The sequence below is a fragment of the Oncorhynchus mykiss genome, chromosome 30 (genome assembly GCF_057628025.1).
Source record: "Oncorhynchus mykiss isolate SJ-2025 chromosome 30, ASM5762802v1, whole genome shotgun sequence".
Lineage (NCBI taxonomy): Eukaryota > Metazoa > Chordata > Actinopteri > Salmoniformes > Salmonidae > Oncorhynchus > Oncorhynchus mykiss.
The window spans coordinates 31,382,634-31,517,250 of NC_143051.1; the positions used below are offsets into that span (position 1 = coordinate 31,382,634).

At 42.5% G+C, this 134,617-nt stretch overlaps 8 protein-coding genes across 18 annotated transcripts; 5 read left to right on the forward strand and 3 right to left on the reverse strand.

The window, feature by feature from the left end:
- Positions 1 to 481: 481 nt before the first annotated feature.
- Positions 482 to 24,288, forward strand: LOC110488276 (GON-4-like protein). Of its 7 annotated transcripts, XM_090228374.1 has the most exons (29): positions 484 to 589; positions 986 to 1,142; positions 1,820 to 2,109; positions 2,240 to 2,347; positions 2,683 to 2,888; positions 3,085 to 3,159; positions 3,274 to 3,324; positions 3,426 to 3,476; positions 3,599 to 3,694; positions 3,986 to 4,102; positions 4,305 to 4,502; positions 6,548 to 6,746; positions 8,632 to 8,736; positions 8,832 to 8,872; positions 9,032 to 9,150; positions 9,532 to 9,742; positions 10,361 to 10,447; positions 10,596 to 10,809; positions 11,006 to 11,156; positions 16,179 to 16,329; positions 16,625 to 16,741; positions 18,550 to 19,782; positions 19,895 to 19,979; positions 20,371 to 20,552; positions 21,701 to 21,898; positions 22,042 to 22,185; positions 22,374 to 22,696; positions 23,210 to 23,312; positions 23,503 to 24,288. In XM_090228374.1, exons 3-29 carry the CDS (start codon positions 1,830 to 1,832, stop codon positions 23,620 to 23,622), a joined length of 4,965 nt encoding a protein of 1,654 aa, XP_090084500.1. In that variant the 5' UTR covers positions 484 to 589; positions 986 to 1,142; positions 1,820 to 1,829; the 3' UTR covers positions 23,623 to 24,288. The 7 variants fall into 7 exon arrangements, 5 of the variants coding, with proteins under 5 accessions (XP_021416111.3, XP_036827756.2, XP_090084500.1 ...); XR_016493709.1 differs by having other exon boundaries at positions 482 to 1,142; positions 16,625 to 16,801; XM_021560436.3 differs by having other exon boundaries at positions 482 to 1,142.
- Positions 24,289 to 38,261: 13,973 nt separating this feature from the next.
- Positions 38,262 to 60,555, forward strand: LOC110488283 (protein disulfide-isomerase A3). 2 transcript variants are annotated; one of them, XM_021560448.3, is made up of 14 exons: positions 38,265 to 38,575; positions 40,787 to 40,865; positions 46,429 to 46,546; positions 46,621 to 46,728; positions 51,271 to 51,400; positions 51,617 to 51,730; positions 52,062 to 52,187; positions 54,489 to 54,671; positions 54,923 to 55,031; positions 56,857 to 56,985; positions 57,784 to 57,863; positions 57,993 to 58,050; positions 59,076 to 59,171; positions 59,533 to 60,555. In XM_021560448.3, exons 1-13 carry the CDS (start codon positions 38,415 to 38,417, stop codon positions 59,163 to 59,165), a joined length of 1,485 nt encoding a protein of 494 aa, XP_021416123.1. In that variant the 5' UTR covers positions 38,265 to 38,414; the 3' UTR covers positions 59,166 to 59,171; positions 59,533 to 60,555. The 2 variants fall into 2 exon arrangements, with proteins under 2 accessions (XP_036827358.1, XP_021416123.1); XM_036971463.2 differs by having other exon boundaries at positions 38,262 to 38,575; positions 59,076 to 60,555.
- A 72-nt stretch (positions 60,556 to 60,627) lies between these two features.
- Positions 60,628 to 74,548, forward strand: LOC110488282 (T-complex protein 1 subunit gamma). Its single transcript, XM_021560447.3, has 14 exons — positions 60,628 to 60,947; positions 61,867 to 61,928; positions 68,151 to 68,201; positions 68,297 to 68,359; positions 68,480 to 68,576; positions 68,727 to 68,844; positions 69,703 to 69,889; positions 70,137 to 70,286; positions 72,146 to 72,278; positions 72,378 to 72,459; positions 72,685 to 72,865; positions 73,095 to 73,340; positions 73,526 to 73,657; positions 73,766 to 74,548. The coding sequence occupies exons 1-14, from the start codon at positions 60,854 to 60,856 to the stop codon at positions 73,856 to 73,858; spliced, it is 1,689 nt and encodes a 562-aa protein (XP_021416122.3). The 5' UTR covers positions 60,628 to 60,853; the 3' UTR covers positions 73,859 to 74,548.
- A 27-nt stretch (positions 74,549 to 74,575) lies between these two features.
- On the forward strand, positions 74,576 to 80,055 carry glmp (glycosylated lysosomal membrane protein). Its single transcript, XM_021560449.3, has 6 exons — positions 74,576 to 74,910; positions 76,102 to 76,377; positions 76,705 to 76,899; positions 77,175 to 77,393; positions 77,992 to 78,257; positions 78,479 to 80,055. Exons 1-6 carry the CDS (start codon positions 74,803 to 74,805, stop codon positions 78,648 to 78,650), a joined length of 1,236 nt encoding a protein of 411 aa, XP_021416124.3. The 5' UTR covers positions 74,576 to 74,802; the 3' UTR covers positions 78,651 to 80,055.
- On the reverse strand, positions 80,056 to 94,449 carry LOC110488279 (uncharacterized). The gene is made up of 14 exons (XM_021560443.3): positions 91,877 to 94,449; positions 89,114 to 89,215; positions 88,847 to 88,960; positions 84,855 to 84,916; positions 84,694 to 84,762; positions 84,523 to 84,611; positions 84,284 to 84,357; positions 84,092 to 84,141; positions 83,773 to 83,984; positions 83,224 to 83,675; positions 82,198 to 83,112; positions 81,570 to 81,656; positions 81,283 to 81,427; positions 80,056 to 80,794 (listed from the first exon to the last, which is right to left on the reverse strand). Exons 1-14 carry the CDS (start codon positions 92,048 to 92,050, stop codon positions 80,613 to 80,615), a joined length of 2,727 nt encoding a protein of 908 aa, XP_021416118.3. The 5' UTR covers positions 92,051 to 94,449; the 3' UTR covers positions 80,056 to 80,612.
- A 7,100-nt stretch (positions 94,450 to 101,549) lies between these two features.
- LOC118946484 (protein JTB) lies at positions 101,550 to 105,834 on the forward strand. Of its 4 annotated transcripts, none has more exons than XM_036971247.2 (6): positions 101,550 to 101,945; positions 102,927 to 103,114; positions 103,203 to 103,243; positions 103,552 to 103,637; positions 104,161 to 104,240; positions 104,540 to 105,834. In XM_036971247.2, the coding sequence occupies exons 2-6, from the start codon at positions 103,017 to 103,019 to the stop codon at positions 104,694 to 104,696; spliced, it is 462 nt and encodes a 153-aa protein (XP_036827142.1). In that variant the 5' UTR covers positions 101,550 to 101,945; positions 102,927 to 103,016; the 3' UTR covers positions 104,697 to 105,834. The 4 variants fall into 4 exon arrangements, with proteins under 4 accessions (XP_036827142.1, XP_036827144.1, XP_036827143.1 ...); XM_036971249.2 differs by having other exon boundaries at positions 104,164 to 104,240; XM_036971248.2 differs by having other exon boundaries at positions 101,797 to 101,928.
- Positions 105,835 to 107,175: 1,341 nt separating this feature from the next.
- si:ch211-191i18.4 (uncharacterized) lies at positions 107,176 to 109,942 on the reverse strand. The gene is made up of 3 exons (XM_021560462.3): positions 108,024 to 109,942; positions 107,713 to 107,838; positions 107,176 to 107,381 (listed from the first exon to the last, which is right to left on the reverse strand). Exons 1-3 carry the CDS (start codon positions 108,216 to 108,218, stop codon positions 107,268 to 107,270), a joined length of 435 nt encoding a protein of 144 aa, XP_021416137.1. The 5' UTR covers positions 108,219 to 109,942; the 3' UTR covers positions 107,176 to 107,267.
- Positions 109,943 to 115,509: 5,567 nt separating this feature from the next.
- Positions 115,510 to 116,817, reverse strand: LOC110488290 (cocaine- and amphetamine-regulated transcript protein-like). Its single transcript, XM_021560460.3, has 3 exons — positions 116,516 to 116,817; positions 116,059 to 116,148; positions 115,510 to 115,813 (listed from the first exon to the last, which is right to left on the reverse strand). Exons 1-3 carry the CDS (start codon positions 116,660 to 116,662, stop codon positions 115,706 to 115,708), a joined length of 345 nt encoding a protein of 114 aa, XP_021416135.1. The 5' UTR covers positions 116,663 to 116,817; the 3' UTR covers positions 115,510 to 115,705.
- Between the last annotated feature and the right edge of the window lie 17,800 nt (positions 116,818 to 134,617).

Consider the following 134,617-nt stretch of genomic DNA (forward strand, 5'->3'; position numbering starts at 1 on the left):
TCAGACTGATGAAGCTTCCATGACTGCTCCTGTACTAGGTGGACCTACTGTCGGGGTAGGTGCTTCTGATGGTCCTGGCGTGGTTTAGAGGCCTGTTCAGAAATCTTGTTATGAATGTGTGGTGTCAAATGACACTTTGATAATAAAAAAAAGTTGACTTCATCGTTTTTATTGGTAAGGTTATCAATACGACTCGGGTTGTGGAAAGCAGAAATACCAGTTTGAAGGTTATTGTGGAGACAGCAAAATAGATATTGGGGGTAACAATGTTACTGTTGAAATGGTTGTTGACATGCTGAACAATCCTATGGGTGGAATGTTTCAGTATGATATAGATAAAGGTTAATGGGGTTGGTGAGGGGAAGAGGTTAGTAGGGATTTATTTGTATTTTATTTTCATGGAAGTACGGAATTGGACAGGTCATGATTGATCGTACATTCCAGCACAGTAGGTGGCAGCATGTACTTACACGATGATATCATAGAAGAAGAAGAAGAAGAAGAAAATGATTGTGTTACACCTGGAAACATGATGTTGTGCGCAGAAGGGCACGAGACAAAGGAATGTGTGGCATTGGGGAAAGTAGTGGTATGTGTTAATTGTAAGGATGCCCATTGGCCTGAGAATCAGAAATGTCCTGTGTGAGAGAGGCAGGTTGAGTTGGGTCAAGGGGAGGGATCATGTGAGGAGTGGTGTGAATAGTAGATATCTACCAGTACAGAGAGATAGGCCAACAAGTGATATATGTAAGATTGGATTTTTAGCATTCATAGCAATGGTTATCAACTGTACTGCAGGGATGGAACGTAAGTCGCAGAAAATTAAGAGAGGTATTTGAGTGTGCGAGACTTGACATCAGAAGAGTTACAGGTTGTTGATCTGAGATAGGACTAAATAGATTTAAAGTGTTTTTATTAATTAAAGTTATTTTTATGAGTGTAGTGTTAAATGGTAGGGTATTTGTTTAATTATTTATTTTTCAAGCTAAATATAAGGGCAGTCTAGTAGGTGGCAGTAATGCAATATTTTTGGGACGCCAACCACAATCGATGACGAAGAAGAAGAAGAAGAAGGAAGGAAACAGAACGTTTGTTGCAGGTTTCATCGTTTACCGCTGATGGAGCTAGCAGTGTTGTGGCGGGTAAGATAATGTTTTGTAAATTCATATTCACCAATTAATTTCAACATAGTATTCGCTATGTGTACAATTAGTTTGTTGACGTGTTGTCCTGTTGAGAATAATTGCAAGGCTATTAGCGAAGGTAGTTTGTTAGCTACTTAGCTAACTAGCTTAGCTTGCTTGCCCTTTACACCACAACAACAAGCGTGATGATGATTGATGCCACTGACAGTGCCATGGCCAACACCACTCACTCAGTAACAGCTAACGTCTTTCAACTAAAGCTAACGGTATGCAAACGTCTTCATACATACTACCTCTAACTAGCTATGTTTCATAGCGAGGTCTGATAGTTAACGTAAGTGCTTCACAAAAGGAGCTGAGCAGATAAGTATTGACATGTTAGCTTTGAGTGTTAGCTAATATTAGTAGGAGTAGTGCCCACATGTGTACAAAAACAGTGTGCATCTCATTCCTCTCCCTCGTCCAATCTGAGCTGACAACTGAACAGGTAAAATCTAATAATCTTATACTGACTAGCAAGGATATTATATTCTGCCATATGGCTTCCCCCACATATTGTCAGACCAGTGCCAATCAAAGGGTCCATATGACACAAGGATAGGAAGACACTTTAGACTAGTAATACATGCCCAACCATAAACCCTTATCATGCTTGTTCTCAATTAATCTCACAGGTGGTACTACATGATGAATCTGGTCCGCAAACGTAACTCCAGCTCTCTCAAAGGTGGCCCTGACAAATCTATTAGGACAGAGAAACCACAGTCTATAAGACCACCAGCATCCCACAATGCATCATCATCATCACCACTCACAACAGAGGCCAGTGGCATTGTTACCACTTCCAAGGAGGAGAGAGGCCTGGAGGTCCATGGGACATCGTCGCCATGGAGACGGTCTCCCAGGTTCAAGAGTCAAAGCCTCCTTGGCCAGGTTCCCGGCGTGGACCTTCTTGTTGCTGAGGGTAAGTAGGGGGCAAAGGAGAGTAGATCTCGCATCACACTTAGCTTTCATGATACGTTTTATCTGTTTTGTGTGTCCTACCTAAGCAATTGATATATATAGGTAAATAAGGGAGTCTCTTGTCTTTGCAGGATCTCCAGGTCAGGTAGCGAATGAAGAGGAGGCTGTCCAGTGCAGCCCTGCACAGTGCCCCCCTCAGACAGAAGAGGATACAGACACTGACCTGGTCATCACTATAGGTGAGGAAAACCTATATCTATTATTAACTGGCCACCCTTAGCAACTGATCCTAAAACGGTACTCACATCTTGTATACAACATGAACAAGGGAACAGTGTACAAAATGACCCCTCAGCTAACTATTTTCCTTAGATTTTTTTTTACCTTTATTTAACTAGGCAGTGGGTTAACTGCCTTGTTCAGGGGCAGAACGGCAGCTCGGGGATTCGATCCACCAACCTTCCGGTTACTGGCCCAACGCTCTAACCACTAGACTACCTGCCGCCCCAGGTAGGGGGCGTGAGTAAAGCATACTGTTGGAGTTCAAAACTGATTGACTCTCTCTTTCTGTCAGATGAAAGGCATGGCGGGGGACACAAGGGCAGCAGGAAGAAGGAAGGGGTTAAGAGGAAGAAGAGAGCTGCGGACAGAGAGGTGGCAGAAAGACAGCAAGAAGGGGCCGGTCCTGAGGTGGAGATTGACAGAGAGCTGGACCGTGAGCTGGAGAACAAGTCCAGACAACACAACCTGACCACCGCCAATGTCCGCAACATCATTCACGTGAGTGCAGAGGGGAGCCAATAGCTGCAACCTAGCCAATGTTTCTTACACCGTTAGTGTGGACTGTGGACGCGTCAATTTCCTACAATAGCAATTTGCCTACAACCTTGCATATAGTGCACATAGACTGACCGACAAATACAGACAGGCTGATTGTAAGCCTGGTTTGAAACCTTTTTTACCTTTTGAACCACAGGAAGTGATCACAAATGAGCATGTGGTGGCCATGATGAAAGCTGCCATCAATGAGACAGAGGCCGTGCCTGTCTTTGTGAGTGTCAACCATTGCGTATCCATGTCCTAATGAAGACTTTTCCAGTTGAGAATTGACACGTTCCACGTTCAAGTGCACTTTCATTCAACATCTTTCTCATCTACCTCTTAGGAGCCCAAGATGACACGTTCCAAATTCAAGGAGGTGGTAGAAAAAGGAGTGGTGAGTTCACTGCCTTTTAGTGTGTGTGTGTGTTTTTTAATGTACATTTAGATGTATGTTTTGCTATTGAGTCTCTTGTAATTGAGTCTTTGTCATTTCAGGTCATTCCCACTTGGAACATGTCCCCCATCAAAAAGGTCAATAAAGAGAAGGTACCACCATCGTACTGCTATGAAAGTAGTATTAAACACTCATTACCTGACTGGAAAGTATGGCTCCCAACTAGAAAGGGCTGAAGTGCTTGTCTGTTTCTTTTTTTTTCCTCCGTTTTCAGGCACCACAGTTTGTGGACATTCAATTAGCGGAGGAAGACTCCTCTGATGAAGAGTACTGCCCCGACGAAGAGGAGGAGGACGAGACAGCGGAAGATGTAAGAGATTCATAGGATTGGGCTCTGTGTTAGCTTGTGGACTGAACATGTTTTATTTTGTTGTTGCATACATTGGGAGGCGTTCATCATGCAGAATACAGAATTGTGTGGTTAAAAAAGCAAAACAAAGTAGTTCAGCTTTTTTAACTTTAGAATGGCAACAGTAAATGATTGTAAGTGGTCATAGATACATTATGATTGGATGTGCCAATACTTTAAATAAATAGAAAATCATTTGTGTTTCTCTGTGTCTCTATATATTGAAATGACTGTATTGGACTTTGTGTGTAGACATTTCAGGAAAGTGACATGGAGAGCACGGCCTCGTCTCCAAGGGGAATCAGAGGAGGCTTCCACAGGAAAATACACACAGAGTGGGACGACGACAGGAGCTGCAGCCCCATGCAGGTGACACACTTCAATACAATTTTAAACATTTGTATTTTTGCCTCAAGCAATAACATATGTATAAGCATTTTGTTTTTTATGTAAAAATGAATAATATACAGAATATTGCCTTTTGTAAGTAGCATAATATGCTCTTGTTATTGTTATATTCTTGTGAGATACATTTCAATGTTGATATCTCATGAAACTCATTTCCTCCAAGGTCAATCATAGCAGGGCCAGACACCTAAAGGTGGAGGTTGTCCCCATGGGCCCTCCCCCTCCCCCCCAGCCCTCTTCCTCCTCTGGCCCACAGGGATTCTATACCACCAGGGCCCCTCCAGAATTCAGCTTCCTGGAGAAGCTTCATGCTGTGGAGGAGGAGCTGGCCATCGGCACAGTCTGCCTGGAGCCCTACCAGGTACCAGGGCCATATCTCAGATTGTTCTGGCAATTCTCACATAGAAACTTCATTGGGAGGAATGATGTTTGACATGTTTTTTATTGTTGTTGTTTTTACTTTTGTATCACAAACTTTTTTGTTGTTGAAAATCATGATTAAAGTTGCTATTTTATGCTATTTTTAGGCCTATACTGTACATACTTTCTGTAAGACCATATAATCTGTGAACCGTACATGATACAGACGACATCGGTGTCATTAAACTCATTGTGTGCTCTACATTATGAAGTGTCTAGATTCTGAAATACACATTTTCACATACATTTATTTAACATTAAACATTTGAATATTAATATCTCTAAAGTACCCATTTTGATTCTGTAATTTTAAAACATATTCATTGGAACAATATACTGTACATCAAATTTCCAGAGTGGGCTTGTGCTAGCATAATTTTGAAGTTATGATTTCATTTTATGAGCACCCCCAACACAGTGAATGGGAAAATGGATTCAAAGGGAACTCCCTCTATTGGTGATTTGCTGAATGTGCAGTGGGCTGTAATTGGTTAATGACCTGTCAATTTCTATGTATGAAATGTTTCAGCCCTTCGAAAGTACCAGAGAGCCCACTCTGGAAATATGACATGTTAGCGGAGTATATTGTTACAAACAGTACGTCTAAAAATAAGCAAAATCAAAAAGGTACTTTTGAACATTTATTCAACACAAACTATTTTGAACATAAATATTTTTCAGAATATAGACATACTCCATATTTTAGAGCACACTATAAGGAGTATAATAACACCAAGATGTCTGTGTCATGTATGGTTCATGCATCATAGGGTCCATGCATAGGTCTAAAAAGTGCTTAAAATTGCCACTTTCTCATGATTTTCAAAAAGAAATTGATACCAAGGTAAAAAAGAATGTCTAAATCAAATCAAATGTATTTATATAGCCCTTCGTACATCAGCTGATATCTCAAAGTGCTGTACAGAAACCCAGCCTAAAACCCCAAACAGCAAGCAATGCAGGTGTAGAAGCACGGTGGCTAGGAAAAACTCCCTAGAAAGGCCAAAACATAGCCTGGTTCCTCTCTAGGTTTCTTCCTATGTGAGGTGGCCAGTCCTCTTCTGGCTGTGGAGATTATAACAGAACATGGCCAAGATGTTCAAATGTTCATAAATGACCAGCATGGTCAAATAATAATAATAATAATAATAATCACGGGCAGAACAGTTGAAACTGGAGCAGCAGCACGGCCAGGTGGACTGGGGACAGCAAGGAGTCATCATGTCAGGTAGTCTTGAGGCATGGTCCTAGGGCTCAGGTCCTCCGAGAGAGAGAAAGAAAGAGAGAATTAGAGAGAGCATACTTAAATTCACACAGGACACCGGATTGGACAGGAGAAGTACTCCAGATATAACAAACTGACCCTAGCCCCCCGACACATAAACTACTGCAGCATAAATACTGGAGGCTGAGACGGGAGGGGTCAGGAGACACTGTGGCCCCATCCAAGGACACCCCCGGACAGGGCCAAACAGGAAGGATATAACCCCACCCACTTTGCCAAAGCACAGCCCCCACACCACTAGAGGGATATCTTCAACCACCAACTTACCATCCTGAGACAAGGCCGAGTATAGCCCACAAAGATCTCTGCCACGGCACAACCCAAGGGGGATGAACATCTAACATCTTTCCTCCCAATGACGTTTCTATTTGAGAATTGCCAGAACAATCTGAAATATTTTCGGCCTATCCTGGCGTGGAATCGCCCACCACCCAATCCAGATAATGGCTCCTGCTAGACGCAACCCATCAATGCAGTGCTCATAGATTTAGAATGGAATGCGATAGAGATTTCTGCTTTCCGGGTCCTGTTCAGTAGGCTTGAAACAGGGAAAACATTTTGAAATGTGAAACCGGAGGTGCTACCTGAACTACCTGTCCAAAGACATGCTTGGAGATTTACCTGACTTTGCACTGCTAACCTCAAGATTTCGCTCTCTGTTCCCCCTCTTCATCCACGTTTTCTCCCTACCACTCTCACAGCCTCCCCTGGCGGACGGTCTGATGGCGTGTCGTACCCGCTCCAAGAGGCCCCTCCGGGACGTCCCCATGGGCCAGCTGGAAGCAGAGCTCTGTGCCCCTGACATCACGCCCGACATGTACGGGTGTGACTCCGCCCCCGAGGACCCCGAGTGGACCCACTGGCTGCAGGGCATCATGACCTCTGACATGTACAACGATGGTGAGGGGCTGGTGCGTGTGTGTGTGCGCAGCTCAAATCCACGCCTAGCAACTACCCTCGGCCGTTAGAGTAATAATCACCTATCCCTGGTCTTTAGTTTGTGTTAGATATACAGTGGGGCAAAAAAAGTATTTAGGCAGCCACCAATTGTACAAGTTCTCCCACTTAAAAAGATGAGGCCTGTAATTTTCATCATAGTTCAACTATGACAGACAAAATGAGAAAAAAATGAGGAAAAAAATCCAGAAAATCACATTGTAGGATTTTTAATGAATTTATTTGCAAATTATGGTGGAAAATAAGTATTTGGTCAATAACAAAAGTTTCTCAATACTTTGTTATATACCCTTTGTTGGCAATGACAGAGGTCAAACGTTTTCTGTAAGTCTTCACAAGGTTTTCACACACCGTTGCTGGTATTTTGGCCCATTCCTCCATGCAGATCTTCTCTAGAGCAGTGATGTTTTGGGGCTGTTTGCTGGGCAACACGGACTTTCAACTCCCTCCAAAGATTTTCTATGGGGTTGAGATCTGGAGACTGGCTAGGCCACTCCAGGACCTTGAAATGCTTCTTACGAAGCCACTCCTTCGTTGCCCGGGCGGTGTGTTTGGGATCATTGTCAGGCTGAAAGACCCAGCCACGTTTCATCTTCAATGCCCTTGCTGATGGAAGGAGGTTCACTCAAAATCTCACAATACATGGCCCCATTCATTCTTTCCTTTACACGGATCAGTCATCCTGATCCCTTTGCAGAAAAACAGCCCCAAAGCATGATGCTTCCACCCCCATGCTTCACAGTAGGTATGGTGTTCTTTGGATGCAACTCAGCATTCTTTGTCCTCCAAACACGACGAGTTGAGTTTTTACCAAAAAGTTTTATTTTGGTTTCATCTGACCATATGACATTCTCCCAATCTTCTTCTGGATCATCCAAATGCTCTCTAGCAAACTTCAGACGGGTAAGCAGGGGGACACGTCTGGCACTGCAGGATTTGAGTCCCTGGCGGTGTAGTGTGTTACTGATGGTAGGTTTTGTTAATTTGGTCCCAGCTCTCTGCAGGTCATTCACTAGGCCCCCCCGTGTGGTTCTGGGATTTTTGCTCACCGTTCTTGTGATCATTTTGACCCCACGGGGTGAGATCTTGCGTGGAGCCCCAGATCGAGGGAGATTATCAGTGGTCTTGTATGTCTTCCATTTCCTAATAATTGCTCCCACAGTTGATTTCTTCAAACCAAGCTGCTTACCTATTGCAGATTCAGTCTTCCCAGCCTGGTGCAGGTTTACAATTTTGTTTCTGGTGTCCTTTGACAGCTCTTTGGTCTTGGCCATAGTGGAGTTTGGAGTGTGACTGTTTGAGGTTGTGGACAGGTGTCTTTTATACTGATAACAAGTTCAAACAGGTGCCATTAATACAGGTTACGAGTGGAGGACAGAGGAGCCTCTTAAAGAAGAAGTTACAGATCTGTGAGAGACAGAAATCTTGCTTGTTTGTAGGTGACCAAATACTTATTTTCCACCATAATTTGCAAATAAATTCATTAAAAATCCTACAATGTGATTTTCTGGATTTTTTTCCCTCATTTTGTCTGTCATAGTTGAAGTGTACCTATGATGAAAATTACAGGCCACATCTTTTTAAGTGGGAGAACTTGCACAATTGGTGGCTGACTAAATACTTTTTTTGCCCCACTGTAGGGCTGAGGGAAAAGTGATGCCAACCAGACCCCTGAGGGCTGGAGTTGTCCATCCCTGATCTAGACTGAGTGTACAAAACGTTAAGGACACCTTCCTAATATTGAGTTGCTTCTTCTCACTTACTCTCACTCTTGCACTCTGATCCTCTTTCTCAATGTTCTCTCCTTCTTTTTTACTTGTTTTTTTAGAGGAAGGTGATGATGATGATGACGATCCTGAGTATAACTTCCTGGCGGAGATTGACGAACCCGACGTGGAGGATTACCGTAATGACCGAGCCGTCCGCATCACCAGTGAGTTACCATGGTGATGAGATGGAGTCAATTTATCTAGGCTGTGACTGTCAGGCATTGACCCTCATGTCCCTTCTTTTTTTTTTCTCCCACAGAAAAGGAAGTGAACCAGTTGATGGAGGAGTTGTTTGAGACAGTAAGAGAGGATATGTGTTGTGTTTGTCTGTTTCTTTTGTCTCCCCTCTCTCTTTCCCTCCAAACACCCCTTCTATGTGTACTTTCTTTACCCCTCTGTGTTTGGTATGTTGTGTGGTTGGCTATGTATCGTTTATCTCTGTGTGTGTGTGTGCTCCAGTTCCAAGATGAACTGACTGCTCAGGAGCAAGATGGGGAGGGACACGAGGAAGAGGAGGAGAGGGAGGAAGAGGCACCTGCCCTGGGAACACCCACATTCAACACCCCGCCAGATATCCCGTAGGTGTATCCACTTCCTATACACACTGTTCTGATGTTTGTTACACTGGCATCTTTCCAAGTAAATAATTCCATTTATCAAATACAGTTTTAATTGTCACATGCTTTGTAAACGACAGGTGTGTAGACTAACAGTGAAATGCTTACTTACGGGTCCTTTTTCAACAATGCAGAGATGAAGGTACAAAAATAGAAATGGTGACACGAGGAATAAATAGTGAATAACATTCTATCAGTTCAGTTGCGAAACTGAATTCTGTATATTGATTTCAACCTCTAATCACAACCTTTATACCGTCTACTCACCCACACAGTGACAACTTTCAACCTCCTCTGATTTGACCTATGTATAGCTGACCCAGTTTGACCTTTGATCCCTAGGTTGGAGGACCCCATGGCGGAGGTGACGGCAGGGCGCTACCGTACGGTGAAGGAGCAGCTGGACGCCATTCGGCGTCGCCGGGCCCTGCTGGAGAGCCAGGGCCTGTTGGTTCCCAGGGCCCTCATCACCAAGCCCCGGGAGCCCCCGCCTCCATTCACCCCCACCCTCTCCCACCACCAGAGACTCCAGCTGCAGCAGCAAGTCCAGCAGGTCTGGGGTCCTTGGCTTTGTGTTAGGGTTAATTCCACAAATTAAATTCCCTCTCCCTGTAAATTCATTCAATTCAAATTCCAGATCAGTCTTTGAATTCAGAGAATAAAATTCAATGCTGGGTAAATTCTAAGAATTCTATTCCCAATTCAATATTATCCCCAACAATTCCACAAATTCAAATTAAATTCCCTCAGGCTTTCAGGCTGATCATGTGACTGTTCAGACAGCCTAGCTGGAAATATAGGAATGCACGTTTAACTAATTAAAAACAAATACTGCAGTACATTTCATATACTAAGTGCATTATCTGGGAAATGTACAATTATTCAATTTCAAAGGTTAAACTATTTTACAAATTCAATTCTAACCCAAATTTGAATTCAATGCAAATTCTCCACTCCATGAGTGAATTCAAGAATTCAATTGGAATTTCAAATGAAATTGGAATTAACCCGGACCCTGCTTTGTGCTCAATATTTTGTAATTGAGCTTTTATCTCGATGAGCCAAACCTAAATCAAAACCTAGGTAGTGAGATCCTGGTCAAGGATCCACAATGAAGACAACCTTTATTTGTCTTTCGGTCGGTAATTACTGTATTTTTCTCCGTCTGCAGCACGTCCAGCTCCTGACCCAGGTCCATATGTTAACCAGCCCGGTGGCTGCACTGCAGAGCGAAGCAGCCACCACCAAGCAGTTCCTGGTGAGAGAGAAACATACTGACAAACCCACTTTCACTAGTGCCTTTAGCTGCACCAACTTCTAAATATACTTTCGTTCTCTCTCTCTGATACTCCCACCATATCTCTGTCTCTCTCGCTAACTCTCCATCACTCTCTCATCAATCACAGATGGAGTTACAGATGTTTGCCCAGCGTGGGGAGTTGACCCAGCGTGGGGAGTTGACCCAGCGTGGGGAGTTGACCCAGGGCCCAGTGGAGACATGCTTTACCAGTGTGTTCAGAGCCTGTAACCTACAGGGGGCACTGTCACTACTGGAGGAGCTCAGACTGTCCCCAATCCCTTACCAGGAAGCCCCTAACGAGCCACGAACATGCAGGAGAGGTAAGCATGTGCATGCATGAGAGCCATGATGATAGTCAAATCGATGAGGTAAAGATGATTTCTAATTTACTAAATTGAATTACAATGTACCCTTCTCAGTTGAAAATGTTTGAACTCATTCAGGATGTAGGCCTAATTCATGTTTAATTCATCTCTCTCACTCTAACTGGTTTGTTGTGTGTTACCACTTTGCCAGTCCGGAAGCACCCGTCGATGCCACCCCAGCTGGCATGGCTGTTTGCCACACGGCCGGTGTTCCTGTACCCTGAGCTACTGCCCCATGTCAGCCTGGACCCAGCCCTGCACTCCGCCCGCTCAGTCAGCATGTTCACCGCAGGAGAGGACTGGTAAGAAGGACCTTTTTAGAATCCCAATATAATGCCCAAACGTTATAACCTCCTTTTAATGTCCATATTGTATCTGATTCCTCATAGAATACCCATATTATACTGGACAAAAATATGAAAAAATTCAAATATTTTACTGAGTTACACTTAATATAAGTAAATCAGTCAATTGAAATAAATGCATTAGGCCCTAATCTATGGATTTCAAATGACTTGGAATACAGATATGCATCTGTTGGTCAAAGATGCCATTAAAAAGGTAGCGGTGTAGATCAGAAAACCAGTCAGTATCTGGTGTTGCCTCATGCAGCGTGACACATCTCTTTCACATAGAGTTGATCAGGTTGTTGATTGTGGCCTGTGGAATGTTGTACCACTCCTCTTCAATGGCTATGCAAAGTTGCTAGGGAGATATACCTGCTGGAGCGTGTGCTGCAGGTGGGAGATGCAATGGTGACCAGCGAGCTGAGATAAGGGGGGACTTTACCTAGCAGGGTCTTGTAGATGACATGGAGCCAGTGGGTTTGGCGACGAGTATGAAGCGAGGGCCAGCCAACGAGAGCGCACAGGTCGCAATGGTGGGTAGTATATGGGGCTTTGGTGACAAAACGGATTGCACTGTGATAGACTGCATCCAATTTGTTGAGTAGGGTATTGGAGGCTATTTTGTAAATGACATCGCCAAAGTCGAGGATTGGTAGGATGGTCAGTTTTACAAGGGTATGTTTGGCAGCATGAGTGAAGGATGCTTTGTTGTGAAATAGGAAGCCAATTCTAGATTTAACTTTGGATTGGAGATGTTTGATATGGGTCTGGAAGGAGAGTTTACAGTCTAACCAGACACCAAAGTATTTGTAGTTGTCCACTGATTCTAAGTCAGAGCCGTCCAGAGTAGTAATGTTGGACAGGCGGGTAGGTACAGGTGGCGATCGGTTGAAGAGCATGCATTTAGTTTTACTTGTATTTAAGAGCAATTGGAGGCCACGGAAGTAGAGTTGTATGGCATTGAAGCTTGCCTGGAGGGTTGTTAACACAGTGTCCAAAGAAGGGCCAGAAGTATACAGAATGGTGTCGTCTGCGTAGAGGTGGATCAGAGACTCACCAGAAGCAAGAGCGACCTCATTGATGTATACAGAGAAGAGAGTCGGTCCAAGAATTGAACCCTGTGGCACCCCCATAGAGACTGCCAGAGGTCCGGACAGCAGACCCTCCGATTTGACACACTGAACTCTATCAGAGAAGTAGTTGGTGAACCAGGCGAGGCAATCATTTGAGAAACCAAGGCTGTCGAGTCTGCCGATGAGGATGTGGTGATTGACAGATTGCCAGATTGCCAGATCAATGAATACGGCTGCACAGTAATGTTTCTTATCGATGGCGGTTAAGATATCATGTAGGACCTTGAGCGTGGCTGAGGTGCACCCATGACCAGCTCTGAAACCAGATTTGCCAAGCAGAGAAGGTATGGTGAGATTCGAAATGGTCGGTAATCTGTTTGTTGACTTGGCTTTCGAAGACCTTAGAAAGGCATGGTAGGATAGATATAGGTCTGTAGCAGTTTGGGTCAAGAGTGTCACCCCCTTTGAAGAGGGGGATGACCGCAGCTGCTTTCCAATCTTTGGGAATCTCAGACGACACGAAAGAGAGGTTGAACAGGCTAGTAATAGGGGTGGCAACAATTTTGGCAGATAATTTTAGAAAGAAAGGGTCCAAATTGTCTAGCCCGGCTGATTTGTAGGGGTCCAGATTTTGCAGCTCATTCAGAACATCAGCTGAGCAGATTTGGGAGAAGGAGAAATGGGGAAGGCTTGGGTGAGTTGTTGTGGGGGGTGCAGTGCTGTTGACCGGGGTAGGAGTAGCCAGGTGGAAAGCATGGCCAGCCGTAGAAAAATGCTTATTGAAATTCTCAATTATGGTGGATTTATCAGTGGTGACAGTGTTTCCTATCTTCAGTGCAGTGGGCAGCTGGGAGGAGGTGTTCTTATTCTCCATGGACTTTACAGTGTCCCAGAACTTTTTTGAGTTAGTGTTGCAGGAAGCAAATTTCTGCTTGAAAAAGCTAGCCTTGGCTTTTCTAACTGCCTGTGTATAATGGTTTCTAGCTTCCCTGAACAGCTGCATATCACGGGGGCTGTTCGATGCTAATGCAGAACGCCATAGGATGTTTTTGTGTTGGTTAAGGGCAGTCAGGTCTGGGGAGAACCAAGGGCTATATCTGTTCCTGGTTCTAAATTTCTTGAATGGGGCATGTTTATTTAAGATGGTTAGGAAGGAATTAAAAAAAAATATCCAGGCATCCTCTACTGACGGGATGAGATCAATATCCTTCCAGGATACCCCGGCCAGGTCGATTAGAAAGGCCTGATCGCTGAAGTGTTTCAGGGAGCGTTTTACAGTGATGAGTGGAGGTCGTTTGACCGCTGACCCGTTACGGATGCAGGCAATGAGGCAGTGATCGCTGAGATCTTGGTTGAAAACAGCAGAGGTGTATTTAGAGGGCAAGTTGGTTAGGATGATATCTATGAGGGTGCCCGTGTTTAAGGCTTTGGGGAGGTACCTGGTAGGTTCATTGATCATTTGTGTGAGGTTGAGGGCATCAAGTTTAGATTGTAGGATGGCTGGGGTGTTAAGCATGTTCCAGTTTAGGTCGCCTAGCAGCACAAGCTCTGAAGAAAGATGGGGGGCAATCAGTTCACATATGGTGTCCAGAGCACAGCTGGGGGCAGAGGGTGGTCTATAGCAGGCGGCAACGGTGAGAGACTTGTTTTTAGAGAGGTGGATTTTTAAAAGTAGAAGTTCAAATTGTTTGGGTACAGACCTGGATAGTAGGACAGAACTCTGCAGGCTATCTTTGCAGTAGATTGCAACACCGCCCCCTTTGGCAGTTCTATCTTGTCTGAAAATGTTGTAGTTTGGAATTAAAATGTCTGAATTTTTGGTGGTCTTCCTAAGCCAGGATTCAGACACAGCTAGAACATCCGGGTTGGCAGAGTGTGCTAAAGCAGTGAATAGAACAAACTTAGGGAGGAGGCTTCTAATGTTAACATGCATGAAACCAAGGCTATTACGGTTACAGAAGTCGTCAAAAGAGAGCGCCTGGGGAATAGGAGTGGAGCTAGGCACTGCAGGGCCTGGATTCACCTCTACATCGCCAGAGGAACAGAGTAGGAGTAGAATAAGGGTGCGGCTAAAAGCAATAAGAATTGGTCGTTTAGAACGTCTGGAACAGAGAGTAAAAGGAGGTTTCTGGGGTCGATAAAATAGCATCAAGGTATAATGTACAGACAAAGGTAAGGTAGGATGTGAATACAGTGGAGGTAAACCTAGGTATTGAGTGATGAAGAGAGAGATATTGTCTCTAGAAACATCATTGAAACCAGGAGATGTCATTGCATGTGTGGGTGGTGGAACTAATAGGTTGGATAAGGTATAATGAGCAGGACTAGATGCTCTACAGTGAAATAAGCCAATAAACACTAACCAGAACAGCAATGGACAAGGCATATTGACATTAAGGAGAGGCATGCTCAGTCGAGTGATCAAAATGGTCCAGTGAGTGGAGAGGTTGGTTGGGGGTCACGGCGATTTAGACAGCTAAATCGGTAGCAAGCTAGCACAGGAGCAAGCTAGCATTGGATGGAGGTCAGTTATTAGCCAACTCTTGCGTTCCGTCAGTAGATTAGTGGGTTTCCGTGTGGTAGAGGGGATTAATCCAAATCACACAACAACAACAAAAATAAAAACAATAGGTATAGTTATAGAGGCCCAAGAAGAAAAATAAATAAATAAATTAAAATAAAATAAAAATTGTCCGATTGTCTATTCAGATAGCAGCCGATAAGATAGCCAACGGCTAGCAGCCCGCAGATGGGCGCCCAGGCAACGTTGCGCCGGAGGAGCCAGCCGGACAATTCCCTCGGGTAGACATCGTCGGCAGTCCAACCGTGAAGGCCCGGTGGGGCTCCGCGTAGGCAGCAAAACGGGTCCGGATAGGTGACTGCAGCCCAGGAGTGATTGATGGAACTCTTCAGCTGGCTAGCTCCGGAACAATTGATGTTAGCTCCGGAATCGACGAAAGCCGATAGTCACACGGATAGCAGCTAGCTAGCTGCGAGATCCAGGCATGGACGTCCAGAGCCAGCGGCCGAAATCCAGGGACATGGAGAGAAAAATTGGTCCGATATGTTCCGCTCCGAGCCACGCTGCGCTGCACCGCGCTGTACAAAACTGGCGATAGATTCTCGAGCCAAAGGACAGCCGATGACCACAAACCGTGGTCAGCTGAGTACCAACGATTAGCCAGTGAATAAGCTAACTAGCTTCTGAACTAGCCCCTGAACCAGCTTCAGAGTAGCTTCTGGACCAGCTTCTGGCTAGCTCCCGGCTAGCTTCTGGCTAATTTCTGGCTAGCCTCTCGAAGGATCACAGATCTGAGGTAAATAATACTTTTTTATATAAATATAAATTGGTGAAGCGGATTGCAGGAGAGTGTTCTGAAGATGAGTTTTTGGAAAATTAAAAATGTATGTGAAAAAAAAGTTGTAAATATATATATATATATATACGGGACATGACAGGACGAGGACAAAAATACGTCTGAACTGCTATGCCATCTTGGGGAGACCAGTGTAATGAACATGCTGTTTAATCAGCTTCTTGATATGCCACACCTGTCAGCTGGATAAATTATCTTGGCAAAGGTGAAATGTTCAATAAAAGGGATGTGAACAAATTTGTGCACACCATTTTTGAGAAATTAGCATTTTCTGGGATATTTTATTTCAGCTCATGAAACATGGGACCAACACTTAAATGTTGTGGTTATATTTTTATTCAGTGTACTGTGTATGCTCTTTTAAATGCACACCTTGTCCTAAACACATTTTGTTTCCGTAGTACGTAAACTTTAAATCTAAAATTAATTTGATTTCTGCATGCTTTTTACATGTGTTAATAACTCACTGACAAATGAACTAAGTCTGTAGGCTGAGTCCTTTACTCTCTGCCATCTTGTTTTCCCAGCCTGATCGTCCTGGGCCTGAGAAACCTGGGGGAGACCCTCCAGCCCAAGGAACTGCTGTGTCACTACCTGCTCCGCGCCAAGAGGGTCTCTCAGCTCCGTGACCACATTATGGAGAAGTGTAAACACACCCATCCCAACAACGTCATCAAGGTAGGACCCAGATATACAAATTATATACACTATTACTAAAGTAAATGTATTAGGGCGACTGTTTATAGTTTGGGTTAGTTGTAAATTACTCGTTTCTAGTTGTTTCCTTAACTGGGACCTGTTCTTTTATCCAGGAGAGGGAGTGATCCACATTTTTGTCCACATATCCACTAACATGAACTAATACTCAACTAACATTAGCGTTGACCATAAACAATATGAACGAATGGACCTCAAAAAGCACCTCTCCCCATGTCTTTTTTCAACAATTATTATAATAATTTTTTACTAAAAGGCCTACCAGCTACAGAAAGTGGTCCTTCCCATGCCGGTGGCCTGTGACCGAGTGAAGCCGGGTGACCTGCGCCCTTCAGTGGAGAGAGAGGAGAGAGCCATGCCCGGATGGCTGAGGGTACCAACTACATACCAAATCAACACCTATGATAGTTAGTACCTACAGTGGCAAGAAAAAGTATGTGAACCCTTTGGAATTACCTGGATTTCTGCATAAAATGATCATAAAATGTGTTATCACCTAAGTCACAACAATAGACAAACACAGTCTGCTTAAACTAATAACACAAACAATTACACGTGTTCGTGTCTTTATTGAACACACCATGTAAACATTCACAGTGCAAGGTGGGAAAAGTATGTGAACCCTTGGATTTAATAACTGGTTGACCATCCTTTGGCAGCAATAACCTCAACCAAACGTTTTCTGTAGTTGCGGATCAGACCTGCACAACAGTCAGGAGGAATTTTGGACTATTCCTCTTTACAAACCTGTTTCAGTTCAGCAATATTCTTGGGATGTCTGGTATGAACTGCTCTCTTGAGGTCATGCCACAGCATCTCAATCGGGTTTAGGTTAGGACTCTGACTGGGCCACTCCAGAAGGCGTATTTTCTTCTGTTGAAGCCATTCCGTTGTTGATTTACTTCTGTGTTTTGGGTCCTTGTCCTGTTACATCACCCAACTTCTGTTGAGTTTCAATTCGCAGACAGATAGCCTAACATTGCAAAATGTCTTGATAAACGTGGGAAATTAGCCCCAAACCATGATGCTCCCTCCACCATATTTTACAGTTTGGATGAGGTTTTGATGTTGGTGTGCTGTGCCTTTTTTTTCTCCACACGTAGTGTTGTGTGTCTCTCCCAAACAACTCAACTGTAGTTTCATCTGTCCACAGAATATTTTGCCAGTAGCGCTGTGGAACATTCAGGTGTCCTTTTGGGAACTTCAGACGTGAGGCAGTGTTTGTTTTTTTGGACAGCAGTGGCTTCTTCCGTGGTATCCTCCCATTAACACCATTCTTGTTCAGTGTTTTACGTATCGTAGACTCGTCAACAGAGATGTTAGCATGTTTTAGAGATTTCTGTAAGTCATTAGCTGACACTAGGATTCTTCTTAACCTCATTGAGCATTCTGCGCTGTGCTCTTGCAGTCATCTTTGCAGGACGGCCACTCCTAGGGAGAGTAGCAACAGTGCTGATGGACTGATGAACATCAAGGCTTTTAGAGATACTTTTGTAATCCTTTCCAGCTTTATCAAAGTCAACAATTCTTAATCTTAGGTCTTCTGATATCTCTTTTGTTCAAGGCATGGTTCACATCAGACAATGCTTTTTGTGAATAGCAAACTCAAATTTTGTGATTTAAAAAAAAAAAAAATTATGGGACAGGGCAGTTCTAATCAACATCTCCAATCTCGTCTCTTTGATTGGACTTCAGGTTAGCGGACTCCCGACTCCAATTAGCTTTTGAAGAAGTAATTAGCCTAGGGTTTCACATACTTTTCCCGACCTACTCTTAATGTTTAAATTACGTATTCAGTATAGGCAAGAAAAATACAATAATTTGTGTGTTATTAGTTAAACCTCCTTAAGCAGACTTTGTTTGTCTATTGTTGTGACTTAGATGAAGATCAGATCAAATGTTATGACCAATTTATGCAGTAATCCAGGTCATTCCAAAGGGTTCATTTTTTCTTGCCACTGTATATTGTTGGCCACCTAGCCTTCCACTTGTCCTAGGAGAGATTCTACCATATTGCCTATGCTTATTATTGTCAGATATTCTAACAATAAAGGTTGTTTTGGACTGGAAGTTTCTTTATTTCAGTGAAGATGAAAGTACATTTATTTTGGATAAAGGATAACATTTCAGGAACCAGCTAAATAGTTCATATTGATTTAAATAAATGTTCTGTTCCTACAGAGAAGTTTGCCTTATATCTACGAGGCAATCAGGGAACTCAACAGCTCACCGGATACAGAAGCCATGTCGGCCTGTCAATCAAAGAAAGCCCCACCCGTCACTCTTCTCTTCAGTTCCTCCAGAACTTTGGACTACAGCTTCCCTCCCGGGACTCGCTACCCGCCCCAACTCCCCGACAGCCTTTCATTCCAGCGCTGCGGCTTCAGGCGCTGGCACCGTCCACCACCCTGTGACCTCTCACTGTCCCTGGCTGTATCGCACAACGCCACCCAGAGTCTGGGAAGTGGAACTACATGCTCTGAAAATAATTCCCAGACAGGTGCTGTGATTCAGCAGTGCATGGCCCACCACAAACTGCGGCCCATCCAGCCTGCAACATCCAAACCTCCTTCTCTTCAGTATCCCACCAAGCCTCATCTGAAACGTCCCCTCAAGCCTCAACCCAAACCTTCCCAGAAGCCCCTGCACGTCATCCTCAATTTGCCTGCCCCAGTGCCCGCAGCTGTCCTTTGTCCTGCCCCATCCGCCAGGGTGTTGGCCTCCCGGTTGTCACACTTCGCTCCATTGGCCAAAGACCTAGTTGCTCGGAAGTTCAGCACATTCGCCAACCTCCGCAGGCTGCCCAGGCTGCTGCCAGCCCCTCCACCCAACAACAAGATCCCTCCCCAAACAAACCTGAATACCGTGGCCCCCAATAGTGGCGCAAACCTCCTTTTGTTGCCCCACATGAGTAGTAGAACAGCATCCACTGTTACCGAAACCCAAACCTCGGTCTCTACTACGACTCCTATCGAACAATTCAAGAGAAAATCCTCCAGGATGAGCCGTAGGCGGGTGACAAAGAAACCTAAAAGCAGCCTGAAGAGTGAGGGGAAGCCCCAGCCTTCAGCCTCCACGGAACCACCTGCCCTGGACCAGGCTCTGACCCCATACGTCACAGTTGTAATGGAGGAAGAGAGGGTGGATGAGAGGGATGAGGATGGAGGTGATTATGATATGCCCCTCCTGGCCCTGTCGGAGTCCTCTGCCAGCCCCCCGGGGAGCGTTGACTCCGTTGACCCCGCTGAGGAGTCCGAGGGGCAGGCGATAACGCTGAACCTATCGCCCGGGCCGTCGGACATGGGGGACGGAGAGTGGAAGGGTGAAGAGGGAAGGGGAGACAGAGATCAGGAGGTAGAGGAAGTGATGTCACCAGCTTCTGAGGAGTCCACGTTGTCCGTGCCAGAGCTGCAGGTGAGTGAGGTCATGCGAGACGTTGATATTACATGAACATATGAATACATTTTATTTGCCGAGTTATTTACACGTCTCATAGGTTGGGTTTGTGTGTTATCTTTCCTTGTAGGAGACGATGGAGAAACTGTCATGGCTGGCGTCAGGGGGGAGGTCCGAGGACTTGGAAGAGGGTGAACAATCAGGCACATCCTCAGGTTAGCTTCCCACCAATCTTTAAACGCCACAACATGGATGGACACAGTTCTTTTTTTTCCCCCTTGTTTTTTTTTTTCAGCAGCAGTGGCAGAGTTAGGAAGGGTGGGGTCTTCCTATGCGGGGTGGCCGATTTTGGGTCTTCCAGGGGCATACATCTATATATCTACATTATAAATAAATTACATTTCTTGCAGTGGCGGCCACGATTTGGCGGCGGTGCTCCGCTGCTAAATGCGTAAGGGGGAAACGCTGCACATAGGTTCATGAAATATGTCAATGCTATTAAATCCTTTCAGATTTCTACAATGTCCTAGGGGTCTATTTGGAATTGGGGAGTCCTCCTCTTCTCCCATCTAACCACACCTGCTGGATTTGATTTGTCCTTCCCAGAATGCCATAGTAGTAGCCCCAACCCTCCTAGCTCGAGGCACGAGCAGCATCACACTGGAGTAGTCGGCAGCAAGGGGTTATCCAAAAGCCTACCGATCATCTACGACCATGACAACCTACTCGACAGCGACCCCCTGAGGGAGAAGAAGGAAATAGCCTTCGCTCAGCATTATCTCAACAGGGTAAATAATGATGATGATGATGATGATGATGATTCATTTTATTTATAAAGCGCATTTCTGGCACCCAAGGTGCTTAAAAGGCTACAAAGGCTTTGGGCTACATTTTCTGTCTGATGAACAGCCCTCCATTTGGGTGAAGTTGGGCCAAAAAATGAGTTGAATTGTACTGGGTGGCATTCATTGCGAAACTACATCGGAATAAGGCAGCTTGCGATTACATGCAGTGCATCACCATGCAATACATTGTGACGCTATTCACAGTTATAGCCACCCTCTCATCAACATAATTTAGATTTCTGCCTAAATAGACATTCATTATTTTCATGGATTGGTCATAAACAATAACTGTTGTGTGATTTTAGAAAGGTCTGGAACTCCTTTCTGGTACATGTTGTTTTATAAATTGCTGAGCTGTAGTCACTTTGAGGACCCATACTCAAATATTATGAAAAAAATCAGGATTTAACCCCCTATTCAACAAAAGTGAGGCAATAGGGCTTGAAATGACTAACATGCTTTCTAAATAGAATAGCAAATTAGAAACAACTTGCTATAAGATTGAGCTTTTTTTTTATAACAGTCAAATAAATATGACCATACTTAGTGACAGGACAACATTGCCACTATTTCATATAACTGACGACGGATAAAATTCTCCCAAACGTTCACTGAGTGGCGCCGAGACGCCGTTCAAATGCGTGCAGATTCATTACAACTTCGGCTTTTAAACAGTCATTTTGTCCTCCTTTGACCAAGAGAATGTGGTCTTGTTTCAATTCTTTGAAATGAGTTAGTACATGTATGCAAGCTCTAAATCCGGCTGAGAATATCAGTTACTTAGAGGAAGAGCAAGTCAGTTCTTTGTCTGGATAGGCCCGAAGATGTGACGTGTCACTCCCTATGCAAATGTGGGGTCTGAAACCTGACACTTCAAGTCCGCTCCGCTGAGAGTGGCAACACGGAGCAGACAGATGGGGGGGCACTATAAGGAACGGGATCCTACAACATTTCTGACGGGTCCAGAACCACCCCACATCCCCTATATAGGGAATTTAACCACCTAAGAGGATTTAAGAAATCTTTAATCCTACTGCAAATATAACTCTCTGCATATCCTACTATATAACTCTCTCCTGCTCTATGACCAGGTGTGCCATGCCCTGCAGGAGGTGCCGGGGCGTGTGGAGGAGTTTCTGGAGGTACTCTATGAGTTTGAGCAGGACGGAGATGGGCACACCTCCGTGGAACTCTTCATGAGGCTAAAACCTGTTCTGAACGAGTGGCCGGAGCTTCTCCGAGACTTTGCTGCCTTCCTCCATCCCGAACAAGCCCAAGAGTGTGGACTGGTATGTGCTGGCTTGGCCTCCTATACACTTTGAAACTCGTCCAATACCTGTGTTTGGCTGTGATTACATCAAAACTAACTCTTATTTGTGTGTGACAGACAGAGGTCAGGGTGTTAATATTCCTTCTCCTCCCCCTGCCGTAGCTGTCAGAGCAGCAGGCGTTTGAGCGTAGCCGGCACTTCCTCCGACAACTGGAGCTGAGCTTTGGGGAAAACTCCTCCCACTACCGCAAGATAGTGAGCGTCCTTCAAGGAGGCCCTACTCTCAGTCCTGCTGGCATCAAGGAGGTGTGCTAGGAAGTGCTACATTGATTTCACACTCACATGAGCAGACTGTTCTAACTGTCGTGGAAAACAGCAGTATAACATCATTATTATCAAATCTCGCAAAGCAGAAAGGAGGGAAATATCGTAGTTATTTTTCCGATTCGAGAGATGGTAGATTAGAACATTAAATGTCTCTCTTTATCTTTCAGGTGAAGGCCCAGATAGCCAACCTTCTCCGAGGTCACACCCACCTGCAGGGTGAATTCTGGGTGTTTTTCAACGAGCTCCACTTACGGCCCTCGCTGCAGTGTCAGACTGAGAACAGAGGCCGTGGTGATGTGACCAACACAAACTCCACTTCCCAGAAGTCATCAGCAGCAAATAAACCTAAGAGATGCCAAGTCACTAAAACCCCAAAAGCCACACAAGTAAAGGAGAAAGAGGGGGATCACTACACCCACCCTGAGTCCTCAGTCTGTGCCAAAAACATCTCACTTACACCCAGTGGAGAGAAAGTCATCCTCTGGACCAGGTTAGAGCCACTGTCCTTCTGTTGTATGCTCATTTAAAGGGGCAATCTGCAGTTGCTACAACAATTTTTTTGACTTGTAAATTAATATGTACCCATTTGATTCTTGAAGACTATAACTTAGAAGTGCCACATGAGCTGAGTTCAACGGTCATCCATCCTCAGACCCCAAATTAGAAACTTGTTTACGCCAATGTTTGTAAACAAAGTAAATGTAAACAAACACGGTATAGCCTCAAAACATCATTACAACTGCTATGTTCTCATTGATTTTTAGTTCTTGCATCCATAGCTTTGTCAATGAATTTGAGTGGTTACATTTCTCCAGGCCCATCCTGTAGCTTTTTCCCAAAACAGTGGCATGGAAAACGCTTTGTTATTGTTTTGACTTCTGCTTACCGCTTTAAGGAGTGGGATGCAAAGTGTATTGTATCATTCTGGTATATTGCCAAATAGATATTTCACAATTTAAATTTGTTGTGTTCAATCTTGCTTTGTTTTCGTTGTTTGTAACAGGGAGGCGGACCGTGCCATCTTGACCGCCTGTCAGCAGAAGGGGGCAAATAAAATAACTTTTGAAGCCGTCTCCGCCCAACTTGGCAACAAAACAGCCAATGAGGTGAGAGAGAGAAGCGTAGCGTAGTAATAGTCGGATCAGTCATGGGTCCTTTTCCACTTAGTTATGGCACCACCTCCGTCTACGAAACATTACCTCGTCATGTTGAAGGAGCTAACTCTTTAAAAAAAATATGTATATATCTTTTTTTTTTATTCCTTTACCGTAACTCTCCTAAATGTGTTCCCTCTAGGTTTGTGCCCGTTTCCAGGATCTCATGCGCCTTTTCCTCTCATCCACCGAGCGGGTGTACTCCGACGAGGAGGTCAGTGACACAGAGCCAACCAGCAGCAGAGAGCCAGACCCGGACTGAGCAGGACCCAACACCAGTGGAACAGTACTGTAATAACACTTAGTCAGCAGGATTGACAAGACTGCCCTCTAAGCCACAGAAAAGGAGGAGCGCTTGACCAATCTCTAAAAACTTGGTTGGCACTTGACTGTGCTTCCTCTCTGACTCAACACTACTGAAGGTGCAGAAATATGGGTAAGTCTCCCGTTGATGGCGCAGATGCAGGGGCCATTAAGACACGGCCAGGACTCGTTTCTGTGCTAGTATGCATAGACAAAGTACAAGGGTTCCAAATGTGTTAATATGTTCAGGCCATGAGGTTCCTAGTGTTATGAGGTGCTAAAATATGAAATCCAACACCTCTTGAATGTATGAAGGAGAAAAGCGCATAAGATGTGCAAGAGGTCTTAGAGCTGTATCCGGCTACAAGTACTATTGGAAGAGCTCCTGAGGGCCTTCCAAATCACAATTAAGAGAAACACATTGCACAGTAAGAATCAGTATAGACTATAGCACAATCATGTTGAATTAAATTCTGCTGAAATGTAAAAAAAGGGATGAAAATGGACAATTGATTGCCAACTGTAGTGTTTTCATTATGACACGGATTGACTGATACTGGACAGTCAGATGCTTTGCTGCTTGCTAGTATGACTGTTTGAATAAAGTGTACATAATTGTTTTACATAATGGACAACCAGACTGTTTTTTTTATTTATTGCTGTACCATGACACCAACCATTAAGTAGGCCTTATTATGAATGGTTCAAGAGCAGTGTTTTGACTATTTAAAAAACAAATTAAAAGTTGTAGTTTCCAGAACAGACTGAAAAATAACATTCATATACTATACAGTAGTTTTATTATCCGTATTGTTGGGTTCTGAGAATGAAATGTACTTATTCATGTCACTGAGGGAGAAGAGGGTAATGTATAACGTTTACATTGTCAGGATCTGTTATTGTTAGCCATCAGGGATCCTATGAGAGGAGAAGAGACACACAGTCTGGTACCAATCACCATGAGAGCCTTGAATTGGGGAGTGAGCACTTTGGGGTAGAGGTCAGATGAAGTGAGGAAGAACAGTTATCACTAAGGTTCTGTCTAGCAACAGCGATGCGTTGGCTGCTCAGATGTGTAGGAGGAGACTCGACCTATGAGAAAGGGTTAAATATCAGTGCTTGTGTGGAATGTCGTTGTCTAATGCAGCTGTATTGATCCTCTGGGAAGATTTAACTTGGTTTAAGCTTTCATAGTGTCTTGAGTTTACTCTGAGAATTAGAACCTAACAATATCCAAAATATTGTGAGGTCAGCAGTAACTTAAACTACAATATACACAATTGGTACAATGCAATGCAGCAGATGGACTACAGTAGACACACATTTTACCGTCACATCTCATATGTAATATACTATGTATGCACTGAATATATGCTGATTGACTCTCTAGTCAAACTGGCAAAGTGTCAGCTTTGAGCCTGTGTAAACTCCAAACGCGGGATGGAGGGGCTCGGTAAACGTGGTGTGGAATGTATGCAGGTGGGTCGCAGCGACACTGTAGAAGGCTAGAGTGCCAGCCGGCCAGTCCAGACACACCCCAAATTTTTTTGAGGAAGTGGAGTGGCTATTTTAATGATCCTCCCATTGTGACAGAAGTGATTGCCTTCATGATGACAGGCCAAGCTAAAGGACTTGTTATTCATCCCGATCATGCTTTCCGAGCCCTCGCCTTTCCTGTTGATTCTTTTTATATGTGGCTCCGATGTCAACGTTCGTCCTGCTCCACTCTATTTCCCAGTATCAGCGTGAAGTCAGAAACTCTTTGCCCAGAACTTGGCGACAGTGCTGAAGTATTTCTGGGTGATCAAGAGGTTCTGCTGGTTCTCTACGTTTCGCGTCACCTCTCGGTTCCCCTTTGAGCGTGACAGGTGTGGGTGCACTGTGTTTGGGTCCAGACTGAGCAGTCAGGCATCTACAGACAAGTTTGAGGGCAATAAGAAAAATGGCTAGTGTCAGGCTTTGTGTTTGGGTAAACGGAACACAACTGAGCCAGTTTAATTACTTTATACAAGAGTGTACAAATTCTCTCACGTTAATGTGTAAAATGTTTTGTTTGACTACTTGTAGCCCACATTTTATTGTAATTCCTATCTAGCACAGACTTACATTTTCTCAGCCCTGCTTTGGCCCTGCATTCCCCACCATGATCCACTCTGTGGAGAAAATCGAAGGCCCGGTCAGTGATTTAGATTCAGTCAATATAGTTGGTTACAGAAGCTCAGAAACCCCGAGATGGTAAAAAGATTTTCTTCAGTATCAAGGTTTTGCTCGTTCTTTTAAGTTTACCTGAGTTTCTTCAGCATACTGTGTGGATCTTCTAGTACAGCAGAGAGCTGCTTCACTCCAGAGTCGCCTGGGTGATTGTAACTCGGGTCCAGCTCTTTCAGGTGTGAAGGGTTTGATCTCAGAGCCGAAACCAGATAAATACAGTCTTCCTCTGTGGTTCTACAGCCAGACAACCTGCAATCAATGAATTTTCTTTTGTAAATCCAGGGAGTTTTAAATGCACAATTTGCGGGTTAGGGGACTTCTGGGTGAGGGGAGAGTTTGGCTGGCCCGGGATGTCTGTGTCCCATCGCGCTCTAGCTGGGCGCATGCACGCTGACTACGGTGACTACGGTGACTACGGTGACTGCAGTGACTACGGTGACTGCAGTGACTACGCTGACTGCGGTGACTACGGTGACTACGCTGGCTGCAGTGACTACGCTGACTGCGGTGACTACGGTGACTACACTGACTACGGTCGCCAGCTGTACGGTGTTTCATCCGACACATTGGTGCGGCTGGCTTCCGGGTTAAGAAGCAGTGCGGCTTGACAGGGTCGTGTTTCGGAGGGCGCTTGGCTATCAACCCGTACGGGAGTTGCAGCAATGGCACAAGACTGTAACTACCAATTGGCTATCACAAAATTGGGGTACATTTTTTTAAAATAATAATGCAGTACAGTTTCACCCTGTCATTTTGCGTAATCAGTATCTATCATTACTAAAATGCTACACTGCAAAGCTGCTTTTACCCCAATCACTGTCCTTCACAATGTATGTCTCTGAGCACAGCAGAGAGAAGTGCAACTCCTGAGTTTAGCAGGTTATTGTCTCGTAGTTCCAATTCTTTCAGCTTCGAGTTGGAAGAACACAAAACTGTGGCCAAATCTGAACAGAATACACCTGTCATATTACACTCCCTCAGACTAAGAGAAAGAGACGAGGTAGAATATACAGGTTATATCAAACCTGCACAGGCCCAGAAATGCTAAAAAGTGAGGCATTGCACGCTGAGGCAACAATTACTTGTTATAAAATTGACACGACAAAAACGTTTCTAAATGGATTTTGTTTTTGCCTTCATTGAACATTTTGCCTTGTCTGTATGGTACACACAACAATACTCACTGCAGTATCTCTATATGACAGAGTGGACTCGTCAGTCCAGCACAGAGCAGTTTCACTCCACAGTCCCCAAGGTTGTTGTAGCTGATGTCCAGCTCTCTCAGGCATGCGTTTTGAGGCATGAATGCTGTTACCAAATTTTCACAACATCCATATGAAAGATAACAGCCAGCCGATCTGTAGTAATTAGTTTATAATATAATAGTATAATGGTACCCTTGCATAAATGTTAGTGAGGTGTTGCATATTTATTCAAAACATGTATTGGTACTGCTAGTTCACCCATACTATTGATAAACTCCACAAATGGCAATATTACTACTGGAATTGTTGAATAAACTGTAACATCACTTACACTAGGTTGGCTAGTTTCCAATGTGGACTTATCAGGCCATTTCCCAGCAATTGAATCTGTCACCCACGTCGTTGTAGCTGAGGTCCAGCTCAATCAGATGGTGACTGGAGATCTGAGGCCAGAGTTTCTAGGGATTAATGTGTCAGATTACAGCCAGATGATCTATTAGGAAGAGGGAGGGATGTTAGTGATACTGAGGATAATTTATTTACATGTTTCAAAGCAAACAAAATACATTACTTTCACCGCTAAGAGAAATGTGGTCGCAAAATCTGAAAATATGAAGTGAGGATGATGATAAGCAAACATCTCCACTCACGCTAGTTTCTCTAGCCTACATTGTTGGCCCAGACGTCCATTGAGGACCCACGCTCCAGATTCCTCCAAATCATTGAAGTTGAAGTCTAGTTCCCAAAGTGGACATCTCTGTCCAGCAGCACACAACTTCTTCATCACTGGCCTCGCAACGTTATTGTCGCTGAGGCTCAGCTTTGTTAGCCGTGGATCTGCCAACGGGAGAGCTGAGGCCAGAGTCTCACAAGATTCTCTGGATATATTATAGCCAGCAAGCCTGTTTGGAAGAATAAAGCAATAATTATTCCCAAACTTGATTTAGCTTTTCATGTTCTGTTTTATACCCCACTGTAAATGACTGGTACATATTCAGTCAATCTGGTCCAGACATCGCCACTTACCTTAGTGTTTGCAGTGAGGGCAGACCAGTCCATCACAGATCAGCTGTATTCCAGAATCACCCACATTGTAGCTCAAATCCACCTCACGTTTGAGTGCCCAGACATTAAAGCAAAGGCCACAACTTCAAATGATTTATCTGTGAGCTTGCAGCCAGCAAGTCTTAAAGAGGTTTATATATCAATATAAACTTTGTTACCGGATGTTAAAACTGTACTTGTCAATTTTCTACAGATTGCTAGAAAAAAAACAATCACACCTTCCACATGGTTAGTCATGATGTCATGAATAGTGTACAATAGATTAAATATTTCATACCATCATAGTGTAGCGGCAGTAGCACCATGTTTAATACTACTGGTCTTTTTATTGGCAACAACTGTAAATGCTTATGGCTGGGAATTATAAATGACTCATGCCAGTTTCTCCAGTTTGCAGTGTGGACTCCTCAGTCCAGCATCAAGACACAGAACACCTGGGTCTCCCATGTCATTGTAGCTGAGGTCCAGCTCTCGCAGGTCTGAGTCGGGTGACTGGAGAGCTGAGGCCAGAGTTTCACAGCACTCCTCATTAAGATGACATTTGTCCAGACTAAACATATGGGTGATAGGAGTACATTAATGACTATGAATTTTGAATAGTTGAAGCACGATTTAAGGCAATACAATGTCTTCATCCCATGCAGCAGTACTCGCCTGGCACTCCTGACGTTCTTCAGGACAGGTATCAGCCGCTGTTGACCGGGCTACTGAGGTGTTGTAACTCTTCAGGTCAATCGCATCCATCCTCTCCTCAGACATCAACAGCACATAGGTTAGGGCTGAGCATTGGTGTGGCTCCAACTCCTTGTCTGAAAGAGTTCCCCATCTCAGGGAATCCTGGATCTCCTCCAATAGAGAGTTGTCACCCAGTTCATTCAGACAATAGGACACTTAACATGTTCCTTCTGCAGAACATTCCTCCTTAATCTTGTCTTTGATGTACTCGACTGTCTCATTGGTGGTCTGTGAAGTGTTCTTGGGCTGTGACGGGAGTCTACCGATGGGGTTGACGGGAGTCTACCGAGAGGTAGAGAGGCTGAGACGGAAGCGGAGGAACAGGTCCAGGGCTTCAGAGATGACACTCTGGTGTAGATCAGACATTGCATGTATTGTCAACACTAGTGAACCTAATAGACTGCCGCAATAAACTCCTGGATGCACAAAGCAGAACACCTTCTCTCTGCACAACCAAGACTCTTCTTTAAAGATCTCTGTGCACACTTCAGAAAAAACTGATGCCTCGCTGATGTCAATGCCACTCTCTCTCAGGTCCTTTTCATAGAATATCAAATTACCCCTAACCAGCTGTTGAAAAGCCAACTTTCAGGATCCTCTCTTTGTCTGACTGAGACAGTTCCTTTGGGTTTGTCTCTGTGGCTTTATTGTACTGTGCAACTTTAAGTGGCAGTGTGTCATGTTTCTATAAACAGATGTCATTATTAACTTCTATTTCAAAGGGGCTGAGGAGTATTTCTGTCTGTATTATGGCCCTTTTGTGTGGAAAAAAGTATTGGCTGGCTAACCCGTGGGTGGGCCTGGCTCCCATGGGGGTGGGTTTATGCCCACACATGGCTCTGCCCCTGCCCAGTCATGTAAAGTCTGTAGATTAGGTCATAATGAATTTATTTAAATTGACTAACTCAGTAAAGTCGTTGAAATTGTTGCTTTTATTTTTGGTGTGTGTGTGTGTGTGTGTGGCAACTATTTAAGCAACATTAAAGTTGTCATAACTGTTTCTCATAACACATTCATGACCTTGTTTTGTCTGAGCATGGTCCTTGTTTGAAGCGGATTGGTTCGGGCATTGAGCTGTCACTCATAGAAAGACAGCTTATGGTAGGCGATTCTGGTCTTATTTTCTTTCATCTGAACAGAACTATGAATTTACACAAATGTCACAGGGATAGCTTAAAATAGTTACATGAAATCATCAATTATGAAGTCTGATAATGGCAATTGCCCATTGATGAGCATTGCTGACATCATTTTGTCTGTGCACGTTTCTTCTTTGCCTTTGAACCAAATTGGATCAACCATTGAGCTGTCACTCTTCATAGACTGCCAGCTTGGTGTAGGTGACTGCTCTTTTCATCTCTGCCCTGTGAACAAAACATAATGATGCACAAATGGAGTGGACTTCAGCTGACCATGAGCAATAATGTGTTTGTATAATATTTATGTGTGTGCGTCATTAAGTGGCAGTGTGTTGCGTTTCTATGTTATTAACTTCTATTTCAAGGGTTTTATAGGGTCTAAAGCGTTGAGCACTTTTGTATAGAAACTATTTCAGCGGCATTCTAAAGTTGGCATGAACCATTTTCATAACTTTCAAGACCTTCTTTCGTCTGTGTGCGATCTTTGTTTGTTTTGAATCCGATTTGGTTCTCGTCTGCCACTCTTCATAGACAACTTGGTGACTATGAATTTGGTTGCATCTTTCCATTCTAAATCAACACATTTTGCAGCTTAATGACTTTGAATAATTTTTACTATTATGATAACATTTTGTCACCAGTAGGAGGAGTAACACCAATGACACATTTTAGTTCATTCAGCATTTTCTTTAAATGGAGGCCACATATGCTTTAACAGATAATGTGTCATTTTGGGCACAAGGTAATTTATTTTCCTTTTTAGACACCACGTTATCTAGGGAATCATCAAATGTATGAAGGGGTGTGATTAGCTAATAATAGTAGTAATTGCAGGGTGGCTTCTGTCAAATAATTTTTCACACCTAGTTGATTGATGAGCTGGGTGGGATTTCCTCCTAGGATGGAAATGTCACACCCATTGTTGTGAGGGGCTAGAATTTTAATATCACACCCAGGTGTGCCCAAGGGCACATCAGCTCGGGGGATTGAACCAGCGACTTTTAGGGTTACTGGCCCAATGCACTTGACCGCTAGGCTACCTGCCACCCCTGTATCGGTGGGGAGGGCTGTTGATGTGGTTCTGGACAATTCAACTGTAAAAATACTTAGTTGCTTCAAACAAGTGTGTTTATGCGTTGATCAAAGGCTAATGAATGGGGTGTCTGGGGCTGTCAAATTCCTTAACCAGTGAGAATGTAAAACTGATCTTAAGAATTTCAACCCGGTTGGTGTTTTTTAAACACCCATTTAGTTTTTTAATTAAATGTTCTGATTGCTGAAATCTGACTGAAATGTTATCTTGGTGGGGAAGAAGGTAAACACAGTTTATTTTAAACATGTTACTCTTTCATTTTTGTGTGTCTGATTTAAAAATGTATGTGTTTATCCTGATGTGGATTTTTTTCCACATTTAAAAGATATGGGGGAACACTTGATCTTTTAAATACGTCTCCTGAAGACCTTAATCAAATCTGTGAGCAGTGGTGTAAAAATACTTCAAAGTACTACTTAAGTCGTTTTTTTAGGTATCTATACTTTACGATTTATATTTTTGACAACTTCTACTTTTTCTACTTTTGCTTCACTACATTCCTAAATAAAATGTACTTTTTACTCCATATGTTTTCCCTGACACCCAAAAGTACTCGTTACATTTTGAATGCTCAGCAGGACAGAAATTGTCTAATTGACACACTTATTAAGAGAACATCCCTGGTCAACCCTACTGCCTCTGATCTGGCGGACTCACTAAACACATGGTTCGTTTGTAAATTATGGCATTTAACCCTGTTTTATAGAATAAACTTTTTAATTATTCATACTTTTACTTTTGATACTTACATATATTTTAGCAATTACATTTCCTTTTGATACTTAAGTATATTTAAATCCAAATACTTTTCGACTTTTACTCACGTAGTATTTTACTGTGTTACTTTTACTTGAGTCATTTTCTATTAAGGCATCTTTACTTTTACTCAAGTATAACAATTGGGTACTTTTTCCACCACTACCTTGTGACATTTTCACTAATTCATCAAGGGTATAATTTGTGAATTTTAACATGATCTTGTCTTTATAGACTTGTTATCAATAGCTGAGAACCATGATTTTGTCTTTATAGACTTGTTATCAATAGCTGAGAACCATGGATGAGTGGCGCCAAAGACTTTTAGACTGGTTCATCCTTGGGAGCAATTTCCAAATGCCTGAAGGTACCACGTTCATCTGTACAAACAATAGTACGTATGTATAAACACCATGGGACCGCGTAGCTGTCATAACGCGTCTTCTTCCTGAGCGGTATGTCTCCTAGAGATGAACGTACTTTGGTACGAGAAGTGCAAATCAATCCCAGAACAACAGCAAAGGACCTTGTGAAGATGCTGGAGGAAACCGGTACAAAAGTATCTATACCCACAGTAAAACTAGTCCTATATTGGCATAACCTGAAAGTCCTCTCAGCAAGGAAGCAGCCACTGCTCCAAAACCTCCATTAAAAAAGCCAGACTACGGTTTGCAACTGCACATGGGAACAAATATCGTACTTTTTGAAGAAATGTCCTCTGGTCTGATGAAATAAAAATAGAACTGTTCGGCCAAAATGACCATTGTTATGTTTGGAGGAAAAAAGGGGAGGCTTGCAGGCCAAAGAACACCATCCCAACCGTGGCAGCATCATGTTGTGGGGCTGCTTTGCTGCAGAAGGGACTGGTGCACTTCACAAAATAGATGGCAAACCTGACTCAGTTACACCAGCTCTGTCAGGAGGAATGGGCCAAAATTCACGAAGCTTGTGGAAGGCTACCCAAAACGTTTGACCCAAGTTAAACAATTTAAAGGCAATACTAACAAATACTAATTGAGTGTCTAAACTTCAGGAATTGTGAAACTGAGTTTAGATGTACTTGGCTAAGGTGTATGTAAACTTCCGACTTCAACTGTATATGCACTTTTCTGAAAGATTTTGCTGATGTGATTTATATTTGTGTGACTTAGTACTTAAGGTTTTCCATATCCTGGGAAGAATTTTGACCCACCCTTGGTTTTTAATGGATATAACATGACAATACATTGGATATTTTAGCAGCCCCATTACACGTTTGTACTCTAAGAATATGTTTTTACAGGGGAGTGAAATATTGTTTATGTTAAATTGATGAGAAAAATAACCTATTGGTAAAACGGGGAGACACTGATGTTACTATTCCTATCCAGGAGGCTTGTTCGAAAACTAACAAGTACTGTAGCTTTTAAAAGATGTTACAATGTACATTTTAGTTGTCAGGACTGTACCACTACACTAATACCACAATGTAACATACTACTACTGTACTACTATCCAAGATGGTAACCCTTTACACTCGTACCCGTATACGTGTTGAAAATGGCAGATTTGGGCTCTGCCATAAACTGAAACGTAGTGCCTGTACAGTAACATGATAAATGACGTCAGAGCCCAGGCTCTGCGCTTCACAGCGCTGCCATTATGAACTTGAGCACTGCACTTGACAAGAAGTTGCCCCCATCCCTCTCGCTAATTGGGCGACTTTTGAACATGTGTTGTTGTCTGAGGGAGGGAAATACTGTAAATTTAAGAGGACACAATACATTTTGAAAGATGAGACGTTGAGGATTATAATAAATACCGCTTTCATGTCACACAAGCAAGCCAAACAAAAGAGCACTTCACATTTCCATATCATAAATCTGATTTCATAAACAGTGTCAACGTTTTTGAATACTATGTTTTATATACAGTTACAGAAGGGCACGTTTGTCTATTGTGAAGAAAATTTGCTGCAGAACAAACACCTGAATGCACTCATGACTCCTTTCTTTGCGCACCAAAATGAAACGGTTTAGTAAGAATTGCCTTGTGAAAGCCTAACACTGTAAGATCGTATTTTATAACTTACCTAGTCTAGGTATGTTGGCAATAGAACAAGCTTTCAAATGATGCCCACCTGACCGAGAATGCAATTTATGTTGAGACGTTTTTGGATTGTGTAAAAAAAAAAACAATAGTTGTGTGATGGTTGGGGATGCAGGGTTATATTCCAAACAAAATAACAAGTGTGCATGCTCTTGTTCTTCAACGGCACTGCTATGATAGCTGAATTGTGACCATGCTTATGCATTTCCTATTTCCCCTATAAGAAACATTTCAGTTTAGCCCTATCCATATAGGCCAACTCCCACGAGTGTTACGGTTAAGGACCTTTCGCATGTGGACAATGTAAGCGATACAACACATCACCACCATATATAATGCTACTGACACTGAAATAATACTATATGAAAGTAAAGTACATGTCAAAAGTTGATTCTTCCTTTTTTAGAATCACACTCAGGTGAATATTGAGAATTGGTTCAGAGACTGTACTTGTCTCTCGAGTTAATGTGATTGTTAATGAATACGTGTGAGTTGTAGACATGTTTTCTGATGTTATCAGAGTTGTTTAAAAGCATATTAATCTAATACTAAAGTAGAATGGGGGTAAGTCCAAAACAGTTCATATACACACACCACTTCACTTTCACACTACAGCTGTAATAGCTAGCTACATCACCAACATCTTCAGACCACACCACTTCACTTTCACAAACTACAGCTGTAATAGCAAGCTACATCACCAACATCTTCAGACCACACCACTTCACTTTCACACTACAGCTGTAATAGCAAGCTACATCACCAACATATTCAGACCACACCACTTCGCTTTCACAAACTACAGCTGTAATAGCAAGCTACATCACCAACATCTTCAGACCACACCACTTCACTTTCACACTACAGCTGTAATAGCAAGCTACATCACCAACATCTTCAGACCACACCACTTCACTTTCACACTACAGCTGTAATAGCAAGCTACATCACCAACATCTTCAGACCACACCACTTCACTTTCACACTACAGCTGTAATAGCAAGCTACATCACCAACATCTTCAGACCACACCACTTCACTTTCACACTACAGCTGTAATAGCAAGCTACATCACCAACATCTTCAGACCACACCACTTCACTTTCACACTACAGCTGTAATAGCAAGCTACATCACCAACATCTTCAGACCACACCACTTCACTTTCACACTACAGCTGTAATAGCAAGCTACATCACCAACATCTTCAGACCACACCACTTCACTTTCACACTACAGCTGTAATAGCAAGCTACATCACCAACATCTTCAGACCACACCACTTCACTTTCACACTACAGCTGTAATAGCAAGCTACATCACCAACATCTTCAGACCACACCACTTCACTTTCACACTACAGCTGTAATAGCTAGCTACATCACCAACATCTTCAGACCACACCACTTCACTTTCACACTACAGCTGTAATAGCAAGCTACATCACCAACATCTTCAGACCACACCACTTCACTTTCACACTACAGCTGTAATAGCAAGCTACATCACCAACATCTTCAGACCACACCACTTCACTTTCACACTACAGCTGTAATAGCAAGCTACATCACCAACATCTTCAGACCACACCACTTCACTTTCACACTACAGCTGTAATAGCAAGCTACATCACCAACATCTTCAGACCCCACCACTCATGCATCACAAACTACAACACAACGAGTGTATCATTTTAAAAATGTAGACATATCCTATTTACATCTGTCAAATCTAACAAAATCTATATGAACGAACACCATTCCTAATACCATGGAACAAATGTAAAAAGTCTTCTGTAATCAATATGTATAGATTCATCCATGGTTAGATGGTTTCATGAACTCCTTTTTAAAGGTTTTAATGACGTTGTAACAATGTCTGCAACAAGGCCCGTTACTAGTTTTTCGTCTGTTTAGGTGTCAAATTTTGTCATTTTGAACTATGCAGCGGTATACAGTGTTTATTCTTATTTATGAACATTCTTATTTAAACAAATGTTTTATTTTGGTGAGGTACTATAAACATTTTAATGTAAGAACATTCTACATTTTCAGCTACGTCATGTAGAACTAGAGTTTCGGAAAACAGCATGCATAACATGTACTTGTCAGTTGTTTTGCTCTAGGATGTCCACAGGCCTCAAGACTCGTCTGAAGGTCCCATGGTATCAGTTGAAAAAAATGTATGGTACATGACAGTACATGACCAGTACATATACTGTAGTTTGGTACTACAGTACATGACCTAAACTATGTTGACACCTGCTCATTGAACATATCATTCCAAAATCATGGGTATTAATATGGAGTTAGTCCCCCCTTTGCTGCTATAACAGCATCCACTCTTCTGGGAAGGCTCTCCACTAGATGTTGGAACATTTGTGCTGGGATTTGCTTCCATTTAGCCACAACAGCATCAGTGAAGTCGGGCACTTATGTTGGGCGATTAGGCCTGGCTCGCAGTAGGCGATCCAATTCATCCCAAAGGTGTTTGATCGGGTTGAGGTCAGGGCTCTGTGCAGGACCATCAAGTTCTTCAACACAGACCTCAACAAACCATTTATGTTTGCACCTCGCTTTGTGCATGGCCCAATGTCATGCTGAAATAGGGAAGAGCCTTACTCAAACTGTATGCTGTAGCGTTAAGATTTCCCTTCACTGGAACTAAGGGGTCTAGCTAGAACCATGAAAAACAGCCCCAGGCCATTACTTCTCCTCCATCAAACTCTAAAGTTGCCACTGTATTTGGCAGGTAGTGTTCTCCTGGCATCCGCCAAACTCAGATTCGTCAGTCGGACTGCCAGAAGTTGAAGCATGATTCATCACCCAGAGAACGCGTTTCCACTGCTCCAGAGTACAATGGCGGCGAGCTTTACGCCACTTCAGCATTGCGCATGGTGATCTTAGCCTTGTGTGCGGCTGCTCGGCTATGGAAACCCATTTCATGAAGCTCCCGACGAAAGTTATTGTGCTGATGTTGCTTCCAGAGGCAGTTTGGAACTCAGTAGTGAGTGTTGCAACCAAGGACGGACGTTTTTTTACACGTTACAGCACTCGGCACATGGTCAACAATGATGGTGCGGACTTCATTAGGCTTCATTAGACACAACAGTTCCCTGCCGTCTGCCTCCCTTTCTCTGATGCCCACCCCTTTGACTGGGCCAATGCCTACCTCTTTGACGCGGCCTATGCCCATCTCTTTGACCTCTTTGATGGGGCCCATGCCCACCTCTCTGACGGTCCCTTGTCCACGAGCTCTTTAATGTCTTCCTCTCCCTTGCTGTCTATCCTGCTCCATGTTGAAAGAAATTGCAAGTGTTCACACACACACTTTTTATATGGTGACCAATTGTGATGACCACGATGTGAAATCAATTAGCAATAACTGTGATCATGTATCATATCTATAACTTAGATGTTTATACTTTACAAACACATTTTATTTATGTAGTTCTCTATCCATATAGTAAACAAACTAGTTTAAAATCTATAGGTTTACCAAACGGTTAAGTAATTAACCATTAAAAGCAGTTGGATTAAGTGATGGTCAAATGAGAAGATAATCATATGAATACATATTGTGAGCATTGCATTGTGAAAGGCAATTACTTTATATGAAAGGTATTTCTAGATGAAACACTTAGGTTTGGTGAAAAAGTAACTGATTTTGTGTGTAATTAGTCAATTGAAAATGTGCTTAACGTTTTTTAATTTTACCACATACTTGTGAAAATAGTACCAAAGCGATTAAAAAAAACTAAATACAATTTCCTGATCTTTCTTACTGTATCTCTCAGATATAGAACAGATACTTCAGAAAATACTAACCAATCACATAAACCCCCACCATGTCACCATAGGCCCCAATACAATAACCCCTTGATCACCCCACCAAAACCTTTCACAACATGTCTGCACACAGAAATTAGGACCCCTCCTCACATCCACGATCCTGTAATCAAAACAATGGGTGTGATGTGCACTTCACATGTTTTTTTCTATAATTTATAGTGAAATAATTATTTGTTTGATATTTGAACGTGATATTTCCATGGCCATGTCATATACCATCTGTTTTGAGATCGGTATCCCTCCTCAAAAGTCACAAGTGTAGCATTGTAGCATTGATCTGGGATTATACCCCGGACACCTCTCTGAAGAAAGCAAACGCCTTGATGATTAGCTACTGTCCTGTATGGTAGGCTAGGGATGTACTATGATTGACGTCGAAGTGAACCAATGTACTACTTACATGGCATCAATGTATGTCCTCCTCGACCAATGACAAGGTCATTTTCCGGCATATTCTGTTTATATCCCACCTCTCAATTGTCTACTCTGTCGCGTTTTTCCGGAGAGGAGCCGGCAGGTGACAGTGAGGGTCTTCTTTACAGCATAGGTGCCAATTTATGTTTCTGTATTTAATTTGAAGATTTTGTTCACCTGAATTATTTAGAAATATGGCTTCCTTTTTGTCGGTCATCCCTCCTTTCTTGTTATCGGTTCTCATATTTTCTGGAGCGGTAGTCGCACGGGGTGATGTGCTCGAGTTAGGGGACGCAGATTTCGATTACCTGGCAGCGGAGCACGAGACCATGCTAGTGAAATTCTACGCTCCATGGTGAGAGAAAATACAAATGAAACATTATTTGATGTCAATCCATTGTAATTTCTACACATGTAATGATAGTGACTTATCGGCTAGGCAACTGTTAGTCATCCATCAGCTAATGTTAGCTAGCTACAGTAGTTATATTCTCAGTATCGGCCATCATCTGCCAAACTGTTGGCAACTAGCTTGCAGTTGGCCATATTTGCAAACAGTATTTGAGCAGTGGCCGTGGGTAAAATCACTGGGAAGTCGAGCCCCCCCCCCCCCCCCCCCCAAAAAAAAAATGACAACCTGTTGGGACAATTGCGTTTGTTTGCTCCATAAACCTGGTTAGTGAAGTCTACAAAGCGTATTGCATGTAGAGTATCATACAGTTATATAACCTACAGCATGGCCAAGCAAGTTAATGTTTCCGACATTTTCTGACAACCAAACAACTAACGTTATTGATTTAGAACCACACAGAGTTACCGCAAGTCGCAAAGAAAACAGGAGCTGCACCCACAATTAGAGCGCGGTTTCAACTTCAACATATCATCTCTGCTTAGTCTAATACAGTGACATCTAAAAGATACCAAAAACGATTTAGTCTCTATTCAACATTAGCTAAATATGATGTGGCTGTCTATGGTTCTGATTTAAGTGTGCGTTCGATTTGTAGATATCTGCTAATGCCATCCTCCTTTTTCATGTTGGCTAAACGCGATCACTTTCTCATACAGTACACACTTATTTATTTTGTTTTCCTACTAGGCTACCTGTCTAAAATGCTTGCTCGCTAGCCTAACTTCCATTCATGGGCAACGTTAGCTAGCCTAGTTAACATTAACCTTCTACATTTAGCTATATTGAACTTTCATCCTCTCAGGCCAGGGGAACAACAATGTTTGACTTTTGGTTGGATCAGAATCACCATTTATAAGCATTGGCCAGTACAGAATTAAGTAAAACCACAAGTCCAAATCCCTATCTCCATCCATGGCTAATTTAGAAAAATTGCCAATGTTAAGTTGAGCTCGCTCAGTTTAGCTCAATGCTGATTGGCAAATTTTTCCTCTTTTTTGTCAAGGGGAGGCCAGATGCTTGATGGCTTCTGTTGGGGTTCGTTTCCTTGTTCCTTGTCAATCATTGGCTCATTGGTGAAATTAGCATTATGACAATATCTTTAATTAAATCATTCAAAACCTTTATTAATGCAATTGCAGACCAGAAGTTGACAACAGGAACATAACGCATGTTTCCAAGTAAGTTCTGCATCAAAGAAAAGGTCCCATGTTATTTTATTAAACCCGAAGTCCAGCCCTAGTGATGTCACTGCCTACGTTATTATCTTTTACTCACTCATGAGACCAAAACCATGCCTACTCAACACTAAAACTCTTATTTATGTAACTATGTAAAAGCTGAGCAGTAAATGTTCAAGTTGATTTATAGTGGAATGTCTGACTAATCTCTTATCTCTTACACTCCCCTGCAGAGTTCTGTCTTCACAGTCACACATTTCTCAGAGGGGTCTCTTTTATAAAAGGCAAAGACCAGAAAACAACTATGGAACAATACTAAACCTCTATAATGAATATATTGTTAATCTGTAGTCTATGACCCTATAAATGTAAGGAGGGCGGGGTCTTATAACCCCTCCCCTTCTATTAATACAACATAAGCATAATCAATTATTATAATACATCGAACATTTGGTACAGCCCCTATCATGACCCCTAGGTGAACCTCTAACACTTCCCTTGCCTTTAATGCTACAGGCGGCAACAATGTCATACTTGTTTGAACCAGACATAATCAGATGGCCTACACATAGAGAGACAGAGTGGTGCTGTTTCAATCGCTCGGATGCTTTCGATACATTCAGCCTCTTGCAAATTTAAGGAAAATTATGAAACACAGACAGACGATAGATAAATGATTTTACGTTTTTAAACATTTTTCTTTGTACTTTTTTTGGGGGAAGCCTGGCTTCCCTTGGCATCCATGAATACACGTCACTGTATTTGAGGCTGAGCTATTGATATTATTCTTCAAAATTGGCTTACCTTGGTGAGGAAGATTTCTTTTAAACCCCAATTTGCTTATGCCTTTTACAGGTATAACACATTTCTACCCACACATAACTATGTTATCAATTGCATTGCCTGTTTCTTGATTCTGATTCTGTTCCTTGTGTTATATCTACCTTAATCTGCTGTATGTTTATTTGCTCTTCAGGTGTGGACATTGTAAGAAACTAGCCCCAGATTTTGAGACCGCAGCCACTCGACTGAAGGGGACAGTTCCACTTGCTAAGGTACTTATGAATGCATAATAATGCATAACAAAATGACCAGGTGTTTGAACTCTTGTCGTCATCCAGGGTTACACAATGTTAATTGGTAGTTGCATGCCCTGCATGGCCCACTCTCACTGCACCGGCATAGTGTAAACTTTGTTTACAGAATGACAGCACAAACCATCATTCTGTTACCAAATTTGCATCTGACCTGTTCGTCAAGTGTTTTTGTAGTGCCTCCCGAGTGGCGCAGTAGTCTAAGGCACTGCATCGTAGTGCTAGCTGTGCCACTGGAGATTCTGGGTTCGAGCCCAGGCTCTGTCGCAGCCGGCCGCAACCGAGAGGCCCATGGGGCGGCGCTCAATTGGCCCAGCGTCGTCCGGGTTAGGGAGGGTCATCACGCACTAGCGACTCCTGTGGCGGGCCGGATGCAGTACGCTCTGAAACGGTCGCCAGGTGTACGGTGTCAAGAAGCAGTGCGGCTTGGTTGGGTTGTGTTTCGGAGGACGCATGGCTCTCAACCTTCGCCTCTCCTGAGTCTGTAGATGAGGCAAGACTGTAACTACTACCAATTGGATACCACGAAATTGGGGAGATAAAAGGGGTGAAAAATACCACACAAAAAAGTGTTTTTGTAAAATTCTCTGTGGAAGTTAAGTGTACCTTGTGCACAGAAGCAGTGCGGTATGGTTTATTTAACTTCGCAAATAATTGTTTTTTTTTGGCATACATTTTAAAGTAAAAAATCTGCGTCGCCCCACGGACCTCCCGGTCGCGGCCGGTTACGACAGAGCCTGGGCGCGAACCCAGGGACTCTGATGGCACAGCTGGCGCTGCAGTACAGTATGCTCAGTCAGATTATATGCAACGCAGGACACGCTAGATAATATCTAGTAATATCATCAACCATGTGTAGTTAACTAGTGGTTATGATTGATTGTTTTTTATAAGATAAGTTTAATGCTAGCTAGCAACTTACCTTGGCTTACTGCTTACTGCACCTTGGCTTACTGCGTAACAGGCAGTCTCCTTGTGGAGTGCAACGAGAGAGAGGCAGGTCGTTATTGTGTTGGACTCGTTAACTGCAATGTTGCAAGATTGGGTCCCCCGAGCTGACAAGGTGAAAATCTGTCGTTCTGCTCCTGAACAAGGCAGTTAACCCACCGTTCCTAGGCCGTCATTGAAAATAAGAATGTGTTCTTAACTGAATTGCCTAGTTAAATAAAGGTATAAATAAAAAAATCGTCGCCCAAAAATACAGACTTCCGATTGTTATGAAAACTTGAAATCGGCCCTAATTAATCGGCCATTTCGATTAATCGGTCGACCTCTAGTTTTAATAAACTACCCAACAATACAACATGCCAGGCACGGGGACAAAGCCCAAAACAAACACGTATACAAAACACAGGGATGTAACCCAAAAAAAAAGCGAGGTTAAACCTCTAATAAATACACGGGACGAGACCCGTAATGACCATACACGGAATAGCGGAGCCTGTGAGTTCAATAAGACTTTATTACAAAGTAATGTAAGTCGAGCTTGTTCGTGAAGGAACTCCCTTTCCAGCCTTGGCACACACTTTTTTTTATACAGGGTTCATCCTTACGCCACACACATCGTAACTCCTCTTTATGTTAATGTTTCATCCACCATTGTCTTTTTGCCTTGCACTAATTTGAGTTTGGTTTCATATTAGGGCATAGAAACAGAGCCATAGCAATGGTACAAAAATAAACAGACATGCCCACTCCCCAGACAGGTGCATGTCTAATGGTGCCTAATGACCTAGACACACATTTAGAGTAGACTTATCCTGCTGACTACTACGAAATGTGTAATGGGCACATATGTACTGGAAAATGTGTAATTGTACTCACAAGACCAACGGACATGGGAATAATAACTGACCAAGACAATGGTGAACAACGGGCACAATTTATACAATTACTAATCAGGGGAAATGGAGCCAGGTGTGCGTAATGAGACAGTTCAGTGACGCCTCTAGGCCGGTAACGTACAGTAGACCTCCGTAACCGGTGCATGGAATCAGCAACGGTACGGGGGGGATCCGTGACAATTTGAGGTGAAACGGCTAATGTACTTTGTTAGGGTTGGGCGATATGGCCTGAAAATCACAACGCTTTTCTTTCAAACTTATACATGATATACAGTGCATTCGAAAAGTATTCAGACCTTGATTTTGTTTCTCCACATCTTTGTTCCATTACAGCCTTATTCTAAAATTCTAGTGTTTTTTCCCCCCTCATCAATCCACACACAATACCGCATAATGACAAAGCAAAAACAATTTTTTAGAAATGTTAGCTAATTTGTTTAAAAAAATGTCAACTGGAAATATACCATTTATATAAGTATTCAGATCCTTTACTCTGTACTTTGTTGAAGCACTTTTGGCAACGATTACAGCATTAAGTCATCTTTGGTATGACGCTACAAACTTGGCACACCTGTATTTGGGGAGTTTCTCCCATTCTTCTCTGCAGATCCTCTCAAGCTCTGTCAGGTTGGATGGGAAGCATTGCTGCACAGCTATTTTCAGGTCTCTCCAGAGATGTCCGATCGGGTTCAAGTCTGGGCTCTGGTTGGGCCACTCAAAGACATTCAAAGACTTGTCCCGAAGCCACTCCTGCATTGTCTTGGCTGTGTGCTTAGGGTCATTGTCCTGTTGGAAGGTGAACCTTTGCCCCAGTCTGAGGTCCTGAGTGCTCTGGAGCAGGTTTTCATCAAGGATCTCTCTGTACTTTGCTCTGTTAATCTTTTCCTTGATCCTGACTAGTTCCCCAGTCCCTACTGCTGAAAAACATCCCTACAGCATGATGCTGCCACCACCATTCTTCACCGTAGGGATGGTGCCAGGTTTCCTCTAGGCGTGACGCTTGGCATTCAGGCCAAAGAGTTCCGTTTTGGTTTCATCAGACCAGAGAATCTTGTTTCTTATGGTCTGAGAGTTTATGGGTCTTTTGGCAAATTCCAAGCAGGCTGTCATGTGTATTTTACTGAGGAGTGGCTTCCATCTGGCCACTCTACCATAAAGGCCTAATTGGTGGATTGCTGCAGAGATGGTTGTCCTACTGGAAGTTTCTCCCATCTCCACTGAGGAACTCTAGAGTACTTTCAAAGTGACCATCAGGTTATTGGTCACCTCCCTGACCTAGGCCCTTCTCCCCTGATTGTACAGTTTGGCCGGCGGCCAGCTCTAGGAGGAGTCTTGGTGGTTCCAAACTTCTTCCATTTAAGAATGATGGAGGCCACTGTGTTCTTGGGGACCTTCAATGCTGCAAATGTTTTGGTACCCTTCCCCAGATCTGTGCCTCGACACAATCCTGTCTCGGAGCTCTGATGACAATTCCTTCGACCTCGTGGCTTGTTTTTTGCTCTGAGATGCACTGTCAGCTGTGGGACCTCATATAGACAGGTGTGTGCCTTTCCAAATCATGTCCAATCAGTTGAATTTACCACAGGTGGACTCCAAGTTGGAGACATATGTCATGGATGATCAATGGAAACAGGATGCACTCAATTTCATGTCTCATAGCAAAGGGTCTGAATACTTATGTAAATTAGGTGTTTCTACCAACCTGTTTTTTCTTTGTCATTATGGGGTATTGTGTGTAGATTGAGTTTTAAAAAAAAATCTGCTTAGAATAAGGCTGTAACATAACAACATGCGGAAAAAGTCAAGGGGTCTGAATACTTTCTGAATTCACTCTCTCCAAAATAATTAAATGAATTGTGAAGTTATACCTAGGCTAAATATAAGCCTTACACAACCATAATACCCACTAATCTTTTAATTAGTCTGTCAAAATAGTTTAACCTGTTTTTTTTTTCTTATCACTGATCTGGCTTTCAAGTCTGTATGAAAAATGCCCTTTTTTTGTTACAAGTTTAACTAGAACCATGCATAATGCACATTCACTACTGATGGGTTCTGACTTGTGGGTTCTGCCTTCTGACTTATTCATGTCACTGAGGGAGAGAGGGGAATGTATAACGTTTACATTCTGTCAGGATATGTTATTGTTAGCCATAAGGGATCCTATGAGAGGAGAAGAGAGAGTCTGGTACAGGTCAACATGACAGCCGTGAGTTGGGGGAGGAGTGAGGAATTTGGGCAGAGTTCAGGTTAGATGAAGTGAGGAAGAACATATATCACTAATGTTCTGGATAGCAACAGATAGCAACAGAACAATTGGCTGTTCAGATGTGTGGGGAGGGGCTCAGCATAGGAGAAAGGGTTCAATACCTGTGCTTGTGTGAATATGTTATTTGTCTTATGCAGCTGTATGACCCAGTGGGTGAAAACACTTGGTTTAAGATTTCTAAGCCTCCGTGAGTGTTTTACTCTTTATTTAGAACCTAACACTTTTAATGACAAACTTCTTGTAGCAGGCATTAGGCTTTAGAAAATTCACACAGGTCTCATCAACAATCTCTCAAGCCCATGTGCTAGTGATTAGCCAGCTAATCTTTATATTTCAAGTTTAGCCAACTTGGATCTTTTTGCTAGCTAACAAGGTTGAACACCCTTCTGTCCATCTCCAACTGTTTGAACAGCATGTTAGCCTGTCCACTTTGTTCAGATGTTGATCAAGTAGCCTACCTTATTTCTCAGATTGAGAACGAGGTGTCAATTCCTTATATAATTGTGTTTTATGCTATGAAACATGTATAAAACAAAAACGAGACAGCTAGTATAACAGTCTTTGGCAAAAATGCTGCTAGAGGTACGTGGGTACCCCCATTGTCACGCACAACAAACTGAGCATTCATGTTCCAGAATCAATGTTCATTGATACTCTCGTTTTAGTAATGTCTGTTCTGTGTGCAATTTGAGTATTTGAGACATAAAAAGGGTATCGTTAGAGAAGTTGACTTCTCCTCTATTACAGTAATGTCTCAATGTGTTTTAGTGTCCATATGACCCATTCTGTTGGACCAAAACTCAAATGCAAATAGCGAGTTGAAACCGCTTGACATAGAGGAAGATGTGATCTCATCTGGGTTGTCGTGAGAGGCAGGGGGATGGGCTTGGTGTGTGTGTGTGTGTGTAAACCGTAGAGGAAGAGACGAAGCGATAGGTTTCACTCTTGATAAAATCTGTCCAAAATAAGGCCAATGCGTTTCCATGGGCTTATTTTGGACCTAAGCTTGTCGCCTGCCTTCCCGCCTTTGGGACAACTACTCCCATTGTAAGGGCGGAGACATGCATCTTGTCATTATATACTGATCTCTGGTGTAAATGGGAAGGTTCACACAGTACAGAGGGGCGAAGGAGACGAGACCAAAAATACAACATGAGAACAAGCAGACATAAAAATATTTTACAAAATACAGGCATTTGGAATATCGTGCAAAAACATAAATTAGAATTAATCGATATATTGCTCAGCCCTATATTGCCTCTATCATCTCCATTTCATTATCTTTCTCCCTACTTTTCTCACAAATGTAGCTTTCTATCATATGTTTCTATCCCTTTCTCTCTCCTCTTGCATTCCCTCTTTCTCTCTCTTCCTCCCTCCTTCCCTATCATCTCAATCTCTCACCCCTCAGGTGGACTGCACAGCGAGCCCAGACACATGTGGGCGTTTTGGGGTCACAGGGTACCCCACGCTCAAGATCTTCAGAAACGGAGAAGATGCCTCGTCCTATGACGGGCCACGCTCCGCAGGTGTGTGGTTTGAATGTTGTTACAGTACACTAATCATGTTAGGCCTACTAATGAATTTGTCTGCATACACACAGATGGCATTGTCCACTTCATGAAGAAGCAGGCTGGACCCAACTCTGTTACCCTGCGTAGGGAAGCAGATCTCGAGGCCTTTGTCAACCACTTTGACGCCAGTGTAGTGGGTAAGTCGTCCTCTAGAAGAGGATAGTTACCTGGATTTAACTGGTTAGTTTTTCATGTTAAGAGCGGGTGTTCTTAATGTTTTGTATACTCGGTGTATATGCATTAGAGCTGGGCAATATGGCTTAAATCATATCTCGATTTTCTTTCCCCAAACTTATGAGCATGTCACGATATAAATCTCCATTAAAAAAAAATCTCAAAATAAATCTGATCAAGTGTTATTTGTCACATGCGCCGAATACAACAGATGTAGTAGACCTTACAGTGAAATGCTTACATACAAGCCCTTAACCAACAATGCAATAAGCTTTGTTGTACACTTTTTTAAAGATCAAATACACTTCATTTCAAACACTCTGCAATAATGTAATGAATTCAGGGCGCATGAAATTAGTCTAAATATATGCCACAATAATTTGATTATTTTATCAAAATAGTTTAACCTGCTTTTTAGCAATAATCACTGATCTGCTTTCAAGTCTGTCTATGAAAATGCCCTTTTTGTTACAAATTTAACTAAAACCATGCATAATTCACATTCACTAATAGTGACTAACTTCTTGTAGCAGGCATTATAAACAATCTGTCAAGCACAAGCCCACATGCTGGTGAGTAGCCAGCTAATCTTTATTTCAAATTTAGCCAACTTGGATCTATTTGCTTGCTAACAAGGCAGAACAGTTGAATTGTTCTAAACACACCTTTCTCCAATTGTTTGAACAGTATGCTAGCTTGTCCACTTTTTTGTTGATGTTGAAATCAAGTGGCCTACCTTATTTCTCAGTATGAGAACAAGTTGCCAATTCCTTATGTCATTGTGTTTTATGCTTATTGCACATTTATAAAACACAGACTAGACAGCTAGTATAACAATCTTTGGCAAAAATGCTGCCGCAATATTTGAGCATTCATTTTCCAGAATCAGTGTTTCCTGTTACGCCTGTTTTTAGTAATGTCTGCTTTGTGTGCAATTTGAGTAGTTGAGACATTAAAAAGGGTATCGTTCGACAGGTTAACTTCTCTATTACAATAAAATTATGTCTCAAATGTGTTTCTCCATATGACCCATTCTGTTGGACCAAACCTCAAATGCAAATATCGAGTTGAAACCGCTTTTCAGAAAGGAAGAAGTGATCTCTCAACTGTGTGTGTGTGTGTGTGTGTGTGTGTAAACAGAGAGGAAGAGATGTAGCGAGAACATCTCGCTAAAATCTGTCCAAAATAAGCCCAAAGCATTTCTCTGGGTTTTTTTGTCCCTAAGCTTGTCTCCTGCCTTCCCGCCTTTGGAACAACGACTCCCGTTGTTAGGGAAGAGACGTGAGCATCTCGTCATTATATTCAGAGCTCTGGTGTAAATGGGAAGGTGCACAGAAGGAGTGAAGGAGACGAGACCAAAAAGACATGAGAACAAGCGGACATAAACTCATATAAATACAAAAAAGATTATCGCGATAGAGGCATTTGGAATATTGCACAAAACATCAATTCAAATTAATCGAATTCATTCAATATATAGCCCAGACCTAATATGCATATTCATCTCCATTTCAGCACCAACTGGTAGATTTAAAAATACTCTGATCTTGTAGGTAAAAAAATAAAAATGATTTAACAAGGCAAGTCAGATAAGAACAAACTCTTATTTACAATGATGGCCTACTCCGGCCAAACCTGGATGATGCTGGGCCAATGATGGGTGTCCCAATCACGCCCGGGTGCGATACAGCCTGGATTAGGGCTTTACAAAAAATGTTGGCCCACAACCCCATTTTGAAAATTCTCTCTACCCAAATGTGTGAAATGATGTAATTAACAGATTTTTACTTTATTTGGGGCGATGGCAGTCAATTGCAAATTAGTCTGACATAATGTCTCTTATCTCAACACCACTAATGAGATGGGTGTACTTGATGCATGTCGCGTCGGAGCTTCTCAAAGTCAGGGTTCATGGTCGACAGTGCGCACCTCATCTCTGCTGTCACATCCAACCTGGATCAATATTTGGTTTTAAATGCAGACGAGAACACAGAATCCAGCATCACACAGATATGAGCTGGCAAAGGGTAGCCTACAATGAGTTTTATGGTGCTTGCAAGACAACTGGGAACTCTGAAAAATATGAGGTCCACTTTGGGTTGGAAATTGGAGCTCTAGAAAGAGGCCTGAGTTCCCGAGTTGGATGACCGTTCAAAACTACTTTTCCCAGTCGGAGCTTGTTTCTTTCCGGAGTTCCCTTTTGTCTTGAACGCACTGAAGTCAGAAGACATTGATTTCAGAGTTCCAAGTTCCCAGTTGATTTTAACGCGGCATTAATGCTCAGAGGGAGACGACAGGGTATTCCCTTTGAATCAGGAACCAAAACTCCTCTGTAGTGACCCGTGAATCCATTTGGTCACATGAAAAGCTTGATCAGCTGTTCGATTTCATTTACTGGCATGTCAACTGAACCAGAATCACAGTCAAACGGATTGTGTGGGACACTTACTGATGCTGTCCTGTTATTTTCTTCAGAAAGTCAACCAAGTTCATTCTGAATGACAACAGTTCCTCTCTCAATGTGAAAAGTCTTTCCAACACTCCCCCCTCGATAACCACCAAGCCTCGGTGTGTGATCGAACATTGTCATGCTCTGATCCCATATCTCCACATAGTTTTGCAAACAGGCGTGCGTGCGCACAGTGGATGTGTTTTGATGTAGTTTACATTTGAAGTTACCTGCTGCGGTATACCGTATCGAGTTCTGTGCTAAGCTCTTTTGCCGCCAGTTGCTTTCAGTGTATCATAAAATGCCTCCATATGACAGACACATTCATAACTAGAGGGCAGAGGCCTGCCTGCCATCCTGTGATAGATGGAGCCCCATCTCTGCAAAAGCCCACCATTTGAATCCCAAATGGAATCAGTTTTTTTTGTCAATATAGCCAGGCAGCACACTGAACATCGCCTATGTTGTTTTATGCTCGGGAATCGTGAGACAACAATATATCCTCGCGCATAGCATCCCCCGACTTGTATAGCGAACCAATGTCCATGAATGGGCATCTTGGCCCTCACAGTTAACGGCCGTTTGGAGAGCACATTGTTTACACCATATCAATTGCTGCCAGTAATATCAAAGTCTCTGCAAGTGTGTGGTTTCATAGCGTAGCCATTTATTGTGAGAATGATTTCAAGTTCAACCTGTTCCAATGATCTACGGGTGCTCACGTTGAATTTGATCTTTTAGATTTGAATAATTGTCATTTAGAATGTATTTAAAAAAATTATTTATAGAACAATAGTCCTATAAATCTACCCTTACTAATGGAATTGTATGACAACGGTCTAGTTCGTCGTGAACCGTGCTCCAGGTTTAACCTGCTGTGTGTGGTCAGAGTTCCATAATGATTTAAATATGCTACATGTCCCAAATTATTGCTCAACATTCGCCTAATATGATCCCCTAATGCTAGCGACCCTCGGGAACAACTACACAGGCGTGAAAGAAAGGTAAACGGTAAGAAAGAGAAACGGAATGAGATGATGCAAAATGTCAGCTACAAATTGAAGAAAACAAGTGGCAGTTCTAAATGTATGTGTTTAATACTGATGGTGGCTGCCGACAGTGGCTAATATTAAACATGATACAAATTGTCACATATGCTTCCATATGACTGGTTTCATATTCGTCTCTAGGGATCATAAGGAAAAATGATCTAAAACGTGTATTTACAATCTTCTCCAAATGGATTACTCATTTACCTAGCTCTTATCTGTAGCTCTTATCCATTTAGAAATTACAGTGCATGGAGAATGCTGTTATTTCTATCGGGGGAAAATTAAAGTAGAACCGGTAAATTCGCTCAACCTTATTCATAATTTCCTCGCGTGTAACGGTGGTGGAATTATGAGGGAATAAAGTCCAGGTCAGAATACGGTGTATCTGTACACTCCTCCGCCACACCTTCATTACTTAGATCTCCACCCCGAACAAATAGCAGGTGAATAGGGCTGTTTCTCGCCATGTATATAATAGTGTGGATAATAATCTACCTCATAGTGTGGAAATGTGTTTATAAAACAAAGGAAAATCACCTGTTTTACTGCACCTTTTTCTCCATTGGCTGCAACTCCCCAATGGGCTCGGGAGGCGAAGGTCGAGTCATGTCCACTGCCTGCCACAAGTAGTCGCTAGAGCGCAATGAGCCAAGTAAAACCCATCATGGCCAAACCCTTCCCTAACCCGAACGAAGCTGGGCCAATTGTGCGCCGCGCTATGGGACTCCAGGGTTGTGATACAGCCCTGGATCGAACCAGGGTCTGTAGTGACGCATCTAGCACTGCGATGCAGTGCCTTAGACCGCTGCGCCACTCAGGAGCCCCCTGCGCTGCCCCTTTAACTGGCTCCCTGAGTCTGTACATTTCACATTGGTTATAAATGATTTCATGTCCACTGCTCTGAAAAGCTTGTGAGAGGTGAATACAACATGATGGAAGCCAACACACTCGATGTGTTGGAGAGGGCTAATGTACTTTCTCTCCATACTTCTTTCTTCCCTCAGGATTTTTTTCTGGGCCTGACAGTGGTCAGCTGGCAGAGTTTCTGAAGGCGGCCAGCGTCATGAGGGAGCACTTCCGCTTCGCCCACACCATCGACATGACCCTGGGCCTCAAACACGGGGTGGACACTGAGTGAGAGCAAGGGAGAGGGAGGATAGGGTAGGGGTAGAGGGAGGGAGGGATAGGGAGAGAATGGGAAGAAGTGAGCGTGATCAAGATAACCCTGTAGAGTTCAATCAGGTTTCTTAGTGCGGGGCTAGAGCAAAATTGTGTACATCCAGGAATGGATTGAGAAACACTGCTATGGTGTGACCAAACGACTACATTATTTTCTCCGTGTCTCTCCAGGCGTGTTCTGCTGTTCAGACCCCCAAGACTGAGTAGTAAGTTTGAGGAGAGCGTGCTGCGCTTCACTGAGACGATCACCACCCACACACTGCGGCGCTTCATCAGAGACAACATGTAAGACTACTACTCCAATGTCTGTGTTACTTTAATGTCTCTTTTTTTCTGCATCTCTTTCTAACACTTTCTCCCTATCATATCCCTATTCGTCTTTTCATTTACATTTTTTTTTACAGGTTAGTCATTTAGCTGACGCTTTTCTCCAGAGCGACTTACAGGAGCAATTAGGGTTAATTGCCTTGCTCAAGGGCACATTGAGAAATGTTTCACCAAGTCGGCTTGAGGATTCGAACCAGCGACCTTTCGGTTACTGGCCGAATGCTCTTAACCTCTACCTCTACTTGACTGTCTAACATTGTTGGTCTCCCTTTTTACTGTTTTTGGTCAGTTTTGGAATGTGCCCCCATCTGACCAATGAGAACAGAGATAAGCTGAAGGGGCAGGACTTGTTGACTGCGTACTATGATTTGGACTACCTGCAGAACCCCAAAGGCACCAACTATTGGAGGAACAGGTTGGTACCATAACACTTTAAACCAGTGATTCTCAATTGATGGGTCACGGGTGTCGAAGTAAAAAAAAATAAAGTATCACCCCCCCAAAAAAAATCTACGTTTTTTTATATATATATAGAGCTACTAGCAGTGCTTTTTTAGCCGATTTGGTTGATTTTGCAGTCGGGCTCAAACCAGTGAGTTTATCATCAAGAATATGTTTAATGGAATTATTTACAATGAAAGGGTGGGACTATTGTCATATAATTACTACATTTATTGTCAATATAGCTACCAAAAAAAAGTTTTACAGGTTGCATTTCCGTTTAAAAAAATTGCAATGTGAATATTGGGTCCCGACAACCTGGTTCAATTTTGGTTTTTGAGGCAAAACCTGTTGAACCACTGCTTTAAAACACTCAAATTAGATAACCCACAATTAAACTAAACATTGTCTTTTATTTCAGTTCTGTTTTTCATTTGTTACTGAAATCCTATTTGGTACATTTTTGCTAATTTATTTAAAAAACGCAATATACCATTTACATAAGTATTCAGACCCTTTACTCAGTACTTTGTTGAAGCACCTTTGGCAGTGATTACAGCCTTGAGTCTTCTTGGGTATGACGCTACAAACTTGGCACACCTGTATTTGGGGAGTTTCTCCCATTCTTCTCTAGATCCTCTCAAGCTCAGGTTGGATGGGGAGTGTTTCTGCACAGCTATTTTCAGGTCTCACCAGAGATGTCCGATCGGATTCAAGTCCGGGCTCTGGCTGGGCAAATCAAGGACTTGTCCTGATGCCACTCCTGCGTTGTCTTGGCTGTATGCTTAGGATCGTTGTCCTGTTGGAAGGTGAACCTTCGCCCCAGTCTGAGGTCTTGAGTGCTCTGGAGCAGATCTCTCTGTATGTTGCTCCGTTCATCTTTGCTTCGATCCTGACTAGTCTCCCAGTCCCTGCCACTGAAAAACATCCCCACAGCATGATGCCGCTCCCCATGCTTCACCGTAGGGATGGTGCCTGGTTTCCTCCAGACATGACGCTTGGCAATCAGACCAGAGAGTCTCGTTTGCCTTTTGGCAAAGACCAAGCGGGCTGTCATGTGCCTTTTACTGAGGAGTGGCTTCCGTCTGGCCACTCTACCATAAAGGCCTGATTGGTGGAGTGCTGCAGAGATATTTGTCCTTCTGGAAGATTCTCCCATCTCCACAGAAGAACTCTGGAGCTCTGTCAGTGACCATTGGGTTCTTAGTCACCTCCCTGACCAAGGCCATTCTCCCCCATTTGCTCAGTTTGGCTGGGCAGCCAGTTCTAGGAAGAGTCTTTGTGGTTCCAAACTTCTTCCATTTAAGAATGATGGAGGCCACTGTGTTCTTGGGGACCTTAAATGTTGCAGAAATGTTTTGGTACCCTTCCCCAGATCTGTGCCTCGACACAATCCTGTCTCGGAGCTCTACGGACAATTCCTTCAACCTCATTCCTTGGTTTTTGCTCTGTCAACTGTGGGACCTTATATAGACAGGTGTGTGCCTTTCCTAATCATGTCCAATCAATTGAATTTACCACAGGTGGACTCCAATCAAGTTGTAGAAACATCTCAAGGATGATCAATGGAAACAGGATACACCTGCTCTCAATTTTGTGTCTCATAGCAAAGGGTCTGAATACTTATGTAAATAAGGTATTTCTGTTTTTTAACATTTTTAATACATTTGAAAACATTTCTACCAACCTGTTTTCACTTTGTCATTATGGGGTGTTGTGTGTAGATTGATGAGGATTTTTTTTTAAAGAAGCATTTTTTGAATACGGCTGCAACGTAACAAAATGTGGAAAAAGTGAAGGGGTCTGAATACTTTCCGAAGGCACTGTATTATTTCCTGTGGTGGTCCTCACGAGAGCAATTTTCATCATAGCGCTTGATGGTTTTTGCAAATAAAGAAAAACTCTTGAATGAGTAGGTGTGTCCAAACTTTTGACTGGTACTGTATCTCTTATGTGTTAACTCAAAATGACACAGTGACTAGGTTCCAGTTGAACAACGTTTACTTCACCGTATTACCACAGTACATAGTTGCCATCACACTCAGGCCAGGTCCATCTCCAGTGAGACTCCTGCGCAGGTGTATAAATAATAGAAATATAGGGATACTTAAAACATGAACTTAACATTATGTATGTATATTCACTTAGATTATTTATTTTGATTTAGATATTATCCTTCAAACAATACATGTAATATCTGAGCCCCAAATATTGTATGGTATATTAAGTCACTTGCCATTATTATTGTTTAATGTCTTTCATTCTCTCTCCTCAGGGTGATGAAGGTGGGTTCTCAGTTTGCGTCCCAGGGCCTGAGTTTTGCCGTGGCCAATCGCAGGGACTTTGTGGATGAACTGGAGGAGGAGTTTGGTCTGGGGTCGTCGGACGGAGGAGATCTACCCTTCGTAACCATCAGAACACAACAGGGATTCAAGTACACCATGAGGGAGGAGTTCACGTGAGTTACAGGCATAGAACCTCAACTAAGTCCTAACTTCTGAGCTCTACCACATATAACCCTACTACCCTAATTTTAACCATGAGAACATGGTTGTGAGTTACAGAAATATCAGACCCCTATCCACAGACAATCTCTCATCCTTACCCAAACTCGAACCATCATCTAACATTAATAACCCTTATCAAAGACGGCGATGTGGGTTGGATAATGCCATAGGTTCAACAATAAATAATTATTCTATTTAACAGGCGAGATGGGAAGTCCCTGGAAAGATTCCTGGAGGATTACTTTGCTGGACGACTAAAACGTTACATCAAGTCGGAGCCCATCCCTGAGAAAAACAAAGGCCCCGTCAAGGTGTGTGTGTGTCTGTGTCTGTGTGTGTCTGTGCATTTCTATGTTATTATTGTTATTATTCAATACTCAATCACAGTACATTTGTGTTTCTGATTTTGTTAATTCTCATGCCAATTCACACATGTACGGCTGAAGTCGCAAGTTTACATGCCTCTTAGTCAAATACATTTAAACTCAGTTTTTCACAATTCCTGACATTTAATCCTAGTAAAAATTCCCTGTCTTAGGTCAGTTAGGATCACCACTTTATTTTAAGAATGTGAAATGTCAGAATAATAGTAGAGTGATTTATTTCAGCTTTTATTTCTTTCATCACATTCCCAGTGGGTCAGAAGTTTACATACACTCAATTAGTATTTGGTAGCATTGCCTTTAAATTGTTTTACTTGGGTCAAACATTTCGGGTAGCCTTCCACAAGCTTTCCACAATAAATTGGGTGAATTTTAGCCCATTTTTCCTGACAGAGCTGGTGTAACTGAGTCAGGTCTGTAGGCCTCCTTGCTCGCACACGCTTTTTCAGTTCTGCCCACACATTTTCTATGGGATTGAGGTCAGGGCTTTGTGATGGCCACTGCAATACCTTGACTTTGTTGTCCTTAAGCCATTTTGCCACAACTTTGGAAGTATGCTTGGGGTCATTGTCCATTTGGAAGACCCATTTGCGACCAAACTTTAACTTCCTGATTGATGTCTTTTAGATGTTGCTTCAATATATCCACATAATTTTCCATCCTCATGATGCCATCTATTTTGTGAAGTGCACCAGTCCCTCCTGCAGCAAAGCACCCCCACAACATGATGCTGCCACTCCCGTGCTTCACGGTTGGGAAGGTGTTTTTCAGCAAGCCTCCCCCTTTTTCCTCCAAACATAAGGATGGCCATGATGGCCAAACAGTTCTATTTTTGTTTCATCAGACCAGAGGACATTTCTCCAAAAAGTATGATCTTTGTCCCCATGTGCAATTGCAAACCTTAGTCTGCCGGTTTTGGAGCAGTGGCTTTTTCCTTGCTGAGCGGCCTTTCATTTTTATGTCGATATAGGACCTGTTTTACTGTGGATATAGATACATTTGTACCTGTTTCCTCCAGCATCTTCACAAGGTCCTTTGCTGTTGTTCTATAATTGATTTGCACTTTTTGCACCACAGTACGTTCATCTCTAGGAGACAGAACACATCTCCTTCCTGAGTGGTCCCATGGGGGTTTATACTTTCATACTATTGTTTATACAGATGAACGTGGTACCTTCAGGCGTTTGGAAATTGCTCCCAAGGATGAACCAGACTTGTGGAGATCTTTTTTTCTGAGGTCTTGGCTGATTTCCTTTGATTTTCCCATGATGTCAAGTAAAGAGGCACTGAGTTTGAAGGTAGGCCTTGAAATACACATCCACAGGTACACCTCCAATTGACTTAAATGACATCAGTTAGCCTATAGCTTCTAAAGCCATGCCATCATTTTCTGGAATTTTCCAAGCTGTTTAAAGGCACAGTCAACTTAGTGTATGTAAACTTCTGACCCACTAGAATTGTGATACAGTGAATGATAAGTGAAATAATCTGTCTGTAAACAATTGTTGGAAAAATGACTTGTCATGCACAACTATCTACTTTGTGTCATGCACAAAGTAGATAGTTTGTTAACCAGAAATTTGTGGTTGAAAAACGAGTTTTAATTACTCCAACCTAAGTGTATGTAAACTTCTGACATCAACTGTAAGTAAGCATTTCACGGAAACGGTCGACACCTGTTGTATTTGGCGCATGTGACAAATAGTTTGATTTTAATTATTTTCTCTGGGTTTGTGTGTGCGCCCTCTCGCAGGTAGTGGTAGCGGAGTCATTTGAGGAGATTGTGAATGACCCGGAGAAGGACGTGCTGATTGAGTTCTATGCCCCCTGGTGTGGTCACTGTAAGAGCCTGGAGCCCAAGTACAAGGAGTTGGCAGAACAGGTGAGCAAGACTACACACGCACTCATACAGACTCACCAATGCCACATTTAAATGATTTAAAACGGTTAAATTCTGGATTTTTTAAAATTTTATTTATTTACTGCCCCGTTCACGATTATGGCTTTCCTCAGAACATTTGTGGGCCATTGAAAATTGTAATATGTCAAATTAAGGAAAGAGCTAAAGCCAAGTTAAGCCCTTTGTTCTCACTGAGTACGTTTATATGCACAGTAATAATTCAATATTAAACTGATTCTGGCAGTAGGCAGATCATGCAAAAGTCATGTAAACACCTTACTCTGCTTATCTTCATCGGCGTCAGGTCAAAATCGAAGTAAGCATACGCCGATTAAAACACCTGGTTTTCTGAGCAATCTTTCTAATTATTAGAACATGTAAACACCTTAATCGGCATTCCAGCGGTGTATTTAATCTGCACCGGTGGCGCAAGCCTCCCTCTTTAGCGTGAAAGAAGTGAGTTTGGAACAACCACATTTCTGTGTCTTAGAAAAAGTTTTCACATGCAAACTTTATATATCCGAACTCCGAATCAAATATACTTCCCAAAAATAACACTGTGGTAGAACGTTTATTTTGATTGCAGATTTTGTGCGTTTATCAAAATCCGATCAGGGGGCCTGAGTTCAGATGTGTCCATGTAAAAAGGATTATTAGGGAAATCGTTCTTCTTGTGAAGCATATAAAGGTTTCAATCAAACTATTATATTAGTCGGACTAGCCACATTATTGTGTGCATGCAACCCTAGTCATTGGTTGATTCTCCTGTTTTCTTCTCAGCTCTACTCTGACCCTAATATTGTAATTGCCAAGATGGACGCCACAGCCAATGATGTTCCACAAGGCTTTGATGTGCAAGGGTGAGACGTCACATTTCATCCCCTGGTTGTCCTTTCCCGTCTATCAGGACTCACTTATCTTTCTATTTATTTTTCCCGTGTTTCTGGTCATTCATTGTGTTTCTCTCTCTCGCTTTTATTGTTCTGTAGGTTTCCCACCATCTACTTTGCTCAGGCAGGCAAGAAGGACCAGCCCAAGCGATATGAGGTGAAGTGTCCTTACACTGTTAATACCATTTTACACAAGCAGACACAAACTAGTCATATACCAGTGTTTCCTCTATATTCAGTTAGCAGCAACCTGCCACTCCAAAAAAATCATATATAGAGATTATATACAAAAGTATGTGGACAACCCTTCAAATGAGTGAATTCGGCTATTTCAGCCACAGACATGCAATCTCCATAGACAAACATTGGCAGTAGAATGGCCTTACTCAGTGATTTTCAACGCGCACCGTCATATGATGCCACCTTTCCAACAAGTCAGTTTGTTAAATTTCTGCCCTGCTAGAGCTGCCCCGATCAACTGTAAGTGATTTTGTTGTGAAGTGGAAACGTCTAGGAGCAACAACAGCTCAGCCGCAAAGTGGTAGGCCACACAAGCTCACAGAACGGGACAGCCGAAGCGCATAGTGTATAAAAAACATCTGTCCTTGGTTTCAGCACACACTACCCCATCTAACACCTTTGGGATGAATTGGAACACCGACTGTGAGCCAGGCCTAATTGCTGAACATTAGTGCCCGACCTCACGAATGCTCTTGTAGCTGAATAGAAGCAAGTCCCCGCAGCAATGTTCCAACATCTAGTGGAAAGACTTCCAATAATAGTGGAGGCTGTTATAGCAACAAAGGGGGACCAATTCCGTATTAATGCTGATGATTTTGGAATGAGATGTTCAACAAACAGGGGTCCACATACTTTTGGTCATGTAGTGTATATATTTCTGCCAAGATGTGCTTATAAAGGGATAGTGTCAGATTGATGTTTTCTACTTACCCAGAGGCAAATTAACTCATGGGTACAATTTTTATGTCTGCGTGCAGTTTGAAGGAAGTTGCTAACTAGTGTTAGCGCAATGACTAGAAGCAATGGCTTGCGAAACTACTTCTACTGCTACCTTTGCCACCACTGCTGAAAAAAATCCTAGGGGAAACTGCATGTATTGATGTATGAAAGATTTTATGTTTGGTTACAAAGGGAGCTTAAAATGTTTTCCTCAAATTCCAGGGAGCCCATGAAGTGAAGGACTTTATCAAGTACTTGAAGAGAGAATCCTCGCACGTTCCTGTTGTCAGCGGAGTGAGAGAAGACCTGTGAACAGAAGTAAGGCGATGGCAGGGGTGTATTATGGAAAATGTAGCTTAAGACCCCTGGAATTACGGTTGTGGATACTCACAACTTCTGCTAAGATTCTTTATTTCTGATGAAATGACACTCTAAAAACCTAAATCTACCAACAGTAATTTTGTTCCTTGAAACAATAGTTTTGAAAGTCACACAATTGACTCTCTAGGAACAGAGCCCCTTGTAATTGTTCAGGAGGAGAAATAACATTTCTACAGAGGAAGAGAAAACAAAGATTGAGGACTGCCAACCTCTAATGTCAAGTGACTTGGAAGGGAGATGAGGCTGATTGTCTTGGCATGAGACTGAACCAAACCTTCCCAATTTACTTTCATTAAAGGACAAAATCAAAATGAACATCAACGGCATCAACTCACCAAGGAGCAGTTTGGTGCAGGTTTGTCATACATCAAATACCATGAGATGAATGGACGTTGTATAATGACACTGTAATAACACATTTGTTTATAGGTCTTGACTTACCACCTGTATGTCAGAACTATAGGTCTTCTTCACCACTATAAGCCATACCATCCATTCCACCAATGATAACCCATCAACACCCCTAGATTGGCAGCTAATATTGAGCACTCTTTTGCATTGGCATTTCACAAAGCAGGAGCAAGGAGGTGGTCAGCTAACCTTGCTTGTGTAAAATAGTCTGAAATAGCTTCATATTAACTAGTTCCAAAAGGTACCCACTGGTCTTTTTATGTGTACTTGAGCTACAGAGTTGGTGTCATTCCACACAGCACCAACAACCAACCAACCGCTCACCACCTATCTGCCTACTGACTGCATACAAAACCCAAAACATCCCCACCCATTCTCCTTTTTTTTTGTCCATGCAAATATCAAATTAACCATTTTGGAAATACTGCAAAGGCAATATTCAGATTAGTGGCAAAAATGACAAGTAGCCACCATGGTCTCCTTGAAAACAAATGTTTTCATTTTATGTTTTTGAATATTCCGTTTTTTATTTATGTTTCTATCATTATATGCCATTTTCCCCTGATTTTTTTTTTTAGAGCAAGTAACTTCTGAAAGGCATGTACAATGTTTGGATTTGACTATGAAGGCCAGATGTGTGTTATTTATCATATTTATTATATAGTATAGGCAATACAGTAATTCACTTTCTGTGTACTGTACATAATGTGTGAACATATTTGCAATCATAATTGTCTCTTTTTTGACAGAGCCTTTTGATTTATTGATGTACATTTTATTTGTTGCAAGAGTTTGGCACTCAGAGGACCCATTATCCTTAGTTTATTTTTGATCCGCTAAGAAATGTTTGTCTTTGGAGTTTTCTCACTTAAAAGATGCTGAAACCATTTAATAAAATGACTGACTTCGATGTGTCTTTGACTTTCTTCTCGCTAATAGTCCGACTGTTCGAGTCTTATCGGGCCTTGTCGGGTATCCTTGCATTTCAGAAAGGGTCTAGCCAATGTTGGATTACTGTATATGGATTTGCTTGGTTTTGTACAGGTCAATGAATGTACAGGGTGTGTCTCACAATGATGCCTTGTACATACTCACCTCCCATTTAATCCTTTTACGTTTATCCCGTCTCCCTAATTGGTGGAATCCACTGTACATCATTTTTTCCTCGAAGTTTATTGGTTAAAATACTGGGAGTAATCAGCCCCCCGATGTCGAGCGTTTTACTCTCCGGCAGCCCAGAAGGTTCCAGACGGTTGTCCCACACGCTGTCAAAAATGATGGGCCAACAGGTTCTCGTGCTGAGTAAGTAAATAGAAAACCCATAAGCAACGAGAAAGGTTACATCTTAACGTAGATTTCTGTGGAAATGTTACTCATTTTGATGTTTCTGTCGTTTGTAATATCCCGACAAGGGGCCCATACAGGCTACATAGTTATCGTCTGTTTCTAGCCAGCAACAAAGCATGTGCTTCTGCTTCCTTGTCGACAGCTGACACTAGTGTTAACTTGCTACCGTTAGCGAACTGGCTCTTTGTATGACTTTATTGGCTGTAACGTAAGATAACGTTACAACAAACCTCTGGCTGGCTATAGTGCAATTTACTCAACCGTTAACTAGTTAGATAACTAAGTACTCAACTCAAATGTCCATCCTCAAGAATACATTTTGCAGTAACGTTACTGTTACATATTACAATAGCTAACTAGTTACAACATACAGGAACCGTAGCTAGTTAGCGTTTGACCAAATGAGGGTAAAAAAAATATGGGAGGGGAGCCCATCTGTTCGGCAACATATTAGTGAAGCGCAAAGAAAGAGAGACTCAAATCAATGGCATTATAACCTAGTCGTTGAAGCTTCCAGGCATGTCCGTAGCTAACATGTCAGATGAATGAAGCTGGCTTGGGTGATGTAGTTATGTATATATGTAACTTAGTAACGTCAACTGTACAGTATAAAAGATCAGCCTTCTAAAATATGACACATCCCTAATCCACACATGATACTGTATGGCGTACTGTAGGCAGGTAGCTAGTTATCTACAGATGTGGGATCTTAATTTGTACATAGAAATCAAAAGGTGCAGAACAGACGTAGACTGGTTAAATCCCACAGTTAACTAGACTAATTGCGGAAATTATGTTTTGGTCTGCTGTGTTTTTGCAGTACAATTTTACACAACATACAGACTTTTAACTTGGTTTCCATGTTCCACTACAGGCCAGAATATGAAGAGGGAGTCTGGACGGAAGGTTCAGACAGGAAATATCAGTGCAGCCAAGGTGAGTTAACATTCTTTGGTGTCTTCCACTTAGGGCTGTAATGGTGACTGTATTACCGCCACACTGGCGGTCACGAGTCATGACCGCAGTCAAATTCCACATGACCGTTTAGTTAGGCTTCTCCACAAGCTCTGATGCTGCTGATGGTCATTAGTAGCCTGCCAAACTTGCTAACTGCCTGGTACTCCCTCTAATCACTCTGACATCAATGTAAATGTTTTAGAAAATCAAATCACACTTCATGAGAGCTCAGAGTAACATTTCAAATAGGCTATGCAATTATGTGAGAAAATAGTTATGACGGCCTCTATTAGAAAGAGGATCCAATCAGCTTTCTATACGCTAGGTCTACTATATTTATTTATCAACTTTCCTAATAATAAGTACATTGCTTTACTTTACAACAGGTGTATAGCCTACAGGTGTATAGAAAATGAACCACTGGAAAAGCATCCTCCATTCACTATTTAAGTGCATAGATTACTTTTGATTTATTTTTATTTAATATGCCCCTGTTCTGAGACAGGTGCACGATAATGGTCCATTATATCAAAACTAATTTCACACATTTTTTTAGTATATGTAAAAAAAACACATTAAATTAAGAATAATCTGATGGGTGACAATATTAGCCTATCACTTGTTAATGATGTACTGTACCTTGTGAAAACATATAGGCCATACTGCACACGCTGGGCATCATTCACAAGTGATATTTAATATTACGATAAGGTACAGTATGTATCACAACTTAAGTGTCCAAATAACTTCTTAAAATTAAGCACATTAATCCGGTGTAGAGCCTAACTGGCATAAATACATGGGCGGCGCGAGTTTCACATTTGGGGAAGATGATGTTCACCATAAAAATGCACCTTTACTCCAACTGTGGCTGCCTTGCAATGGGAACCTCCCCAGAAAGGAGAGACAGGCTTAAAGAAGGGTCTAAACCATCTGACCCAGAAGGTTTTTTGGAGTCAAGTTTAAGGAGCTCCTTTAGTACCTCGGACTCAGTGACTGCCTGCATGGAGAAACTTTGTAGCGGGGCAGGGGAAAAAGAGGGAGGAGCATCTGGGATAGTCGCATTAGAAGGGGTGGGAGATGAGGAAATGTTGGAAAAACGTTTTCCAGAACTTTTTGGGGTTGGACCCACTGAGAGAGAACTCCTCCTTAAAGTAACTAACTTTGGCCTTCCGGATAGCCTGTGTGCACTTATTTCTCATTTGCCTGAACGATAGCCAGTCAGCTTCAGTATGCGTGTGCTGAGCCTTTCGCCAAATGCAATTCTTGAGGTGGAGTAATGGTCTTTCATGGTCGAACCAGGGTCTGAACCTGTTTTTCATTCTAATTTTCTTTATGGGGGCGTGTCTGTTAACAATACCACTGAAAATGTCAAAAAAGAAGATCCAAGCTTCTTCGACAGAGGGGATCAAGCTGATTCTATACCATTTTACAGAGGCCAGTTCATGGAGGAATGCTTGCTCATTGAAGTTTTTTGGCAAGTGTCTATGACAAATCAGGACAGGTCGTTTCACTGAGCAGCTATTATGAACAGGCTGTTAAACAGTGATCACTAAGGTCAATACAGAAAACACCAGACTGATACATATCACGATTATTTGTGAAGATAACATCGAGGAGAGTAGCCTTTTCTGGGTGTTTGGAGTCATACCTTGTGGGATTGGTGATAATCTGAGAAAGATGTAGGGAGTCCCATTGCTTTAGGACTTGGTCAGGTGGTTTAAGCATGTCCCAGTTTAGGTCACCTAAAAGGACAAATTCAGACTTAGTGTAAGGGGCCAGAAGAGCGCTAAGGGCAGGTAGGGTACAGGCTAGAGGTCGAACCGATTATCATTTTTCAACGCCGATACCAATACCGATTTATTGGAGGACAAAAAAAGCCAATAACGATTAATCGGCCGATTTATTAGAAAAATGTTTTATATATATATATATATATATATCATATACACACACACATTTTTGTAATAATGACAATTGCAACAATACTGAATGAACAATGAACACTTTTATTTTAACTTAATATAATACATAAATACACACACACACAGCTCTGAAGTGACAATGATACTGAAGAGTCTGCTTAGGAGACAAATAGTCTCAACTGTTTGAATAAAAATAGAGTTTAAGTTACCTGTGATGAATGTTGAAAACAAAAACTTTAATTTCTATATGCAGGAAATCCTATTTTAATAATGGGCATGGTAAGAATTGACAACCAAAGTGCGAGTCATAATTCCCATGACACCTAGCAAAATCTTCCATAGGATATTTTTAGATTCACTTAAAATAAGGTCTGTGTTTCGTGTAGGCTTACACCACCAGGCCAATTTTATAACTGTGTAGATATCCATAGGACAAGGTAACTCTGATCAATATTGGCTAAATATAAGCGAAGATAAAAAAAATTGTAGAGTCGATTTATGAAAATATGTTGACAAACGTTACCTTATCCTAGTGAGATTTACACGGGTATCAAAACGCAGAGGCGGTTTAAGCACGAAACACAGACCTTATTTGAAGTAGATCAAGACATTCTCTATGGAAGACATGAACGGTAAAATAACGAAGGAACCCCTTTCAAGTTCAGCCGCAAGTTATTACAGGAATTATAACGCGTCGACTATTTCTCTCTAAACCATATACCTTTGACTAATCCGGAAACTATCACCTCGAAAACAAAACGTTTATTCCGTTCTGTATTTTATCTAACGGGTGGTATCCATGAGTCTAAATATTCCTTTTACATTGCACAACCTTCAATGTTGTCATAATTACGTAAAATTCTGTCAAATTAGTTCGCAAAGAGCCAGGCGGCCCAAACTGTTGCATATAGCCTGAATCTGCGTGCAATGAACGCAAGAGAAATGACACAATTTCACCTGGTTAAAATTGCCTGCTAACCTGGATTTATTTTAGCTAAATATGCATGTTTAAAAATATATACTTGTGTATTGATTTTAAGAAAGGCATTGATGTTTATGGTTAAGTACACATTGGAGCAATGACAGCCATTGATTGTTCTTTATAAGATAAGTTTAATGCTAGCTAGCAACTTACCTTAGCTTACTGCATTCGCTAACAGGCAGGCTCTTCGTGGAGTGAAATGTAATCAGGTGTTAAAGTATTGGATTAGTTAACTGTAAGGTTGCAAGATTGGATCCCCTGAGCTGACAAGGTTAAAAATCTGTCGTCCTGCCTCCTAGGCCGTCATTGAAAATAAGAATGTGTTCTTAACGGACTTGCCTAGTTAAATAAAAATTAAATAAAGGTGTATAAAAAAAAAAAAATTATGAACTTGAAATCGGCCCCGACCTCTAGTACAGGCTGGTGCTGATGGAGGATGATAGCACCCAACAACAGTCAACAAAGAGCTATTTGAAAGTTTAATGCTTAATATCAGCAAATCATATTGTTTGGGGACAGACTTGGTGGAGACAACCAAGCACTGAAGGGGATCCTTGGTGAAGATTGCCACTCCCCCACCTTTGGAAGCTTCATGAGGTCACCTGGAATGCATTTCAATTAACAGATGTGCCTTGTTAAAAGTTCATTTGTGAAATGTCTTTCTTTCTTAATGCGTTTGAGCCAGTCAGTTGTGTTGTGACAAGGTAGGGGTGGTATGCAGAAGATAGTCCCATTTGGTAAAATACCAATTTCACATTATGGCTAGAACAGCTCAAATAAACAAAGAGAAATGACAGTCCATCATTACTTTAAGACATGAAGGTCAGTCAATCTGGAAAATGTCTAACTTTGAACGTTTCTTCAAGTGCAGTCACAAAAACCATCCAGCACTATGATGAAACTGGCTGTCGTGAGGACCACCACAGGAAAGGAAGACCCAGAGTTACCTCTGCTGCAGAGGATAAGTTCATTAGAGTTACCAGCCCCAGAAATGGTCAATTAACTGCAACTCAGATTGCAGCCTAAATAAATGCTTCAGAGTTCAAGTAACAGACACATCTCAACATCAACTGTTCAGAGGAGGCTGTGTGAATCAAGCCTTCATGGTTGAATTTCTGCAAAGGAACCACTACTAAAGGACACCAACAAGAAGAAGAGACTTGCTTGGGCCAAGAAACACGAGCAATGGACATTGGACCGGTGTAAATCTGTCCTTTGGTCTGATGAGTCCAACCGCCGTGTCTTTGTGAGATGCAGAGTAGGTGAACGGATGATCTCCACATGTGTGCCCACCGTAAAGCATGGAGGTGTGATGGTGTGGGGGTGCTTGTTGATGACACTGTCAGTGATTTATTTAGAATTCAAGGCACACTTCTTACGGGCAGGTGGGACGGTAGCGTCCCACCTGGCCAACATCTGGTGAAATTGCAGAGCGCGAAATTCAAATGACAGAAATATAAATATTTAACATTCGTGAAAATACAAGTGTCATCCATCAAAATAAAGCTTAACTTCTTGTTAATCCAGCCGCTGTGTCAGATTTCAAAAAGGCTTTACGGGGAAAGCACACCATGCGATTATCTGAGGACAGCGCCCCGCATACAAAAGCATGAAAAACATATTTCAACCAGGCAGGTGTGCCATGAAATTCAGGAATAGCGATATAATAAATGCCTTACCTTTGAAGATCTTCTGTTGGCACTCCACAAGGTCCCAGCTACATCACAAATGTTCCTTTTTGTGCAATAATGTCCTCCTTTATATCCCCAAAAACTCAGTTTAGCTGGTGCGCTTCAGTCAATAATCCACCGGTTTCCATTCTTTTTGTTTGTTGATGGTTTGTCCTCAGGGTTTCGACTGCCATATCAGTTCTGTTATACTCACAGACATTATTTTAACAGTTTTCGAAACTTTAGAGTGTTTTCTATCCAAATCTAATTATATGCATATCCTAGGTTCTGGGCGTGAGTAACAGGCAGTTTACTTTGGGCACGTTTTTCATCCGGACGTCAAAATACTGCCCCCTAGCCCAAAGAGATTAACCAGCATGGCTACCACAGCATTCTGCAGTGATACTTCAGTCCCACTAAGCGAAAACCAGATGGGATATCATTTGTTTTTCAACAGGACAATGACCCAACACACCTCCAGGCTGTGTAAGGGCTATTTGATCAAGAAGGAGAGTGATGGAGTGCTGCATCAGATGACCTAGCCTCCACAATCCCTCAACCCGATTGAGATGGTTTGGGATGAGTTGGACCGCAGAGTGAAGCAAAAGCAGCCAACAAGTGCTCAGCATATGTGGGAACTCCTTCAAGACTGTTGGAAAAGCATTGCAGACAAGAAGCTGGTTGAGAGTGCCACCAGTGTGCAAAGCTGCAATCATGGCAAAGGGTGGCTACTTAGAAGAATCTGAAATATAAAATATATTTTGATTTAACACTTTTTTTGGTTACTACATGATTCCATATGTGTTGTTTCTTAGATTTGATGTCTTCACTATTATTCTACAATGTAGAAAATAGTACAAATAAAGAGAACCCCTTGAATGAGTAGGTGTGTCCCAACTTTTGACTGGTACTGTGTGTATATATTTTATTTATTTCCTGAGCTTTCTTATATCTCGTAGATATAGGATAAATACTTCAATGCCTTGTTTCTTATTTATTTTTTGACTGTCTTTTTTTTTGCCATTTATGAATGTTATTCAATGTGTTTCTCTGGCCTATAGTAGTAAAGGCCAAATTCAATATTTTATAAAATCATTTTTTGATACCTAAATGGGTCTTAAAGTTCAAAATCAAATAACTAAATGTTCCATAGTATGACCATCTTAAAACAATTGCACATGTCATCTTAGAAACCACCCAATGGCTTAAACTTTTTAAGAATTAACTTGGTTTCTAGCTATGTTATTTCAACATAATTGTATGTTTAATCTATGTCTATGGGGCCCAGTACTAGGGCAGAGACAATGCCAATATCGCGATACTCTTTAGTATCGTAACAAGGAAACAAAACACAAAGTGGCCCTAATGTTGGAAACAATTATCATTATGTTGACATCGAGTCACCTTGATTTATTTTCCAAGTTATAGCACACAATATTTTACATACAGCAAGTTTTTAAAGGACCAAGGAGTTAGGTCTGCTTTGTTGAAATATTTCCTCATGTAATAAATATTGTGATACTGTTATTGTCATAGCTACTACTGTAGCTCTATGAGGAATGTAGGATCACCATCATGCATTGCCTGTTGGCGCTGTATAAAACTTTTTTTTCGTGTGTTATAGACGATCGCAGACGTCATCAGAACATGCCTGGGACCAAGGGCCATGATGAAGGTGAGCTATAGGTCTTCTATTATGTCACTTTTGTCTGGAATTTACTTTTATGGTAGCACTTGAATCCGGAACCATAAGATACTTTGTCTTGGTAGATGCTGTTGGACCCCATGGGTGGGATCGTGATGACCAACGATGGTAACGCTATCCTGAGAGAGGTGAGAAGGACACACTTGCTATGATTGCCATACATCTACTTCCATGCAGAACATATCAATGTTCAGTACCCCGGTGCAAAGCCTATGTCACTCCTTCCATATCTGCTTCCACATACTCAGATCCAGGTCCAGCACCCGGCTGCCAAGTCCATGATTGAGATAAGTCGCACTCAGGACGAGGAGGTGGGAGACGGCACCACCTCTGTCATCATCCTGGGTGAGTCACCACATGCCCAATACTGTGAATACACTGCACCATCAGGTCTATTCTCATTGTAGTAGTCCAATCCAGCCTATTCCTTATGTTTTACTCTTATTACTCCTGTGTCTCAACATGGGAAACATCATACATTTTATGCATCTCTAGCGGGTGAGATGCTGTCCGTGTCAGAGCAGTTCCTGGAGCAGCAAATGCACCCAACAGTTGTCATCAGCGCCTACAGACAAGCTCTGGATGATATGCTCAACCTTCTCAAAGAAATCAGGTACTCTTCCAGCCTCTACCACCCAACCACACACACAACCTTTTAATCGTTATAGAGCTACTGCCTTTAAAAAGCAACAAATCCCTTTGAAAACGGCCTACGTGGCATCGATATGAGTCAAACGGTTATTCTAGTGTCAAAATTGACTACGAAGTGTAAATAGGATAACTTTAGTCAAAGTTTGTGTCGTTTAAAATAGAGTTTGGAACAGCCGTGTGTGCGTGGTGCGTCACAACAGGTAAATGAAGGTTGGGTTTGGATTTGATGATGTCCATTTGCCCACTAACATGGGGTGAACAGCTGCGGTGATTGCTCTGTATCCAGTAGCATAGACAGTGAGACAGACCTGCCCAGCAGCCCGACTTCATTTACACAAGACAACTCGTTGCACATTTTTTTAACTTGAGAAATACTGCACCAAACACCTTAGCTAGATGTAAAATTGCGAAACTTTAACCTCTTCAGCAAAAACTCAATAAATCTGTCATAAATTGTGTTGTTGTAAATTCATCCTGGGGATTTTGAGGAAGTGAAATGGGCTTCTTCGTCTAAAGTGTATCATGGGGGACAAACATCATTAACCAAATGTCTCCCAGACTGAAATCTTGTTAATCTAATGAGCAACAGAAAAACAATCAGCGTGTTCAGTGGCTCTTTAAGAGCTGAATTCTAACTTGACATCTGTGCATAATTTCACTTGTTATGAAAATCTGGGATTGGCATTGGTACTTCATTTACAGAAGTCTAGAATATTGGTCCAAGTACTTTTTCTGGTAACTGCATGTTTTTGATGACAACTGCTTTCATACTCATCAGTTGTTTAACAACACACTCTCCTCCATCCCCTCCTCCCCCCAGCACCCCAGTGGACGTTAGCGACAGGAAGATGATGCTGAAGATCATCCACTCTGCCATCAACACCAAGGCCCTGAGCCGCTGGTCTGACATGGCCTGCAGCATCTCACTGGACGCCGTCAAAACTGTGGAGATGGAGGAGAACGGACGCAAGGAGATTGACATCAAGAAGTACGCCAAAGTAGAAAAGGTAAGGGTCAAAGTGTCTGTTAACTTCTTACGGGCAGGTGGGACGGTAGCGTCCCACCTGGCCAACATCCGGTGAAATTGCAGAACGCGAAATTCAAACTACAGAATTATAAATATTGAACTTTCATAAAATCACAAGTGTAATACATCAAAATAAAGCTTAACTTCTTGTTAATGTCATACAGTCCAAGTTCTGCATCAGATCAGCATCAGCTTCAACGTCTGCTTTATTATCTGTGTTTGTTCAGGTTCCCGGTGGGATCATCGAGGACTCGTGCGTGCTGAGAGGTGTGATGGTTAACAAGGACGTGACTCACCCGCGCATGCGCAGAATGATCAAGGATCCCCGCATTATCCTGTTGGACTGCTCCCTGGAGTACAAGAAGGGAGAAAGCCAGGTATGGAAAAGGAATGGAAGTCTATATGGAGACTGTTTAATGCCAAAGATATGGGGTTAAATACTTGTCAAAAAAAACTAACAAATGTTTCCTGTTTGTTTTTTTTCTCTCTTTTTTCCCATGCATTTGGAAAGTATTCAGACCCCTTGACTTTTTCCACATTTTGTTACGTTACAGCCTTATTCTAAAACTGATTACATTTTTTCCCTTATTCATCGATCTACACAATACCCCATAATGACAAAGCAAAAACAGTTTTGTAGAAATTTTTGCAAATGTAAAAATGAAAACTGATATGATATTTACATAAGTATTCAGACCTTTTACTCAGTACTTTGTTGACGCACCTTTGCAGCGATTACAGCCTCCAGTCTTCTTGGGTATGACACTACAAGCTTAGCACACCTGTATTTGGGGAGTACCTCCTATTCTTCTCTGCAGATCCTCTCAAGCTCTGTCAGGTTGAATAGGGAGCGTCGCTGCACAGCTATTTTCAGGTCTCCAGAGATGTTCGATTGGGTTCAAGTCCGGGCTCTAGCTGGGCCACACAAGGACGATCAGAGACTTGTCCCCAAGCCACTCAGGTTTTCATCAAGGATTTCTCTGTACTTTGCTCCGTTCATCTTTCCTTCGATCCTGACTAGTCTCCCAGGCCCTGCCTCTGAAAAACATCCCCATGCTGCCACAACCTGCCACCACCATGCTTCACTGTAGGGATGGTGCCAGGTTTCCTTCAGATGTGATGCTTCATCTTCGTTTCATCAGACAAGAGAATTTTTGGGAGAACTCCAAGCGGGCTGTCATGTGCCTTTTACTGAGGAGTGGCTTCCATCTGGCCACTCTACCATAAAGACCTGAATGGTGGTGTGCTGCAGAGATGGGAGAACCTTCCAGAAGGACAACCATCTCCACAGAGGAACTCTCAGCTAACTAGATAAATTGCCATACATGTTTAATGCTTTTTGACCTGTCCCCAAATTAATGTCATTGGTTCAGAGTTTGTTTTGATATTTTAACCTGCGTATCGTGATCGCGTTTGGTGTAGGGGGACAAAATTAATTTATGCACGATGGCGCTAGGTTTATGCATGATAGCGCACGATGGCGCTAGTTTGCACAAACTGCAAACTAGCCACCTTTCGGCGAAATTTGACATTTTGAATGTAAAATAGGTGACCTATGTGAATTGTGTAGATCCGATGAGAAAAATTTGGGAAGGGGGGCTGGATGACTACTGACCGTAAGTGAACGAGTGATGCGCGTTTGGAGCAATACTGGCTGTATCCAAGGCTCAGCCAATCATTCACATAGCAGAATGCAGCACGCTACTGAAGAGAGAAGAGACAACCAATTTGCTTGTTACAGAATCAGTGCGCGCTCAGGAAAGATTGTTTCAGCATAATGCACGGCTCCAGTTTGCAAGGATCTGTACACAATTCCTGGAAGCTGAAAATGTCCCAGTTCTTCCATGGCTTGCATACTCACTAGACATGTCACCCGTTGAGCAAGTTTGGGATACTCTGGATCTACGTGTACGACAGCGTGTTCCAGCAACTTCACACAGCCATTATCAACAGCCTGATTAACACTGTGAAGGAGATGTTGCACTGCATAAGGCAAATGGTGGTCAAACCAGCTTCTGACTGGTTTTCTGAGCAACACCTTTTTTTTTTAGGTGTATGTGACAAATAGATGCGTATCTGTATTCCCGGTCTTGTGAAATCCATAGATTAGAACCTAATTTATTTCAATTGACTGATTTACTTATGTGAACCGTAACTTTGAAATTGTTGCATGTTGTGTTTTGTTCTGTGTGTGTGTGTATAAAACATTTTTTAAACCATGTGTATTGTTCTACAGACTGATATTGAGATCACTCGTGAGGAGGACTTTGCCCGCATCCTGCAGATGGAGGAGGAGTACATCCAGCAGATCTGTGAAGACATCATCCGCCTCAAGCCTGACCTCATCTTCACAGAGAAGGGCATCTCAGGTACTACACACACTGCTTCAAAATGCAATGCTCTTGGTAAGGCACATGTCTGATGCAACTAACATTTTTACCGTGACTATATTTTGCCTCTCTCTTCAGACTTGGCTCAGCACTACCTGATGAAGGCTAACATCACGGCTATTCGCCGTGTCAGAAAGACAGACAACAACAGGATCGCCAGGTAAGTCCAATACACTATGAAAGCAAAAAAAAAAATGTTTGACTCTTCATCGTTATTGGAGACGCTTATCTCTGTTCTGTTTTGCTTGTCTTCACTGCGTTTTGTTACTATGTACAGTACATAGCTATCAAATGGCCGGTCACTTTAATTGCGTATTAGGGTGTATGCTCTTTACGACCACTGCTCTAACTAAACCAACCATCGTCTTTCCATGTTACCCCTCAGAGCGTGTGGCGCACGTATTGCCAGCCGTACGGATGAGCTGCGCGAGGAGGACGTGGGCCTGGGGGCGGGCCTGTTTGAGATCAAGAAGATTGGAGACGAGTACTTCACTTTCGTCACAGAGTGCAAAGACCCCAAAGCCTGCACCATCCTGCTGAGAGGAGCCAGCAAGGAAATCCTGGCGGTGAGAAACTGAGAAAATAAAACATTTCAAATAATATGCGCTTTTTATTGTACAACAATCACTAAAAGAGATGGATAATGGGGAAAAATAATGTTCATGAGATCAGTCTCTACTCCCCTCCTAGAACATGTATTTTTTTATTGTACGTTATCAGAGTAAAGATGACTGACTGAGGTTTTACTTTTGTTCTGAAATCTCTCTCTCTCCACCATTTTCCCTGCTCTCCCAGGAGGTGGAGCGTAATCTGCAGGATGCCATGCAGGTGACCCGCAACGTTCTGCTGGAGCCCAGCCTGCTGCCTGGCGGAGGCGCCACCGAGATGGCAGTGTCCCAGCGGCTGATGGAGCGATCCAAGGCCATCACTGGCGTGGAGCAATGGCCCTATCGCGCCCTTGCCCAGGCCCTGGAAGTCATCCCCCGCACCCTCATCCAGAACTGTGGCGCCTCCACCATCCGTGTGCTCACCGCCCTCAGGGTAAGAGAGCGACGGAGAGAGAGTCAAAGGTAGAACCTCATACCATCTTGGAGTAAGACCCGATGGGAGAGTGGGTGTGTGTTGTGTGAGAGAACGCTCAAGAAGGAGAGAGCGTTGGTAAAAGGGAGATGGAGGATTTACTGTACATTTTAGTGGCCTTTTCACTGAGCTCCATACCTCTACAGGCCAAGCACACCCAGGAGGACAGTGTATCGTGGGGGGTGAACGGAGAGACTGGCACCCTGGCTGACATGACCGTCCTGGGCATCTGGGAACCGCTGGCCGTCAAGGCTCAGACCTACAAGACCGCAGTAGAGGTGAGACTTGCGACCGCCTGCTTAATACAATGTTAAGAGACGCTACATAAGTGTTCATTAGGTACATGTTTGGATGTGCAGCATTCCTCCATTGAACTCTTTCTCCAGACGGCCATCTTGTTGCTGCGCATCGACGACATTGTCTCCGGACACAAGAAGAAGGGAGACGAGCAGACAGGAGGAGGACAGGGTGCTGAGTAGAGGAGAAGAAGACAAGGATCAGGAAGAGGGTAATGGAGGAATAGGCAATCTGAGCTGTGACAACACTGTTCTATAAACCACTAACTCAGATATGACATTTGGTATGGACACTAAGCAGACTGGGATAGTGTTGTTGCATGCATTACATATGAATGCACTAGATTGGGTATTAAGGCACCCCAGTTGGCTTTGGTCAGTGTGTGTACGGTGTGTGTTTGCGCAGTATTTATGGCAGTAAGTAAGATGACTGAATATGTTCTCCTGGGACCAAGGTTTACCTCAGCTAGTCACTGTAGGTATTTCTCTGTATGGTAAAACTCCTTTGTGTGACTTTAGTTGAAGAACAGTTGCCAATGGATGGTGACCAAATCAAGTGACCTATAAGTCATTTGAATGAACTACTAAAAAAAATAGACATTGTAAAATGATTTAGAGCCTGCAATGTCCACTTCTGAAGATCCTTTTTAAATGTTTAAAGTATGTATTATATGGATTGGATCGTAACACATTACTGCATTTCAATGAATGAGAATGCTTTCTCTCTCCAAAATAATTGTTGGGGTTATTAAATTGGACTGGTGACTATGGTTCTGAATCCTGTTACTCCACCAGAACTTTTTTCCTCCATTACCCCTTTGCCTGGTGCTGTTGCCTGTGATTGTATCAACCTCAATAAAATTGGAAACAGATGACCATAGTCCTATATTTGTTTTATTCACTTTGATGACGCCCATGATATGTGTAGATGTGATTGATTCTCCCATCTCAGATTCTCTCACAATTTGTGTTAATGATGTAGCCTATGATGAAATATGTTGTTTCATTAATTGCTAAGGTGGCATTACATTTGCTGCATCCTGAAATCGATACCGGCGAGTCAGCTGAAGATCAATCAGCTGATCAAATAAGGAACTAGGCACGTGATTCCTCCCCGAAAAAGAAAGATGGCGGCGGATATTATGTACACAATCCACTTTTATGTCTTATTTGTGCTTTCAACGCTTCGATGTTCTTCTAGTTTTATCGGCAATGGTGAGAACTACCGACGGAATGTGAGTTTGATAGTAAATTGTTTATATTTCTGTTGTACAGTAATAAAGTTCTAGAAAGGTAGCTAACTAACTTCTCATGGATAGCGTCAGCTGTAGCTAACTAACTTCTGTTTGGATCCAGTTTTCTGTATTTTGACCCGATATACTGCTAGATAGCACGTTAACATAGTTTAGCTAGTTGGTGATTTCGAGCATTTTGGATATACACTGTGTTTGTATTTTGTAGCGCGAGCCATATTGGAATGATGATCAAAAATCAATTAAACTAGCAATCATAATTTATCCATCGTTTCACCCCAGCCATCCATGCATAACGTAGCGACAGATTACACAACCCCTTGTGGGTGTGATTTTTAAACCAGGGAAATAGTTAAGTCTAAGTATGTGGGTGTTTTGTTGTTGTGATTGATAGCGGTGGGTAATTAAAACACAATCTGTTATGGCAGTCTAGGTCCAAATGGCTTCTTAATAGCTTCTACCCCCAGCCATAAATCTCCTGAACGCTCATCAAATGACTACCTGGACAATTTTTATTTATTTTTTACCATGCTGCTTCTCGCTGTTTATTCGTCACTTTACCCCTACCTACATGTACAGTACATATTACCTCGACTAACCTGTACCTGTTTATAACCTCGTTTCATTATTTTATTGTTATTATTTTTTTTAACTTTATTTTATTTAGTAAATAAAAACAGCATTTTTGGTTAAGGGCTTATAAGTACGCATTTCATGGTAAGGTTTACCCCTTTTGTATTTGGCGCATGTGACGAATAACATTTGATTTAAAGAGCCATAACGGTACCCAAGAGCTCTCTACTGAAGATGCTGAGATAGCTAGGTCAAATAGTGCTGAAACATATCTAAACCCTACTCTGTGCTGGCAATCCCTCCATATCAAATATGAATAAAATATTATTGATTCCACATGTATGGATTAAGTTTTGATTATGAACTGTCTCATTAGACTTCCTTGCATAGATCAGTACTCAGTAGGACTCTGACCATGTCAGGACCAGTCACCAGACAATATTTGAGGGTTGTTGGCCTGAGGAGGATGCTGTGCAAATCTGTTAATGATGTATGAATCACCTCTGCTTACAATTTCAGTTTGCTAGTAAGAATCTCATTCTGTGTCACTATGGGAAAATTATAAAATGTACCGTCTCTGTGTGACTTACCTCTTCCCAGTTATCCCTGGAGCTTAACCCTGGTCTAAACTCCTCGCTGACGCCGCTACCCCCTGGTGTTGGCTTGCTCCATGTGCGGGCGCTGGGCAAGAACAACACACTGCACTACCTCCTCTGCAGCCAGGGGGCGCCAGCATTACTTCTGGTGCACACAAACTCCACTTCATCCAAGGTGAAGGTAGACTGGCCTGCCTTCTTGGTACAAAATACCACAGGCAGCCTGAAATTGACTCCGGAGAGCAGTGTTCTGTACAGCAACGCACTCGTCTTTACCAGGGTGAGTCATAAATTGATTGTCATCCTGTTCATAAGTGTCTGTTGAGGTGATATTCTAAGTGGCTGATACAGGTATCTCATCCAAATGCATAAACTATAAAGATGAGCGAGATGCTAGGTTTTGATCCATAATCCAGGTTATTGAATATTCCAGGTCCAAAATTCATGCTCTAGACATTTCTTGTAGATCTTAAATGTTTGGATGGTTGTTATCAATATGGTAATAGCTCTAACAAACACCTGGCTATTAACAAGGGGTTGATTTCAGACTGGGCAAAGCCATAGGTAACTCACTCACTAAACCAACTCATCATTTGTCTCTCGTCAGCTGTGGGAGTACGACGATGTCAACGACACAGCCGTCCCCGAGCACCTACCCCCCTCCAGCTTCTTCCAGCCCTATGAGCTGCAGAACTTCACCTGGGATGACCTGAACAAGACACTTGACCCCATGGCCCACACAGCCCTGCTCTGTGGAAGAGGCGCCAGCGAGAGCTTCAGCAACGGTTCGCTCTGTCTGAAGGTAGGTGGAACTGCATCATCTAAAGCCTGTGTGATGAAATTAGACATTGCCTATCTTCACTAGATTCAGACCTATGCCTGGATCCACTCAACAGATAAAGTGGGACATGGACTCATCTCTACATTAGACCACTTTAAAGGTCTGAAAATGTCTGGCAAACTTTGATTTTATCACTTAAACTTGGTTACTGAAGTGAGTATTAATGATCAGTGCGATATGATTTATTTTATTACATGTTAGCCAGCCTGTATTCAACTACTATCTTCCTATCCTAGTTCTCAGCCTTTGATGTTGAGGGGCGGGACCAAGGCTGGCCCAGCCTCCTCCACAACGCAAACTCCTCCCAGCTGAGGGTGGTGCTGGACGGTGTGGTCCCGAGGTCCAATCGCTCCCGCTTCTCTCTAGAGCTACAGGTTGTGGGCGGCACCCAGGCCATGAGCAGAGTGGACGTGCTCCAGTCAATAGATGATGAATACACACCCTCCATATTCAAGGTGATGTCTCTGTGTGTTATAGACATGTAGTTGTACCAAAGATTTGTATAACTTAACTAAGATAGACCACAGCCTGTCGTTTCCAAGTGGGAACAAATGTGGATAAAACAAGCAATGAGATGGGCAGAGCCAAGCACGAGCTAGCGAGATCTTATTGGCCCGTTCAAGTATACATCTGCATATTTCCGTTAGGGAACGCCTACTCTGTGAAGTGCGCATGTGCAATAACTCAATTTACCTTTGTACTCCTTCTAAACAAGGCAATTTTTAAAGACTTTAGCAACGGGTAAAGTCTATAACAGATTATAGCTTTGGGAACAGAAAAATCCATCCTCTCACTGCCATATTTGGTAGTGAGTGGAAACACCAAGCGGATGCTTCATATTTATACATCCGGTGAAATATCTGTCTCATTGTTCCATCTGTGGTTATACTGGAGTAAATGTTACTGAATAAGAGTATTTAGATGTTTATATTTCAACACATTTTTTGTGGTTGATAATTTATGGTTGATTTACTGTTCTTTACCTTCGTCTCTCTGTAGACTGTCACTGAAGCTTTCAGATGCTACAGTGTCCTCGTCTTTCCTCTCTTTTAGGTATCTCAGTGGGTGTCCTCTCCAGTCAACTCCACCTCTCCTGTTCTTGGCTACGCCCAATGGAAGCCCGTGGCCTACCGCAGGCCATCGCCTCTCTTTGAGGACGCCACTCCCTGCCGCCACTCAACCCCTGTCCCCGTAGCCCAGCTTCCCCCCTCCGGCCTAGTACGGGCATATTTTGGAGGGGAGCGCCAGACCACCGGGCTCAACATGACCTTCAGTATCACTGGAGACCCATTCTACAACACCACCAACTACCTCAGCTGGTAGGTAGCAGTTTGCATCCTGTTGGTTCATCCTAGCTATAATAGGTTGCATTTTAGCAACTTTAACTGAATTATACACTAAATTTCAGTTTATAGCCCCTCCATTAACCAACTATCAAGCAGCTGAGGTTGATATCTCACACCATCACCAACTACCTGAAATGATAATGAAATTGTCAGCACTGATAATATTCTTCCTCCTCTTGCTTTTCGTACTTCAGGACTGTGTTGGTGGGGCTGGGCTCTCCTCCTGTGGACTCGTTCTCTCCCCTGGTTCTGGTCATCATGGCGGTGGGGCTGGGCACTCCCATGCTGATCATCCTGCTTGGCGGGGTATGTGTGTGTGTCCGCAAGAACAGGCCCCAACCACAGGTCTATGAGCCAATCAACTGAGGCCAAGCCAGGATATGTGTACTTTTAAGTCCTGCTTTAACCAGTTTCTTGCCAATGAGCAGACACCTCTGGGCCCATTTTTTTCCAAAAGTTATCTGGATTTAGCCTATCGGATAGGATTAAATGCATATAAATAGAATGGATGAATAATTTACTTGAATGGGGACAACTGTTCTATTACTTATATTTCTATGCATTTAATCTTATCTGATAGGCGAAAAACTGGGCCCTGGTGTCTGGCAGGTGTCACTCATTTATAAAAAATAAAAATGAGGTACATGACTGTCTAATATGGCCACACATTGTTGGCACAACGGGCCAATAAGGCTTTGACAGAAACACATTTTTAACCACTTGCATAATTTAGGAATGGGCTGAATCATCTTGTGGAAGAGAAAGCCCATGAATGAGTTGATTTTGTTGTGCTTGGAAATGCCAAAGGCTCCCATCTCAAACCTAACATTCCATGTGAGAACATATTTATCCAGAAAATTGTGAAAAGGCTAGTTAAGGATGTTTTTTCATTGTAAAACTCAAACGGCGTACACTGTCCCTCCAGTTCTGTGTAAAACAGTATATTATCTTATTGTTGCTCAACAAATATTAGTACATGTTACACTGAAGTGGTCCATGTTTGGCACTGCCTATCTAGATATACTGACCTGACATGGGTCCTAACTAATAATGGACTCAAGCATATATCTGATGACAGAAGAAGAGCTACAAAGGAGAAGGGGCTTTTTTTCTTCTCTTCGTAACACTGATCTGAGGTCAGTTTGTACTGTAATGGTTTAGGAATTGGTCAAACTAAAATAATCCAAGATCTGCACCTGAAGGAGACTCATACCTGGAGCAGTGAAAGGAAAATAAATCTCAAGAGAAGAAGCTTAAAGGAACAAGATTTGTTGCATTCTTTCCCAACCACTTGGATGTTAGTTATTGGTTGGGGTAAGGGGAAGCCTAGTTAGGGTCCATGTGCTACACCCAAAGTGAACTGAAATGTGATGTTTGATTTAATGTCAATGAAGTTAGAAATCGGTATGGGATTACAAAATATTTGATATTGTAATTAATGTTACTACTTTTAAGGCCGTGTTGATTATAGTTCTCCTTTGGAATTAATTTAAAACAAGCTTCAAAGTCATATTCAGTTTGTAATCACAGTACAAGAGAATAAATGGCCTTGATTATTTACCTGTATTTGTCTATTAGGCAACAATGTGTTATCTTAATTTTTGGACTAAATGCTAAATTTAATGCAAAAACACCAGTACCTGAAATATTATGCAAGCATCTAATACACAGGTCACATTCATTTGTATTTTGAGGAAATGCTCCCTTTCAATAGTAATGTAATGGTCTGTCCATAATTGTCTTTTTCTTAAAGAAATATACTGGCAAGTTATTTCCTGCTCTCATTTATTTTTCTTTTAAAACAATGGTACACAATGTCATAAGATGTTTAAAAAAAGGACATTAAATACACAAAGTTTAAGATGTGTTTTTTAAAACTTTTCATCACTACTAGAGGGTGAAAAGACACCATTCATATTAGAATGTACATCATTGTATTACAAAAATCCATATCAATACAAATATATATATTTTACATATCTAATCTCATTATTCAACTACATTTAAACTAAGGTGCAGGGGAAGCCAGCTCTTGGGGTGCATTTTTCCATTGCAGGCAAGCATTAAATGACAACTAAGAAAAAGTGCAGTCAGCTAACGAGTCTCATGTGAGGCAGTCGATGTATAGTTAGTTACATGCTTGTTAAATCCCATGACCTGGCCAATCACATGAGGATGCTGTAAGATAACATTAATGTCCAATCAAATTATGTCCAGCAGTGAAAGATCCCGGGACAGAAACTACAACTGACATTGCTGCCATCAGACCATACCAAGACAGCCATCTTAGTTGAAAGTAGTGTTCCTGGATACATTCAACTACCCCGGTCACCTAAGTAGGTTAGAGCAGTGTCCTTTCACAGTGTCCTCGACCATGTCTCCATCTGCCAGTATGTTAAGCTCCTCCAGGTCTAGCGGATCGATCTGAAGGGGGTTATGCAGGGTGAAGTTGTCTGCATCAAATCCCAGCATGGGCAGAACACCAGATAAATCCTCATAGGCAGCTTTGTCTGTTAAGTGGGAAACAAAGACAAAGTGGAAAAAGAGCGAAAGAGTGAGGCTGGGATTCAATCCGATTGCGGGTTATAGGCATTGTGACTTAAAGTCAACGCTCCCGTTCACAGATATCCCATTCCCAGTAAACGCTGCATATGACAGCTCAAGCAGAAATAGCTTTTAACAGCCGCCATCGGATTGAATCCTTGCCCTTTTTAAAAATATATATAGACAAGATAAGCTTTAAAAAGGTTACAATTGCAGTGCAACATGTGTTTTTTTTCAATTACCAGGTCTAACATTTCAGGGATGATTTACTTAGGGTGTAGTTTCATCCAGACAGTAAGTCCATTAGTTGGTATTGAATAACCAACAAATGGACATACAATTGTCTGGATGAAACGACAGCGACCTGTGTAAGTCGAAAATAAGGTAATACTTCCCCAAAAACAATATCTCTAACTGCTGCAAGCAATTAAAAAAGTGAGAGAGTGGGCCCTACCTGTCATAAAGTCTGCACTGGTTTGGTTCTGGCAGTGGAGGGACATCTGAGGACCCTGGTTCCCACAGTAAACCCCTCCATCTTTCCCCTCCACAGCCTGAGGCCCAGAATCTCCCCAGAGAGGCTCCTTACTGAGCTGTCCCAGCTGGGCAGAGGTGTGGACAACCAGACAAGATTAGAGAATTAGATTGAAACTATGCACAGTGAGTGAATCAACAGGTCAAATGGAGTTGTCCTTTTCAATACTGTTAGATTATTTACAGTTTTAGTCTTTAGTCTTAGACTACCTGCTGGGAGAGTGCCTGAGTCTGGCGTGGTGTGAGATGTAGGCCCATGTAGGACTCCTGCTGTAAATGGTTCAGTATGAAAGTGTCCTGAGAGAGCAGAAAAGTAGTAAGTACCATTAATAGGGCTGCACAATTGATCGAATTCCCATCGAAATATGGACATGTGCAACATCCATATCGCATTACAATATTTTGAAACGCATCTCAGTCGCGTGTAATGTCCTTTTAATAGTTTACTCTGTTTTTCTTTCTCCTTACGGCTGCTTCCCACACACAAGAAAACCACCCCGTCACTCAAGCAGCACAGTTCCTCTTCTCTCTTAGATTCCTTATACAGATGTAGGATCTTTATTTGAGACCGTTTGCTACAGCAGGAAAATAATCCAGTTCACCCAAGTGTTGATCTATATCGCATGTCAAATCGCAGTATTTGACTGATTTATTTTTTAATCGTTATTCGATTTTTTTGCAGCCCTACATTACCATATCTTTCTGACAGACCAAACATAAAATGGCCTCTTATTGATCCTAAACATAGCCTAAACTGTACACACTGACACTATCCAATCTAAACTCAAACTAGTGAAAATAGACATACACAATATGCAACAGATGGGGATATTCTCACATTGTAGAGGCCTGGATTGTTGTCCATTAAGGAGTTAATCTGTGAGAAGATTTTGGTCGACTCAATCTGGTCCTTCTGACTTTGCACCTTCTGATGTGCCCAGCTCCTTCCCTGGGCTTGGGTCTGATGCTTACGAGTCATCGTTGGTACTTTATGTGGGTTTGTCATGTTCTGCCCATTCAAGTCAAGGCTCTGAGCTGGCGGGTATGCACACTGGAGATTCCACTGATGTTGCTCATGCTGTTGTTGCTGGTAGCCATTTGTCTGCTGCTGTTGGTAGAGTTGAACATGCTGGAGCTGATGTTGCTGCAGTAGCAGCTCATCTTGTCGACATGCTCGGTTTTGCTGAGGTTGTCTTTGGTACGCTTGTTGTTGATCATGTTGCTGATGTGAGTACTGCTGGTGTGGGTGTTGCTGGTATTGTTGCCTTTGCTTCTCTAGCTGGTGCTGTGGAAGGTTTTGGTACACTTGTTTCTGTTGTTTTTGCTGTTGTCTTTGATGCTGTTCCTCTTGTGATTGATGTAGGTGTTGTTGCTGTGGGTTCTCACAATGGTTTGACCCTCTTTGATATTGCTGTTTTGTGTCCAGGTCCTGACTTTCTGTCTGGACATGCTGGATTTGGCATTGATTTAGTTGATTTGGGTGCTGGTACTGTTGTCGATGGTGATATTGCAGTTGTTGGAGGTTGTGTGTTTGTGGGAGCTGTAGCTGTGGGTGTTGTTGGTCTTGTTGTTGTTGATGCCTGGATTTCTCTTGGTGTGGTGGTGTTTTTTTCGGTTCCTGGCTGGGTTGCTGCTGCCCCTCTGTCAGAGAATGCTGCTGAGCTGCTGGAGTACCTTCGTGTTGAGGTTGGCAGTGAGGATACCCTGGTGGCCTTGACTCCTGTGGTAATTGGTTGGTGTTCAGGAGAACTCCCTTGGAATTGAAATAAGAGCAATACATCAAACAATGTCTTAATATGGAGTTCTATGAAACCATCTTATTAACAAAAACAACATCACTTCAATTCCAGTTTGTTTGATATACCTGAGTTATAGAAGATAACTTTGGAGACCCAACAGGTGAAAACTGTTTAGATTGGAGCCAGCGAGACTCTCCACCAGTGGGAACGACCAGTGGGCTGAGGGGAGTCCGCCTTCTTAACGAAGGCACCTGCGTCTGGCTAATTGGACGTGGGGAGCAGGATAGGGAAGAGGAGGAGCAAGAGCGAGATCCGCCAATCCCACTGCTGTAGCTACAGTGGCTAGTTGCGGATTGCAGGGATAGGCCGCTTAGGGAAGAGCTGCTGAGGAAGGACTGGAGGGATTGGTTGCTAGGGGATGACTGCAGAGAAGAGTTGCTGAGTGACAAGTTCAAGGAGGTGGAGTTTAGAGAGCTGGAAAGGGAGTGGCTGCGCAGAGAGGCTTGAATATTGGGGTTGCTGTGGGAGGACTGGAGCAATGGGTTACTGTACGAGCCTTGGAGAGACAACAACAAACCTGAGAACACAAGGAAAGAAATGGACACCATCACCATATGAACCTACCTAAACCGACACCAACATACACTAAGAACTTAGCACACAGACAAACACACCTGGCATGGGAAATTCATCATCTCTGGCTTCAAGGTGAACGGGAGTTCCAGGTAGGTGGCCAGTGCTGCAGGCAGTGGGTTTGTGTGAGTCCCCACCTACTGGCTGTGGGGAAGGGAGGTGCAGGCTGGAGAGATCGGGCAAGGAGCCACTTGCATTGAGAGCGGAAGGGGCATTGAGAGCCCTGAACTGCTGATCTGGCGAGGACAGGATGCTGGAGAAACCGCAAGAGGGAAGGATAGGAGAAAGGGAGGTGGTTCAGTCAGGGCACAGGGTTTGCCTTTCTTTTAGACAATATTAATTTGGAAAAGCAGAACATACTTTATACCAGGGACTTTATGCGATTTGACTCCAGTGGGAAGTGCAGGAAGCTAAGATGAGACAAACAATTAGCAAGGATACATCAATGAGAAAAATAGTCGTCCATCCGCTAGAGCACATTGTGCAATACTGAACCCATTCGTATAGGAAATATGAAGCATTGTGGATAGTTACATTGGCAAGAAATAATACCTTTTTGATATTCCTTAATGGTTTTTCCTCTTCAAGGACATTCTCCTCAATTGGAGGCACTGGATATGGAAAACCTGAGGTGACGGAGAGGAAACCATCAGGTGCAAAAATCTAATAGATTAATACATGATATAGGAAAGAAAACTCACTTTCAAGAGGCATTTGCAAGAATTACCTAAGGAATAATACTGAAACACAATACAATGACTAAAACAATACAACTGGCATTGTGGACTTACCATTGTGCCTGTTCTGTGAGATTAAAGGCTGCTGGTCCCCTGCGTGGGTGTTCCTCACACTGGTGTGCAGGGCCGAGTCTGAGTTAGTTCTGGGGAGGAGAGCACACATTTCAGAGGGGAAAGCAAGAGTGTAGAAGAACAGTAGAGAAACACGATGGGTACATTGCTCACCTATTAAGTGCTGTTAAGGGAGGGTGCATCAAGTGGCTTTTGTCCACTGGAGAGCTGATAGACCAGTTCCTTTTTGGGTGACAGAATCAGTCAAAATATGTATTAGGATGGTTATTATTAAGTTTACAAAATGTATCATTTTGGATTGCGCCGACCCTTACCTTCTCAAACTGGGTTCAAGTTGTGGAGTCGGGTGAACTGAGCGGTAGGGAGAGTTGTCAATCTGTGAGGGAGTGTTAAGGCTATACAGAGTGCCCTTGGAAAACCTAGGCATAGGCCAACTGTTGGCAAACAATGGTACACAAAGTTGACGGGGCATTTCTTCTACAGTGTGTACATGATTAATCCCCTCTATCTGCTACTTAAGTGGATCAACAGTTAAAGGGCTCCCGAGTGGCGCAGCGGTCTAAGGCACTGCATCACTACAGTCCCTGGGTCGAATCCAGGCTGAATCACATCCGGCCGTGATTGAAAGTCCCATAGGGCGGCGCACAATTGGCCCAGTGTCGCAGGGGTAAGCAGTCATTGTAAATAAGAATTTGTTCTTAACTGACCTGCCTAGTTAAATAAAGGTTTAATTTTAAAAAGTGAACATTTAAAAAAAAGGTCCAATGCAGCCATTTTTACCTCAATATCAAATCATTTCTGGGTAACATACCTTACTAAGATTAATTGAAAACAAAATGGTCAGAAAGTAACAAAAATAGCTTCTTGGCAAACAGACATTCCTCAAGCAAGAATTCTAATAGGACTGTCTAGGAATGGTTTGAGTGGCAGAGAGGTTTGAAACACTCTTTCTTATTGGTTAATTAAGTAATTTACTGCTTGGTGATGTCACCAGGCAGCCAAAACTCCATCCCACTAAAACTGCCTGAAATATCAGCATGTCTTTTCAAACTCTTACACTAACGCCATTATTTATTTATTTCACTGTATAATTTCAATTTATAAATTCAGCAAAAAAAGAAACGTCCCTTTTTCAGGACCCTGTCTTTCAAAGATAATTCGTCCGCAATAGGCTGAGAGAGGCTGGACTGAGGGCTTGTAGGCCTGTTGTAAGGCAGGTCCTCAACAGACATCACCGGCAACAATGCCGTCTATGGGCACAAACCCACTGTCGTTGGACCAGACAGGACTGGCAAAAAGTGCTCTTCACTGACGAGTCTCGGTTTTGTCTCACCAGGGGCGATTGTTGGATTCGTGTTTATCGTCGAAGGAATGAGCATTACACCGAGGTCTGTACTCTGGAGCGGGATCGATTTGGAGGTGGAGGGTCCGTCATGGTCTGGGGCAGTGTGTCACAGCATCATCGGACTGAGCTTGTCGTCATTGCAGGCAATCTCAACGCTGTACGTTACAGGGAAGACATCTTCCTCATGTGGTACCCTTCATGCTGGCTCACCCTGACATGACCCTCCAGCATGACAATGCCACCAGCCATACTGCTCGTTCTGTGTGTGATTTCTTGCAAGACAGGAATGACAGTGTTCTGCCATGGCCAGCGAAGAGCCCGGATCACAATCCCATTGAGCACATCTGGGAACTGTTGGATCGGAGGGTGAGGGCTAGGTCCATTCCCCCCAGAGATGTCCGGGAACTTGCAGGTGCCTTGGTGGAAGAGTGGGGTAACATCTCACAGCGAGAACTGTCAAATCTGGTGCAGTCCATGAGGAGATGCACTGCAGTACTTAATGCAGCTGCTGGCCACACCAGATACTGACCGTTACTCTTGATGTTGACACCCACTTTGTTCAGGGACACATTATTCAATTTCTGTTAGTCACATGTCTGTGGAACTTGTTCAGTTTATGTCTCAGTTGTTACATCTTGTTATGTTCATACAAATATTTACACATGTTAAATTAGCTGAAAATAAACGCAATTGACAGTGAGAGGACATATATAAACTCAGCAAAAAAAGAAACGTCCTCTCACTGTCAACTGTGTTTATTAAAAATACAAATATTTAATACATTTTAGAATAAGGCTGTATTTGTATTTATTATGGATCCCCATTAGCTGCTGCCAAAGCAACAGCTACTCTTCCTGGGATCCAGCAAAATTAAGGCAGTTTAAACCATTTAAAAACATTACAACACATTCACAGATTTCACAACACACTGTGATCCTTCAGGCCCCTACTCCACCACTACCACATATCTACAACCATGTGTATGTTATCGTGTGTGTGTGCGCCAATGTTTGTGTTGCTTCACAGTCCCCGCTGTTGCATAAGGTGTTTGTTTTTTGTTTTTTATCTAATTTTACTGCTTGCGTCAGTTACTTGATGTGGAATAGAGTCCCATGTTGTCATGGCTCTATGTAGTACTGTGTGCCTCCCATAGTCTGTTCTGGACTGTGAGGACTGTGAAGAGACCTCTTGTGGCATGTGGGGTATGGATGGGTGTCCGAGCTGTGTACCAGTAGTTTAGACAGACAGCTCGGTGCATTCAACATGCACCTCTCATAAATAAAAGTAGTGATGAAGTCAATCTCTCCTCCACTTTCAGCCAGGAGAGATTGACATGCATATTATTAATATTTGCTCTGTGTCCATCCAGCTCTGTTCTGAGCCAATTGCATTTTTCCAAAGTCCTTCTTTGTGGCACCTGACCACACGACTGAACAGTAGTCCAGGTGCGACAAAACTAGGGCCTGTAGGACCTGCCTTGCTGATAGTGTTGTTAAGAAGGCAGAGCATCGCTTTATTATAGACAGACTTCTCCCCATCTTAGCTACTACTGCATCAATATGTTTTGACCATGACAGTTTACAATCTAATGTTACTCCAAGCATATTAGTCATCAAAACTTTCTCAATTTATATTATTTATTACAAGGATTAGTTAAGATTTAGGGTTTAGAGTTTTGTTCCAAATACAATGCTTTTAGTTAAAAAAATATTTAGGGCTAACTTATTCCTTGCCACCCACTCTGAAACTAACTGCAGCTCTATGTTGAGTGTTGCAGTCATTTCAGTCGTTTTAGTAGCTGGCGTGTGTAGTGTTGAGTCATCTGCATACATAGAAACTCTGGCTTTACTCACAGTCAGTGGCATGTCGTTAGTACAATTGAAAAAAGCAAGGGGCCTAAACAGTTACCCTGGGGAATTCCTGATTCTAACTGGATTATATTTGATAGGCTTCCATTAAAGAACACCCTCTATGTTCTGTTAGACAAGTAACTCTTTATCCACATTATAGCAGGGGGTGTAAAGCCATAACACATACATTTTTCCAGCAGAAGACTATGATCAATAATGTCAAAAGCTGTATTGAATTCTAACAAGACAGCCCCCACAATCATTTTATTATCAATTTCTCTCAGCCAATCATCAGTCAGTGTAAGTGATATGCTTGTTGAGTGTCCTTCCCTATAAGCATGCTGAAATTCTGTTGTCAATTTGTTTACTGTAAAATAGCATTGTATCTGATCAAACACCATTTTTTCCAGAAGTGTACTAAGGGTTGGTAACAGGCTGATTGGTTGGCTATTTGAGTCAGTAAAGGGGGCTTTACTATTCTATTCTTGGGTAGTGGAATTGCTTTATCTTCCCGCAAGTCCTGGGGGCACATGGTCTCTAGTAGGCTTAAATTGAAGATGTGGCAAATATGAGTGTCAATAACATAACAAAATGTGGAAAAAGTGAAGGGGTCTGAATACTTACCGAATGCAGTATACGGGGAAATCACTTTTTTGACTGCACTGGGCCTTTAACCTTAGACAGTAGTGTGGCATTTGACCCTGCACGCTTTTACCAACAATAGTTGTTTGGTCATCTTGCCATACAGACAATAGGAAGTAGGCTACTGTAGATGTAAAGCAATAGTTCAACACATTATTGCAATGTTGTGGTGAACTATTGCTTTACATCCACTGTTATGGTCATCCTCCATGCACGTCAGATATCTGGGGAGCATGGAGGAAAACCATTTTTGTGTGCTTACTATACTACAGTTGCAAATGGCTAACTTTAGCATTTACCATTAGAAACCCTTTCCCTAAAAGCATCTGTTCTGCTTTAGCCCCCCCCCCCATGTATTAACTTTAAGGCATGGGAGCCACGAAGCAATACAGACGTTACACTAGCAGTGACCTCACTTCACTTTAAGGGACCCACCACTGGCTGCCCTTTGACTGACCATAAAGGATACATGTTTCCTGTTTGGCCTGACCGGAAAACTGAGCCGCCTCTCTCCTTGTGCCCACTCTGCCATTGGGTGAAGTTTTGTGGGGCAGCCATTGTCTGGACTACAGGGGAGCTGACCCTAACAGAGTCAGACAGATCAACAATTCATTTGACTTTCAGTAGCCTGCATCATATAACCATTTCTATAGCCTGTATGTAATTAGGCTTATAAATATAGTTTGAAGTAGTAGGTAATGTAGTTATAAGTAAAAATGTAAGTAATAAATCTAACCTGTACATCTGAAATGCTTCTCCCAATCTGGTTGACATTGGGAAGGGAGCCTCCATAATAGGTGCCCAGGCTTCTGGCCTGCCGCGCTCTCTGGACCTGAATCTGAGACCCAGAAAGAGTGGGGGGATAAAGAAGGAGTGAATAAAGACGACAACTACTTTAATTTAGTTGATTATCAGAAGAACATTTTTTAGCATTTACAGTCAGTTCTATAATAGTCTCACTTGTATAATGGAATTACTGGGGAATGTAAAACTCAGACAAAGTATATTCCGTATATAGTGACACTATAAGAGTGAGTCAAGGCGACTGTCGGCTCGATCTCGGAAAGAATACCCTCTGACTGCCAACCCTTGGCATGAACATGGGAATCAGATACTGCAGGAGAAAGACCCTTGCATACTTTAAAAGCCCATGTGCAATAAACCATGTGTATAGCTGGGTACCATCTCCTACAGCCACTGTATTTTAAGGAAAGTGTTGCATGGTGGTTCGGTAACATGACTTGAGAGCCTTTGAATTCGGGTATTAATGATATGAAAAGTGTGGGCTATGTAAGAGGTCAAAGAGCTACCATAGTGCCATGAGGTCTTGGCTCCTCAGTTTCAAGCCAGAGCATGGGGCTGCACCTCATTTCACGTGACACCAGAGACTTAATCAATAGGATACTGCATTGTGTTCACAACATTGAAGATTGAGATGCAATGTAGCCGAGCTATAAGAAGGACGGTGCGCTCTATAATGCAGAATAGGGAAACTCAAACTTGTGCACTTTACACAAAGGTATGTCTATCATGTTTCAAACATATTTATTACACCCCTGTAGGGTTGACCCCATTTAGTCAACTGGTCGATTGTTTGGTCGATAGGCTGTTGGTCGATTGAGACTTCTTTAGTCGAGGAGTAACAACAACAAGAATTATTATAATTGCATGGTGTACAAGACACCTGTTTGATTTGCGCCTGTCTGAGTGGACTAATCCATTGTGGAGGCCATGGGGATGGCACAGTCCATCAATAAGACATGCTACTGTAATTCTATATGGTTATACAAGAACAATGGTGCAACACTAATACAAATATTAGTTTAGAACAAATGCACTTTCTCCCACGTTGCATAGTGGTCACTGTCTGCAGTTCTGAAACATCAGTGTGCTGTTTTCCTCAACCATGTTGCTATGTGCATAATAACCAGCATATTGGTGTTGAGAACACAATCGAGCTGTAGGCCAAAGAGCACATCCTGTTAAGTCTTAATACCATAACTTACTTAGGCCTAATACAATAACTATTTTTTGCCCCCCCGTCAGGGACAGCCCTACACCCCTGGCAAAAAGCTGGAGTCAAATACACAGAAGGCAATTAGATTCCAAAATGATAAAGTATCATATTTGTCACTATTTAATACACTCACTGCACTGTGAGGTTGTAGTACTCCAACTGTATAGTGGGACACGACACTCACATAAAAATAGAATAGTATTTATATTTCCTATGGGCACAATAACAAATCAGGGCAACCCCTAGCCGAATAGACACCCCCATAAATAGCAACGTGGGGGCATATCCATAAGTGTTAACATATTCACATTACCAGTGGTGGAAAAACTACCCAATTGTCATACTTGAGTAAAAGTAAAGATACCTTAATAGAAAATGACTCAAGTAAAAGTGAAATTCTCCCAGTAAAATACTACTTGAGTAAAAATCTAAAAGTATTTGGTTTTAAATATACTTAAGTATCAAAAGTAAAAGTACAAGTAGAAATAATTTCAAATTCCTTATATTAAGCAAACCATACCTCATTTTTATTTATTTTACCTTTATTTAACTAGGCAGGTCAGTTAAGAACAAATTCTTATTTACAATGACGGCCTAGGATCAGTGGGTTAACTGCCTGTTCAGGGGCAGAACGACAGATTTGGACTAGTAACCTTCCGGTTACTAGTCCAACACTCTAACCACTAGGCTACCCTGCCGCCTCATCGTGTTCTTGCATTTTTTGTTTGTTTACAGATAGCCAAGGGCACTCTCCTATACTTACACATAATTTACACACGAAGCATGTATTTAGTGAAGGCAGCAGGGTTGACCAGGATGTTCTCTTTTTAAGTGTGGGAATTAGACAATTTTTCTGTCCTGCTAAGCATTCAAAATGTAACAACTACTTTTGGGTGTCAGGGAAAATGTATGGAGTAAAAAGTACATCATTTTCTTTAGGAACGTAGTGAAGTAAAAGTTGTAAAAAATATAAATAATAAAGTAAAGTACAGATACCCCAAAAAACTACTTAAGTAGTACTTGCAAGTATGTCTACTTAAGTACTTTACACCACTGCACATTACGCAGGCTACCCAAAGAGTGCAATTTGTAATTCTAGCCTTGCAGATTGTGGGCAGCCTGCACTCCATGCATCTGTATGGCAAATCAACAGGTGTGATAAGCATAAATGGTGTATAAATCAATATAACGCACATATGTTTAAAGGTTATATTACAGTAAGAGTGTTTTGAAGTTAAATTATATCGACACTTTGGATTAAACAGATTTGTCAACCGGCGTATTTGCAGTGAAAGTCTCTATAGTGCAAAATTAAACGCGATGCTTGATATGGCCTGGAATTGATTGCGCCTCTGAAAAGTGAAAACAAAGTGCTCTGACTGTCGGGTGGTCAACATCACTGACGTTTGAATATTTTTGACAGCTTTATGGCGTCTCCTGTTTTATCAACACGAAGTTCGTAGGCCTGTCCTCTTGACTCACCCTGGTGGAAGTGATGTCCATCATAACCTCCTGGAAGGCTGCGGTGTCCTCAGCTTGTCGCTGGGTGAGGAGTGCTATCTTCTCGCTAAACTTTCGCGGATTGCAGGACCCATTACTAGATCCTGACCTCTGGCCAGCCCCGCAGCACCCATTTCCTGTGCCTGCAAGAAACATAACTGACCACAACTAGTGTACAGTTAACTAGACACAAGCCCCCGGAGAGAACAAGTTGCAACCCGTGACGGACCACTTTATGCACGTCGTTTCGAAAGGCATTGTGGGATGAGTTGTTCTTTAATCGAAGAGGGACAAGTGTAAATAACAAAATTAAACTACAAGCCCATGCTTCATTTTTTTCATCACAGACAAAAACAACTTGGTGAATGTGGGATGTGTAGTTTTGGGTCCCATTACATTGGAACGAATTTGTAATTACATTTTTTTGACAAATTGTTCTTTACAATGACGGCCTACACCTGCCAAATCTGGACGACAGCCAATTGTGCGCCACCCTATGAAACTCCCAATCACGGTGATTCAGCCTGGAATCGAACCAGGGTCTGTAGCAATGCCTCTAGCACTGAGATGCATTGCCTTTGACCGCTGTGCCACTTGGGAGCCCATTTTTATAGTGCATGTTTGCAGTTTCTCACAGATTGACATTTCTAAAACAAATTAACTATGGCTAATGTATTAAAGGTTTATATACCAGTCAAAAGTTTGGACACACCTACTCATTCAAGGGTTTTTCTTTATTTGTACTATTTTTTACATTGTAGAATAATAGTAAATACATCAAAACTAACACATTCGGAATCATGTAGTAACCAAAAAAGTATTAAATCAAAAATACACTGCTCAAAAAAATAAAGGGAACACTAAAATAACACATCCTAGATCTGAATGAATGAAACATTCTTATTAAATACTTTTTTCTTTACATAGTTGAATGTGCTGACAACAAAATCACTCAAATTATCAATGGAAATCATATTGATCAACCCATGGAGGTCTGGATTTGGCGTCACACTCAAAATTAAAGTGGAAAACCACACTACAGGCTGATCCAACTTTGATGTAATGTCCTTAAAACAAGTCAAAATGAGGCTCAGTAGTGTGTGTGCCTCCACGTGCCTGTATGACCTCCCTACAACGCCTGGGCATTCTCCTGATGAGGTGGCGGATGGTCTCTGAGGGATCTCCTCCCAGACCTGGACTAAAGCATCCGCCAACTCCTGGACAGTCTGTGGTGCAACGTGGCGTTGGTGGATGGAGCGAGACATGATGTCCCAGATGTGCTCAATTGGATTCAGGTCTGGGGAACGGGCGGGCCAGTCCATAGCATCAATGCCTTCCTCTTGCAGGAACTGCTGACACACTCCAGCCACATGAGGTCTAGCATTGTCTTGCACTAGGAGGAACCCAGGGCCAACCGCACCAGCATATGGTCTCACAAGGGGTCTGAGGATCTCATCTCGGTACCTAATGGCAGTCAGGCTACCTCTGGCGAGCACATGGAGGGCTGTGCGGCCCCCCAAAGAAATGCCACCCCACACCATGACTGACCCACCGCCAAACCGGTCATGCTGGAGGATGTTGCAGGCAGCAGAATGTTCTCCACGGCGTCTCCAGACTGTCACATATGCTCAGTGTGAACCTGCTTTCATCTGTGAAGAGCACAGGGCGCCAGTGGCGAATTTGCCAATCTTGGTGTTCTCTGGCAAATGCCAAACATTCTGCACGGTGTTGGGCTGTAAGCACAACCCCCACCTGTGGACGTCGGGCCCTCATACCACCCTCATGGAGTCTGTTTCTGACCGTTTGAGCAGACACATGCACATTTGTGGCCTGCTGGAGGTCATTTTGCAGGGCTCTGGCAGTGCTCCTCCTGCTCCTCCTTGCACAAAGGCGGAGGTAGCGGTCCTGCTGTTGGGTTGTTGCCCTCCTACGGCCTCCTCCACGTCTCCTGGAAGCGCCTCCATGCTCTGAACACTACGATGACAGACACAGCAAACCTTCTTGCCACAGCTCGCATTGATGTGCCATCCTGGATGAGCTACCTGAGCCACTTGTGTGGGTTGTAGACTCCGTCTCATGCTACCACTAGAGTGAAAGCACCGCCAGCATTCAAAAGTGACCAAAACATCAGCCAGGAAGCATAGGAACTGAGAAGTGGTCTGTGGTCACCACCTGCAGAACCACTCCTTTATTGGGGGTGTCTTGCTAATTGCCTATAATTTCCACCTGTTGTCTATTCCATTTGCACAACAGCATGTGAAATTGATTGTCAATCAGTGTTGCTTCCTAAGTGGACAGTTTGATTTCACAGAAGTGTGATTGACTTGGAGTTACATTGTGTTGTTTAAGTGTTCCCTTTATTTTTTTGAGCAGTGTATATTTTAGATTTAGATTCTTCAAAGTAGCCACCCTTTGCCTTGATGACAGCTTTGCACACTCTTGCCATTATCTCAACCAGCTTCATGAGGTAATCACCTGGAATGCATTTCAATAAACAGGTGTGCCTTGTTAAAAGTTCATTTGTGGAATTTCTTTCCTTCTTTAATACATTTGAGACAATCAGTTGTGTTGTAAAAAGGTAGGGGTGGTATACAGAAGATAGCCTTATTTGGTAAAAGACCAAGTTCATATTATGGCAAGAACAGCTCAAATAAGCAACGAGAAATGACAGTCCATCATTACTTTAAGATATGAAGGTCAGTCAATCTGGAAAATGTCAAGAACTTGAAAGTTTCTTTGAGTGCAGTTGCAAAAACCATCAAGTGCTATGATGAAACTGGCTCTCATGAAGACTGCCACAGAAAAGTAATACCCAGTTAGCTCTGCTGCAGAGGATAAATTCATTAGAGTTACCAGCCTCAGATTGCAGACCAAATAAATGCTTCACAGAGTTCAAGTAACAGACACATCTCAACATCAACTGTTCAGAGGAAACTATGTGAATCAGACCTTCATGGTCAAATTGCTGTAAAGAAATCAATACTGAAGGACACCAAAAATACAAAGAGACGAGCTTGGGTCAAGAAACACGAGCAATGGACATTAGACTGTTGGAAATCTGTCCTTTGGTCTGGAGTCCAAATTTCAGATTTTTGGTTCCAACCACTGTGTCTTTGTGAGACGCAAAGTAGTTGAACGGATGATCTCTGTATGTGTGGTTCCCACCATGAAGCATGGAGGAGGAGGTGTGATGGTGTGGGGGTGCTTTGCTGGTTACACTGTTGGTGATTTATTTAGAATTCAAGGCACACTTAATCATGATGGCTACCACAAGCATTCTGCAGCAATATGCCATCCCATCTGGTTTGCGCTTAGTGGTACTCTCATTTGTTTTTCAATAATAACATGACCCAACACACCTCCAGGCTGTGTAAGGGCTATTTGACCAAGATGAGTGATGGAGTGCTGCATCAGATGACCTGGCCTCCACAATCACCTGACCTCAACCCAATTGAGATGGTTTGTGATGAATTGGACAGCAGAGTGATGGAAAAGCAGCCAACAAGTGCTCAGCATATGTGGGAACTCCTTCAAGACTGTTGGAAAAGCATTCCAGGTGAAGCTCGTTGAGAGAATGCCAAGAGTGTGCAAAGCTGTCATCAAGGCAAAGCGTGGCTACTTTGAAAAATCTAAAATCTATTTTGATATGTTTAACACTTTTTTGGTTACTATATGGTTCCATATGTGTTATTTCATAGTTTTGTAGTCTTCACTTGTATTCTACAATGTAGAAAATTCTACAAATAAAGAAAAACCCAATGAGTAGGCGTGTCCAAACTTTTGACTGGTACTGTATAAACCTCACCATAGAACAAATCAAATAAAATCTAATTGTATTTGCCACATGCGCCGAGTATAACAGGTAGACCTTACCGTGAAATGCTCACTTACAAGCCCTTATTAACCAACATGTAACGGTTTTCTTCGTGAGAAGAAGAGTCGGACCAAAATGCAGCGTGTAGATTGCGATCCATGTTTTAATGAACAAACGTAAAACACGAATCAATGCAAACACTACAAAATAAAGAACGTGATGAACGTAACGAAAACCTAAAACAGCCTATCTGGTGAAAAAACACATAGACAGGAACAATCACCCACAAACACACAGTGAAACCCAGGCTACCTAAATATGGTTCCCAATCAGAGACAATGACGAACACCTGCCTCTGATTGAGAACCATATCAGGCCGAACATAGAACTAGACAAACTAGACATGTAACATAGAATGCCCACTCAGATCACACCCTGACCAATCAAAACATAGAAAATACAAAGTAAACTATGGTCAGGGCGTGACAGTACCCCCCCCCCAAGGTGCGGACTCCGGCCGCAAAACCTGAACCTATAGGGGAGGGTCTGGGTGGGCATCTGTCCGCGGTGGCGGCTCTGGCGCTGGACGTGGACCCCACTCCATGACAGTTTTAATCCCCCTCCTAAACGTCCCTAAATAGGTTACCCACCACAATGATAACATGGGACAGAGGGACAGCTCGGGACAGAGGTAACTCGGGACAGATGGGTAGCTCAGCCCTGAGAGGAAGCTCAGCACTGAGAAGAAGCTCAGCACTGAGAAGAAGCTCAGCACTGAGAAGAAGCTCAGCACTGAGAAGAAGCTCAGCACTGAGAAGAAGCTCAGGCAGGTGGTTAGATCCGGCAGATCCTGGCTGGCTGGCGGTTCTGGAAGATCCTGGCTGACTGGCGGATCTGGGAGAATCTGGACGACTGGCAGATCTGGGAGAATCTGGACGACTGGCAGATCTGGGAGAATCTGGACGACTGGCAGATCTGGGAGAATCTGGACGACTGGCAGATCTGGGAGAATCTGGACGACTGGCAGATCTGGGAGAGTCTGGACGACTGGCAGATCTGGGAGAGTCTGGACGACTGGCAGATCTGGGAGAGTCTGGACGACTGGCAGATCTGGGAGAGTCTGGTCGACTGGCAGATCTGGGAGAGTCTGGTCGACTGGCAGATCTGGAAGAGTCTGGTTGACTGGCAGATCTGGAAGAGTCTGGTCGACTGGCAGATCTGGAAGAGTCTGGTCGACTGGCAGATCTGGAAGAGTCTGGTCGACTGGCAGATCTGGAAGAGTCTGGTCGACTGGCAGATCTGGAAGAGTCTGGTCGACTGGCAGATCTGGAAGAGTCTGGTCGACTGGCAGATCTGGAAGAGTCTGGACGACGGGCAGATCTGGAAGAGTCTGGACGACTGGCAGATCTGGAAGAGTCTGGACGACTGGCAGATCTGGAAGAGTCTGGACGACTGGCAGATCTGGAAGAGTCTGGACGACTGGCAGATCTGGAAGAGTCTGGACGACTGGCAGATCTGGAAGAGTCTGGACGACTGGCAGATCTGGAAGAGACTGGTCGACACAGACTGGCTGCTCTGGCTGCTCCATGCTGACTGACAGCTCTGGCTGCTCCATGCTGGCAGACTGCTCTGGCTGCTCCATGATGACTGGTAGCTCTGGCTGCTCCATGCTGACTGGCTGCTCCATGCTGACTGGCAGCTCTGGCTGCTCCATGCTGACTGGCTGCTCTGGCTGCTCCATGCTGACTGGCTGCTCCATGCTGACTGGCTGCTCCATGCTGACTGGCGGCCCTGGCTGCTCCATGCTGACTGGCGGCCCTGGCTGCTCCATGCTGACTGGCGGCCCTGGCTGCTCCATGCTAACTGGCAGCTCTGGCGGCTCCTTGCAGACTGGCAGCTCTGGCGGCTCCTTGCAGACTGGCAGCTTTGGCGGCATCCTGCAGACTGGCAGCTCTGGCGGCTCCTTGCAGACTGGCAGCTCCATGCAGACTGGCAGCTCTATGCAGACTGGCAGCTCCTTGCAGACTGGCAGCTCCTTGCTAACTGGCAGCTCTAAGCTAACTGGCAGCTCTATGCTAACTGGCAGCTCTATGCTAACTGGCAGCTCTATGCTAACTGGCAGCTCTATGCTAACTGGCAGCTCTATGCTAACTGGCAGTTCTGAACAGGCGGGAGACTCCGGCAGCGCTGTAGAGAAGGCAGGCTCTAACAGCGCTAAACAGGCAGGAGACTCCGACAGCGCTGAAGAGAAGGGAGGCTCTGGCAGCGCTGGACAGGCGAGGCGCACTGTAGGCCTGATGCGTGGTGCTGGCACTGGTGGTACTGGGCCGAGGACACGCACAGGAAGCCTGGTGCGGGGAGCTGCTACCGGAGGGCTGGGGTGTGGAGGTGGTACTGGAAAAACCGGACCGTGCAGGCGCACTGGAGCTCTTGAGCACCGAGCCTGCCCAACCTTACCTGGTTGAATGCTCACGGTCGCCCTGCCAGTGCGGCGAGGTGGAATAGCCCGCACTGGACTATGCAGGCGAACCGGAGAAACCGAGCGCAAGGCTGGTGCCATGTAAACCGGCCCAAGGAGACGCACTGGGGACCAGCTGCGTAGAGCCGGCTTCATGGCATTAGGCTCGACGCTCAATCTAGCCCGGCCGACACGTGGAGCTGGAATATACCGCACCGGGCTATGCACCCGCACTGGAGACACCGTGCGCACCACTGCATAACACGGTGCCTGTCCGGTCTCTCTAGCCCCCCGGTAAGCACAGGGAGTCTGCCCAGGTCTCCTACCTGGCGTAGCCATACTCCCTGTTAGCCCCCCCCCCAAGAAATTTTTGGGGCTGCCTCTCGGGCTTCCTTGCCAGCCGTGTTCCCTCATATCGCCGGCTCCTCTCTCCGGCTGCCTCTGCTCTCCTAAGTGCCTCCACCTGTTCCCATGGGAGGCGATCTCTTCCAGCCAGTATCTCCTCCCAAGTGTAACAGCCCTTGCCATCCAAAACGTCCTCCCATGTCCATTCCTCTTTACGCTGCTGCTGCTGCCTGTTGACACGCTGCTTGGTCCGTTGGTGGTGGGTGATTCTGTAACGGTTTTCTTCGTGAGAAGAAGAGTCGGACCAAAATGCAGCGTGTAGATTGCGATCCATGTTTTAATGAACAAACGTAAAACACGAATCAATGCAAACACTACAAAATAAAGAACGTGATGAACGTAACGAAAACCTAAAACAGCCTATCTGGTGAAAAAACACATAGACAGGAACAATCACCCACAAACACACAGTGAAACCCAGGCTACCTAAATATGGTTCCCAATCAGAGACAATGACGAACACCTGCCTCTGATTGAGAACCATATCAGGCCGAACATAGAACTAGACAAACTAGACATGTAACATAGAATGCCCACTCAGATCACACCCTGACCAATCAAAACATAGAAAATACAAAGTAAACTATGGTCAGGGCGTGACACAACAATTCAGTTTTAAGAAAATAGAGTCAAGAAATGATTTACTACATAAACTAAGGGGAGAGACTGGGGGAGGAAAGGACTCCTGTATAGTTGGAGACAGTACCAGAGGTAACAAGAGAGAGTTCAGTTTTTGATCCACACAGGATACAGCAAGACCCGGCGCCCAGAAGACAGTATCCCGGAGAGGGTCTCTTGGGGGAGACCTATTATTTTCTTTTGGATTATTATTTTAATAAACACCTTTGAAACTGAGCTAATCCTACTCTGTCCGTGTCTGATCTGTGTAAATATTTTGACCCAACCCCCTGGTGTGCCACAGCTTAAACTAATAACACAAATGATAAAAAATGATTGTCTATATTGAATAAATCATTTAAACTTTCACAGTGTAGGTTGGGAAAAGTATGTGAACCCCTAGGCTTCTCAAAAGCTAATTGGAGTCAGGAGTCAGCTAACCTGGAGTCCAATCAATGAGATGAGATTGGAGATGTTGGTTAGAACTGCCTTGCCCTATAAGAAATACTCACAAAATGTGAGCTTGCTATTCACAAGAAGCATTGCCTGATGTGAACCATGCTTTGAACAAAAGAGATCTCACAAGAATTAAGATGAAGAATTGTTGACTTGCATAAAGCTGGAAAGGGTTACAAAAGTATCTCTAAAAGCCTTGATGTTCATCAGTCCATGGTAAGACAAATGGTCTATAAATGGAGAAAGTTCAGCACTGTTGCTACTCTCCCTAGGAGTGGCCGTCCTGCAAAGATGACTGCAAGAGCACAGCACAGAATGCTCAATGAGGTTAAGAAGAATCCTACAGTGTCAGATAAAAATGTACAGAAATCTCTGGAACATGCTAACATCTCTGTTGACAAGTCTACGATACGCAAAACACTAAACAATAATGGTGTTCATGGGAAGACACCACGGAAGAAGCCACTGCTGTCCAAAAAAAACATTGCTGCACGTCTGAAGTTTGCAAAAGTGCACCTGGATGTTCCACAGCACTACTGGCAAAATATTCTGTCAACAGATGAAACTACAGTTTAGTTGTTTAGAAGGAACACACAACACTGTGTGGAGAAAAAAGGCACAGCACACCAACATCAAAACCTCATCCCAACTGTAAAGTTTGGTGGAGGGAACATCATGGTTTGGGGCTACCTCATTGCCTGGACAGCTTGCTATCATCGACTGAAAAATGAATTCCCAAGTTTATCAAGACATTTTGCATGACAATGTTAGGCTAACTGTCTGCAAATTGAAGCTCAACAGAAGTTGGGTGATGTAACAGGACAAGGACCCAAAACACAGAAGTAAATCAACAACGGAATGGCTTCAACAGAAGAAAATACACCTTCTGGAGTGGCCCAGTCAGAGTCCTGACCTCAACCCGATTGAGATGCTGTGGCATGACCTCAAGAGAGAAGTTCACACCAGACATCTCAAGAATATTGCTGAACTGAAACAGGTTTGTAAAGAGGAATGGTCCAAAATTCCTCCTGACTGTTGTGCAGGTCTGATCCGCAACTACAGAAAACATTTGGTTGAGGTTATTGCTGCCAAAGGAGGGTCAACCAGTTATTAAATCCAAGGGTTCACATACTTTTCCCACCCTGCACTGTGAATGTTTACACGGTGTGTTCAATAAAGACATGAACACGTGTAATTGTTTGTGTGTTATTAGTTTAAGCAGACTGTGTTTATCCATAGTTGTGACCTAGATGTAGATCAGATATAATTGTATGACCAATTTATGCAGAAATACAGGTAATTCCAAAGGGTTCACATACTTTTTATTGCCACTGTAGGTGTTCTTTTTGTCCAGTTGGGAAAGGGTAGTGTGGAGTGCGATTGAGATTGCGTCATCTTTGGATCTGTTGGGGCGGTATACGAATTGGAGTGGGTCTAGTGTTGCCGGGATGATGGTGTTGATCATAATGTATGATAGAAGTGTGTATCTACCATTGTTTATGAATAGACACAGCCATGGTCTACCAGTATCTATACTGTAATAACCATATTGGGGACACAGTGTACCTGTATCCCCAATACCCTCCTGTACCCACCTATATATCAGGTATTGGGGACATGCATTGGCTACAGTCAACTGGAAATTAAGTAGGCATAGATTTGATCTGACATGAACAAATATCAGGTTAGATACTATAGAACCACATTACACATAAGCCCAAAATATACATTTGAACAAAAGTGAAATAAAGTAGGTCAACATGATATGAGACAACAAATGTGGCAATAGGGAGAACCTGGGACCAGTGAGTGAGGATTTTGTTGAATTATAAGGATTTTCATTGGAGGGGGTGGAGTTCTGCAGTGTTTTCTGTATATTGTGAGCAGTTCAATGCACTATTCTCAGAGCCAGGTAGAATATAGACAAAATAGGGCATGGTGGACCTGGGCGGACCGGCCCCTGGTCATTTCAGTTATCCAGACTCTGGCATTTAAATAGGTTTTCAGTTCTTTCACTATCAGCAGACCTAGACACACGTTATTTTCCCTGAACAGATAGGTTTAACACATGGGATTGTGTACAAGTTCGCAAGTTTGCGTTCTAGACAAGCGCTAGAGGGAGCTATCGCTAATGACACCGGGTCAACCAGGATGCAACGCATTTGAAGACGTACGGTTACGTATTCATTAGCGTTTCCAACATGACTCAAAATGGCGGTGCACTTCTCCACTAAACGGCTATTCAAGGACTGAACGAAAACAACAAAATCACACTAAGTCTTTGTGAGACATCTGTTAAGGTTTGCTTTTCAACGAATAATATCTAACATTACATTTGTATGATCAATTATTTCAGCATGCTAATCAGAAGGGGTTCCGGTGACTAAGTTATGCTACTAACGTTAGCCGTCTTCTCGCTATGTTAGCTAGTAAACCTAAACCCCCGCCAGGCTAACGAGACTAGCGACTCTACTGGGTACAAAATAGCCGGCTGTTAATCATGTTGCTTTCTATGTCATGTAGCTAGCTAACTTGCTTGATAGTTATTGCCTAAACCAAGTTATGATAGTACTACGTTACTAGCTATAATCAAATGATTAGTGGCACGATATCAAACTAACCTATTATTTAAGTTACCTTTTAACTAGGTAACAGTTAGCTAGTTAAGTTCCATAACTTGATTTAGAACTGTTGCCAGCTGTTCGCTAGCTAGTTAGCAACAACACTCCCTAAAAGCGACCCGCATTGTCTGCTTTGTTAATATGTTTATGCAGCAATTACCTAATATTACTAATGGAAAGATGATATAAAGGTTGAAGTCCAGTTGACTGGAAGGTTTGCTGCATTGTCTCATTCACTGCTGAGTGAACAGAGAGAAATGGCTGGATACGTTTTTTCATCATGAAGTCAGTTCGATGGTTAGCTAGTTAGCGTAATGCTTTGTTCAGCAGACCCTGCCCACATAGGTAGGTGTCCACAGTCAACCTACGGCGTATCTGTTGGGGGGAGTAGTTTAAATGACTGGAAGACAGCGTATGAGGTCCAGCGCTAGGCTAGGGAGGAAAACACATTTGGACTTGAACCATCATGCTTCCATTGAACATGTAACGTTAATGCGATTAACAGTGGCATCTAGATAAGCTTCTTTGACCTCTGTTAAAGTGTCTTAGTGGTTGCTAATTATAAATGGGCTAAATGGATGTTTGGTTGTTGAACATGGGCATTCCCTGTTGCCCAATGTTTCAGTCTCTTATTATGGTAGTGGTTTGATTGTGTAACAGGTTTCAGCCATTTTGGACCATAGAGAATAATTCCACGATGACAAGCTTCAGGCCTTGGTTGTAATTGTGGCACACACCACACGCACCTGCATGGGGAGGATGGAGAGCGATTGCAGGATCCCCATGTCGTGTTTGAGGCCCAGAATCCTGGCCTTGCATGCACTCTTCTGGGTTTTGGTGTCTCTCAGGTGAGTGTGCTGGTGTCATCCTTCTTGCTGATAAGCCTTTATGCTCGACATTGCTTCAGAGCTTAACCCTCATTACTGTCTCTTTCAGAGTGTTTGGTGCAGCTCTGCTGAGTGAGGAGAAGACCACAGGTGCTATACTTTTTTATCAGTATTTGATAAGAATGAGTTGGAGAACATGAGTACAGGATTGATGTGGTGCTGCAAACATAAATGCCAGTGACTGCTCATACATCGTTTGTATAGCAAGTTAGCAACACAGTTCACAGAGAAGCACATGTTTGTGTGTGGGGCTGATAAACTGGAGCTTCTACTTCACCCGTGTCAGGGGTATAAACAAAAGTGTCACTGGTCATGTCATTCAGCATAATTTCTGTCAAAACTATTCTCAGTCCTTTTCAGATACTGATTCAAGGCATTGTGTTTCGCCTGTGTTTTAGTGGCCAGGCCGGTAACCACCCCCTGTTGGCAGATGGAGGAGTTTGTGGTTGCAGTGGAATGCTCCCGGTGCAACACTTTACAGTCGGTGAGATCTCTCTCTTTGTCATCTCCCTCCCCACACTTGTCCTTTCTTCCGCCAATAGTTATCTGGTTAATAGACAGTTTATTATTGGGAGATGTGAATATCTCTCTAAACATGAATGCAGTATATTCAATGTATGCTATTAATGTAGTCGTGTTTTATGCTACCTCACAGTCCGTGGTTGCTTATGACAGTGGACTTCAAGCTGCAACAAGCCCTTTTAACTGTAAGCTATAGAGAATACTGGGATACTCTTATCTGATTTTAAAGTAGGCAGGTTTAAGCTAGCCCAGTGAAAGAGAAAAACACAGTCTGTTATTATAACCTGGTTTAAGACACTTCCAAGCTAAACACAAACCCTCTCCAACTTTTCTGTTGGGCTTGTATATCCAGTGTAAACCCATCGAATTCCCTTGCACCTTCCACCAACATGTTACTGTCATGAAAACATTGTTTTCTGTGTCTGATACATCATTTTCGACAGTTTGTAGACTAGACGCCCTTAACCATCCTGTCCTCCCTCTAGAAGTCGTGGGCAGCATGTATTCAGACGGGATACGCGGAGAGGATCAACTGCACCAAGTCTAATAAAGATGAGTACAAGAGGTGAGTCCCCACCCCTACAACTTCTATTGCCATTTCGTTGTGATCTTGTGATGCCGAGCTGTCTCTTGATTTCACAGGTTGAACCTAGATCTTGTGTGAATTGGATGTCATTAACCAGACTTTAGATAACTTATCTTAAGAAAACACTATGAAGCGCTTTTTCATAACAGATTACAGGAGACAAACTCAAATGTTAGACTACTGCACAGACTGATTTTTAAGGTTGAATTTTACACATGATAATAATGATTCTGTCAAGCTTTCTATCATGTATACGCTTGTTTCCCTTCTGCTCGTAGCTGCCGCTCTACCCTGATGGAGGAACACCTTTTCTGGAAGTTTGAAGGAGCCACGTTGGGCCTCACCATACTATTTGCGCTCATAGTGGTCGCTAGGCAACGTTCGCTGGACCGGCTTGCCTCCGAGAAAGTCCGCAGGCAGATCGAGTCCATCTAGCGCAGTACACCAGAGTGAAGAGACTAGTAGAACTCACCATGGTGGCTCATCTCAACATTTCAAACTGTTAAGAATTACCACAGCCGCTCCATTTCAACAGCATGGGGGCCTGGAGAACGTAATGTTCAATGGGCCAGACTTAGTAGAAAACTGTTTCCCTTTTTTGGGGGGGGGGGGGTTGTTGAAGAAATTAGGCCTGACAGTAACAAGCTTATAAAATCAAGATTGACAGTGAAACTCCAGCTCTAATTTTAACCCGCCAAAGCACAAATGGTGAACAGTGTCTGGCGTTTTGTCAATGGAATGAATAACCCTAAAGGGAATGGCTCTTCTGAGCAGGCAACTTGCAGTACTTTGATCTGGACAAAGTGATGAACGGGAACTGACTGCATTCTAAGTAGCAGTTCAAGCCACATACATTTCTTTGACATCTTTTGGGGTGGACTGAAACCTGTGTGAAACCTGTGTTGAATATACAGAATTGTCTGACAAATGCCAGAGACGTTTCTGGCACATGTTTCTGTTCTCTGAGAGAACCAATAATCTCATCTAGTGTCAAATGCCCTGTCTGACTTGGAAACATGGCCAAATAACTAGCTCTGTGACTCAAGTGGATCTAGAATCTGTCTTATAGGGGGATGAGTGTTGCAGTGTTACTGTGTACTGTTGTATGAGTTTCATGCTGCAGTGCTGTTTTTCACCTCCATGGGATTCATATTTCCAAGATTCAGTATTGGTGTTCTGCCAAAAGTCTATAATCACTAGGTTGTGAAAGGTGAAATCTTGTGTGTTTGGAGATTCCAGGCATGGTTCTAAACACAAACACTGACATTTGACTACTTTTTCATAAGAGTATAGCGTTATCCAATACACACAAACACACTGCACATATTTCTTTCTGTTTTCATTCATTTAAAAACTTAGTTGCATTTCCGCTGATGGAGACTCACTTTTTTCGACTCCCCTAGTAGGCTCCTAGTAACATTGGTCTCTGAGCTCAGTGATTGCCAGTATTTTATCATGGTTTTACATTTCAACTGTAAATAATGTATTTTTAGGAATTATGTGACGTGTTTTCCAGCCTCAGCAGCTCTCAAAGAGTTGAATTCTGCAAGAATAAATGGAAAATCGGACAACAGTTAATGTGTTTTTGTTGTAATTAAATAGGGTAACACTTCACACCCAGCGACATGACACGGTCATAACAGTTGATATCTGTTATATGGTCATAACACTGTCCTGAAGCATACATTTACACCTGTTGTGACATATTGCATGGCTGGTTATGACACGTGTCAACCCACATTTATTCAAATGTTTTTCTTTCCCCAACAATTTATTTTGTTTGTTTCTTAAGTCCTTTGTTTTTGTTGTAATGAATTCTTTAGTTGTGTTTTTTTTTCTCCATTTGAAATTACTTGCAGATAATACACTTTATGACACTGTCTTGAAGCATTATGACCATCCTGTGACTTTACTTGGACTAAGAAAATACTTGACTAAAAGTATAAAGTAAAAGCTATACATCAGATTCCTCATATTACGCTAATGGCACAATCTCTCCCTTTTTTCCCCCTTTACGGACAGACAGGCACATTTCAACACCCATTTCCGAATGTATTTGTGTTTCGTGAGTCCGCCAGATCAGAGGCTGTAGGTATGTGTTATATTGATAGGTGTGTGAATTGGATCATAAGTCTCTCCTGCCTGAGCATTCAAAATGTAATGACTACATTTTGGTGTCAGGTAAAATGTATGGGAGTAAAAAGTACATATTTTCTTTAGGAATGTAGTGGAGTGAAAGTAGAACTAGTAATTTACAGCCCCCCCCCCCCCCCCCAAAAAAAAACAGCTTACGTGATACTTAAGTAAAAATACTTTAAAGTTCTTAACACTGCTGTAAGCCAGATGGGCCTCTCACGTACATGCCCTTATGTCAATCATCAGTCCAAAAAAAAAGTATATTGTCCTGCTCCTGCATTCATCCCAGCATCAGCAACAGAGCATTGGGGTAGGTGCATGTCTGACATCAATGTGTGCGCAATTACAATGATTATTTAATATGGTAAATTTCAGAAAATGTTAGAAACATACTGTTGACAAGTAGGCTATGGTGTAATGGTATGTTTTGTGGGTTTTGAAACTTATCTAGGTGTCATAACCAGCCATAAAGTAACTACCGTGGTAGGTTTTTTTTGTGGGATTTGACACTTATGTTGGTGTCATAACCAGTCATAAAGTAATGCAATATGTCACAACAGGACCAAAAAGGTCAAGACAGTTTTATGACCCTATTATGACAGGCTGTTATGATGTGTAATGATGCGTGGTAAGTGTTACCTTAAATAAGCAAACTTTTCAGGGATGTAAGATACAAGTTGAACATAAAATATGAAAAAGAAGATTCCCAGAGTCAACTTGGACTTGTATTTGTGTCAAAAGACACAATTTGTGATGTACTGGGAAAGTGTTCCTTATATTTTTCTCTTGAAAATGTGCATTTATTTAGTTGCCAAAACAGTTTGACGGGAGACAAACAGCACAACAGACAAAGACAATCTAGATTGAACTCTACAGACTCCTCAGAAAGAAGTATTTACACTTTGATGCTCTTGGACAGCGGCAAATATGGCCATGTTGAGCTCCATCTTTGACCGAACAGTACTTGCCCACGTTGGAATTGCACTGAAAGAAAAGTACATGACAAAATTGATTCCATTGTTGATTTGTGTGTGCTAGATTGCACCGATGCCAAACAAGAATGAACCACTAGATGTCGCACTGGTACCACAATCAAACTGAAGGCTAACAATAGTAACTTGGGGCCCTACTCAATCAAAGCTGGTAGTCCTAACTGGGTTTTGATTGGGCCCGTGGTTTATAAAATGCTAAAATTAGAAAAAGGGCCAACTACTAAAAATAAGTTGTCCAACTGCATTTTTGACAAATTAGCTCAACAGAAAAGCAGATCTAGGAAGCATTAAAAAATGGTGGTTAGTTACAGCCAATAATGTACCAGAATTGTGATTCTCCTTCTGCGTAGACGTTGACATACTCCCGGAAGGCGGTTGAACTTGTTTCTCAAAACTGAGGAAGATATTTCCCTCTGAAGCTGTACCCTATCATGGACAGGGACACCCAACTAGAATAGAAGAGTGAAAATTACTTGGCTATATTGGGGCCGAGACCAAAGGCCTAATCATCATAGTCCATAGTACCATTAAACAATTATGTTCACTAGACGGAATTGATTCATATAATAAAGTTAGTCTTATATTAAATGACTATGCTGTTTAAATCATAGCCAGGATATCTAACCAAACTCACCTGTTTATGCTTGCGTGAGTCTCGTGTTTCCAACGACGGAACGTCCGGTAATCTTGCCTCTACTCCGACAGACAGAAAGTGCACACATAGAACACAACACATCAGCAGAAACAGCACAGTGAAATTCGTCATAGCGTGATTTCCACTAAATTGATTTCCACTAAATTGACAGTGGCACTGCTGATCTGTACGCATCAGAATGAGTGACCGAGTGATTCACTACGCGCGAGAGCTCTCCAAGGTGCTGAGCGCATTTCAGCTCAACCAATTTGACTCCGATGTCCACAAACAATATTTTGTCTCGACGTCAATAGCAGACGCTATTGCCGAGCCTCTTTAACAAGCACACTGCCCAGTGTGCGCAAACACTCTCCTAGATGCACGGTAATCTTTCCTTTTCTAAACGGGTTTAATGATCACATGACGTCCGTTGCAAATTACACTTTGACAGGTTGACACAAGCTGTAGGCCTTGGCGTTTAGCTCAAATGAACCAACCACGGTGTAGACTATATCCACAAGACAGAGCAAACATGGCCTATTAGCCTATCACACAATTTCCTTTAGTTAATCTACAGCGCCTTCATGTACATGTCTGATTTTTTCTTAGAGGTCCAATACAGCCGTTTTTTATCTCAAAACCAAATCATTTCTGGGTAACAACCTTATTAGCCAGGTTTCCCTCCAATTGGCCACGATTCAATATTCTTGCGAATGTTTAAAACATCTGCATAAAACAATATGTGCATTTTTCCAAGTGTTTCCATTAAATTGACTTGTTGCGGATTCAAGCTTTATGACATAGTGTACATGAAGATATGTTGCAGTTAAATTCCCATTGCATTGTCAACTCTACTGATGGTTTTGGCACCAAAAAAATGTGGCATTATATAGTGAATGTTACGGATACCATTATCCTGTGTGTGTCCTGTGTTCTTTTCTCTCCTTCTCCCCTCACAGGTGAAACTCATCACTACCCAATCAGTCACCAATCCAATCATCAATCAGAAGACACACCTCCTCCTGTTTCCTACCCTATCACAGTTCCTTTCCCTTGGTTTAAAAACCCCATCAGTTGTTTGCTCTACAGCGCAATCTCTCTGTAAATGGCATGTCTGTAGGGCTCTGTGGTTCACTCGCTCTGTGGTTCACTCGCTCTGTGGTTCACTCGCTCTGTGGTTCACTCTCTCTGTGTTTCACTCTCTCTGTGTTTCACTCTCTCTGTGTTTCACTCTCTGTGTTTCACTCTCTCTGTGTTTCACTCTCTCTGTGTTTCACTCTCTCTGTGTTTCACTCTCTCTTTTTATTAACCTCTCTTTTTATTAACCTCTCTTTTTATTAACCTCTCTTTTTATTAACCTCTCTTTTTATTAACCTCTTTTTATTAACCTCTTTTTATTAACCTCTTTTTATTAACCTCTCTTTTTATTAACCTCTCTTTTTATTAACCTCTTTTTATTAACCTCTCTTTTTATTAACCTCTCTTTTTATTAACCTCTCTTTTTATTAACCTTTTTATTAACCTCTTTTTATTAACCTCTCTTTTTATTAACCTCTCTTTTTATTAACCTCTCTTTTTATTAACCTCTCTTTTGTTTGAGCACCTCCATAGCACTTTGTCATCACCTGTGAGTATTGTTTTTGGTTATGGTGTTTGTGTTTGATTGCTGGTGGGAAAAGGGGAAACCAAGACAAGTCTCCCATGGGAAAACACTAACCGTAGGTAAACTTTGTTAAATACACTAGTTAGAACTGGGCGGACCACCCACTGTATTTTTGGTTAGTTAGTTAGCTATTGTTAAAGTAGGCTAGTCTAGCTTAGGGGTGTTTTTGAATACTTATTGTTTATTTCCTTGGGTCCAGCGCAGCCCCTTTTCCTGCTCCCCCCATTACCGTGTGTTTAGTAATAAACCTTGAGTTTGATGGTAGATTTCAGTTGTCCTGGTTATTTCGTTCACACTTTTACTTTGTCACTATTATAATTTGCCTGAGTTATGTTACGGGTCTCATTACCATCCCCCCCTAGACTGTCGGGCCAAAAGGGATTCGTAACAGTGAATGTGCCCACTCTGGTCTTGGCATGTGCGCTCTAGCCAACAGATTGCAGAAACAATGCGGGTATAACCTGTTACATAATGATATTAAATATCCGGGGTCTTATAATTTGTCAAATGGCAGCCAAGCATCGATCATTATGTGACCAGAAGAAGGAGCATCAAGCTCATCACCATCCACTTTCATCAAACTGTGAAGTTCATTATCATTTATTTAATTTGTAGCCTAAAAAACTGCATGCTTTTCTGAGTCATAGTGGGAGGGACCACACACCATATCATCGAGATACACCTCCAAGTTTACTTCGATATTTACAGTTAGATGGCGCTGACAGAGATGGTCGCCTCACTTCGGAATATTAGGAAACTATGCAGTATTTTGTTTTTTTATGTATTATTTCTAACATTGTTACCCCAGGAAATCTTAAGTCTTATTATATACAACCAGGAAGAACTCTTTGATATTAGAACAATGCCAATTTACCAACGTTATGACCAGGAATACGACTTTCCCAAAGCGGATCCTCTGTTCGGACCACCACCCAGGACAATGGATCTAATTCCAGTAGTCGACCCAAAACAACGACGCTGCAGACGAAGCGGCCACCTGGCCAAGCTCCGTAGATCTGCACATCGCCCACCGCTCCGAGTATACTACTAGCCAATGTCCAGTCTCTTGACAAGGTAAATTCGAGCAAGGGTTGCCTTCCAGAGAGACATCAGAGATTTTAACATTCTCTCTTTCACCTACCAAGAGAATTCTCGTCAGTTATAGTCACAGCTGGGTACATTCCCCCTCAAGCAGACACTAAGACGGCCATCAAGGAACTTCACTGGACTATATGCAAACTGGAAACCATACTTCCTGAGGCTGCATTTATTGTAACTGGAGATTTTAACAAAGCAAATTGCGCTATGAGCATGCGCATGCGCAATACCCTCGACCACTGCTACTCTAACTTCCCTGATGCATGCAAGGCCCTCCCCCGCCCTCCCTTCTGCAAATCTGACCACGATGCCATCTTGCTCCTTCCGTCTTATAGAAAGAAACTCAAACAGAATGTACCAGTGACGAGAACCATTCAACTCTGGTCCGACCAATCGGAAGCCACGCTTCAAGATTGTTTTGATCACACAGACTGGAATATGTTCCGGTCAGCCTCGGAGAACAACATTGACCAATGTGCTGACTCAGTGAGTGAGTTTATAAAGAATTTAATTGGAGATGTTGTAGCCACTGTGACTATTAAAACCTACCCTAACCAGACACCGTGGATGGATGGCGGCATTTGCGCAAAACTGAAAGCTCGATCTATCGCATTTAACCATGGAAAGAGGTCTGGGAATATGTCTGAATATAAACAGAGTAGTTATTCCCTAAATAAGGCAATCAAACAAGCAAAATGCCAGTACAGGGACAAGGTGGAGTCGCATGTCAACGGCTCAGACACGAGACGTATGTGGCAGCGTTTACGGGAAATCACGGACTACAAAAATAAATCCAGCCACGTGACGGACACCGACATCACGCTTCCAGACAAACTAAACAGCTTCTTTGCCCGCTTTGAGGATAATACAGTGCCACCATCGCGGCCTGCTAACAAGGACTGTGCTCCCCCCCCTCCTTCTCCGTGGCTGACGTGAGTAAAACATTTAAACGTGTTAACCCCCGCAAGGCTGCTGGCCCAGACGGCATCCCTAGCCGCGTCCTCAGCACATGCTCAGACCAGCTGGCTGGTGTGTTTATATTCAATCATTCCCTATCTCAGTCTGTTGTCCCAACATGCTTCAATATGGCTACCATTGTTCCTGTACCCATGAAGGCAAAGATAACTGAACTAAATGACTACCGCCCTGTTGCACTCACATCTGTCATCATGAAGTGCTTTGAGAGACTAGTCAAGGATCATATCACCTCCACCTTACCGGCCACCTAAGACCCACTTCCGATTGCATACCGCCCAAACAGGTTTACAGACGACACTATCGCCATCACACTGCCCTATCCCATCTGGACAAGAGGAATACCTATGTAAGAATGCTGTTAATTGATGACAGCTCAGCATTCAACACCATAGTACCCTCCAAGCTCATCATCAAGCTGGAGACCCTGGGTCTCAACCCTGCCCTGTTCAACTGGGTCCTGGACTTTCTGACCGGCCGCCCCCAGGTGGTGAAGGTAGGAAACAACATCTCCACCTCGCTGACCCTCAACACTGGGGCCTCACAAGGGTGCGTGCTCAGCCCCCTCCTGTAATCCCTGTTCACCCATGACTGTGTGGCCATGCACGCCTCCAACTCAATCATCAAGTTTGCAGACGACACAACAATAGTGGGCTTGATTACCAACAACGACGAGACAGCCTACAGGGAGGAGGTGAGGGCACTCGGAGTGTGGCGTCAGGAAAACAACCCCTCACTCAACATCAACAAAATAAAGGAGATGGTCGTGGACTTCAGAAAATGGCAGATGGAGCAGCCCCCTATCCACATCGAAGGGACAGCAGTGGAGAAGGTGGAAAGTTTTAAGTTCCTCTGCATACACATCATGGAGAAACTGAAATGGTCCACCCACCTGAGAAGGAGCAGCAGCGCCTCTTCAACATCAGGAGGCTGAAGAAATTTGGCTTGGCACCGAAAACCCTGACAGACTTTTACTGATGCACAATCGAGAGCATACTGCCGGGCTGTATCACAGCCTGGTACGGCAACTGCACCGCCCTCAATCGCTTGGCTCTCCAATGGGTGATGCTGTCTGCACAACACATCACCGGGGGCAAACTACCTGCCCCCCATGACACCTACAACACCCGATGTCACAGGAAGGCAAAAAAGATCAAGGACATCAAACACCCGAGCCACTGCCTATTCACACAGCTACCATCCAGAAGAGGAGGTCAGTCAGTACAGGTGCATCAAAGCTTGGACCGAGAGACTGAAAAACAGCTTCTATCTCAAGGTCATCAGACTGCTAAACAGCAATCACTAACTCAGAGAGGCTGCTGCCTACATTGAAACCCAATCACTGGCCACTTTAATAAATTGATCACTAGTCACTTAATACAATGACACTTGAAATAATACCACTTTAATAAAGTTGACATATCTTACATTACTCATATCACATGTACAGTATACTGTATTTTATACCATCTATTGCACCTTGCCTATGCCGCTCGGCCATCGCTCATCCATATATTTACATGTACATATTCTCATTTTAGCTCTTTAGATTTGTGTGTATTAGGTAGATGTTGGGGAATTGTTAGATTACTTGTTAGAAATTACTGCACTGTCGGTACTAGAAGCACAAGCATTTCGCTACACTTACATTAACATCTGCTAACTATGTGTATGTGACTAATACAATTTGTTTTGATTTATTATATCAATATTTGCGCATAAAGGTGTTTCCACTGCTATTTCTGTTATAACTTACCTTGTCTAGCATATTTTGTTTTGTCGACAGTTGGACAGTTTACAGACAAATTAGCTTTTTCTGTCAGACCTGTCGTAAAAAAAATGATCAGACAAGCCTTCAGAAAGTAGTCATACCCCTTAACCTATTCCACATTTTGTTGCGTTTCAGCCTGAATGAAAAAAAATTCTCACCAACCTACACACAATACTCCATAAAGACAAAGTGAAAACATGTTTTGCAGATTTCTTAAATTAAATACCAAAAAAATGTGATCATGTTACTTTTATACCCTTCCCCAGATATACAGTATGCCTCATCACAAACGTAGCTCTATAGACAGTTCCTTGGGACTTCAGGGTATAGTTTCTGCTCTGACATACTGTACACTGTCAACTGTGGGACCTTATATAGACCAGTGTGTTTCTTTCTAAAATCATGTCCAAACAATTGAATTGGCCACAGGAGAACTCTAATAACGTTGTAGTGATGTCTCAAGGATGATCAAAGGAAATTGGATGCACCTGAACTCTAATTTGGAGTGTCATAGCAAAGGGTTGTTGTCAAGACAAAGGGTGGCTACTTTGAAGAATCTCAAATATAAAATATATTTGGGCTTGTTGAACACTTTTTTTTTGTTTACTACTACTACCATGATTCCATGTGTGTTATTTCATAGCTTTGATGTCTTCACTATTATTCTACGATGTAGAAAACAGTCAAACTAAAGAGAAATCCTTGAATGAGTAGGTGTGTGCAAACTTTTTACGGGTACTTGATGAAAATTAGGTGTTTCTGTATTTCATTTTCAATACATTTGCAACAATGTCTAAAAACATGTTTTCATTTTGTCATTGTGGGTTATTGTGTGTAGATGGTTGAGGAAATAAATCAATTGAATCCATTTTGAAGGCTGTAAAGTAACACGTTGAATAAGTCAAAGGGTATGAATACTTTCTGAAGCCACAGTGCTTTACTCGCATAAAAAGGTTGGATGGAAACCTGGTTTCTGTGATTGTTTTCAATTAAAATGGCCGAAAAGAAACAAAAATAGCTTAGCAAAAGAGCAAGAATTTCGCTAGGACTGTGTGGGAGTGGTCTGAGTGGGGAGGGGGGGAACTAGCTGTCATTGGCAGAGAGGTTTAGGACTCTGTTTCTTATTGATCTGTCCGCTAATTTACCACCTGGTGAACTCAAAACAGGTATTTTCAAACAGCTCTTAGACTAAAAGGGCATTATCATCATAAAAATGTCACAGCATTATTCCAACCTTGTAGTATGGAAATATATATCAAATACAGGTCAATCACGCTTCTGACCTGGCCCTGGTCCTTTAATATCTGAAATCTGTATTTAAAAAAAGCCATATCTCATCTTCATATCGCACGCATTATTCGTATGATCTCAGCGAAAAGGTCAGACAGGGTGATCTAAGATGTGATAGAAAAGTGCGTCATAGATTTTGTTTTATGTACACCCGCCTCCTTAACCATTTACGGAGTCAGGCTCCAAATCCGTCTGGTATTAAAGATCACCACTTGTCCATCCAGGTCAACTCAAATCTTGAGAGATTGATTCATATTTGGTTGGAAAGTCTTAATGATGGCAGCACAATTAGTCATATGCATAGTAATTGTGGAGCGAAGTGCAGCGAAGACAACTGCAGCAAGACAGCAGTGACTGGATCACTCGGCAAGATTAAGGCCTATTGCATTAATGTAAAATTACGTCCAAACGTAAAGTTTATCACCTTGGTCTTTTATCAACGAACTAAAATGTGAGACATTTTCAGACAACGTGTTTGAATGAACACGTCTTTTTAGATAGCATTTCTGATGTGTGCAACCTCATCTCATTTTTCGACTTTCAATGTCATTATAAGCAACACATTTGGAGATTAACCTAAATAAACGGATTTAATTGCAGCTGTAGGGCTACAAATGCAATAGGAAAATAAGAAGTGAACTTTTGATTTAATAACACATCAAAAAGGGCCCGTCTACAATGCAAGAGGATGCGTGGAGCTTTATGGAGAGGTTTTATTAAACGAAAATAAATACATTTGTTTATACTTCCAGAAGACAAAGGAATTCAAGACAGTCATACATGCAGACTGACATTTACATTGGTAACGGTACAGGTGCATGGGCGTATCACAAGCCTTGGTCTCGGAAATGTTGTGCGCCTGAGGGGATAGGTCTGTGACCGGGGTCAGTAACAACGCAAGAAGAATGTGTTGCATGCCGTGCCTCGCAGACAGTCACAAAGCCTTCCGATGCGCGGCCCGTGCTTCATAGCGCACCGCTCTCCAACATCACACTAAATATGAGAGGAGAGAGAGTGTTAGCAAAATTCGTTAGGTCCTACTTGCACATTTCTGTTCCCAAATAAAAGCACATTCAATGTAACAGACAACTTCCGACAGCACCGTAGGCTCTGCTGGCACTCCAAATATATGACTCTCTCAGACAACCTTTTGCGCTCATTCAGTTTTGCGTTAGGTGCGTTTTGGAACTGAGATATGTAAGGTAGATGTAAAAGAACGTAGGTTATTCTTGACTTACCCGTGGAATGAGACTTGCTTTCTTCTCCACTGATAGACCTATCATGTTGTCTTGCTGCCCGCCTTCTAGAAGCCCCTCGAGCACATCAGCCTGAAAAAAGTCGCCAATAAAGATATTTAGAACCATCTTCACTATCAACCCAAATAAATATTGCATGGCATCTATTTCTCGACATTAGCTTGAAGGCGGAACGATATAATCGGCTACTTGACATTGGGCAAGAATGGGCGCAAATGCATAATGTACATAATAGATATCTTACTTAGCTAATTTGAACACATAAGGTAAAAGTAGACTGTCCTCAATCTCCATCACAGAATAGTTACACATCGGTTGATGGTACAACATAAATAAATGCTTGAACAAGTTCTGGATTGGTTTGAGCCGAAACAAACTGTTTTATCCTAAAATCCACAAAAAGGACAGAAAAATAAGTAAATTAGTAAATTTGACACACCAAATTTCTGGTGACATATCCCAGTGGAAATTGTTCCTCTTGTGAAGAGAGTGTGTTATCGGGTGACATCTGCTCCTGGCAATCAACACTGAAGACAGACAGACAGACGCCCAGGTAGAAGACTGCGCGGACCCTGATGCTGTCCATGGTGCTGAAAATCTTCCGCTTGAACTGAGAGGATGCGAAACAAGTCGTACTTCAGCAAAGTTCTCTTGGCAACTATCTGTGACTTTGGTATTATTCTCTGCCTCTCTATTTTGCAGTTCAGGTCCTCACTCTTCTGCTCATGGGTGCTGCACTTGCTTCTGTTGTTGCTTGGAAACTTTCTCTATTTATATAGAACCAGCCCGGTGCTGCTCCCATTTCGCTCGAACGTCATCACCTTGGTCTCCTCAGACCGTGTTTTGCACGGATTGGGTGAGATGGGTATCTCGGTCAATGATATTAAACATTCCCACCACTCCAAGGAATTCAACCACCAGGGTGAAACTTTAGGAGCCGATCCATAGTAGTGGGATGTAGTTTTGGGGTGCTGCGATTTCAGGGTGGGGGGTAGGGATGCAGGTAAGAACAGCATGCACAGTGGACTACTTTTTATGATTTTTTAACTTAATGTATTTGAGTGTTTACCAGCATTTACCAGCATACCACCTGTACGCTCTCGTTGGCTGGCCCTCGCTTCATACTAGTCGCCAAATCCACTGGCTCCAGGTCATCTACAAGACCCTGCTAGGTAAAGCAGGTATCTCAGGTATCTCAGCTCGCTAGTCACCATAGCAGCACCCACCTGTAGCACGTGCTCCAGCAGGTATATCTCTCTGGTCACCCCCAAAACCAATTCTTCCTTTGGCCGCCTCTCCTTCCAGTTCTCTGTTGCCAATAACTGTAACGAACTACAAAAATCTCTGAAACTGGTAACACTTATCTCCCTCACTAGCTTTAAGCACCAGCTGTCAGAACAGTTCACAGATTACTGCACTTGCACATAGCCCATCTATAATTTAGCCCAAACAACTACCTCTTCCCCTACTGTATTTATTAATTTAGCTCCTTTGCACACCATTATTTCTATTTCTACTTCGCACATTCTTCCACTGCAAATCTATCATTCCAGAGTTTTACTTTCTATATTTTATTTACTTTGCCACTATGGCTTTTTTTTTTGCCTTTACCTCCCTTATGTCACCTCATTTGCTCACATCATATATAGACTTATTTTTCTACTGTATTATTGTATTATTGTACTGTGTTGTTGTATGTGTCAAACTGCTTTGCTGCTTTGCTTTATCTTGGCCAGGTCGCAATTGTAAATGAGAACTTGTTCTCCTCCTGTCTCAGCCTCCAGTATTTATGCTGCAGTAGTTTATGTGTCGGGGGGCTAGGGTCAGTTTGTTATATCTGGAGTACTTCTCCTGTCCTATTCGGTGTCCTGTGTGAATTTAAGTGTGCTCTCTCTAATGCTCTCTTTCTCTCTTTCTTTCTCTCTCTCGGAGGACCTGAGCCCTAGGACCATGCCTCAGGACTACCTGACATGATGACTCCTTGCTGTCCCCAGTCCACCTGGCCATGCTGCTGCTCCAGTTTCAACTGTTCTGCCTTATTATTATTTGACCATGCTGGTCATTTATGAACATTTGAACATCTTGGCCATGTTCTGTTATAATCTCCACCCGGCACAGTCAGAAGAGGACTGGCCACCTCACATAGCCTGGTTCCTCTCTAGGTTTCTTCCTAGGTTTTGGCCTTTCTAGGGAGTTTTTCCTAGCCACCGTGCTTCTACACCTGCATTGCTTGCTGTTTGGGGTTTTAGGCTGGGTTTCTGTACAGCACTTTGAGATATCAGCTGATGTACGAAGGGCTATATTAATACATTTGATTTGATTTGATTCTCAACTTGCCAACCTGGTTAAATAAAGGTTACATAAATAGAAATGTGTAACTTAAGTCTGATAAGTATATGTACAAAACACTTAATCTGATAATGCTTAAGGAATATAAAAATACTTGATATACATACAGTACCAGTCAAAAGTTTCAACACATACTCAATCAAGGGTTTTTCATTATTTTTGCTATTTTCTACATTGTAGAATAATAGTGAAGACATTAAAACTACGGGAAAAAACATATCCAATCATGTAGTAAGCAAAAAAGTGTTAAACAAATTAAAATATATTTTAGATTTTAGATTCTTCAAAGTAGCCAACCTTTGTCTTGATGACAGCTTTGAACACTCTTGGCTTTCTCTCAACCAGCTTCACCTGGAATATTTCAAAGTAGCCACCCTTTGCCTTGAAGGCAGCTTTGCACCCTCTTGGCATTCTCTCAACCAGCTTCATGAGGTAGTCACCTGGAATGCATTTCAATTAACAGGTGTGCCTTGTTAAAAGTTCATTTGTGGAATTAGTTTCCTTCTTAAGCCAATCAGTTGTGTTGTGACAAGTTCAGGGTGGTATACAGAAGATAGCCTTATTTGGTAAAAGACCAAGTCCATATTATGGCAAGAACAGCTCAAGTAAGCAACGAAAATCATCATTCATTTAAGATATGAAGGCCAGTCAATCCAGAAAATTTCAATAACTTTTAAAGTTTCTTCAAGTGCAGTCTCCAAACCCATCAAGTGCTATGATGAAACTGTCTCGCATGAGGTCTGCCATAGGATAGAAAGACCCAGAGTTACCTCTGCTGCAGAGGATAGGTTAATTAGAGTTACCATCCTCAGAAGTTGCAGCCCGAATAAATGCTCCACAGAGTTCAAGTAACAGACACATCTCAACATCAACTGTTCAAAGGAGACTGTGTGAATCATGCCTTCATGGTCAAATTGCTGTGAAGAAACCAATACTGAAGGACACCAAAAATACAAAGAGACTTGCTTGGGTCAAGAAACACGAGCAATGGACATTAGACTGTTGGAAATCTGTCCTTTGGTCTGGAGTCCAAATTTCAGATTTTTGGTTCCAACCGCTGTGTCTTTGTGAGACGCAAAGTAGTTGAACGGATGATCTCTGCATGTGTGGTTCCCACCGTGAAGCATGGAGGAGGAGGTGTGATGGTGTGGGGGTGCTTTGCTGGTGACACTGTTGGTGATTTATTTAGAATTCAAGGCACACTTAATCATGATGGCTACCACAAGCATTCTGCAGCGATACGCCATCCCATCTGGTTTGCACTTAGTGCGACTATCATTTGTTTTTCAACAGGACAATGACCCAACACCTTCAGGCTGTGTAAGGGCTATTTGACCAAGAAGGAGAGTGATGGAGTGATGCATCAGATGACCTGGCTTCCACAATCACCCAACCTCAACCCAATGTACAGTGCCTTGCGAAAGTATTCGGCCCCCTTGAACTTTGCGGCCTTTTGCCACATTTCAGGCTTCAAACATAAATATATAAAACTGTATTTTTTTGTGAAGAATCAACAACAAGTGGGACACAATCATGAAGTGGAACGACATTTATTGGATATTTCAAACTTTTTTAACAAATCAAAAACTGAAAACTTGGGCGTGCAAAATTATTCAGCCCCTTTACTTTCAGTGCAGCAAACTCTCTCCAGAAGTTCAGTGAGGATCTCTGAATGATCCAATGTTGACCTAAATGACTAATGATGATAAATACAATCCACCTGTGTGTAATCAAGTCTCCGTATAAATGCACATGCACTGTGATAGTCTCAGAGGTCCGTTAAAAGCGCAGAGAGCATCATGAAGAACAAGGAACACACCAGGCAGGTCCGAGATACTGTTGTGAAGAAGTTTAAAGACGGATTTGGATACAAAAAGATTTCCCAAGCTTTAAACATCCCAAGGAGCACTGTGCAAGCGATAATATTGAAATGGAAGGAGTATCCGACCACTGCAAATCTACCAAGACCTGGCCGTCCCTCTAAACTTTCAGCTCATACAAGGAGAAGACTGATCAGAGATGCAGCCAAGAGGCCCATGATCACTCTGGATGAACTGCAGAGATCTACAGCTGAGGTGGGAGACTCTGTCCATAGGACAACAATCAGTCGTATATTGCACAAATCTGGCCTTTATGGAAGAGTGGCAAGAAGAAAGCCATTTCTTAAAGATATCCATAAAAGTGTTGTTTAAAGTTTGCCACAAGCCACCTGGGAGACACACCAAACATGTGGAAGAAGGTGCTCTGGTCAGATGAAACCAAAATTGAACTTTTGCCAACAATGCAAAACGTTATGTTTGGCGTAAAAGCAACACAGCTGAACACACCATCCCCACTGTCAAACATGGTGGTGGCAGCATCATGGTTTGGGCCTGCTTTTCTTCAGCAGGGACAGGGAAGATGGTTAAAATTGATGGGAAGATGGATGGAGCCAAATACAGGAACATTCTGGAAGAAAACCTGATGGAGTCTGCAAAAGACCTGAGACTGGGACGGAGATTTGTCTTCCAACAAGACAATGATCCAAAACATAAAGCAAAATCTACAATGGAATGGTTCAAAAATTAACATATCCAGGTGTTAGAATGGCCAAGTCAATGTCCAGACCTGAATCCAATCGAGAATCTGTGGAAAGAACTGAAAACTGCTGTTCACAAATGCTCTCCATCCAACCTCACTGAGCTCGAGCTGTTTTGCAAGGAGGAATGGGAAAAAATGTCAGTCTCTCGATGTGCAAAACTGATAGAGACATACCCCAAGCGACTTACAGCTGTAATCGCAGCAAAAGGTGGCGCTACAAAGTATTAACTTAAGGGGGCTGAATAATTTTGCACGGCCAATTTTTCAGTTTTTGATTTGTTAAAAAAGTTTGAAATATCCAATAAATGTCGTTCCACTTCATGATTGTGTCCCACTTGTTGTTGATTCTTCACAAAAAAATACAGTTTTATATCTTTATGTTTGAAGCCTGAAATGTGGCAAAAGGTCGCAAAGTTCAAGGGGGCCGAATACTTTCGCAAGGCACTGTAGATGGTTTGGGATGAGTTGGACCGCAGAGTGAAGGAAAAGCAGCCAACAAGTGCTCAACATATTTGGGAACTCCATCAAGACTGTTGGAAAACTATTCCAGGTGAAGCTGGTTGAGAGAATGCCAAGAGTGCGCAAAGCTGTCATCAAGGCAAAGGGTGGCTACTTTGAATAATCTAAAATATAACATATATTTTGATATGTTTAACACTGTTTTCGTTTCTACATGATTCCATATGTGTTATTTCTTAGTTTTGATGTCTTCACTATTATTCTACAATGTAGAAAATAGTAAAAAATAAAGAAAAACCCTTGAATGAGAAGGTGTGAAAACTTTTGACTGGTACTGTATGTTTTCCAGTTTAAAAAAAATACTTTGCCAATGCAACTTATTTGTATGTGAAAACTAAAATGGTCTATTATATTATTTTCCATTTTAGTAGATGTTCTTATCCACAGCTGGTAGCTTCATTAAATAGTACCTGCAAAACACCAGTCTCAACATCAACAGTGAAGAGGCGACTCCGAGATGCTGACCTTCTAGGCAGAGTTGCAAAGGAAAGCCATATCTCAGACTGGCCAATAAAAATAAAAGATTAAGATTGGCAAAAGAACACAGACACTGGACAGAGGAACTCTGCCTTGAAGGCAAGCATCCCGGAGTCTTCACTGTTGATGTTGAGACTGGTGTTTTGCTGGTACGATTTAATGAAGGTGCCAGTTGAGGACTTGTGAAGTGTCTGTTTCTCAAACTAGACACTCTAATGTACTTGCCCTCTTGTTCAGTTGTGCACCGGGGCCTCCCACTCCTCTTTCTATTATGGTTAGAGCAAAATTGTGCTGTACTGTGAAGGGAGTAGTACACAGCGTTGTACGAGATCTTCAGTTTCTTGGCAATTTCCCGCATGGATTAGCCTTAATTTCTCAGAACAAGAATAGACTGACGAGTTTCAGAACAAAGTGATTTGTTTCTGGCTATTTTGAGCCTGTAATCAAACCCACAAATGCTGATGCCTCAGATACTCAACTAGTCTAAAGAAGGACAGTTTTTATTACTTCTTTAATCAGAACAACAGCTTTCAGCTGTGCTAACATAACTGCAAAAGGTTTTTCTAAAGATCAACTAGCCTTTTAAAATGATCAACTTGAAATAGCTAACACAAGGTGCCATTGGAACAAAGGATTGATGGCTGCTGATAATGGGCCTCTGTTCGCCTATGTAGATATTCCATAAAAAATCTGGCATTTCCAGCTACAATAGTCGTTTACAACATTAACAATGTCTACACTGTATTTCTGATCAATTTGATGTTATTTTAATGCACAAGAAATGTGCTTTTCTTTTAAAAACAAGGACATTTCTAAGTGACCCCAAACTTTTGAACGGTAGTTTATATATTTGTTTATTATGATTTTCAGGGGGTGCTGCAGCACTACCCTACTATGACCACCAGGTTTATATCGTGCCTCCAAAGTTGCAGCCTGGCCTAAATACTAGATGTAACATAGTACATGTAAATCTCTGCCACTTATATTAGTATATGTTACTTTGTTAAGGATACATAACAAAGAGGGAGGTTTGTCTGGAAAGATGGACAGGCATATAACACGAACGTCTAGTAACCCAAAGGTTGCGTGTTCGAATCACATCACAGACAATTTTAGCTCATTAGCAACTTTGAAACTACTTACTACTTTTTAGCTATTTAGCATGTTAGCTAGCCCTTCCCCTTACCCCTAACTCCTAACCTTAACAGTAACCTTAACACCTAACCTTAACCTATAAACCCCCTAACCCCTAGCCTAGCTAACGCTAGCCACCTAGCTAACTCTAGCCACAACAAATTGGAATTTGGAATATGTTATATGTATTGCAAATTCGTAAAATATTATATGAATCGCAATTCGTAAACATACTGTATCATACGAATTGTAATTCGTAACATATCATACGAAATGGATGATGTACATCCACAAATTAATTCATACCATACAAAACTTAATACTAAATGTAGGGAGAGCGATTTACATTTACTATGTTGCGCCTACCCCTGAGTCCAGGTTGAAAGTTGTCATATTACCATATTGCTATGGTGCTACATCAGAGAAGAGAAGTCAACATTTTGAATAATGCTTTATGATTTATGCTGTTCTCATTTCTTCAATAGGCATCAGCCCGAATGAAGGAAACTGCAATATGGCTAGTATAAGCGCATATTAATTTGCAACAGGTTAGATTAATTATGTTAATTAACTTGTGCACACTTGGAAATAAATTGCCTTCTAATGCCATCACGAATAGGACGAGATTGGGTAATATAGTCTAATATGAGATTACTGATTAGCTCATTGTCAGTAAAAAGTGACCTACACCTGTGACCAATAGCAATCTTTAAAATAGGCTTAACTGACATGATTCAATTAAATGCCATATTATTCTTCAATATATAGTCCTAAATGCACATGAGATGTTTATGGATGTTTCTCAATGTTGTGTGACTGACTCTGCCTACAGTGCCCAAAGCACAAAAGCAAGTGACACTCTCCCATATGTAATTTGCTGGGATACTTCATGCATAGCTCCCTCGCTAGATGATGACATCACTCTAGGCGTTAAGGCTTGAATTATTGCCTCTCTGTGGAATTTTCTCTCTTTCTTTAATGTTATTCTAGTGTGATTGAATCCAATAATTATCTGCTAGTGTTTATGGGCAATCAAGGCTACATAGAGAATAGGTCCACCATAAATGTCAAATTGCTCAATTTATGGTGTCCAACAGATATATCCTAGGCCTAGACAAAATCTGAGCAATTTCTGGTCCGTAAACAACATGCCTACAATCAATAAAATAAAATAAAGTTTCCTCAAAGCAAATCTCGAAGGAAGAGCGCCGGTGTCAGGTGCACAGCTTGTTTCAGAGAATGAGGGCAAGCTGTGCGTTTCTCAGATTTAGTAAGGCGCTTTGGGATTAGACCCCCGAGGAGCGTTAAATGGGACCATGCATGCACTGGCCTCTCTTCGCATTATGGCTTTGATGAGTTAGAATGCAGCTTGCGCTTTGTGGAACTCAAAGTACAAGGAGGCTTCAGGCTTCTCCCGCGCGCATCACGTGGGTCCGTCTTATATTAGACCTATAAATTGTAAACACGTCTACAGACTTGTCCTCCCTGTTCGCCTCCGGAGTCTGTATCAAAAGTAGGATTGCACAACAGGTGCAAAAATTATATGGTCCCACTGATTGCTAGAGAACGTAGCTGAAGCATCACACAAGCACAAGCTTTCTGTAACATTGTGCTAAGTATGAAACAGTTGGAAAAAGTATTTATGTGTCATGTTGAACTTAGTCAAATACAGAATCAAACGTTTTAGGAACATCACAGTTGATAGATACATGTTCGACAGCTGTCATCACTGTGGTCTCATTATGATCCACTGCAGAAGGTCTAGCTCAAGGATCCCTCTCCATTACCAGGGCGTAATTACGTTCATACTTTCCTGACACTCCCCAGCCACAGATGTGTGAAGGTGGAAACTGGACTGCAGTGTTGAGCCATGATGGACGTCCATTGGTAAAGTGGCTACAGGTGATATGCAATTATACTAGAAAGGCACACGCTATTGCGCAAGTGAGGTGGACTTTCACATTTGGCCACCTTAAGGCTGCAGCTATCCATTGTTGACTAATTGGTAGGTCAAGTAAAGGTGTACGTAATGAAATGATTCAGTGATTCCAGAGTGAACTGATTGGTCTCATCACAGTGGTTCTTGGATTGATGTGGTAATTCGGGGATAAATTGGGAATTTGGATGTGGGGGAGCCCTACGAGAGGTTAGGGTAAGGATTGAGCCAGGTTTCATTAAATGGGTTAGGGTTATGCCAAGATTAGGGTTAGGCTTGAGGCAGGGTGTGGACCAAGGTTCCAGGGTTCCGGTCTAGAAGCATGGTTTCGACTGCTCCTAAGGTTTTGCTTCTGTACTGCAGTTTAACTGACGCCTGGCCCATAGACGGCCACAAAACATCCATTGAATTATTCAAATTATTGTAGCTGAGGCTTATAGCATGACTTTGAAACAATGACATTGATGTCTAATCAAATCTAAAATTCAACATAATTTCTTTCAACAACCCAATTGATTATAGGATTTTTTTTTTTTTTACGTTTCTATGTGGAATTTTCTATGGAATTTCAACACATACAGTGGGGAGAACAAGTATTTGACACACTGCCGATTTTGCAGGTTTTCCTACTTACAAAGCATGTAGAGGTCTGTCATTTTTAATCATAGGTACACTTCAACTGTGAGAGACGGAATCTAAAACAAAAATCCAGAAAATCACATTGTATGATTTTTAAGTAATTATTTTGCATTTTATTGCATGACATAAGTATTTGATACATCAGAAAAGCAGAACTTAATATTTGGTACAGAAACCTTTGTTTGGAATTACAGAGATCATATGTTTCCTGTAGTTCTTGACCAGGTTTGCACACATTACATTAGGGATTTTGGCCCACTCCTCCATACAGACCTTCTCCAGATCCTTCAGATTTCGGGGCTGTCGCTGGGCAATACAAACTTTCAGCTCCCTCCAAAGATTTTCTATTGGGTTAAGGTCTGGAGACTGGCTAGGCCACTCCAGGACCTTGAGATATTTCTTACAGAGCCACTCCTTAGTTACCCTGGCTGTGTGTTTCGGGTCGTTGTCATGCTGGAAGACCCAGCCACAACCCATCTTCAATGCTCTTACTGAGAGAAGGAGGTTGTTGCCCAAGATCTCGCGATACATGGCCCCATGCATCCTCCCCTCAATATGGTGCAGTCGTCCTGTCCCCTTTGCAGAAATGCATCCCCAAAGAATGATGTTTCCACCTCCATGCTTCACGGTTGGGATGGTGTTCTTGGGGTTGTACTCATCCTTCTTCTTCCTCCAAACACGGCGAGTGGAGTTAAAGACCAAAACGCTCTATTTTTGTCTCATCAGACCACATTACCTTCTCCCATTCCTCCTCTGGATCATCCATATGGTCATTGGCAAACTTCCGATGGGCCTGGACATGTGCTGGCTTGAGCAGGGGGACTTTGCGTGCGCTGCAAGATTTTAATACATGACGGCGTAGTGTGTTACTAATGGTTTTCTTTGAGACTGTGGTCCCAGCTCTCTTCAGGTCATTGACCAGGTCCTGCCGTGTTGTTCTGGGCTGATCCCTCACCTTCCTCATGATCATTGATGCCCCACGAGGTGAGATCTTGCATGAAGCCCCGGAACGAGGGTGATTGACCGTCATCTTGAACTTCTTCCATTTTCTAATAATTGTGCCAACAGTTGTTGCCTTCTCACCAAGCTGCTTGCCTAATTGTCCTGTAGCCCAATCCAGCCTTGTGCAGGTCTACAATTTTGTCCCTGATGTCCTTACACAGCTCTCTGGTCTTGACCATTGTGGAGAGGTTGGAGTCTGTTTGATTGAGTGTGGGGACAAGTGTCTTTTATACAGGTAACGAGTTCAAACAGGTGCAGTTAATACAGGTAATGAGTGGAGAACAGGACGGCTTCTTAAAGAAAAACTAACAGGTCTGTGAGAGCCGGAATTCTTACTGGTTGGTAGGTGATCAAATACTTATGTCATGCAATAAAATGCAAATTAATTACTTAAAAATCATACAATGTGATTTTCTGGATTTTTGTTTTAGATTCCGTCTCTCACAGTTGAAGTGTACCTATGATTAAAAATTACAGATGCTAAGTAGGAAAACCTGCAAAATCGGCAGTGTATCAAATACTTGTTCTCCACACTCTACATAGTTCTTATGGTTATATGGAAATTAGATTGATGTAACAACCTGTTAGTCAGGCTAAGCCAATTCATTTAAGTTTGTTTTACCTTAATTTCAATGTTTACAACGCTGTTTGAAATGAGATAAAAACAGTACTGGTTGATTACGGTTTTTAAATCCAATGTCTTTTCCTCGTTGATTCCACGTCACAATACGTTGACAAATTACGTTGAAACAAGGTTGATTCAACCAGTGTGTTCCCAGTCTCTGATGTAGAGATCTAATGTTGTGGTTTGTACACGTGAACAGCCAGGCTAGGCCCCATCCCCAATTTATCTCTTTCATTTCAGCAGACAAGTGGTGTGGAAGTGGGTGGTGATAGTGTTAATGAGCCATCAATGCAAAGAAAGCAATTAAATCCCTTCTTTTCATCCATTCTCCATGATGGACAACCGCTGTTCTGATTTACAATGGCAATGATGTTGCATAGAATGATTACCTGTGTGTTTGGTTGTGATACAGACAACTCTCACTGTCACTAGGATTAGTCTCTCACCGCGGAAGAATTCAGGGCATCAGTAATACAGAACTGAGGTAAGAAAATGTTCCTTGACATGTCATTTACACCTTGGCGATTATGGAGGAGACAGAGAATGTGAGTTCATCCTGACCTCACTCAATCACAAATACCCTCTCCATCTCTCCCTCCCTTGAATATGGAATGTACAGGGCCTTGCTGGCCAGTTCAGACCAGTTTCTAATACTTCACATCTGATTCCCAGGTAAATGATTTGTCCATTCTTACTAGCGCTATAGGAATGGGCAGTTGGTCTTTACCCTGCAGTGCCTCCTCTCAAACAGGGAATAGAGAAGGATCACTCCTCCACCCTTTTCTTGATTATTGTATGGCTTGGAATTGTCAATGAGCCAACACACCTAGATGACTCACTCTCTCTCTTTATTGGAGTGACCAAAAACTGTTAAGTGTCCATGTTACAAATGAACTACTCAGTTTCACAATGTTGCAGTCCTGTCAAAATGCGATACTGGAAAAAACATACCACAAAGCAATAGCTAAATGTTTTGCATGCAAAGATCACTGAGAGAACAATAGACACTAGATGGTACACCAAGGCCATAATATAAATTTAAACTTGACAACATACATTGGTCGGTTTTAATTGTTTACATGTCTGTGTGTGCAGTTGTGAGTGGGAGCCTTTGACAGACAGCCCTGCATTATTCAGAGGTGTGGGGTCTGCCATGTCCCCGTCAACAAGATGTTAGGTCATTTTTCAACCCTGCACCTGATTATCCCAATAACCTTGTGAAACACACTCCCAGAGGAATAAACACTCTGAAATATGTACAGGTAGTGCGTCACCGGCATCGTGCGAGGCCTCCCCAAGGACCTCTCATGTAGGAGGGAGTTGCACTCTAGAGCGGGCTTTATGAAGGACTCACTGACTCAACAGGTCTGCAATAGTCCACCAAGGACTATTAATGAGATTTACTACACATGACTTCGGAATTACCCTAGCCAGTTAGTTTGCACATCAACACAATTTAACTTGTAGCCGGTGGGGATTCAAGTTGAAATATTCCCAAATGTATCCTTACTTCAGACCTACATGCATACAGTACTCCAATCTAGCAGTAGCTAATGAAATGTGTATCAAGTGGTATTTGTTATCAAAGAAAATGTGTGATTTCAAAGGAGAACTGTTTGATCTGATAAGCCACATCTACAGTGCCTTGCAAAAGTATTCATCCCCCTTGCTGTTTTTCCTATTTTGCTGCATTACAACCTTTAATTTAAATGGATTTTTATTTGGATTTCATGTAATGGACATACCCAAAACAGTCCAAATTGGTGAAGTGAAATGAAAAAAATAACTTCTGGTGCAACCAATTACCTTCAGAAGTGACATAATTAGTTAAATAAAGTCCACCTGTGTGCAATCTAAGAGTCACATGATCTTAGTATATATACACGTGTTCTGAAAGGCCCCAGAGTCTGCAACACCACTAAGCAAAGGGCACCACCAAACAAGCGGCACCTTGAAGACCAAGGAGCTCTCCAAACAGATCAGAGAAAAAGTTGTGGAGAAGAAAAGACAGGGTTGGGTTATAAAAAAATATCAGAAACTTTGAACATCCCACGGAGCACCATTAAAGCGTTATTAAAAAATGGAAAGAATATGGTACCACAACAAACCTGCCAAGAGAGGTCCGTCCACCAAAACTCACAGACCAGGCAAGGAGGGCATTAATCAGAGAGGCAACAAAGAGACCAATGATAACCCTGAAGGGGCTGCAAAGCTCCACAGTGAAGATTGGAGTATCTGTCCATAGGACCACTTTAAGCCGTACACTCCACAGAGCTGGGCTTTACGGAAGAGTGGCTTTGCTTAAAGAAAAAAATAAGCAAACACGTTTGGTGTTCACCAAAAGGCATGTGGGAGACTCCCCAAACATATGAAAGAAGGTACTCTGGTCAGATGAGACTAAAATTGAGCTTTTTGGCCATCAAGGAATACTATATTTCTGGCGCAAACCCAACACCTCTCATCACCCCGAGAACACCATCCCCACAGTGAAGAATGGTGGTGGCAGCATCATGCTGTGGGGATGTTTTTCATCAGCAGGGACTGAGAAACTGGTCAGAATTGAAGGAATGATGGATGGCGCTAAATACAGGGAAATTCTTGAGGGATACCTGTTTCATTCTTCCAGAGATTTGAGACTGGGACGGAGGTTCACCTTCCAGCAGGACAATGACCCTAAGCATACTGCTAAAGCAACACTCGAGTGGTTTAAGAGGAAACATTAAAATGTCTTGGAATGGCCTAGTCAAAGCCCAGACCTCAATCCAATTGAGAATCTGTGGTATGACTTAAAGATTGCTGTACACCAGCGGAACACATCCAACTTGAAGGAGCTGAGGCAGTTTTGCATTGAAGAATGGGCAAAAATCCCAGTGGTTAGATGTGCCAAGCATATAGAGACATACCCCAAGAGACTTGCAGCTGTAATTACTGCAAAAGGTGGCTCTACAAAGTATTGATTTTGAGAGGGTGAATAGTTATGCATGCTCAAGTTTTCAGTTTTGTTTGTCTTATTTCTTGTTTGTTTCACAATAAAAAATATTTTGCATCTTCAAAGTGGTAGACATGTTGTGTAAATCAAATGATACAAACCCCCCAAAAATCTATTTTAAATCCAGGTTGTAAGGCAACAAAATAAGAAAAATTCCAAGGGGAGTGAATACTTTCGCAAGACACTGTACATGTCCATTTGGGGTGTGGAATTCAAGGGCATGTGATGGTATCACTCCTCTCAATCTTATGACGGTCTATTGTCAAATCAAATCAAATCAAATTGTATTGGTCACACATGTGTTTAGCAGATGTTATTGCGGGTGTAGCGAAATGCTTGTTCTTCTAGCTCCAACAGTGCAGTAATATCTAACAAGTAATATCTAACAGTTTCACAACATATACCAAAAATACACGTACATCTAAGTAAGGAATGGATTATATATACATATATGTCAGAGCGGCATTGGACTAAGATACCGTGGCATAGTATAGAGTACAGTTTATACATATGAGATGGATGATGCAATATTTACACACAATTAAAGTGACTAAGATACCGAAGAATAGTATAGAGTACAGTTTATACATATGAGATGTGTAATGCTAGATACGGAACATTATTAAAGTGGCTAGTGATCCATTTCTAAAAGTGGCTAGTGATCCATTTCTAAAAGTGGCCAGTGATTCCTAATCTATGTCTATAGGCAGCTACCTCTGATGTGCTAGTGATGGCTGTTTAGAAGTCTGATGGCCTTGAGATAGAAGCTGTTTTTCAGTCTCTCGGTCCCAGCTTTGATGCATCTGTACTGACCTCACCTTCTGGATGATAGCGGGGTGAACAGGCAGTGGCTCGGGTGGTTGATGTCCTTGATTGTCTTTTTGGCCTTCCTGTGGCATCGGGTGCTGTAGGTGTTCAGGAGGGCAGGAAGTTTGACCCCGGTGATGCGTTGGGCAGACCATACCACCCTCTGGAGAGCTTTGCTGTTGTTGGCAGTGCAGTTGCCGTACCAGGCGGTGATACAGCCTGACAGGATGCTCTCAATTGTGCATCTGTAAACGTTTGTGAAGGTTTTAGGTGTTAAGCCAAATTTCTTTAGCCTCCTGAGGTTATAACCAGGCCTATATGTATGTGTTCTTGGTGCTTGGTAGGTGGCATTTATTACCATTTAACAACACATTTAATAACACATTATCATCTAACAACATTGTTTGAAATCAGTGTGTAGCAGCAAGTGGCCATGAGTCAAACATTTTACGCCAGTCACTCAGGTGTGCCACAGGGATCAATTCAAAGTCCTTGATTATTACTAATAGACAACATTTGGGAAATAGTTCAAAACAACCATTGTACTCATTATGCAGACTATACCGTTGCTTACTCTAATGACAGTAGTTCAGTCTCTGCTTTTAGAAGAGTGAAGCGGACAGCATTGATAATTCTACTAACCTTGTCCACAGTCCTCCTGTTATTGTAAACCCTAGGTATTGTTTTGTCTGGCCCAAACTTGCCTGAGGAATGATTTTGGTCTGGGAGCTGTGAATAGAGTCAAAGGGATATCGGAGGGCTATCTCCATCTCTCTGTTGGTTCACTCGCTTGTACAACTGTCCCTTCCTTGTTTTAGCTGAGAGTATTCACATTTTCACCCAGTAGCTAATGATAGTAACTTAAGTAATTGTGTTCTGAGTATAGATGCGTTCTATAAATGTCATGGAAATGTAGGAATATACAGGACATGACATTATCTGGTCCAGTATGGCAGTTTGAATGCCATGGCATTTGTATGCCACAAATGTTAATTTATGCCCTGCCATGCCATGTTACCTTTTCTAATGTTTGTGTGTGAGAAAGCTGAAGATACAGAACATGGTGGAAAAAATGTTTTTGTATCTCTTGGGAGGTCATCTACTGAAATTAGATTGATTATAGCATTTTTGGAATGTGTGAAAATAAAATGGATGGTTCTACACATCTTGTTGTGGTCTAGCCTCTCTATCATAAGCGAAAACAGCTAGACCATCTACCATTGATCTCAAATACATTAAATACATTTTTATTACATGCTCAAATGTTCTAGGGAATACGTGAATTAATTTAGGGCAACTAAAAGGACCAAAAGAAGATGTTACACTATTGTTTCTCAAATAGGAAATTAATGAGAATGCTAGTTTCAAGACTAGCCCCTTGTTACATTGGTGTCAGAAGTGGGATTGGAGACCGCAGATGAGATAACCAAATATTTAATATTAGAGACTTGAGATAAAGTGTGGCTCAATGTAATGGGAAACAGTGAAAACCACCACTTCCTTCGGGGTCCAGTGTTCTGCCCAACAACTCAGTTTGGGTTGGCATCCCTGAAACAAATGTATCTGTAAACCCAGAGGTCTTGCTTGGTTTCCTTCTTAACGGGGACTTGCTGTAGCAACCTTATGAATGACCCAATAGAGCTTATATGAGTTATTTATACAATGCACAGAGATGCTTTATCACACTGTTCAGATTTCAGAGAAAAGAGCAGATTAATAACCGGTTCAGACTTATCTCTCCTCCTCATCAACGAGCCGGCCAGGTACATCTCTACTGACCTTACCATGTGTTTCTTTTGAAATGCCTTTTGACACCTATTTTCTCTCTCCGTGCAGACCTATTGACACGGACGCCGCTTCTCCAGCCCGGGCGCGCATCATAGTTATCTTCCGGACTCACAAATGATTAAAGTGGCAGGCGCAGGATTCCGAAGCAGCGTGACATTTTCAATCCCATTTGTGTTGTTTGTTAATTATGTGATCGTACTGAAGTGGCAGCAACTGGATACATGTACAGGAAGGGAGGCGTTGTTCTGGCAGCATGTTGGTGCGCCATAGCGTTTTGACCAGGGGGTTTTAAGTGGTTGTTTACATGTTCAACCTACCACCAGGTAAAGAGATTATTTCAACAGGTTCTTCAGTTTGACTAATTAGGTCACGTTGACTGGCCAGATTTGTAGACTTCTTGTCGAACATGCCCTGAAAACATGAGATGCAACCACATTTAGGTGTTTGTCTTGGAAATACTGCCCCATAAATAGCGTGTTCCTGAATACTGAATTGTCAGTGTGCCCTTGAGGTGGCTTTAAGTGTATAATATAATTCAGTTGAGGCATAGTTAGATGGCAACTTCATTCCTCAATGAATAATATGGGCAGAACCTTGTGTCAGTGTGAGACTGCTACACATTCATGAGATTAGTAATTTCCTCACAGCACAGTAGCACAGTGTGTTCCCATGGCTTGAATGCGCAGGTCCGACAACATGCGGCAAGCAAAGTTAAGATTCAAATGCCAAGCTAAGGAAATTATTAGAATTGATCTTTGTTGCCTGAATCGAGGACATTTTCTAAGCCGCCAATGTCTGTTATTTCAGCTCTTGTCTCTCGACGCTCTAAAAATTAGAGGTTCAACAAGGGTTCTTCTAAGATCCTAAAAGTTCTTCGAAGAACCTTATGGTTCTTGGCACTGAAAATTGCCCCCAAAAGGTTTGTCCAAGAACCCCATAGGAGGTGGGGTTCTTCAAGGAACCTCCTTAGTTGGTGGGGGTTCTTGCAGGAACCTAACTGCCCAACTGAAACATTTGGATTTGAATTTAAAAGGGCAACGTGTGCAGGCACTTAACTGAAAAATGTAAAGATCTCCTTCATTTAAAGTAATGTTTGTCCCTTATATGATCTAAATTGATATTGTTTTAGGATGATACCATCTATCTTTTCATATTTGTGCAAATATTTGTAAAGCAGAAAATAGACACAATTCAATGGGTATCAATTGACAATCACCATGCACTGCAAAATCATTCTGGCTATGGATACAGAGAACATCAACACATTAACATCAACACGCCAGATGATATATCCATTGGACTTGGGGCTCTGCTGGGAGTTTGCCTCATATTTGGACATTTCATTTTTTCTTTGCCACTAAAATCATAATAAACACAGACAACTAAAATATAGTTTTATTGTTATGCGTATTATTAATAATAATAATAATAGGTGCGGGGGAGGTAGTTCAGAAATGAACCCCACACGCTTATCCAAAAGGTTATCTGAAAGGTTATCTGAGGATCCATTAAAAGGGGTTCTTTGAATAACCATTTTTAAAGGTTCTTCAAAGAACTTATAGGGGTTCCCTCACAGTTTCAATTTGAAGAACCCCTAAAGGATACTCCAGGAACCTTTTATTTTAAACTGCAGTCTGACTTTTTATTCATGTCAACATTAAAGTACTTTTGGCAGACAATTGCTCGGCCACTGACT

Excerpts from the sequence above, each read along its gene's own strand:
- LOC110488276 (XM_021560436.3), top strand. The coding sequence starts at position 1,830 with ATGATGAATCTGGTCCGCAAACGTAACTCCAGCTCTCTCAAAGGTGGC. Across the intron at positions 2,110-2,239 it reads GGACCTTCTTGTTGCTGAGG|GATCTCCAGGTCAGGTAGCG; the intron begins GTAAGTAGGGGG and ends TTGTCTTTGCAG. Across the intron at positions 16,742-18,549 it reads CCATGCCCGGATGGCTGAGG|AGAAGTTTGCCTTATATCTA; the intron begins GTACCAACTACA and ends CTGTTCCTACAG.
- LOC110488283 (XM_036971463.2), top strand. The coding sequence starts at position 38,415 with ATGGCTTCCTTTTTGTCGGTCATCCCTCCTTTCTTGTTATCGGTTCTC. Across the intron at positions 51,401-51,616 it reads AAACACGGGGTGGACACTGA|GCGTGTTCTGCTGTTCAGAC; the intron begins GTGAGAGCAAGG and ends GTGTCTCTCCAG. Across the intron at positions 56,986-57,783 it reads ACAAGGAGTTGGCAGAACAG|CTCTACTCTGACCCTAATAT; the intron begins GTGAGCAAGACT and ends TTTTCTTCTCAG.
- LOC110488282 (XM_021560447.3), top strand. The coding sequence starts at position 60,854 with ATGTCGAGCGTTTTACTCTCCGGCAGCCCAGAAGGTTCCAGACGGTTG. Across the intron at positions 60,948-61,866 it reads CCAACAGGTTCTCGTGCTGA|GCCAGAATATGAAGAGGGAG; the intron begins GTAAGTAAATAG and ends GTTCCACTACAG. Across the intron at positions 72,279-72,377 it reads CACAGAGAAGGGCATCTCAG|ACTTGGCTCAGCACTACCTG; the intron begins GTACTACACACA and ends CTCTCTCTTCAG.
- glmp (XM_021560449.3), top strand. The coding sequence starts at position 74,803 with ATGGCGGCGGATATTATGTACACAATCCACTTTTATGTCTTATTTGTG. Across the intron at positions 74,911-76,101 it reads GTGAGAACTACCGACGGAAT|TTATCCCTGGAGCTTAACCC; the intron begins GTGAGTTTGATA and ends ACCTCTTCCCAG. Across the intron at positions 77,394-77,991 it reads ACACACCCTCCATATTCAAG|GTATCTCAGTGGGTGTCCTC; the intron begins GTGATGTCTCTG and ends CCTCTCTTTTAG.
- LOC110488279 (XM_021560443.3), bottom strand. The coding sequence starts at position 92,050 with ATGTTTCTTGCAGGCACAGGAAATGGGTGCTGCGGGGCTGGCCAGAGG. Across the intron at positions 84,917-88,846 it reads TCAGGCCAAACAGGAAACAT|ATTGACAACTCTCCCTACCG; the intron begins GTATCCTTTATG and ends ACTCCCTCACAG. Across the intron at positions 84,763-84,854 it reads CTTGAACCCAGTTTGAGAAG|GAACTGGTCTATCAGCTCTC; the intron begins GTAAGGGTCGGC and ends TCACCCAAAAAG.
- LOC118946484 (XM_036971247.2), top strand. The coding sequence starts at position 103,017 with ATGGGGAGGATGGAGAGCGATTGCAGGATCCCCATGTCGTGTTTGAGG. Across the intron at positions 103,638-104,160 it reads GGTGCAACACTTTACAGTCG|AAGTCGTGGGCAGCATGTAT; the intron begins GTGAGATCTCTC and ends TCCTCCCTCTAG. Across the intron at positions 104,241-104,539 it reads AATAAAGATGAGTACAAGAG|CTGCCGCTCTACCCTGATGG; the intron begins GTGAGTCCCCAC and ends TTCTGCTCGTAG.
- si:ch211-191i18.4 (XM_021560462.3), bottom strand. The coding sequence starts at position 108,218 with ATGCGTACAGATCAGCAGTGCCACTGTCAATTTAGTGGAAATCAATTT. Across the intron at positions 107,839-108,023 it reads ACTCACGCAAGCATAAACAG|TTGGGTGTCCCTGTCCATGA; the intron begins GTGAGTTTGGTT and ends CTTCTATTCTAG. Across the intron at positions 107,382-107,712 it reads GAAGGAGAATCACAATTCTG|TGCAATTCCAACGTGGGCAA; the intron begins GTACATTATTGG and ends CTTTTCTTTCAG.
- LOC110488290 (XM_021560460.3), bottom strand. The coding sequence starts at position 116,662 with ATGGACAGCATCAGGGTCCGCGCAGTCTTCTACCTGGGCGTCTGTCTG. Across the intron at positions 116,149-116,515 it reads GATATGTCACCAGAAATTTG|GCTGATGTGCTCGAGGGGCT; the intron begins GTGTGTCAAATT and ends GACTTTTTTCAG. Across the intron at positions 115,814-116,058 it reads AAGCAAGTCTCATTCCACGG|TGTGATGTTGGAGAGCGGTG; the intron begins GTAAGTCAAGAA and ends TCTCATATTTAG.